A 121,896-nucleotide genomic window follows, 5' to 3' on the forward strand; every position below is an offset into this window, starting at 1 on the left:
ACCAATTTTGTAAAAATCTTGAACTTCATCCAAATTATGTATTATTTTCTAGGCAGCTAAATTCAAGTGCAACATATACATTGAGCTGCAAAAGTTTCTTATCATCTACATCCGATTTCACCTGGATAGATGCACGCTTGATAAAGCTAGTTAGTCTAGCGAAATATTGCGTTTATTTTCATCATTTTGTAAATATTTTAAACATTCTTATATTTACATACTAAATAGTGTGTTAAAATTACATTGTTAGGCAATCTATAATTTTATCTGTGTAATTGAATTAATCTCTGTACTGATTAATCCACACTCCCATAGATTTGTATGTCATGTGCTGCTATTTATAGGCACTTATATATATATATATATATATATATATATATATATATATATAAATGCACTGTCCGCTTGGGGTTGAATCACAAAGTTAACAAAGTTCAAAATTATTTATTTTATCACATAAAGCACATAACATATCACATTTCTGACAAATTCATGAGATATTTTCCTAAGTTAAATGTGCAATTGTGCCTATATCACCCTAAACCTTTGCGAAAGACGAAGAGATAGCACTAGGTATGCTAATGAATATCCTTTATTCGAAACGCGCGTCTGGCGTAGAAAATATTATAAGCCTGGTACCTTTGATTTTTTTTACTTTATGCCTAATACAGAGCCATATTCTGTGAGATGTCGATAATTTGCAAGTATATTTCATTTGTCTACATGATTTATTTTCCTATGCTTGATTTGTTCAGTACGGTATACATTTTACATATCTACATTATATCCTGTTTTATTTTAAAAATAAACAATGTCGCTCTCATGAGAGAAATTTAAGCGTGCGTGACTTTGCAACATATAGACTCTTATAAATATGTGTCACATAACTCTTTCAAATCCTGCAAACAAAATACTGGGACCCTTCCTCATGCAGTGTATAACTAAGTTCGGGTACCTGTATGCTTTGTTTATTAAATGTGAAGCAAACCGGAAAATTCTGTTTCAAAAATCAATCGACACGACCGTTTATATATACGACCGTTTATATACATGTATATAATTCTTAAGAAATTAGAGAAACATAATATTTTTGTAACACGCAACTCGACCTTTGTAACTCGCAACTCGACCGTCGTAACCCGCAACTCGACCTTCGTAAGTCGCAACTCGACCGTCGTAACTCGCAACTCGACCGTCTTAACTCGCAACTTGGCCGTCGGAACTCGCATCTCGACCTTCGTAACTCGCAACTCGACCTTCGTAACTCGCAACTCGACTTTCTTAACTCACAACTTGCAACTCGACGATAAGAAACCCTCTCTTGGGTTATAGATTAAAGGTACTGACTCAGTGCAGAAGTTTTTTTTTACAGTTTTACCTTTATTTGTCTTTGTATTATTATGTTCCATTTGATTGTATGACTTTTGGCGTGGTTCGGTATATGTGATCCAGCTTTCCGGTTTTTGGTTTTTGTCGTTCCTTATGCGGGTGGTTCCGGGGATGCAATTCGGACACAATGTTGTTTTCATTTTGTAAACCCTTGTATTTATGTTTTACTTATTTTGTATTTTATCTGGAAAGTGTATATGTCATTATGCTTTACTATACTATAAATTTTAGAAGATGTGGTATGATTGCCAATGAGACAACTCTCTACCAGATACCAAATGACATGGAAGTTAACAACTATAGGTCACCGTACGGCCTTCAACAATAGAAAAACCCATACCGCTATAAAAAGGCCCGAAATGACAAATGTAAGACAATTCAAACGAGAAAACTAACGGCCAGAATTATGTACAAAACAATGAACGAAAAAAATTATATACAGCAACAAACGACAACCACTGAATTACAGACTCCTGACTTGGGACAGGCACATACAAAATGTGTCGGGGTTAAACATGTTTGAAGGCGCCAACCCTCCCCAAATTGAAACAGTGGTATAACGGCACAACACATGAACACACTATGCAAAACAATAAACAAAAAAACAAATATGAGAAACAGCAAATAACGACAACCACTTAATTACATGCTTCTGACTTGGGACAGGCACATAAAGAATGTCGTGGGGTAAAACATGTTTGCTGGCGCGCCAAAACCCTCCCCCTAACCTTGGACAGTGGTGTAACAATACAGCATATGAACAAACTATAAAAATCAGTTGAAAAATACTGAACTCATCAGATCGATACAAAGCAAAAAAACAACTAACCAATACACATACCGGACGTGGCAGGGTATTTATATACTGACTGACTTTAAAAACGCAACACTCATTTTGTTGATTTTTTTTCCCACATCATGTTTGATTCTCATACAACTACTATTAATGCTTACCATACTTCTTTCTCTTAAGAAAAAAACAACATCTGACTTACCTGTGGTTATTGAACATACCGGATTTTTGAAGTCGCACGAATTTCTTAAAGCGAAATTTGGAACCCATAAAAGATTTTTTCAGTTTGTTTTGCTACGTGAAACAGTTCTTTCAATCCTTGGCCACACTTAAATCAGTTAAAAAATGTTGCATCTCCATATTGCCAAGACTGAGGAATAAAAAAAACTGAATCAACCCATAAGAATACCGCAAACAGGAAAACGTGAACGTGCTGCAACCATACAGTTTGACTTCAGAAACTCGTCTTACTGTCCTCCCGACAACGATACAGGTAAACGGGATTTGTTACTGACCATCAATGACCAGATCAACATGTAGTGACAATGCAACGTCAATAGAATTTGATTACGCAACGTCATTTGAGAGACATGTTTACGGCCGCAACGTCAACTGCTTATCAAATTGCCGAATGCCATTGCGCACAGATTTATGCCTTAAACGTTTCCCATAAACTGAACTGCCGAAGAATCGACTGAAGAAAAACATTTAAAGCCCTGAAGTTTCCACCGCATAATTGCCAAATACCATTGTAATGGGTGGAACAAACGCATATTCAGAATGTGTAAAACAGAACCCAAAACATGTGGAACAGAAAAAGGTTGATCTTTCTGACAATCATCTTGGCGTTTGTTACAGGCAGTCATTGCTTTTGACGGTGCCACATTCATTAAAAAAATTAAAAAGAATAATCTAGTGTTGCGTTTCTAAAGTCGGTCAGTATACTTCCCAACAATAAAAAAGACACTAATTACAGATCTGAGAGTACTCACAGTTACTGACAGCTAGTTCAAAGCCAATACCAACTAATAAAAACATGACCTTGTGGAATGCCTAACAACTGATAACAAAATCAATATTTATACCAATAAAAACACTATTCAAAATATTTAAGATTTGATTACTGTGTCGAAGTGGTAACATTTTAGAATAAAAGAAAAAACAAATGATAAGTTTATTTATAGGATCGATAAGTTTACACGGATCGTTAATAAATTTCCGGGCTAGGTAAACAACATCTCCGTAATAATTAGGATGTGCTATCCCGTTTGAAATAAGTTTTTTTCAAGTATAGCCAAACTTCCAAACAAAATCTTTGTATATATGGAAGCATTAAGCAAAGGTTTTAAGTAATTTTTGGTAACAAAATCTCTGACTTGATAATTTATCAGGAAAACATAGATTAGGCTCGTTGAAATCCAAACCATCACTACAGACACGGGCATAGCGAACGAGCTAAGATATATAAACACCGTAAGATGGTGTCAAAGGAATATCATATATTATAAATTAAAGGCAAATTAGAAGGGTCTTTACTGAGTTTGGCCATACACTGTGATTCATAAAAAGTCAAGAAGAAAATTAACATTTTCAATCAACTCATCACACCTTCAGTAAGTATATCTAGCATATTTACCTTTCTCATTAGAGAATAAGGCTTTAAATGAATTGCAGTAAATATATTTGCAATCAGATTTATCAAACGAACATTTAATTAAGTAGAAAAACTTTTGTTTGATAAGATTGTGTGGAAGTGTAATGTAAAGAGTTGAAAAGTCAAAACTGTCAACAGAATCAAAAGGACCATCAAAAGCACGTAATTTATCTAAAACATTTAAAGAATTTTTTACATTCTAAAAATAATGAATTCCACTTTTTGCATATGTTTTATTACAAAAGTTAATGATAAGTTCTTTGATAGTAGTTAAGGAAATAGTTAAAAGCACCGAAAGATTAGTTGTAAAACACTTACTAGAGGCCGAGATGAAACAATATTTTACGGGTTTTTTTGTGTAGTTTAGGTAACTTATACAGAGTAAGAACCTTTAGAGGCCTTTTAAAAGCTGTAATGTGGCTGTGATATGATTGTTTACTGTATGACTCTCTGTGGGGCTAGACTGTGGAGCTAGCTTTTTACTATACTGACTGTATTATCAACTACAAAAAAAAATGTGTTGGCGTCTATGTTTGATTTAATACTAAAAATGTTTGAACGTTTAATTCAGTTGTGTTGTACTTCTGTGATGTATGTTTCCACAGTTTTTGGTGCTGGATTCCAGTTATAGCCACGTTAACCAGTGATGTCTGTTTGGGTTGCTAACCCAATTTGGCAATATTACGGAACATTAAACAACTGCCATACAAGTAGGCGTTTTAGCTAGCTAGAAAACTATGTTTAAATCACAATTTTCTTTGGAAAATTTCTGTGCCAATTCAGGAATATGACAGTTGTTTTCCTGCTGTTTTTTATAAATAATGTTTTATTTTCCAATTTTTTCAAAAACCAGCAAGGATTTTCGTTTTATAGATATGACTGTGCATAAAAATTAATGGACATCAGATGAGACAATCTTAACTTTTTATACGACATTAAACTTATGTATGACGGACAGACGGACTTGTGTTGTTATAAGGCAACAAGTGGGTGTGGTATTATCAAATAATCAATTCCAATGTCATTGACCATGAATGTAGCACAGGGACCCTAAGTATGCTCTCCTGGGCTACTAAGGTAATTGTAACAGGATATTGGAAATAAATTGTATTTGAATTTAAAAAACAAAAATAAATCTTATATGTTTCACGATTTTAGCATAAAATTATCCATAACAAATTTCACATCGCTTCGCTCGTCTGTATCTATTACATTTTCCGGAATTACACCCACCTTTCTAAAAATCCTGGATCCGCTCCTGCAAAAAGGCAATCATCATAACAATACCAAAATTGACTGTCTCATTTCTGTCTTAGTACTAGACTAGTACTATTCGTATAAAGTGCTTAGTTAAAGTAGGGTTTTACGACGCATCAATTCTCCGATTTGCATGAAACTCTACCCAATTAATATACATTTGTAATCAGACCAGACGTATCATTACAGTTCCCTAATTCATAGTAAGTTTATACTTTCCTTAACCTGTTGGGTTTTTTTTAAAGTCCGTTGTGGTAAATAATATTGAATTATAGTCAGAAATATTGTGTGAACTTTTAAACCATAATCGTGACGTCAGTCATTTCCTTAACCGTTGTTTCTGTTTTTAATTTAATTTTCTTAAATCGGTCGCTGAAAAAATACACCAAGTTGTAGGAAATTGTTTACTATTCGCTTAATTAAAGTTTGAATTAACTTATTATAAAACGTTAAGCTTGCAATTAGCCACCTATTGTACACATAACAGCATAATTTACAATACTGTTTACGTACCAGTTCATTCTGGGGTCTTCTCCCCGAACCGAGTTTAACAATGTCGATTTCTATAAAAACCAAAGACAATAATTTGGAATAAAAAAATCTAAAACTGCCAGGATCAAATTCCAGAATATAAACAATATGAATATATCTGTCCAGAGAAGGAATTAGTTTAATTACTGCAATGAGGATCGAACTCCTTCATAATGTATAACTGTTTTACATAGACGAAACCTCTCAGCTGCCAATTAACGAATATCAAAATATCGATTTTACAAAATATATCAATATGATCATTGTTCATTGTGACTGTAAAAATTCTTTTTTTTTATATATATAGAGGAAAATAGTGATGGAAAAATTTTGACAAATCTAAAAGCAAAGGAACAGCTCCTTTATTGCTGTTCGTCATCTCTATTTACAGTGAGGCAGACCTCACTGCGAGTTCAAGATAGTCTCTAACAGTAGTTTGAGGGAATTATTATGACGAGTTTATATTTCATACACTGAATTTCAGTTTGTTTCGTAAGCTAACATTTCTGTTAATAGGAACTACTTTGAAAAAAAAATAAACATTGGCACTATGTACACATACAGTTTGTGCCTTCATAATTACGCATGTATAAACGACGTTCGTATACTGTAATTGTGTAGCCTCAGTGTATATACGAAATGCAGAGTTAACAATTAGAGAAGGGGTTATAAGAATTTTATGTGGTTTAAATAAAAATGGTAGAGTAAAAGTAACCGTACATTATCTTAAATATGTCCTTACAATACTAAGGTTAAAGGTGTTTGAAAAATAAAAAAATAAAAAGCATTTGACAAGTTACAATGACAACAAACCATTATGAAATTTTGTATATTTTGTAAACTTTCGTAAGATTCCTCGTTTTACATCATCTTTTATGTAAAATGTATCTTTTGGATTTGAAAAGTATGTGCATACCCAATAATGTTATATAATAACTATAATTATATAAAGTTACTCTACAAATATTTTGCTATCTTGACTGCGCATGATGTTTCAATAAAGGAAATATCATGTTCTGAAAACTCAATTAATTTGTTTAAGTTCCCATTTCTATTATGAAATTGAAACTATGAAACTTTCTTAATTAAAGTATGTTTTCTGAAGTTTTTATTCAGTGAGAGTCAGTGAGTCGAACTGACAACATCCGATAATTACATATATTCTATCCTGAAATCATTAAAATCATTAAAATACTACTGCATTGAACTTGTGTCAAATTCTATCATTGTCTATCTATGTTAGCATATAGTCCGTTTATGTATGTTGGCGTTTGTTTTAGTAGCAGTTCAGTGTTTCTGTTGTTCCGTTTTGTTTCCTCTTATAGTTGATGTGTTTCCCTCAGTTTTGGTTTGTGACCCGGATTTGTTTCAGTTAATGACTATTAAACAGCGGTATACTACTGTTGCCTTTATTTAGCATTACAACCGGCCTTGTTGTATCTCGGTATCATAGTCATTCCAGTAACCGGTTCTTCCGGTTTCATTTCCTTAAATATTTATGGAGCACCACAATAATTTCAGGACATCCAGAATTCGATTTATCATAAATCTTTAGGAATCAGTAGCTGGAAGATGCCATCGAATATCTATTCTTGTTGCCCAAATCAGAAAATATGTGGCAATGAAATTGAATGAATATTTAAGTTTTTAAAATGAATTATAATGGATGTCCAGAAACAATTGTTGGGCTCCATAGATATTTAAAGGTATCCTGAAATTGAATTATGGATGTCCCAAAATAATTGTAAAGCTCCATTGATATTTTAAGGTATCCTAAAATCGAATAATGGATGTCCCAAAACAATTGTTGAGCTCCATGCATAAATATTTAAACGTTTCCTAAAATCGATTGTGGCTGTCCCTAAACAATTGTGGAGCTCAATAGATGTTTAAGGGTAACATGAAATCGATTTATGGATCTCCTGAAACAATTGTGAAGCTCTATCAATAATTAAAGATAGGTCCTGAAATATATAATTATAGATCTCCATAAATATTAAGGATATTCTGAAATATTTAAGGACCTCCTAGAATAAAGCGATTTTGATCGATAATTTAAGAAGATACTGAAATATTTTAAGTGTTCCTCAATAATTTATGGATAATTCGATATGGAGGTTTTGACTAAATCAGCGCCTCATAGTACGGAAACCACGATATAAACAAGACATTTTAAAAGTTCAAAGTAATCATGTGAAAATATTTGTGCGACTGGATCAGTGGGTGTACAACTGACCTCTTACAAAAAGTGTTGTTGTGGTTACATTGACAAATGTAATAATTAGACAATCGTTCTAGTAACCACAGAACTGTTTCCGTTGAACAATCTTTACCTGAATTTTATGTTTTATGTTTTAATTTCTTCCTTCCCTTTAAATTTAAATTTATTTTCGAAAAGCCCTTTTTAACTAAACAAATTGATTTATGTCTTTAACCTGCTGACTTTACTTTTCAATTATAACATTTTATAATTATGATAGTAAATTCTTGAATTGTAATGACAGCGGTTTTCCTAATATTTCCTAATGTCATTAAAATATATTACTTACAATAAAGTATGATTGACATGTGTGACATAATTTACCAAGAATGTACAAATCGTTTTCGAAAAGACAATAAGTTATATATCATAACGTTTTTTCGGTCTAGTCGTCGAAAGATACATCTTCACTTGCAAAAAAATACAACCACATTAATGCAAACCAGTCACATATTAACTGAAAATGTACTTTCATTCAGGGTATTTTTATAGCTGACTATGCGGTATGGGTTTTGCTAATTGTTGAAGGCCATACGGTAACGTATATTTGTTAATTTCTATGTCATTTAGTCTCTTGTGGAGAGTTGTCTCAATGACAATCAACCCACATCTTCTAATTTTTATATTGAATACTTTTCCTAAACAATTAGTATTTTAAAAAAATTTAGGCGGTTCATATAAAAAAATTCAAGTAGGTTGTCTCCGTACATGTAATTGTTAATATGTCTCATTTTTCTTCAGAATCGGTCATTTTCAAAGAAATGTTACAATACATGTACATTTAAAACAAGTATTAATCTAACAAAAGGTCAGGATAACGAAGCTGTGTTAGTAGATATAATAAAATGTTAATTTTGTTAAAATTGACTAGAAGTTTTAGGTCAGATTTTATTTGATTTACTCTTAATAATACTAGGTGTTCAACTTTGACAAAAGTAGTCTTGATCTTTCAACAGAACTTTAAAAAGGGAGAAATGTTCAGCACCCTAAACATTTGAGTGACAATTCTTCAAGGGCGAAAGGCTTTAGGGCTCTGAGAACACATATAAAATCAAAATAAAGCATTGCCCTGTTCTATATCGATAAAATATCATCCAGATAAATAGTTTCCGTTTTAGTGTTGTATTTTATTTTAATCTTCTGTAATTCGGAAGAGTCCAGTAGAGCATGAATAATGGTAAATCACATATTTTATTCTTGAATAGCCTTCTTATTTAACGGAATATGTTTAAGTTTTCAGAGATTTCATGTGCGTGACCAAATAGTGCGCATATACATTGGACTCAAAGTGAGATTGTGTGTGTATTCTAAGACGAAAACCGCCGAACGATTGTAGTATAGAAGTATTTGTAGTCTATTATAGCAACATGCAGTATACTTGACAAGAAACGAAAAATAGCATCGTAATAGATAATCAAGCCATCCCCTGCTCTTGAGTAAAAACTTTAAAATAAAAACAACAGTTCTGTATGATTTTTTTTTGTCATGGTAGCTGTGGTACTATATAAATTTAGTGGCCGTTATTTATCATCAAAACACACAAAAAGAGGTAATAACCCACTTAAAAGTCGGACGATGCAAAGAAAGTGTTCATAGTCCACAAAAAAGAACATACAACCAAATGGCCAAATAAAAGAAAGAAAAAACAACAAAAGAGAAAATTAAGCCACATAAACCTAATCAAAACTAGGGATGAACTTTCACTTCAGAATGGATAAACTACCAGACTGTTACCTGATAAAAACAACATGGACAGCAAAGTACAACACAGAGAATTATAAAATTAAAACATTTGTAGAAAAGAAAAGAAAAATATGGTGTACCAATGATGACACAAAATTAATACAGGCACATAAACAAATAGAGAAAAAAAAACAGCTCTTTTTATTGCTGTTATTCATCTCAAAGTTAATGCAAGGCCTTCAACACGGAGCAAATGCTGTCACTAAAGTTCGAAACGACCCCTAGCACCGGTTAGAGCGAAATTCTTTGTTTATATAGATCGAAAGTTTGTTAAACATCCTAAAAATAAACGCGTTTACATCGGGTTATACTATAACCAAATACCCGGTGCGATTTCCAACGAAGTGTTATTTACATCAGAATTATTCTAAAATAATATACATATCATCTTTGATACCTACATGTCTGTGTAGTAGCTTTTACACAGGAACTGTATGATTAATAGTGAATAAAAAAACAATTGTGTCTGCTGCCATTACATTTAATTGGCACCGTTTAATTTTAGTGTTCCCCAAGCTCGTGCATGACAGTGGAAAACTATAGTGCATATCATTATTTTCATTCATTCATCACTGTCAACGACTGTCCTATTTCATCAATTTATCAGCATTAATTAACTTTGTGTGCACACTGTCCTATTTCATCAATTCATCATAATTAATTAACTCTGTGTGCTTTTAATGAAATATTATTATTTTTTGTTAAAATAGATATTTTCCAACAATTTATGTTTTATTTCTTTGTGAAATTCATGTTCGGATTATTATTATTTCAAATTCAACAATGATTTGTTGTGGCAGGTTGAAAATATAAAAAAATGACAATGTTTAAAATTTCTTTTGATACTAGAAATAACATGTTACTAAATCACAAAGGACAAGGTTTGTTTTTTCCAAAACGATGGCTTTCAATTTCAACTTAATCAAAAATGTCACAGTTTGGTCCCGAAATGGATCTATTTAAAATGCGTGAATGCTAAGTAAAACAAATTTATCATAAAAGTACACTAGAAACTCCAATGTATAACCACGTGTTATCCGATGGAGAATGTCTGTCATAAAGGTGTCACATGTTTAGCAGGCACAATGTATAATAAAATTAAAATTTGATATGGCGGCATGGTTATTCACATTATCATCCTGTACGAGAGACAAAATAGCTGATCTGAAAGTTACATCATCTACTTGCCACTATACATCATGTACTGTGTTACAACCCTAGATAAAGCCGACAAGGAAAGGCATTTCATCGACTACCGAAAGCTATACTTTTTTATGTAACCTAGGTGGTCGAGTGGTCTAGGGCGCTGGACATGGTGCAGGCGGTGTTGCCACGATGTCTATCAGCTATTAGAGTAATTATGAATATAATATGTGTTTTCAGTCGTGTATCACCTTCGCTGGTGATCCAATGCATGGATCTGTCGCAGAGTTGACGTACTTATCAATATATATATATATACCTATAATTTGATAGAAATCATTATTTCTCTTCCCTCTTAGTCATTTTTAGTGTCACTACTTCATTGCAGTGTACTGCCGTGAAGTAGATTTGAAGTTTCTTGTCATTTTAATGTTCTAATCTCTTTTGATTTAACGTCGATATGTTAAAAGCACTTTTCCAAATTAAGAAACTGTACAGTTAAAAAAAATAATATAAACCAAAAAGTACACGAAAATTGTGTTCACGTACATTGCAAGTACAATTTCTACAATAAAGAAAAAATTGATAATCGGTGTAGCTTCTAAATTGAATTTCCGTAGTCTAGTAGGTTTTTTAAGGTTTATAATAGCTTTTCCTATTTACAAGATAAGCGAAATATGTTAATTATAATCAATACTGATTGGGAAAATAATATTAAGCAATAATTTGGTTAATCCCGAAAAAAAAATGCTACTTCTATAGACAGTAAGAAATTTAAATTTTCATCAGTTTCCATCGTTCAAAATAAGATTTCTGGTTTAAATGAACCGCCCTTTATAGCTTGCTGTTCGGTGTGAGCCAAGGCTCCGTGTTGAAGGCCGTATTTTGACCTATAATGGTTTACTTTTACAAATTGTGACTTGGATGGAGAGTTGTCTCATTGGCACTCATACCACATCTTCTTATATCTTCTTATGATACAATGAATTATTATAAAAGATATAAGAAGATGTGGTATGAGTGCCAATGAGACAACTCTCCATCCAAGTCACAATTTGTAAAAATAAACCATTATAGGGCAAAGTCAACTAAACAAACTGCATTCATCGTAAAATGATCTTAAATATTTAAACGGTGATGTAAATACTTGTAAATAGTTTAATAATTTTAATTCTTAGATAATTAACCCATATCAAACAATTTTACCGAAATTTGTAATTGTTTTTAATCTTCGTTGGATAGTCCAGTTTCTGTTTTAAAGACAATAATAATATACACCTATTGACTGGTTATGAGGATAATAGCAAGTTTGTTGTCCCTGAGATACCAACTATTGCTCGAGGCGAAGCCGAGGGCAATAGTTAGTATCAAAGGGACAACAAACTTGCTATTACCCTCATAACCAGTCAATAGGTGTTTTATTATACCGAACAAAACAACTTTATAAAAAGACTACATACACCACTTGGAAAAAAAAACAAATAGTCACATAGACATGCACAAGATGAACTATCGGTTTCCTTTTTTGCCCGTGTGGTATTTGTCAATATTTTACAGGAATCCTTGTGTAAAAATTTCCGTGCATATGATAAACGCTAGCTAAAATATTTTATCATACAAAAAAGCAACCCCAGATTTATATAGACGACAACAGACCAATACCATACATTTGTTATGTTTTAGTTCTTAAAATATGTCTCGTTGATTTTCTCTTTTTGTTTTTTTTTTTGAAAAATTACTTCTAATAAGTAATATATTAATTTGGAATTACGACGACAGACACATATATATATTATACCATTTACGATATTTCAGAGTTTAACGTTGCCAAGCGCACAAATCCAAGCAGAATAGTTAATGACGTCATTGTTGTCCAATGAAAAATTAAAATTAGTATGAAAAAGTACGGGAAATATGTTTATAAAACTATTGACCGGGGTAATAGTCTTTGAAACTATTGACTAGCAAATAGTCTGTGGAATGAAATAGCACAAATATTTTATTCTTTTTTATATAGAAAAAAAAAATACTGAGGTATAATAAAACAATGTATCAGGCACCAAACTGGATAGTTTTATCTAGTAGCAGACACCTGTAGGTGCTTTAATTGTTGAAATAGTATGACGTGGTTACTGACAAAGCTCACGCACATAGTCTTTAGCCATAACTGAATGGTGTTTTTTTTTTTTTTTTTTGTGCAGAATTATATATTAAAGCAAAACTCAGAACCACATATTTTGAAGGTGATAATTCTTAATTCCCTTGTGTTATTTTGTTACTGAACATTTTCATTACTGCTCTGAACTGCTGAGCTGCTGGATTAAACACACATATGTTCCATATTAAAATTGCATTTGTAGTTTATTGACATTGCTAGATTTTTCTGGTTCATACCTTTAACTGTTCCTAAAACATAACAAAATGCATATTTTGTATTAGTCAAAGAGATGACACATTGTTTTGTGATATATGAGGACCCTTTTCGTCCTAAACAAGTTAGGAGTAATTAGTCAACAAGTACTTGTTACCACGGTAAATTGGATCGTTTTTTGTTTGACAAATTATACTTAATGTCTTGAATGCTAATAGTTTCAAACATAAACAGTGCATTTTTTAAGTTTGTATTAATCAAGCTAAGGTGATTATCACGTACTACAGAGCTTATAACATACATTTCTCAATGGTTTATATGAAAGTCGAATTACTCCATCTTTTTGCTTTTTATCAGTCGTGCATATGTTTGACCTTAAAACGGACTGCATTACTTTCCTTTAATGTAAGTCAACGAAAGTATCATCCACCCAATATCAAAGGTTTGATTCTCTATGTACATCTCTTAAAATCTAAGGCCGTGTTCACACCAAACGTTTCGTACTGTAAACATGTTTATAATTAGTATCATGTAATGACACTGGTTTCAGATCAAATATGTTCTCATCTGTACATCGGTGTTAATTACTTGTACATGAGAATTGTTCACACTACTAAACTACATGTACACGTAATTTACATGTACATTACATAGAATTGAATTGATAATTTCTCTGCAAACTTTTGTATCAGTTAGGCGCAGACCAATTCATAATTTTTAAAAAATGTGTGTGAGGGGGGGGGGGGGGTTAAATTGTTAAAATTCCAATTCTTTTTTAGAAAAAAATATATTTGTTTCAGGAGAGAAGTGAGAAAAATCGTTTAATGTCATTGAAAAGTAAGGGCGCCCATTCAACATGGGGTTTTAAAAATGTTCCTGTATGTAAATGAAAAAAAATGTTTGTTTTTATTATTTAAGTGATACAAAAATGTTTGTCCCACAAAGATGATTGGTTAAGAAAATCGTTCTATTGGTTTGGAGAACTTTGAGATGTCTAAATATGTCACGATTACACAGGCGAAAGTAGCGTAACAATAAGCTAAAAAAAAAAGGATTTTTGAAATGATTGATTGATTGATTGTTGGTTTTAATATCCAGTGGCAAATATTTCATACATGTTCAGGACGAGAACAAAATCGCAATAAATACAATAGGTAGGTCCTGTAAAAGAAGCCTAAAGGGATAAAAACCTTGGAAATTTGGACAGCCATTGGAAAACAAGAGTATATTGGATAGCGACAACAAGTTTGCCTAGCAAGAGCACAGGCACTTGTCTCTGAAAAAAAATTTCTGTATACCTTATTATAAGACAAGGTACTTAATTAAACTCACATTTTTGTAATATGTCACCCGGTCGCGAACTTCCGTTATATTTCGATTCCTCAGTTGTCAACCCCACTAAAACTCGTTATGCCGTAAATCTAAATTGTTTATCAACACAATGGTGTATAACACGCCTACCTTTGTTGTCGGGATCATTCGTAGCAGGCCTCCCCAAGTATGTCAACCGTAATTATTTTGTCTACCCACAGCCGATTGAAATTTAAGACTCGTATAAATGATTAATTATAAAAATTACAAAAAAAACTGTTAGTTTTTGTCTGAATAGAACTTATCATCCAGATAGTAAATTTGTAAAAGATTCCGTGATAAAATCTAACAAGTGTTATTTGAGGTATGTCTAATGAGTTGCGAGTTTCTATTTTTAGACTCAAATTTTCCCATTTCATAAATGTCAATCAGTCTCTCTCTGGACTTTACATGTAAAATGATATAATTCCAAGAAACATTAATTTTTAGCAATAGACCTTCCCATAAAATTTGACCAATCGGAAACCGAGATATATATAAGAGAGGGGAAAGAGATCAAAGGGACAGTTATAATTAACCATTTACTGCGAATCTTAAACCGTTCTATCAACAGGTGTAAAATGAATATTCCGTCAACAACAAAAAAAAATCCTCCCACTGAAAATCAAATGGTCCACTAAGACTTTTTAAATTTAATCATGTTTTTAATTTAGCAAGTTTCGATTTATTTCATTTAAATAGGTAAATAACTTAATTCACAATATTATTATAATCATTTTTATTCAATATTTGCATGCAACTTCAACAAATATTTATAATAAAATCCACGTTCTTAATGTCTAGTTTAATGATCACTTAACCCACGCAAGGTGAACATTGACTATCGCGGTCGATTGTATGTAGTCAAAACCTTATTTAAACTACTTGTAAACATCGATGTTTATCAATGGGTTTACTTGTCGAGTACACTTTGGTGGATAGTTGTCACATTGGCAATCATACCACATCTCCTTATTTTTATATAAATAATAGAAAAGAAAGGAATTGGTTCATCCATACAAAATCACTAAATGTTTCACATAAATTCTGACGAATTAAACTTTTTTAAGTAATACTGAATCGATATGAATTGTGTACAAAGGGGAATATACAAAGGCGACAATAAAAAAAAAACATAAGTCAAAGAAAAACATACAACACCATGACCAAAAGAAACAAAAGGAAAGACAAACAACACTCCCCATTACACTATACAGTAAACGAAATAGTAAGCAACACCAACCCAACGATGAGTCAGATTAAGTAATGTTACAATTGAGGAAAAAAGGACGGATTTTGTAACAATGAGTGGAACATATCCGTGGTCATCTATGAATAAGAAGCAACAGTAGTAGAGGTTTCAAACTAGCAAAGCCATTTTAGCCCATTTCCCAATGGCTACTGTGAGTTATTGCCATCATTGGGAGGCCGTCGCATTGCCTATAAACTTTGATTAAAATCTCCTCATCTGTAACTACCTGGCCAGTTGCAACCACACTTGGCCACAATCATCCTTTGAGTATCCTTCTTAAAATTTGTGTCCGATGAACCAAGCGGCCGACAAACATGGCCGTCATGGCTGAAAAAATAGTAGTAAAATACAAGTATTGTATATTATCTTGAAAACTGTTATGGAAAAAGAAATTCCGACAGCGGCAAAAATGGTTATACCTACCTAATATCTAATTTGACAAATATATAAGGCTACTCCTTATAAGACTTATTGTCCTTAAATGACAACCTTTTTACCACTTTTGTGTTTTTAGCTATACTTTTAAAAACTTTTATAGAAAGAGTGAAGTTTTCAACAGCAAAAATGATCAGCAAGATAAATCTTCAAATACGTCCAATTCGCATTAATGACGATCGTTACCAATATTTTGAGTTTTTGGTGAAAACTATAGAAGATAGAGAGAAACTTTAGAATTAAAAATAATCATCAAAATAAGATTTACTATAATCAAGTCTAATGACCAAAATTGTCAGACGACTCCTTATAGGAGTTAATGACGATATTGCAAAATTATGGCCTGTTTCACCATTATCTTTAAAATTATAATAAGTAAAGAGAACCTTTGAATAGCACAAAATATCAACAAGAAGACATCTACAAATAAAACAATATGCGGAAAGGTGTCAGTAAACTTTTAATAGAAGTTATAGCCTTTAAAAGACGTTTTCGTATATAGTATTGCCCGGAAATCACTATTTTAACCATTTTTGTTTTTCGTTATTGCTAAATATCTTGCAAATGATAATGGATACACAAGAGTTCTGTCCAGCAAAAATTAGTTTGCATTGTATTACTTTTAAGGGAAAAAACCAGGTGAGCAATTCATGCTCCTTATAGCCTCTAGTTCATATACAAATCGAGATACGATGATTGGTAGACACGTATAAAGTTCAAAGAGAGCGAGACTAAGTGCGTCGATAGGGTAAACGACTATTGCTATGCATTCATTACCTGTCATCAGAATCCAAACTGTCACGATAGGGAAAAGGATAATTGGGTAAATTTGCAGTAATCTGGTATTTTAAAACCTTAAACCAGGAAACATGTCTGCCGTGCAAAAAAAATCGTGATGGTGACCGTCAAACGTTGCACTGTGTATATGATACATAAATTACATATGGCGTCCTTAACATTTTTTTGGAAAAGATGAGTTCATCTATACCATTAAGATTCCTATTTTCGATAGCTTGCTTGTCAACATTAACTCTTTTTAATGATAGGAATACAAGCCATTGAATATCGGTTCAAGTGTGAGATGTCGGTGCTACTGGAATGTTTTGTTTTTGATTGTGTTATATTTTTTTTCAAGTTTTCGAACCTTAAGTCCCCGTCTTCACAGGGTAAAGATTATTATAAACACGTGTTAAACGTTAATTCCTATTTAAATAAGCTAATATAAGACCATATGTACCCATCATTTTCTATTCTAGAGGTCTTTTGGTTTTTTTGTCGTTAGATTTTTGTCTCATAGAGTACCATATCTCCTTTATTTAAACGCGATGTGCTTACATTTCAAATGGTGACCTTTCCTTTGCGAGGAGTCGTAATATAGGTACACCACCTTATTAAAAAGCAGCACTTATGTCACAGTGACGTTTTGGTCAGATGTGTCGGTGTCTCGACTCACTAGCGACATGTTTTCGTGGTATTGGATCAGATACAAGTACATTTGTCTGATCTGTAATTTTACCGAATGTAACATTTTGATTGAGTGTGGATTCGCATGGTGGGTGATGCGTGCAAGAAGGCGACACATCCGCAACGTGGATGATGCATACCTTTAGGAGACGCTTACTGTGTCGAAAAATTCGATGTCGCTACTTTTGTGTTTTTGCAATTCCCTCGGGTTTTGTTTGTTACCTTAATCTGTATTTCTAAGTGGATTTATGAGATTTGAACAGCGGTAAACTACCGTTACCTAAATATATTTAATAGATATAGGAAGATGTGGTATGAGTGCCAATGAGACAACTCTCCATCCAAGTAACAATTTATAAAAGTAAACCATTATAAGTCAAGGTACGGCCTTTCAGCATGTTAATATAAAGTTTTATAAAACCATACAAATGTAAAACGCAACTATAATGCCCATGTTATCGAGAAACACAACCATAATGATCATGTTAATGTGAAACACAACTTATGATTCCCATGTTAATGTAAATCTTAACCCTCTGATAATGCTAATGTGAAAACCATTACAATTCTTGTCATGCAAATATCAAAACAAACCAACTTGACAATGTTAGTATTAAACCGGACTTTATCCTGACCACATTAATGTTAAATCTTATAAAGTTGACAATGTTAACACTTTAACCATGTTTACATCAAAACCACCAACCAAACTGACAATACTATCATTAAATTATACAAACCTTACCATGCTAATACAAAACCGCAACATTCTGATCATTCAATATAAAGCCAAAAAATCTATTCATGTCAATGAACAACCCTATCAATCTAACGATGATTATGGAAAATCCTATCGACCCGATTCGTTCCTAAATGGTTAGTTACCTCTGGATTCAAGTCCCCCACCTGAATAGTAGTTAAGATCAAATTGTCAACCGTTCTAATTTGACCTTGAGAATGTGGAAAACAAATATAAAGCATTTCTGCTGCATAAATCTGCTTATTCATATTATGATTTTTTTTTATATCAAAATGTATTGTAAAATGAATCATGGAAGAACCCTCTTCTTCGCGTTACCCAATTTACAAGTTATTATAATTCAAAATCAGTTTCCACAAATATGAAGATCTATAGAAGACCGTTTATCATTTCTGCAGCATAACCGCTATTAGATTGAAATGTCAGATTAGTAATGACGTTCTTTAAAAATGTGTCAATGTAATCACACATACTTGATAATGCACTGTTTTACATGTAATACTCATTTGGTATCTAATAAAAAAAATCATTGAGTAATTCATTTTATGTTTTAAGGATTCACAGAATCAAGAAAATAAATATATAATCTATAAATAATAAATAATAAATAAATGTAGGATTAAACACTGGCTTTCATACCAGTTATATGTTCGTTTTCTGAATCAACGATTCTATATGCGACTATTTTGTTGGCTTTCGTATCACCATATGTAATAAAAAGCATGTAATTGTTTTGAAAAAATCGGATTGTCACTGCCTGTGGTCGTTTCATGCCCATGTGTGCCGTAACGATGTGTTGCACAAACTTCCCATCACTAGAGAACATTGATACTCTATTATTGTAATAGTCTGCTACAATAATATTGTCTTCATGGTCTGTACATATACCATGCGGAAATTTAAGCTCTCCATCATTGCTTCCATATTTTCCAAATGATTTAATGTGATCTCCATGTCTGTCAAAAAGTCGTATGCAGTGATTTCCTGAATCTGACACAACAATGTTACCAGAATGTGACAATGTAACATGACGAGGGGATTTCAAAGAAAAACTGCTTTCATCGTCTTCTGGTATTGTCCTGATAAGTTCACCTTTATCGGAAAAAATATGGATTTTATTTTGTCTGATATCGGAAACTATATATCTGTTTCTCCTATCTACGATTACACCACTTGGATATTCTAGTACATCTTCCCCAAATCTTAATTTTTCTATCCCAGCGCAAGACATAACGGAAATACATCTTTCTCTACTTAACGCAACTGCAAAAGCCCCACTTGGTGTAGCTGCAGCAGTCCACGGTTCTGACCGTTTGCTTACTTGGATACTTTTGACCAACCGACCGCTACCGGTATAGATCAGCAAACTGCTATTGAGAACGTCAGTTACAATAACGGTGCCATTGTATATATGATATATTCCTGTTCCATTACGTAGTTGACCTTGTTCTGAACCCGTATTTCCAAATCTATTATATAGGTAAGCTTTAAACCTATTGCCAGCTTGTTCATATTCGTCGAGTAGAGAGAAAGTTCTGACTTTTCGAAGACCCTGTTCTTCCCTTGATATAATCGAAATAGTGTCCTCCTTTTTCAGTAAACTTAAAAAATCTTCGCGCTCGAATGATGCACATGATACTATACTATCCTTGTGTTTCATATGTCCCAAATTAGGGAACAATTCTCCGTACCCACTGTCTCCTTCACTGTCTATATCTTCTGTCATGATACTAAGTCCTGGATTATCAAACCCACCTATGTCAAAGGAGACCCTTCGTTGGCGGCGAATTAGTACTGGGGATGATGGTTTATTTGATTTACTTGCACCTGGAATGAACATTGAATAAAGATGATATGATTAACTGCTATATGAAATACATATTAAATATAGATCATTTTCTCTAGAATTTATAATACTATACGCTATTTAGCACATACTTACAACTTGTCCAATCGAATTGCTTGTATTTGCATTCTAATTTGCATAGTACATACTTTTTCCTATGCATGAATGACCACAAGGGTAAGATTTCATTGTATTGTAATCAAGATATTAAATCAAAATTGCCACTGGCTATTTTGAAATAAAATGATGTGTCCCAAATTAAAAAAAAAGAAGTTTGTAATTAGATTTCACATTTTAATATCGATGACCATGCCTGCGTTTTAATAAAAAAAAATAAGAACTAAGAAGTCAATGATTTGTTATTTGTTATGATTTTTCACATACATTGTTGTAACTTATAGCAATTTGCTATGCTTCTACCTGTCCAAGTCTTTGAAGCAAATTTTGATCTAAAACGTTTTTTGTTTTTGTTTTTGTTTTTGTTTTTGTTTTTGTTTTTTATGATAAACGACCCTTAATTTGTTTTGGCATTTAAAACGACCAAAAGAGACCTTAAAGTAAAAGCCAAATCCAGCTGGAGTCAGCTTTGTCTGATAATTTCTAAATTTCACAACGATGAATTTAAGAAAGATATGTTATAGATTATGTCAGTACCGAAGCACTAACAACTGAGCTGATGATACATCGAGAGCTAATAGTTCACTAACAGCGATATAGAATCAGTGCTAATTGAAAATAACTCTTTATAAATTAAAAGCAGATGAAGATGTTGGAATGAAATTAATTGAATTTTATAACTTATGAATAAATAATTAGATTTATAATAAATGATTGCTTTAAATTTAGCCTGAAATTTCACGAATACATTTCGCAAACAATTTACCACTTTTTTAACTTTGTGCTTATTCTATATAAATGTTTGGATAAAATTTTCACTAAATTTAGAAAATAAACAACACATACAATAACTATAATTACTAGTAATGTTCTTACCTGTACAACGTATATCTATTGATGAAAGAATGAAATTCCTAAATTTCATTGTAGTAATCAATTATAATTTGATTTTTAAATAATATATCAATGAAATAAATATGTCAATAATTAAATATCCATTGCCCATTTTATATAAAATTTATACTTAAATACTTAGAAGTGAGAATAACGCACTGACGTCACAAACCAAAATTATAAATTCAAAAATATTAATATTCAACACTATCAATAACAATTAATAATTGAAATTTATGGATTCATGTTAAATGCATGAAATTAACAGATTTCATTGGCAGATGCATACTTTTAGTTTAAAATGTGCATAACAAGCTTGTCATCCAAAATGTCATTTAAACATCAAAGATTGCACGCGGGCTAGTCATGCAGATTGTTTCAACTTGTCATACCCTTTAAAATATCTTCACGGCTTTTCCAAATATGCGTGCTTCAACTGACTTAATTCAATTCACTTAAACTAGTGACATCGAGGAAATGGTTATTTATAATACTTTTAACATTAAAAGTTCAGGGGAAGGAAAGATGTTACACAATAAACCACACAAGGAAAAGCCAGATTTATGATAAAAAATCTTGGAATAACTAATTATGCCATGTTGTGATCACTTGTTCCTCTGCATGAAGACTTCATGGTATCATTTTTTTTTCTGCTCTTGGTTGATTTATCTTTTAAAATACACGAAGTCTATTTACTTATGCTTCAAATAAAAATATATTTTTAGAAAACGTTTAAAAAATTATAACAACATTACTGAATGTAAGGTATAATTAAAAAGGGAAAGTCCATAAACACTGACAAAATCAAACGCTATCAAACAACGGAACAAGTGAAAGACAACTGCCAAATTCTTGACTTTGTACAGGCATTTACCGAAGTGCTTGCTTCCTTTATATTAATGAGCTAAAACTTAATCTCTTTCAAAAACGTTATATTAATTCTTTTATTTCAATTATGTATTTAATTATTCCTTACAGTGACTTTTTTCACTAAATTTTGTTAATTTTTTTATGTATGTTTGTGAATGGATTTTGTTTCTTACTTTCAACTTCCAGTTACATTAGTATAAATGTTTTTTCACAATGTGAGTATATTTGTTAGACTCAGACTGACGTCCGGTCTGTAATCGACGTGTGTTCAACAAACCAACGTATCTTTATCCTTTTCAAATTACAGCAACGTAATTGATGAACATGAGAAGGAACAACAAAGTAGGCAATATCCCAAATAAACTTTTATGAAAATAAAAGGACAAGCAGTAAATAAGCTAAGACGAGGGCCGGCATCATATTACATGTACTTGTTTACAAATATTTTGGTGAAAAAAGTTAATCTACACATTTCATATAAATAAATCACATGTGGATATACGACAACAAAGACAACAACACAACGACAAAGATAACATAACCGTAAGATATAAAGGCAGCATTATACAGTCTCAAACAATTGACAGAATGAAGAAATATAGTCAATTGTTGAAAAGTATTATTATTTTGAATTTAAAATCTTATATTTTTTTAGTTTTAGGTTCTTGAAGAGAGACGAAAGATACCAAAGGGACATTCAAACTCATAAGTCAAAAACAAACTGACAACGCCATGTCTAAAAAAGAAAAAGACCAACAGACAAATAACAGAACACAAAACATAACATAGAAAACCAAAGACTCAGCAACACGAACCTCACCAAAACATGGGGGTGATCTCAGGTGCTCCGGAAGGGTAACCAGATCATTTGAACCAATCATCTGCATTCGGAAAGTGTCTGCATCGAATCAGTAAAATGAATGTTGTTTTCATTCAATAAAATTATGACGTCATCGTCAAGTCCGTAAAAAAAAAGTCGATTAGAGTAGCCAAATAGTGGGCGTCGATTTGAAAACAACAAAAATGACAAGGATTAGAGGAGCTTAGAATTTGCTGTCAATTTAAAATCTTATTTCATCATGACGTCACATTTGGATGTCGATTTGTGGAACGGACGTCGATTGGAGACCAGACGTCGATTTCAATCTTATATATTTAAATCTTCCTAAAATATTCTCATACATGAACAATGTAACGCACTTTTAGGAAACTAAAATTGTCAAGATTGTTGTTTACTGTCAAAGGTGTTCGCACACTTGCACTGTGTTAAGTGAGGAATTGGCAGTTACATACACTTACAGTCCTGTTGAATTTTAATGGTCTTTCTGTAACTTTGTGCGTAAAACAAAAAATGATAATGCCAATTTACACTGAATTTAATTCACACCAGGGACATTTTAAAGGTTTCTAAGCTTTTGTTGCCTAAACTTAATCTTAAGTAAGGTTAATTCATTTCAGCATCATATATATATTTTGAAGAATTTTTTTAACTTAGGACAAAGTTATAATAACCTTTCAGATTACAGCAATTGGCAAGTCGGAAAATCGAAAATTTCAAAGTATTGATACAACAAATGAATATGGATATATTAGCAAAAACAATATTCTATTGGAAGGAAAGCAATGTATTGTCTTCCAGCTAAAATGTAATTACGGATGTAATATTTGCGATATCAAATCATAATTGTTACAACAGAGTGAAGTTTGATTGAACAGGTATTTAAAACAAACTGTTGGTTGAAAATATTTTAAGTATGTTATCTAAACTTTTAAAATATTCTAATTCCAGAAAGTTTCAAACCTTTAGGTTTTATTTTTACCATGGGCTTGATTCAATATATGATAAACTGGTTAAACCTATAACTTAATATCAGTGGAAAGTCACAAGTGATGCTGGTGAGTGGTATCATGTGATGAGCATGTTCATTGAAGTACACACGTTGCACGTCACTTAGTTGTTCTTATGTATATATTCATTGCTGAAAAACCTTACACTGTTTACAGCTATGTATTTATAATCTATTTTTTTATGTTTTTCTTCAGTTAAATATCATCTATATTTGGATACAAAATTTGTAAGTTTTATTTGACATAAATGAGTGACAAAAGTAATACATTATTTGTTGAATTTCCAAACACTCAAATTTTTTCTTCCCCCAGGAATAGAAATAGAATGTCATCGCCGTATTTGACACAGCTTTTCAAAATGTCGGTCTACTTTATTTGATCTTTGTAACTTTTTATTATTCGAGCGTCACTGGTGAGTATTTACAGACGAAACACGCGTCTGGCGTACACAATTTTAATCTTGGTATCTATGATGTGTTTATTTATGCTCTTCAACTTCGTATTTGATTTGGACTTCCGACTGTTTTAATTCAAGAGCCGCTGATAAGACTTCTGTAGATGAATCTAGTGTTGACGAAACACTCGTCTGGCATACAAAATTATAAGCCTGATAACTTTGATGTGCTTTTGCATCATCTTACTTGTACACAATTATCATATTCCTTTGGACTTTGTCTGCTGGAACAGCAATATCTTTGTCAATACGGAAAGACAGTTGTAAAGCAACATTTGGATCTTTGAAGATAAATGTAACGCGAATGATGAGTATGTCAGTTCTAATTTGTATCAACAAACAGACAACTTTAACCAATTTGGAAACAGTACAAAACTTGAACCAATTTTGAAAGTGTATAAAACTTTGACCAATTTGGAAAGAGTATTTGTAAAGGTTTAGTCAGCTATAAAATCATTCCACAATTTTCTACACAAGGAAATGCCTGTAAAGTCAGGAATATGACAGTTGTTTTTCATTCGTTTGATGTGTTTGAGCTTTTGATTTTTCCATTTGATAAAGGACTTTCCGTTTTGGTTTTTCCTTGGAGTTTGTTATTTTTGTTATTTTACTTTTAAAGAATGATTGAAACAGACAGATTTGTATAAGGAGGAATTGTATATTTGGCTGTGTATATTGCTTTGATTTATGACCATTGATGGCAAATGAAACATTGTTCTCAATCCGAACAAGTCTGAACAGTAAAATTGCCAATATCAAAGTTTACAACTAAGATGAAATTGATTATAATCTTGATTTATCAACATTGATTTCCAAACATTATAAGTACCTACAACCCAGCATAAAAATGGACACTGAATAAAGTTCGTCAAATGAAATGTATGCACAACGGTTTCTTTATAAAATCATTAAGTGAAGGTGATATATAATAAATGAGCATGGCTTTGTCTATGTTGAGGAGAAAGTTCACAATATCTTTCATATTCACCGAACTGCAATAATGACCAGAAAGATACCTATACCATAAATTTTGCTAACTGCAAGTAACACTTTTATTAATTTCGTGCGTCCGAAGGGATTGTCTGGCTTTACATGTTGCGATTCCCTTAATTTTTGTTTGTTATTTTGATTTTTATCTTCTGAATGAATTTATGAGATCTGAACATCGGTAAACTGCTGTTAGCTTTAATTGAGTAATGAATAACATTATTATTCTGGATGTAAATTAAAGCGGCAGTAGTTTACTGATATTCACTTCTCGTGAATCGATAAAAAAAGAGATAAATCAAAGGAACAAACAAAACATGAGGGAACCGCATGAACTCTAAATGTAGTGAGACCGTTTTCGTCGATAGAGTGATCACCTCTTGCTATGCATGAATCACCCACCATGCGAATACATACTAGGTTAAAATATCACAATCGGGAATAGGACACAACCAGTAAAATTACAGATTAGACGATGATTCTTGTATCTGAAGATCTAAGACCGAAAAACATGCAGTTGGTGAGTTGAGACACGGACACATCTGACCTTAAAGTTAATGTGACAATACTATTGCTTCTTTAACGTAAATGAAACAAACTTTTTTATCTAACCAAATCTTATATGTGCATTCACCTTTTCATAGGGTGATGTAACTATATTGCTACTATTCGCAAAGAAAAACATCACCATTTGAAATTTCGGCACATCACGTTTGAATAAAATAAAACCAACAACAAAAATAACCAAACAACATCTACAAATGGTAGAAGCATCATTAAATGAAGGTGATATATGATAAATGAGCAAGTCTTTGTGTATGTTGAGCATGTCAACAATAGACAAGTTCCTATACAATTTGTCAAGCTCTTAATTGTCCCGTGTATATAAAATTCGTGAATATATTTAACAGAACAACAAAAGATCTGCCATTAAGACAAGTATTAATAGTCGAACTACTGTATCACAAGCTTATCAATACTGAAGTTGTTTGTTCGAATCCGGCACGTGGCAGGTGCGTTCGACTCCAATCTTAATTGACTAGGATTGTCAATTATAAAACCAGGTTTAATCCACAATTTTCCATAAAAAGAAATGCCTGTACCAAGTCAGAAATATGACAGTTGTTTTCCGTTCGTTTGATGTGTTTGAGCTTTTGATTTTTCCATTTGATAAAAGACTTTCCGTTTTGAATTTTCCTTAGAGTTCGGTATTTTTGACATTTTACTTTTTATCCTACAGAAGGTCGGTGGTTCTCTCCAGGCACTCAGGCTTCCTCCAACAATGAAAAATGACCGACACGAAAAAGCGCAATAATGTTAAAAGTTGCGTTCGTTTAACACCAATCAATCAATCCTTACTGCAGACAAGTGTTAATACAATAGCAGTGTTGCGTTATTATGCTATAGGTTGCTAGAACTTATATTATTAATTATATATAGTCAGGTTATAGAATGTGGACATTTTTTATGCACTGGCCAACTTAAGAGTTTGTTTGTTTTTTGGGTTTTTTTTTTTTTTTTTTTATAAAATGACTAAATTAGTCTTATCAGATGATGTACGACTTGTAAACAACAGATCATAATGAAAACACAATCTTAATCAATCTTTAATTGTTAAACTGTTACCTTAATTATCTAGTCATTCATCAAAACTTATCAGTAGCTATCAATATGCCTTTTGACAATGAATTAAGGTAAACAAAACACTCGTGACTATCAGAAGATGCATACATAAATTGGGGTATTAGTTCTGTTAACCCCTAGGTTATCCGATAGAGAAAATATGCCGTAGAGTTGTCACATATCTAGACGATTTAAATAAAACATATTGATATGACTGCATGGTTAGTACTGTTATCATCGTTTACGACTGTCAAAAAGAGCTCATCTGCATGACATTTTATGTATTTGCCACCATACACATCATGCACTGCGTAACAATCCTTGATGAAGCCTAGTAGGAAATGCATCACTCGGCTTTCAAAAATTATATTTTATATAGACTAGTTAGCCGAGATGTTTAGGGCGCCTGAGACAGTACACGAGTAGTAACTGCGAGAAGCTAGGGTTCAAATGTCGATGAGGGAACACAAACACTGCCACCTGCATATATGAAAGGTTTCTAAGCACAGTAATGTATAATTGAAAAAGAAAATTCGTAATAACACAAAGAATAACGTGAAAATAAATGTTAGCGATCTCAGCACCCAAAATATCCGATGAGCCAATACGACGGCTGAAAGCGCTAACAACTATTGCTTTCAATTTTGTTTTGGACTTGAACGTTACTGATGAAGGTTAATCCACAAAAATGCTTCAGACGCACGAAATTTAAATAGAGTTATTTGCATTTATTTTAATTTTTGGTAGTTTGAAACTGGTATTTGGTCATAATTCTGAAAAATATTCTTTTTGATTGTCAAAAGAGTATATAGAAAGGTAAGCAAGTCCAGGAAATTAAAGAAATCTGAAGATGACTTAAATTCATTTAAGAAGGTAAACCTGTTTCTTTCAAGAGATTACCCAAGTTTTTTTATCTCTTTATTTGTATTTTTAAAATGGTAATAAATGTTTTAGTTTTTAACATCGGTAGACTACTGTTGCCTCGTATTTAAAACAATTTCTTCTAATTTATGTTTGAAAATAATATAAATACTTTGATATATGATTTTTATTTGACATTAATTTACCTCCGGCCATATTGATTCCCTTCAATGTTGTTTCCGGTTATTAATTGCAGGATTATGATAATTGTTGAAAATAGTTGTCATTAAATAAACTGGTAACTCTTATCATTCCACATAACACTTTTACACAGGTATCTGTAAAACGATAGATATAAATGTCAAACACATCATCATTACTGGTTTAATTAAAACATATTGCCATTAATTTCATCTGATTTAATATAATTGAAATATTAAAACATAATGATCGGTTGTTAGCATATCGTATAATTAGACCTATCTGTTAATGTAAAAACCAAATGTTGATTTGCCTTCTTTTATGTTATTTTGGGTTTTTTTTGGGGGGGTGGGGAGGGAGGAGGGGGTGATGTTACACCACTGCCCAAGGCTAGGGAAGAGTATGTCAAAACCTGCTACATCCAAGTTAGGAACCTGTAATTCAGGGTTTGTCATTGGTTTCTATTTTTGTTTTGTTTATCACTTTGTACGTAGAAGTTAGCACCTATAGGTCACCTTACAACCTTCAGAAATGAAGATAACCATACTGCATAGTAAGCTATTAAAGGTCCAAAAATGACAAAGGTAAAACACTTCAACAGAGGCAACTAACGGCTTGGTTTATTTACAAAACAATAAACGAAAAAATTTTGATAATGATATAAAACAACAAACGACAAACACTGAATAACTGGCTCCAGACTTGAGAAAGGCACAAAATGTGGCAGGGTTAAACATTTTTGCTGGCGCCAAACGCTCCCCTAACCTGGAACAGTATGGTAACAGTACAATATAATAACAAATTATAAAATTCAGTTGAAAAGGGTTATACTCATAAGTTCGATACAAAAAAACTTACAGTACACAAAAGACACAAAGTATAGATCTGAGTGTACTCACAAGTCGAAAACAAACCGACAACGCCATAGCTAAAAAAGAAAAAAGACCAAAAGACACAAACAACAGTACACAAAACTAGAGACTGAGCAACACCAACCCCACCAAAAACTGAGGGTGATCTCAGGTACTCCAGGAGGGTAAGCAGATCCTCCTCCACATGTGGAACCCGTCGTGTTAGTACAAACCTGGTGATAAGTCTTATTCGGTAAATCACAGGGAAAAGGGACATGATTGTAACAACGATAATTGGAACATATCCGTCGTCATATGTGAAACAGATATTCCAAAAAGGTCAACCAACTCTCGATGGCGTCCGTAAAATTTACAAAGGGATGATTTTAACTTGGAACTATTGGTTTAATAGCTTCCTTGTGAGCAGCAACTCTCTATCAAGATAATCATGATAGGAAATACAAGCCCTTGAATATCGTATCAATTGGGAGATGTATACTCCGTATTGTGGCGCTGCTGGAATGTTTCTACATAGAAATGGAAAGTTCACAATTGGGAAAGAGTACAAAATATTAATTTCTGATATAACTTATTTGTTTAATATACCAGCTACAATAACTACATTTATTTTGACAAGATCCTTCCATTTACAATGATTTTTTATCACTATATGTGTTGAAAATTTTGAACCTCAATGCTCAAAGTCATACTGATCTCAACACAAGGCTATACAATAAAGGATCTAAATGCTTTATGGTCTCGGACATCGTAAACACTTTGTTTTCAGTTATGTTAGAAAAAATTGCATGAACATGTATGTGCACATTTAAGTTTATTGACAACTTTGTGTGTGTGTATGCCACTAACAACTCATTATCAGAAATTAACACGAGGGATTTTGATGTTTTATTGAAAAAACTACTTTATAAAAAATAGTTTTCTTATACACATTGTGGGTGAAAACATAAAATATACACATTCAAGTAAAAGAAACAATAACATCAACGGTGATAATTTTACTGCACAAGATGCACATTTTGACAATTAAGTATTTGCTTCAAAAACCTTATGCAAATGTTGAAAAGATGGCGAACCTAAAGAACATTCAAACTAGGACAAGGAATCGGACTGATAAAGTCCTTTATTTAATGTTTTGGAAGTTGTTAACATAACTAATTAACCACAACAAGCTTATTGTTATTGGAACAGCCAATCGGAACAGCTCATACAGTTCCTTAAAATACAACCGTCTGCAAAAACAGAGCTTAAGCTCTTATGTGGTAAAATGTAATATTAGTTGGAAAAACAAATGTCTTTAAAATAAAAAAAAAAAAACGTTTAACGGTTATAATACAAAACAAAATAAAAGACATTTTATTTACAAAGTCTGCAAAAACAAATAAGGAAATAATTAAAATATTAATAAAAAGTGAAATTTCAATAAATTCCCTTATATTAATTGGAAAACATGTTCTATAGGTTTCTTCAACATCATCAAGCATTGTGCATTGTATAAATGCAAACTATATAAAAATCATCGACGATTGAGAAGGAAGTTAAAACAATTGTACCTATCATTGTAATGTTCTTTTTGTCTGTTGGAAGTAATAAACCATATTATGATAAGGACTTTTCTAGAAACGGATATTTGACAGGTTTACTCACTTTTGGTCTATATTTTAAGTCTGCGTGTTAAAAATTCTCACAATTCACCATATTTTGGTGAAATGGTTAAAAATCTTGGTTGTGAAAGACAACAATAATAATCATATTTTCCAAAATTACGTTTACATTGGTATTCTTCATAACACTTTAACATGTATAAGTAAAATCTCCATCTTTACATTTCCTAGTTATATATGCTTTATTCTAAAATATAACTTATGAAGCAAAGGATTCTCATTTTTGCAATGATTATATGATATAGATCAACATGTATACAACATGAAAAAATAAAGAATCTAGAAGTGCGAATTGAAACGAAAACAAGTGTTAATGATAAAATAGAGATAGCTTCGGAGTTCAGTTCAAAGTTGTGATTTAACTTTGCATTCATTCGTACTATTCTTAGTAACCAAGTCTTTAGCACTTTTAACGGTTACTTCTCATCTTTGTTTTTATTGATAACAAACGAGGGACATATCTTCTGAACACAAATTACAATTCCCCTTTAATAAGTATATTTTTTTGCAAAGAAATGATTCAGAAACAAATATATTCATATATCTAATATATATATTATATGCTATTCAGGGGTCAGACAGGGTATATAATGTGACGGCTCAGGGAATATAAACTCTAAGCCGGGAATGTTACATTATATACCCTGTCTGAAACCTGAATTACACATATATTACGGATTACCCCTGCCTTAATGTTTTTTCGAGTACCAGACATTTGTTAAACATTCACCACGCAGTATATATATTTTCTGCATACGTGAGGGATATAGTTATTTGCTGTGAAAATAATTTCATCGTGTGATATAATTAGTAATAACACTTTAAGACATTAATTAAGAAATTGATGTTTAAATCACGTGATTTAAAATTAAAAACGTATTATCGACGGATACACATCCTTATTTTCCCTCTGTGAGCCTCTGACGTTCTGTATAGCTTAAGACTACGTCACATAGTAACGTTCGTTATGATGACGTTGTTGAGGTTCCAATCCGGTAGAAAAACGTCGTATATACCCCGGCAGTTTCCTGAATATATGCTCTCATCCCTATGTTGTTATCCAATCACAAAACTCGACACATTTACAAGTCTAAATTGAAAACAACGTTCAAATCTATGACTGCGTTGGATAAAAACCGCAATTTTTATACGTGTGCATGCAAAACAAATTTCTTGGTAGAGAGGTCTGAATACAGCACAAACAACATTTTCCGAAAGACCAAAAAAGTGAAAAAGTATATTTTAACAAAACGCATTTGACTAACAGGTCGAACAATTGATGTTCTTAAACCCTGCTGACTGCCATTGGCGATTGCCAATTAAACATATCATATGATGTAGAAAAATGGATCTTAAAATTATTAATTTAATACCAAACAAAAAACAATAAACTTGCGGAAAAGATGGTATACCGCAAATATGAGGTGCAAAAATTTGTATATATATATATATACAAGTCTAAATTGAAAACATATATAAATATATATATATATATATATATATATATTAGTACGTCTGAACCAATGACAACTCTACAACAGATTTATCCATAGGATCACCAGCAGTGATGGTGATACATGGCTGTGTACATTCTGTATATACAACTCGTCTAAACATCAACAATGTTAGATCTGTAAATTTGCTTTCGCAAATTTTAAGTTCTTCCCTCGCCGGGATTCGAACTCGTCTAGCGCGTCGGATACAGTGCAGTCGATTTGGTGTCACGATATCTCAGTTGCATGAGTTCGAATCCCGGCGAGGGAAGACCTAAACATTTGCGAAAGCAAACTTACAGATCTAACATTGTTGGGCTGATGTTTAGACGAGTTGTATATACAGAATGTACACAGCCATGTATCACCATCACTGCTGGTGATCCGATGAATAAATCTGTTGTAGAGTTGTCACTGGTTCAGACGTATTTATAAAATATAATTATTTCTGTGACTGTATCTTGCATTAATTTGTAGGATCCTTTACAATGAATATTTCAGCTGATCTGTAACAATTCCATCTTCAAGCCTTATATATCATGTACTATATTACGACGCTAGATTAAAATTGACGAGAGAAGGTAACACCCGGCCACCGAAATCTTTATTATTGTGAAGCCTAGGTGGTCAAGTGGTCTAGCGCGTCGGATACAGTGCAGGCGATTTGGTGTCACGATATCTCAGTAGCATGAGTTCGAATCCCGGCAAGGGAAGAACTAAAGATTTGCGAAAGCAAATTTACAGATCTAACATTGTTGGGCTGATGTTTAGACGAGTTGTATATATATATGATACGTTCATCCTGTTTCGACTCTTTAAAATTCAAGAGTCTATCCTAAATTGAGGTAAATTATATGGCCTTCCAAGTACCGTTTTGATCCCTAACATCACTGAAGAGACATTAATTGTCGAAATCCGGATATGGTGTTCAAATTTTTGCACCTTATGTTTGCGATATACCATCTTTTCCACGAGTTTATTGTTTTCTGTTTGGTATTAAATTTTTAATTTAGATCCATGATACATCTGGTGATCAATTTATTTGGCAATTGCCAATGGCAGTCAGCAGGGTTTAAGAACATCAGTTGATCGACCTGTTAGTCAAATGCGTTTTGTTAAAATATACTTTTCACTTTTTGGTCTTTTGGAAAATGTTGTTTGTGCTGTATTTAGACCCCTCTAACAAGAAATTTCTTTTACGGCACACGTATAAAAATTGCGGTTTTTATCCAACGCAATCATAGGTTTGAACGTTGTTTTCAATTTAGACTTGTTTATATTTTTTCGTTTGGGCTAGTATTATATTTTCCTTCGGGTTTATATGATCCGTTCATCCTATTTCGACTCTTTAAAATTCAAGAGTCTATCCTAAATTGAGGTAAATTATATGGCCTTCCAAATACCGTTTCGATCCCTAACATCACTGAAGAGACATTAATTGTCAAAATCCGGATATGGTGTACAAATTTTTGCACCTTATGTTTGCGATATACCATCTTTTCCGCAAGTTTATTGTTTTCTGTTTGGTATTAAATTTTTGATTAAGATCAAATTACATCTGGTGATCAATTTATTTGGCAATTGCCAATGGCAGTCAGCAGGGTTTAAGAACATCAGTTGTTCGACCTGTTAGTCAAATGCGTTTTGTTAAAATATACTTTTCACTTTTTAGTCTTTTGGAAAATGTTGTTTGTGCTGTATTAAGACCCCTCTACCAAGAAATTTGTTTGACATGCACACGTATAAAAATTGCAGTTTTTATCAAACGCAATCATAGGTTTGAACGTTGTTTTCAATTTAGACTTGTTTATATATATATATAAATAATGTCATAGCGTTAGAAAAGAATTGACCGAATTTTGTGATTCAAAACCTGATAGTGCCAACAGTATTGAAATTTAACATCTTGAATATCTAACACATTTTAAGCAAGTAAGCAGTTTAATCATTTCTGGGTCGTTAATGAAATGCATCGGATTGTCAAGTGCTCGCAAATGCATGTTACTGATTTCTAGTTTACCATTATTTTTTAATCAAAGTCATTTGACATTTTACATATTGCTACAAAATGAAAATATGTTCGACATCCGAGAATTAATGTTCACTGAATATAACTAAAATACGTTGGCCGTTTCAGAATCTAAAGAACTATGGGTTATTTAATTGTACCTACCCCAAAAAGAAAATAACGTCACGTCATTGGTTGCATTTACATTGTTTATGACGTTTTAGTGTACATTTTTGGGAATATCACCCAGATTGCATTAGATTCTGAAACGGCGAATTATGCGAAATGTTCTACATTCGATGTTTTATCTAAAAGTAGGAAAGCAACTGTTACAGTCCAATAGTTGATTGTTTCCGTTAGACTGTAATTTGGTTGCAGTCTATAATTATGTAAAATATCTCCAAAGTGTTTAAACGTGAAATGTATACTTTTTGGGAAAATAAATAAATTATAAAGAATTGATTTTTTTTCTTTTCAGCAAAATCCAAATTTTTGGAATTGTTTTCAGAATTGCATCTATTTGGTAAAAATTGTGTGATTACCTCTGGATCTGCACCACGGTGCCATTCTATTGCAAAAAAATAAGTCTGAAAAGAGTTGCCAGTTTATTGGAAATTTAAGTTAATTCTATGTATATTTTCTAATGATATGCATTTAAAAACATAAATTGAGTAAAATATCAGTCGACAATGTCACCTTTTTTTAATTCATTTCAAATTAAATTAAAACACTTATTAAACTTGTATTAATTGGTACATATGTAGAACGACCCAAATGAATGCCTTGGTATCATAGAACGCCTAGTATAAAAACGATGATTGATCATCGACAATCTAGACAAATTGAATATGATTTCTTTTATCAAACTTTAGTGGTTTTAATCTCCCGTAAATGGCAATGTTTTGCAGTAGAACATGTCTATAATGTCATATACATTAATTTGTTATGTTCAATTACTTATCTTTGTACACAGTTTCGTGTTTACTATCTAGATATTATTTATTTTCTTTTTCCGTCTACTTTTTAATAATATCATTTCCTTGAAAGGTCGATCGGACAGTTTGGACTAAGCACACTTTTTTTTCATACAGACTTTATTATTATTGTTATTTTTATTTTTATTATTATTAGTAGTAGTATTATCATCATCATCATCATCATCATCATCATCATCATCATCATCATCATCATTATTATTATCATTATTATTATTATCATTATCGTTGAAAGGAACACACTGTTACGAATTCAGAAATTACACACATTTATCAAGTTCAAGTGAAATTTTTACAAGCTATCAATCTATCATCCTATGTCTTTCAATAAAAGAAATAGAAGAGGCTGAGTGACTTTACGTCCATTATTCTAACCGTAAAATGTTCGCCTTCAAAACTAAAACACTTCTGCCATTTAAATTCTAGAGTCAATTTAGTTTAAAATTTGTATTGGTATTTATTATTTAAATGTATTTATGAAATGTATTTTAATTATTGATATTTTTAAACTATGATTGTAACAGTATTTACCTGCATACGATTAGATTATGTACTCAAATATGGTTACTTACTTGAAATTCTAGTTTTTGAGCGGTCTAAAAGAGCCATGTAATACCAAAATGCAAATCACCAATTTGTAGGTAAGTGTCTTTTAAGTTGAAATGTGAACGTGCTATGCAAATATATTCTCAAACAAACATACTGATAACTTTGTGTTGTATAGATAACCTATCTTATTAATTATTTGGGTAGGTTGTAATTACTTTTACAAACTGACTGTAACAACATGATACTGCTTGTCATGGTTACATTTGCAAATTGTTACCTCTTATTTCCGATTCAAACATGATTAGGGTGGCATTCAGATTGATTGATTTTGTGTTTGCTGGCGCTGAACACCACTTTTAGCGCATTAAGCAATATCTAAGATCTAAGCGGCCAGTTTTTAATACTGGAGGAAGCCAGCGTATCCGGAGATAACCAACAACCTTCGATAGTAAAACTGGAAATACTGGTAAATTAAGATCAGAGTCGAACACCTCAGAGTTAACAGGCTTGTGATCACTGCCCATAAACTACTTAAATCCCTCGGCAACCATTCATATTGAAAATATAACTCTTTACTCCTATATTTATTTATTATAAGTATGGAAACTGCAAAAAAAAAAAAAAAAAACCTTACAAGAAAAGTAAAAGGTTCGGAACACAATGACGCACCAAATTAAACAACTTGACACATTGAATTTGAAACATAGATGTCAAACCGATAACCAAGAAGTATAAAATTTGTGGAAATGATATTTTGTGTTTTTTGCATTAATGGTTTTCAGGTAAATATTTTCGTCATGGTTAAAATGCTTTAAAACTTGTTCATTCCCATTGTTATAAGCCTGACAAAGACTATATTCTTAATGAATTTAATTATTATTTTCCTGGTACTGCTTAACTTATTTTCAACGCATGAAAAAAAATATGAATTATAAACATAAATATTATGAGTGAAAAGAAATCCGTTTCATTTTTATCAGTTTCATATCTTGAGGGGAGATTTGTTCATTAAATATTACTATATATATATAATATATAAGCGACCTTGTACTTTGAATATCTGAATTGCAAGACACACATGCTTGAAATAAATGGATATGGGTATTGATTTAAACTAACATCTGCCCAAATTAATGATATGAAATAATTTGTCTGTGAATGAGTTTTGATCCGAAATAAGGACAATACAATGTAGGTGAGGACTCACCAATATTGACATTTAACAGAGATAAATAAAAGATATATATAAATAAAATAATCTTAGATACCAGGATTGAAGTTTTGTACGCAAGACGTACGTTTCGTCTACAAAAGACCCATCAGTGACGCTCGGATCAAAAAAGTTAGAAAGGACAAATAAAGTACAAACATAATCCAAAACATAATAGATACACACGAATAAAACTAAATATAGATAACAATTAAACAGAACCCAATGCAATAAAATACCAACATACATGTAGTGGTCAACATACAGAGGTCAACAATAGACATGCATGTTAATAACATTTCACAATACGAATTACATTTCTTTATAGAAATATGGCTAATAATTTATTTAGTAATAATATAGATCTGAATACTAATTTCTGGCTGTTCCCTGAGATTAAGATCAGAGTCGAACACCTCGCGACGAGAGAGGTTCGAACTCGCAACGTCGTAGTTAACAAGCTTGTGATCACTACTCATAAACTACTTAAATCCCTCGTCCAATATTCATATTCATATTGAAAATAAAAATCTTTATTAAAATATTTATTTACTACAAGTATGGCAACTGCAAAAAAAAAGCCTAACATGATAAGTAAAAGGTCTTGACACAATGACCCAACCAATAAAACAACTTGACACATCGAATAAGAAACATAGAAGTCAAGCCGATAACCAAATATAAAACAATTTTTTGAAAGAATATTTTGTGTTTTTTGCATAAAATGTTTTTAGGTAAATATTTTCGTCATGGTAAAAATGCTTTAAAACTAGTTTTTTCCCTTTGTTATAAGCCTGTCAAAGACAGAGACTATAGTCTAAATTAATTAAATTATTATTTTAAACTAGTTTTCGAAGCATGATTACCTGTTCTATGTCTAAGTGGTTTTTTTTTTGTATGTCTATTAATGTTGGGCAAGGTTCCTTCGCATATTGTTCATATCCCCTCCGAGCTATTATGTCTTATTCGTGAACATGATATTCTATCCCAATTTTTGTTTAAAAAATAAAAATAAATGATAAATAACTTCTAATAAACGTAAATATTATGAGTGAAAAGAGATCCATTCAATTTTTATCAGTTGCATATCTGGAGGGAAGATTTTTTCACTAAATGTTACTATATCTGTATATTATATAAGCGACCTTGTACTTTGAATATCTGAATTGCAAGTCACACATGCTTAAAATAAATGGATATGGATATTGATTACTTAAACCGTCATCTACCCCAATTTATGATGAGAAATAATTTGTCTGTGAATGAATTTTGATCCGAAATAAGGACAATAGAATATAGGTGAGGACAAACAAATATTGACATTTCACAGAGATAAATAATAGGGATATATAATCCATATGTAATCCAAAACAAAACGCACACGAATGAAACGAAATATAGAGTACAACTAGACAGCAACCCAATGCATTAAGATAACAACAGACATAAAGAGGTCAGCATTCAGAGGTAACCAATAGACATGCATGTTGATAACATATTAAAATACGAGTTACATTTTGTTACAGACATATTGGTAATAATTTAGTTAGTAATAATATAGAACTAAATACTATTTACTGGTTGTTTTTTTTTATGTTTTCGCATAGAAATTACATGGACTATTAGAAATTAAAAATGATAAACGTAACTGCAATGGGTGTATCAGTATTGCATTAAAACGGGTACCAAATAATTGATTGCATTATGATTTACTAACAGGTATCTCAATTTGATTACATCTCTTTACTTTTCTAAATGGAATCATAATTTTTCCACTTGAAAGCATGGTTTGTGACAATTTTTCTGGGTTATAAAAGTTTCCTAATCCTAAAAGGATTATAACTTGTTATTTGTGATAGTAAATAACTTCTGCGCTAAAGAAATGTTATCACCACCTTAATTTATCTACCCTACATAGTTATTTCTAGGTCAAATTGGGACCTTGGACTTTGTTTTCCTTCTTGTACATGTCTAATGGTAAATCGGTCAGTATTGTTTACTATTTACTTTGTATGTCAGACAATATAACAGTTGGTTGATACCAATATATTCTTTTCCCTCCACGTTTTCATGAATTTGAAAGAATTGCAACCATATTTGAATGATAATGTTCATTTATCGTTTTTCTTTGATTTAGTTTTGTTCGCTTTTAGACCTTTTTCATTGTTTTAAACAATACTGAAGTTGACCTTGGATTGTTTATAAGTTGACATGAGGCGTCGGTCCGATTTCATGTTGAATGATGCATATTTTCATGAATAAAGAAAATCCAAATGTAGACATTGTTCTTATTATTTGTACGTTTATTTAGTTTTTGAAAAGATCGAAAATTAACTTTGTTTATTGTGTAGGTCAAAAGATCGAAAATTAACTTTGCTTATAGCAAAATCTAAATTCAATGTGTAGGATTAGGCATGCATCGTTTCCAGTTTGGCTATGGGGATAAATAATATAAAAATCTCTTTTTACTTTTATTCAAATAGCAGTCAACAATTTTCGGACTTACAACATTTTTCTTTGCTTTTGTAAAATGACCTACAGTTAATCAGTTAGTCTAGCTGTATATATGTGGATACAAATATCTTGTTATAGGGAGGAATAAACCATACATTGTAAAAAACCACTTCTATTTAAACAAAATTCTCTGATACTGCCATTATCAAGTTGCTTGATCTCTAGATTGACAACATATTTGTTACGTTTGGAGGACACATGTTTTTCAACAAAAAATCAGCATTCAAATGGGAACCAACTGTGCTCCTCTTCTTTCCGACTTTTTCCTTTATTATATGAGGCAGATTTCAGACAGGAACTTCTTAGAAAGAATGGAAAGAAGCTATCAATATCTTTTAACTTCACTTTCCGGTAAATGGATAATGTCCTCGAACTAGAAATAAAGGAAACAGATACAGCTAATTTTGCATTATATCTTGAATTACATCTAAATATTGACAATGCGGTCGGTTGGGAAAAAACTTTACGGCAAAAGAAATGATTTCAGCTTCCTAATTGTGAATTTTCCATTTCCATGTATCAACATCCAAGAAGCCCCTACATATCGAATATATATCTTAAAGCTATTAAACCAAGGGTTCAAAATGATGAAGTTGAAGTCATCTCTTCGAAAATTTTACAAACGCCATCACGAGTTGGTTGACCATTAAGAATATTTTTTTCACAGATGACGACGAATATGATCCAATTGTCGATATCACAATCTTGACCTCTTTTCCCTGAATGTGACATCATTGAAATTGTACTTACATAAGAAACACAACGGGTACCACATATGAGGCAGGATCTGCTTACCCTTCCGTTTACCTGAAATTTCCCAACAAGCTTTTGGTGGTGTTGCTTAGTTTTTATTTTTCTATGTTATGTTTTGTTTTTTCGTCGTTTTTTTCAATGACAATAATTATCATTGATATGGCAATATTGATAGATTAACTGTTTACAAAACTTTAACTTAATCGAAAAACAAAGGAATTTATACACCAGGAATATATTACCTAAGAAACATTTGGCAAAACCTTTCGTAGTTTTTGTTCTTAATGCTATTTAAGTTCGTACTTAATTTGACCTTTTGAAATTTTTATTCAAGCGCCACTAATGAGTCTTTTGTAGAGGAAATGCGGTTAGGAGTACAAAATTAGCCTGGTATTATTATCGATCCTTGTTCATCCATATGATAAGTTATCTGAGCTTTCATTATAAGTAATTCCAACCAGACAGAAAAAAACTAAAGGTCAAATCTCGAACGGAATTTTATTTTATCTTATTGTTATCCATATTTTCTGCAATATGGACATCTTTTAGTACCTACGGAGTTAATAAACCTTGTTTACCCTAGTGTGGTATTGACATAAACGTCGTTATTCATTAAAATCTAGTTTTGAAGAATGGATGTTTTTATTTTATGCCAGAAAATATGATGAAGTTTATTGCCAAAGGAGTTGAAATAGTATTTTTTCCTTTTTCTAGTATTTTTCTGTCTTTTTTTTTCATTCCTTGAATGCAAAGTGAAAGATAACACAACATTATAGTTAGAGATGATAGAACAAAAATGTTATCTCAACTCTTATCCACACAAGGGGGTTGGGTGCGAAAAAATAGTTTATCTTCGCTTAACGTTCATGTGCTTGTCCGTATTCAGGAACTTTATCAGTGCTTGTCAGGACCTTTATAGCTTGCTGTTCGGTGTGAGCCAAGTCTCCGTGTTGAAGGCCGTACTTTGATCTATAATTGTTTACTTTTTACACATTGTGACTTGGATGGATAGTCGTCTCATTGGCACTCATACCACATTTTCTTGTCCCTAGTTATATCTGGACGTTGTGCTTTTTACAAAAATTTGGTGTTGACAATTGTTTGTGTAAAATTTATTACTTTCTTTTCAATACTCGATGGGGTGTCTTCCTCCATCTCGGATTTTGAAATAGCTGATAGTAATTGGTCTAGATCTTTAATGAAATGTGCAAATTTCGAGAGTAGTATGTTGTTCATGTGTAAGACTTGTCATGTTAATGAAGAAAATTATGTGTTGTATCATATTTACGACTGTTTTTACAAAAAACAGAAAATTTTTGTTTGATTCACTTTTTTCCAACTTTGCCACATAAGGGTAGATAACTCAGATATAAGGGGACATAACTCAGATAAAGTTACTTTTATAATAGAATGTGTTGTGAATTTACCTATTTTATTATGTAGCAAGAAAACGAGTCCGGTGACCCTATTTTTTTCCTTTTTTTTATCTGTAAGCATATCATTCGAGCTATCTTCTCATATTTTATCTTAAAATTCTATGGTATAGTTTTCTTTTCATCACACAAAATAGGGTTTTCCATGCATAATCTATACAAAATCTGACAATTTTGCACAACCATTAGCGTGATAAATAGCCCGGTGACCCATACTTATATATTTTGACCTGACATCTCCTTTATTCATATCATCAAATACATGTATACTCCTCTTCCGACCGATATATATTCTGCCATCTAGAAAGTTGCAGTTCGTATGCAGATAAATCTACGTCCTAAAATTTTACATAAAGAAATAATTTTAATTGATCTCTGTAAAATTTATCACTAGATTGTTTTAAATTTGTAAATAACAGTTTGAGAGTTTCCAGTCTGTCTAACTCCTGAATAATTACCCATGATACCTAGAGTTTAACATTACTTGTAACCTCAGTATCCAACTTATGACAAACGAGATTCGTTTAAGTATAATGTAAGCAACAATATACTTTTATTTCTGAATGAAGCATACATCACCTACGGTTTGTTAGATTTAGTAGTACTGTTGCTTCGTAAGATCATGTCAAATGTCATCGTTTTTTGTGTGAAAAAAAAACTAAACATTGTATGTTTTATGAGGGAACGTGTAGTTCTTAGCTTTAATTATATTATATATAAATATACTAAATAAATAAATACGTTAAAGGCATAAAAAGACATGACATTTCCGAATACCATGGTTACTGGTGTTCTGATGCAACATTTTCTGATGCAACATTTCTGATGCAATATTTTATAAAACTTCAGCATTGTCGGGAAATTCTGATGCAACATTTTAAAGAATTTCAGAATCGCCGGAAAATTCTGAAGCAACATTTTAGAGAATTTCAGCATCGACGAAAAATAAAGTGATGTTTTTAACATGTTGTTTATTCCCCCAAAGACCTCAACTATGCATATATTTATACTGCTATATATTTTATTGAACATTTATTTTCAACTTCGACGGAATTTTACTTGAATGCCGTTGTAAAAGTGCGTTGAATAGAAGAACAGATGGCAGATTGCTCGAAATACATGTGCAGTATATGTAACAAATCGTTATGTTCAAAACAAGTATTAAAAGGCATTTAAAAGAGCAACACTACACTGGCTCAATCAAATGTAATGTCTGCAAAGCTTCTTTCAAGCGAAGAAGTTTGTATAGAGCAAGCCAGTTAATATGTTCTACAAGAGAAAGTGACTGCGATGCTAAGAACAATAATTAGGAAATTTCAGGAAATTGAATTGGAATTACCAGCAAGCAGATTCTAGGAAATTTAGAAAATGATGAACAGGTAAGTAAGCTTAAATTTTTGGCTTCATAATAAGCTATAAAATGTTATATGTAAGATAAATTTCTACAGTTTTGACACTCCTTGCGAATGGGGATAGGAGCATAACTTATGGCTTTGTTCGCCAATACTTCAGAAATCTAAATTAAAATTGAATATAACCTTAATTTACAGAAAACTTATATATTTATCTAGTAGAACTGTTTGTCGTCTTGTGTATTTGCCATTTCCAGGAGCCTCGGTGAGCGTGTGGTCTGAGTAGTTATTACTGTAATCACTAGCCAGTCAACACTGAGGTTGTGAGTTAGAACCCTGTTCGTGCGGGTTCATTCCATTGTTAATTGATTAAGATTGTCAGTTTTCCTAACGAAAGTCGATGGTTTTCTCCGGGCACTCCTGTCTCCTCTACCATTACAAGCCGATTGACACGAAATAGCTAAAGTGCGTTTTAAAGTGGCATTAACACACCAATTATCAATCGCTATTTACCATTTTTTACCGCCATTACTAGCTTTGAATTGTATATTTTAAATACAACTTCCTTTATAATCTACATCTAACAGAAGTAATTTGCATTATCTTTTCAGGATCTCCATGCAGTTTGGTAACAAACAGTGACAATTCAAGTTACATAAAATCACGATTTTGGCCAGCATTACAAAGGGTATCACTGGATTGAGCTCTTTGCCTAAGTGTAGATTTAAGTTATTTGCATTAAGCTCAGTTTATTGTTAAGCATATACATTCTTTATGAAAATAGGATTTGAAAACAGACCAACTATATACATGATATGAACTGTAAGGTATGCTGTTTGATACATTTTGCATAATTTATATATAAATCTCTTTAACCGCTGTCAGCACATGGTACCACTGAAGCTGTTCAGGGAGATTAAAGCATTCTATTTCCATTTGAACACAACATTCTTTGTCTGTCAGACAGCCAAATAAAGGAAAGCATAATCAAATATACAAAAAAAATGCTTATTGAAATCCATGTACGATGCCAGGTGTTTTGGCACACATTTTTAATCATCTGTATTGCCTACTGGAGAGTACCTAGTACAAATGGTCATTCATATATATCGTATTCATATAAAGGGACGAAACTCACAAGGCCTTACTGACTTCTAAAATTACATTACTTTGTTTAACGTATTTGTTTAATCTATATTTGTGGTAATAACAGCACTACTCTAATCTTATTTCATAATGTAAATACTGCATGCTCCTATTCTCATTTACACTTTTCATCAAGGTTCATTATTCATATCTTTAAACGAAATTAATTATGCAATACATTCTTTTGCATTTTAGATTCAGTCAAATACTATAATCATGTATTTTTTCGTTTAATAATCCAGAGTTCTCAAAATATACTACCGAAATTTACCCAAAAGAACTTACTTTAACTAAATCTAACATATATAGCAGTAGTTGTCCTTTTCTAGATTTGGACATTTCAATCTCTAAAGGAAACCTCCATACTAAAATTTACTCCAAAAGAGACGACTTTATATTCCCTATTGTTAATTTTCCTTTTATAGACGGCGATGTTCCTTTGGCTCCATCATACGGTGTTTATATATCCCAACTCGTTCGTTATGCCCGTGTGTGTAGTGATGTCATAGATTTTAACGAACATAATCAATGCATCACTGGTAAATTATTAAGTCAGGGATTTCGTTACCATAAATTACGTAAAACTTTTACTAAATTCTTTCATAGATACAAAGATTTGATTAGTAAATTTGGCTGTACCTGTAGAAAACTGATTAAAAACGGTATTTCACATCCTAAATTTTACGGTAATATTGTACTTAAAGCGCGGAAATCACTATGTGATCCGTGTAAACTCATCAAACTTTTAAACAAACTTATTAGTAAAGGTTATTTTACCAATGTTGTAATTAGATCTTTGAATAGATTTTACATTGGCACTAATATCGATTTTGTCATCAGCAAATTAAAACATAACTTAATTAGTATTCTTTTTAAACGGGATGTATAAAGACACACCAACGTTCATTTTGATCTATAAAGAGATTAACTCCTAACTATCCTACTGCCTGTCGGTACATTTATTTTTGGCATTGCACAAGTCATGTCTTGTCCATGACGTTAAAATACTAAATCCCTGGGATGTGTTTTAGTTGATTTTAGTCTCTGATGCATGATTTTTTATTATTAATTGTTTTTGGCTATCAACTAGATGCCAGTAACTGCGAGTACTCTCAAATCGTACTTTCTTGTTTATTTGACCTGTTGATACTAATTGTAATGCTTTTTTGTTATTTAATGTTTACTTATTCAGGGTTATATCTGGTCTATATACCAGATTTGATAAGTGTTTGGTATTACTATAAATTTTCACTTCTTCGTACTATAAACATCAAAATTATTTATTTTGTAAAAATATTTCCTCTCTCCATTTGAACTGTACACGTATACCTAACAACAAAATTATTTTCATTTACATGTGTTTAAAGTAATTGCAAATGGCTGATATTTTTGTTCAAGCATATTGTTTTTCTTAAATTGTTTAACATTTCACAGCGGTATAACATGTTACTTTAATTATTCTTCCCTTAGTTTATTTATTTTGTATTTACATTGTATCATAGATCAAATTTATTTGTTCAGTGTATGTTCACTGGTGTTAATATGTCTTTTGATTGAGTTAAGCCATTTCAATTGATATTTTATAGTGTGTCTTTCTATGTTGCGATGCTACACTATTGTTTCAGATAAGGGTGAAGGTACCATTAAAACGTTTAAACCCGCTGCAATTGTTTGCACCTGTCCTAAGTCAGGAATCTGATGTTCAGTAGTTGTCGTCTGTTGATGTGATTCATAAGTGTTTCTCGTTTCTCGTTTTTTATATAGATTCGACCGTTAGCTTTCCCGTTTGAATGGATTTACACTAGTCATTTTTGGGGCCCTTTATAGCTTGCTGTTCGGTGTGAGCCAAGGATCCGTGTTGAAGCCCGTACGTTGACCTATAATGGTTTACTTTTATAAATTTTGACTTGGATGGAGAGTTGTCTCATTGGCACTCATACCACATATCCTTATATCTATTAAATTTTTATGTTTCATATTTCCTTTTTTCTCCTAGAAATCTATAATCATGAAAAAATAAATTTGATTTATCATTTTATTAAAATGAATATTTAATTTGAAAAAAAAATCGTTTATATAATTTGTAGGCCTTTGGAGTCTGGGCAGAAATAAAACCTGATACCAAAAAAAAATATAGTTTCTGCATGTACAGTGTATTTGCTCATCTAGCCCTTAAGGGTCATATGAAGTATTGCCATTACTTTCGATAAATCGTCTGAAGAGATTTCATGTTTCAATATTCTGCCAACTCGAACCAAAATTGGCAGGAATTTTCATATTTGAAGGTACTTCATCTAATTATATTTTTAAGTGTCAAAAATGTATTCTGATTACCTGAGAAATGATCCAAAGATAGCCTTAAACCAATTTTGAGTTTATGTTGCGAATCCAATTTCAAGATGGCTAATACCACTGAACAAAGTTTAATATAGAACTATGAGAAATACATATACAAAGCTTCTTATCAGATGTTGTCTCACATATTTAAACACAATGTAACTGGGGTGATCCAATATGAGTATTATCGATTTTGATTTCCACCCTGAAATAAGCTATGACCTCCACAAACAGTAGAACATGATAAAGCCATACAATAAATATCTACATACAGCTTCTCAAAAACGATATCGCACATTAAAATCCAAATTGTTCAGCTAGAGTGTTCCTCTACTTATTTTGAGTTCTGATTCTGTTCCGAAAAGAAAGAATTTCCCTAGAGTGGAATAGTAGTTTACCTTAGATGTATTTGGCGAAACCGTTCCAAATTTTGGGTCCTCAATGCTCTCCAGATTTGTACTTTATTTGGCCTTTTTACTTTTTTTATTTAAGTGGTATTACTGATGAGTAATTTGTAGAGGAAAAGCGCGTCCAGTGAAAAATGATAAGTCTGGTGTTAAATGAGTTTTTTTACAATGCAGTTATTTTGGAAATCTGTACAAATACCAAAAATATTGTAGCTTCTCCAAATCTTGAACATTATGATTGAATATTGAATAAATGACCTTATCATTAACAGCTGCTCAAATTACACAGGACAAGTTAAAAGTTTAAAAAATACCGAATCTGTTATTCATTAACTCTCTTTTTAATAAATTAATCATTATATTAATAATCCCTGACAATATAAAAAAACTTGCACAATTTAGTATTTTCTTTTCTAAATATGAACGTTAAAATCAATTGTTGACGCATTCTTTGATAAACCATACAGATTGGACCTGATTATTGAAGGAATGAAAACTATCTGTTACACAATAATATAAATTGGAGATCACCTAATATTGTTGATTTTCATAAACCTTGAACAAAAAAGAAATCAATGAAAATTGAAAAAAATATATATATATTTGTAGATAAATTTTGACCTGATAATTATGACCTTTCTCAAAGTTCAGCACTACTTTATTTAAAGAAACAAAATGCAGAACAATCAAGCATATGTGTGTATGAGAAAAAAAAACATTTTACCATTTTTTTACTGAGGAACAAAATATGCTTATCTATAGCTCAATAGGACCATAAATTTTCCATCATTAGGCACACCAAAAGGCACCTTTCATGGAATTATTTAGCGTGTTGTTTTCATTTTGTTTTTTTTTTTTCTTCTTCAACCTCCAATGGATCAAATAATATCCCTTAATGGCATCAAAGCTTAAAACCAACTTAGTTAGTTTTCTCGTTTGAATTGTTTTACATTTGTCGTTTCGGGGCCTTTTATAGCTAACTATGCGGTATGGGTTTTGCTCATTGTTGAAGGCCGTACGCTGACCTATGTCATTTGATCTCTGGTGAAGAGTTGTCTCATTGGCAAGTATACCACAGTTTCTTGTTTTTATAATTAGTCAATATACTCGTCAATACATCGATAAAAGGACACACCAACTTTATACTTTATTAGGTTAAGCTATTAAAAAAATTATATAAGTTCCATAGAGTAATGGAAATCAACATTGTATGTTTATATAAACTATATTACTTGTATAATTATATATGAATATACTAAATAAATAAATGATTTGGGAAATACGTTAAATTCCGAATACAGGTATGGAGAAGTTATGAAATTTCTGGATGCAATTTGTTTCTGATGCAACATTTTTTTTAATTTCAGCATCAAATTCTGATGCAACATTTCTTAAAATTTCAGCGTTGCCGTAAAAATTCTGAAGGAATATTCCTTAAAATTTCAGCATCGCCGGAAAGTGAAGTTGTAAGTTAAATTCATCCTCATTTTACTTTAGTGCTGTTAAATGTGGAACAGATGGCAGATTGCTCGAAATGCAAATGCAGTATATGTAACAAATCGTTTTGTTAAAAAAGGAACAAAATGACAAACAAGTAAGTAAGCTCAAAGGAGGGACGAAAGATACCAGAGGGACAGTCAAACTCATAGATCGAAAACAAACTGACAACGCCATGGCCAAAAATAAAAAGACAAACAGACAAATAAAAGTACAGATGACACAACATAGAAAACCAAAGACTAAGCAACACGAATCCCACCAAAAACTGGGGGTGATCTCAGGTGCTCCGGAAGGGTAAGCAGATCCTGCTCCACATGTGGCACTCGTCGTGTTGCTTATGCTATTACAAATCCGGTAAATAGTCTAATAAATTATGTGACCTCGTAATAAATCATTTAATGTATATGTAGAATAAATTTGTAAAATTTTGACACTCCTTCCAAAGGGAATAAGAGCATAACATCATGGGTTTGTCTGTTCGCCAAAACTAAAGAAATTTAAATCAGAATGGAATATAAGCTTGATTTACAGAAAAGTTAAATATTTTGATAGTAGAATTGTTTGCCATCTTGTGTATTTACCCTTTTAAAGGGTCTCGGTGGTCGTGTGGTCTAACTAGTGATTACTGTAATCATTAGTCAGTCAACATTGATGTTGTGAGTTCGAACCATACTCGTGCTGGTAAACTGCAATCTTAATTGACTAGAAATGTCCGTTTCTATCGAAGGTCGTTGGTTTTTTCCGGGCACAGCAATCTCCTCCGCCATTTAAAAATAGTGCGCTTTAAAGTGGCGTTAAAACACTAATAATCAACTAATATTAATTTTTTTGTACCGCCGTTAATAGCTTTGTACTGACTATATTATTGCAATACATTTATGGTGCCAAGTGATCTTGACACAGATTTGTAACGATCTGTACTGCCTACTGAAGAGTCCCAATTACAAACAGTCATTCATTTATACATCATATATATGTAAAGGGACGAAACTCACAAGGCCTAACTGACTTCTAAAATTACATTGTTTAACTTATTTGTTAAATCTAAATTTGTGGTAATAACAGAACTGCTCTATTTTTATTTCATAATGTAAACACTGCATGCTCCTGTTTTCATCTATACTTTCCTTCAAGGCTCATTATTTATATCCTTCTTCACAAAACAATTTGTTTTAAAACAAAATTGATTCTGCAATATTTTTTTTTGCATTTCAAGTTCAGTCAAATACTATAGTCATGATATTAAATCTTCGTGTTTCATAATTCCTTTTTTCTACTAGAAATCTATTATCATGAACAAATAAACTGAATTTACCATGTTATTGATACTATATTTGAAGAAAAAATCGTTTATACAATTTCAACCAGGCCTTGTGAGTCTGGACAGAAAACATTTCCAGACACACACTAAAAGTACAGTTTCTGTAAATACAGTGTATTAGCTCGTTTAGCCTTAAAGGGTCATTTGAGGTTTTGCCATTACTTTTGATAAGTCGTCTGAATACTTTTCATATTTAAATTTTCTGCCAACTAGAATCAAACTTAGCAGGAATTTTTATATTTGAAGGTACTACATCAATTTATTTTTGGTATTGATCTGAAATTTATTTTGGTTGCAAAGGTCAAAATTGTTTTTGATTACCTGAAATTGCAAAGATTTTTTTATTAATTTCGTTGGATATTTATTTAGAATATTGTAGAAATGATCCATAGATAGGCTGAAAGCAATATGAGTTTATGTTGCCAATCCAAATTCAAGATGGCCACCTCCACTGAATAGTTTAACATATCACTATTAGAAATACATATACGAAGCATCTTGTCAGAAGTTATCTGACATATTTAAACACTATGTAGAAGGGTTGATCCTACATGAGTATTTGCGATTTTGAATGCCATCCAGAAATAAGATATTACCCCCACAGTGAAACATGATAAAGTCGTACAATAAATATCCACATACAGCTTCTCCAAAACCATATCGCACAGTGAAATCCAAGTTGTGCACCTAATGTATTCTACTAATTTTGCGTTATGATGCCTATCCGAAAAAAACATTGTCACTAGAGTGGATTAGTAGTTTACCTTCGCTGTATTTTGTGAAACCTTTCCGCATTTCGGGTAATCAATGCTATTTAGCTTTGTACGTTATTTGGCTTTTTTACTTTTAATATTAGAGTTTCACTGATAAGTAATTTGTGGAGGAAAACGCGTCTGGTAAAAAAATAATAAGCCTGGTGTTTGATTAATTTTTTTTACAATGCAGTCATTTTAGAAATCCATACAAATACACAAAAAATGTAGCTTTTCCAAATCTTAAACATTATTATTGAATATTGAATAAATGACACTATTGTGTCTAGCCATTAACAAATTTCAAATTTCCCTGGACCTGAAAAATATTTAAATTTGAGAAAAACGGAATTTATTCTTGATTATCTCTCTTTAAAAAAATAGGAAATCACGTTGTATTAAGGGCATACGATACAGATTTGATCTCACGGTGATTTTTTGACGAAAGTTTGCATACAAGCTATTTTTCACCTAGTCAATTCGAAAATGTAATAAAAAATATACCTTCATGTGCTACTTTTAGAGATAAATTGGGAAGAAATTTTAGACATTTACTGGACATTTCGGTTTCTTTGACATTTCTATCGTTTGGAAAGACATACCTAATTTTTGTGTTTTTTAATTCATTTTATCACATTTTCATGATTTTAGTGAAAAAAACGGCTTTTTTTTTGCTGTATATTTATCAAACTTAAAAAAAAAAATCATCGGTGATTTGTTCATAAAAATTGTCACAAATAATCTTCATACATGTAATTAATCAAGCCAAATGGCATTTTTTTTTTAAAAAAGGGTCCATGAGCTCTTCTTCAAGTTAAATCAGTCTAAATGATAAAAATCAGTCGAAAATGAAAAACGTCGCGGAAAATTACATTCTACGTTCTCCTCTTTAACTGTATCGTATGCCCTTTTATTTTTTTATCGAAATATAAACAATAAAATGATGGCGCATTAGATTATAAATTAGTTGCTAATGCATTCTTTGATGAACCATTCAGATTGGACCTGATTATTGAATGAAAACTATCTGATACACTGATAATATTGTCGACTTTCATAAACCTTGAACAAAACAAAAATCAATGAAATAAAAAAAATATGTATGTTTATAAATAAATTTATTTTAATATGATAATTATGAGCTTTCTCAAAGTTCAGCACTTCTTTATTTAAGGAAACAAGATGAAGCACAATCAAATATAGTTGCGTATAAGAATGAACCCATTTTTACCACCTTTTTACCGAGGAAAAATATGCTTATCTATAGTTCAATCAGATCATAAATTTCCAGCAAAAGGCATCTTTCAACCTCCAAGGGATCAAATAATATAACTTAAGCCGGGGTCACGCATTCACGATTTTTACTGCCGTCCTTGATAGGACCATTCCCGATTAAAATTTGTCAAAAGTCTGACCAATATCTGGTGAATCGCGGCTGGAAATTAAAACTTTAATTCAAATTTGTTAAAACATTTATTCAATCACGACAAAAATCAGATATTGTTCAGGAAAAGTCCAAATTCAGCCGTTTCCAGCCGAATTTGTCCCGATTATCCCGTTCTCAATCCGATTCTCATTCGATTTGTATCTTTCGCATGGTAAAAAAACGACCGAATGTGTCGATCCCGACAGCGTCCCGATTCTGCCAAATGCGATCCGACAGAGATCAGATAGTGACCAGACAGTAAACCGACGCTGACGGAAGATATCCGTTAGAACACCGTTTCATGTGATAGTCCCGTCCTATAAAAAAAATCGCCATATTCAGAATGATCAGGTAATACCGGAACGCAATCCTAGCACAGTCTGCTGTGCCGCATTGCAAACGGCTTTGTCGGGACTCCGTCGTATCGTGTTCTGTTATTGTCGAGACTCCGACGTGGGTATTATTACCGAATTTCGTATTAATAGCTGGACTGTTCTAGAACAAAGACGGTTCGCATTCGGCAAGATCTGGATGCTATCTGGACTCAATCGGCAAATAAACAGCAATGACACATTTCTCAAGATCATGCCCGTTCCCCAGGACACCGTCCAGAAAACACAGATCATTGTTACGATTATGATCCTATAAAACAGAATCTGTCACGACATAGTCACGATTGTAATTCGACTAGACAAAATCTACTGAGTTTCCCCGAATGTTACGGGACGCACCTAACTGTCGGGGGTGCTTGGCCGACCTCCCGATTCATAGGAATCTGTTACGAACGTATACGACTGCGTTCAGACAATGATAGGACATTCCAGATCATTAAGAATAGTACTCCGACTTTTTTCACTTTTCGTGTCTTAGCGCTGTCTGATCTCAAACGGGAGCTATAATCGGCACTGTGTGAACGTCGCATTAAAGGCAACAAAGCCTAAAACTAACTTAGATGCTAAAACTCATCAATACATCGTCAAAAGGAAATTAGACTATAGAAGAAGAATTATATAAGTTCCCATAAAGCAATTGAAATCAACGTTGTATATTTATAAAAACGATAACACTAGTCTTGTAAAGAGATATATAAATCTCTCTTAATTAACAAGAGGAAATTTTACCTTTACCTTTAATAAAGGATTGTAATAAAAACGATTTTTCTCCAGAAAAAAATACAAAAGCGTTATAGTCATTTTATAATTTTCAGGAAGAAACAAGAAATTGTCGTACCCCGTTAAACAATTTTCTGTTGTTTTTTTTTTGGTGGGTGGGGGAATCTGTTTCGTTATGAGGCGGGGTGTTAAATTTAAATCATGAATAAAACGAGATGTGGAGTTGACACATCATACATTAGAAATAGTGGCCTTTTCAACTCCCCAGTAAAATTTAGAATACAGTAATGAAAATGAGTGAATCTTTTCTATTATGTCACAAACGGCAAACACACACAACCTTTTCCTGATGGTGATGTTCCCATGGTGACGCCATATAGAGCGTATTTTTTTCAGTTGATTATGTTGCGCACGGTATTGATACCACTAAGCGTGTACACGACATTCCCAATAAAACGAGAATGTTCACTTTGTTCTTAAGAAAGTTCCAAGTGCACAAGCTTTTTTACTTATGTTAAAATCCCGCTTAAAATAACCGTAGAATTTACATTCTTCTAATAAGTATTCATTTTGCAAATATTTTCGAAGTTGCTTCATTACTTATTTTCATTTTTCCAAGCCGTGGTTGGCATAACTAATAAATGCAAACATTGATACCCAAATTTCCATAGAATTAAAAAAATATTTAAAACACATGAACATTTTTAATTTTGTGTCAAAAATTGCCCGCACCAGCAACGTCTAGCACTAAATGACAATACGATGTCTTGAATGTGTGTAACATGATTCAAATTATTTTTGAATAATGTTTAGTGTCTTTCATTTTTAAAATCCAAAATGTTTTGAAACTTTAAAATTGATTTTGATACCATGAGTGAAAAATAAATGCAAGGAAAAGCTGACATCACTTCTTTATTCTTAGGGAGCTACCATTTGATTTTTATGGGGGGGGGGGGGGGGGGGCTAGGATGAAATTTGAAAAAAATAGGCAGGACAGGAGTTTTGAGTAAAAAAAAATGCAGGATGAGCAACTTGTTAAAAAAAAAGGCAGGATGACAATTTGTGTAAAAAAATTCAGAATAAAATAGTAAAAAAAAAGGCAGGACCGAATAGAGTAAAAAATAAAAAGGCAGGACAGAGATTACAACTAAAAAAAAAGCAGGACAAAATTTTTCATCCTAGCCCCCCATAAAAATCAAATGGTAGCTCCCTTAGCGTGCTTCCAAAATATCACAATAAATATCTTCGTGTATAACCTTCGATGTCTTATTTTCTTATTTATATAGACCTAAATCTACCTTAACCATTAATCGATTAACAGCAGGACGAAATTCGATATTTATAAATTATACCAATTCTGTTGTGACAAGATAGATGTTTTTTGAAGTAATTGCTTTCGTAAATATACATGGATCAATGTTTTCTGAAAGGAAGTAATATGAACCAGGAATGCATTTAATACAAAATTAAGAATATGTGGTATGTTTACCAAAGAGACAACTCTCCGCCAGAGATTAAATGACGTAGAAGTTAACAACTATAGGTCACCGTAAGACCTTCAACAGTGAGAAAAACCCATACCGTGTAGTAAGCTATAAACGGCACCAACATGACTAGTGTAAAACAATTCAAACGAGAAAACTAACAGCCTGGTTTATGTACAAAACAATAAAAGAAAAAAAATCTGATATATAAAAAAAAACGACTGAATATCATGCTCCTGACGTGGGACATGCACACACAAAATGAGGCGGGGTTAAACATGTTTGCTGGCGGCAAATCCTCCCCTAACCTGGGACAATGGTGTAATAGTACAACATGAGAACAAACTATAAAAATCAGTTGCAAAGAGCTTAATGTACATTTTATACTATAAATTATCGACCGTGCGAGACCCTTATGGGTAGTCAAGGTCGTTAAAACCCCCCCTAGTACTAGAAATTACCGACCGTGCGAGACCCTTATGGGTAGTCAAGGTCGTTAAAACACCCCTAGTACTATAAATTGTTTTTGTTTTAGCGATTACAATTTCAACATATAACTAACTGGGTATCGGTTTAATCTAAATTTTCTTTGACATTTTTAGACCATTTTCAAACGGGTTATTTTTGAGTTTTCGGTTTCAGTGATTTTGATTTTGTTTTAACAAGTATAAAAAGTAATATTCAAACCATTTTTGTAACGTTCTGTGAAGATTAGAAAAAAGAGATCTACTATCACTATGCACAAACATTGAATATTTCCACATAACAGATTGGTTGGTTGATATTTTTAATTTTAACACCACATTCAGCACTATTGGCTATTTCGTGACGGTCATTTGTTATTGGCGGAGGATACCAGACAATCATACCACATCTCCCTTTTTTATATTAAACTTGATTAAAAGGCACTGTGTAAATTAACACACTAGAGCTGCTCTCTCTCTCTCTCTCTCTCTCTCTCTCTCTCTCTCTCTCTCTGTTAGAGATTCGAGACAACAAATTCTCTAATTTATGTGCTATTTTCACATTTCTTGAGAGGTGCGAGAAAAATATTTCTCATCACTAGTGAAATATCTGTTCTCAGCAAATGATTAGTCGAAATTTGATTATGACGTTAAATTTTCTTGATTTCTTCTGAATTTCCTATTGTGACGTCCTGAAAAAAGGCGACCATGTCTGATGATGTCACATATCAAGAACACAACTTTCTGCAAATCTTTGAAAAGGAAGGATAAAAATCATTAGAGAAACAAATTCCATCGCTATAACTCGTGTATTACGATATTTTTCCAATCTCAGTTAAATTTTAATTATTTAAAAAGCTCGGCAAGCCTCGCGCTTTAAATATTAAAATTTAACTTTCTCGAGTGGAAAAATATCGTAACACACTTGTTGCAGTGATGGAATCTATATCTCCATTCTGCCACACATTGACCCTAGCAGTAATAACCTTCTTTTTCATACACATGTTACTAGGTCTTATTTAATAAAAAATCTTACGAGAAAAAAATACTCATAAGTCATGAACACTTCAGTATAACTTACGATCAATTTTTGTCGTAAGATTTATTTTTGAAAAGAGCCCCAGACATTTATGTATTTGTACTGCAAATTGACTGAAAAATTTGATCCATATATATAGTTTCGATTCTTTTAATAACAACGCTAGGAATTAAAGCCAGGATGTATGATTAATTTTGAATCGTTTATAATCTGGCTAAGGGGGGGGGGGACAAATTATTTATATTTGATTACATTTTCATTTTCACTGTATGTTCTCTTTCTAAAAGTGAAACTGTGATCATATTTCCTGTTTGAATGGTTTTACACTAGTCATTTTTGGGGCCCTTTATAGCTTGCTGTTCGGTGTGAGCCAAGGCTCCGTGTTGAAGGCCGTACTTTGACTTATAATGGTTTACTTTAACAAATTGTGACTTGGATGGAGAGTTGTCTCATTGGCACTCAAACCATGTCGTCGGCCGTTTTCAGGCTGGACAATCTCAAACGGACATCTCCCGACAATTCAAAGTTCACCAGAACACAATTCATACTTTTGGCGGAGATAAATCAAACTGGATCCACTCAAGATCGCCATAAAAGTGATAGACCTCAGAATTTGTTAAAACGCCTAAATCAAATTTCCACGAAAATGCAATGTTTCGCCAATCAATGTACATTTTTGCCTCAAACATTCATTTTTTCTCAATATTTCCAGTTCATAAAATCATGTAATTGTGCCAAAGTTAAGACCTCACCTCTCTCAGGTTAAGTTTACATCCGATTGTTTTTGTTGTTCTGTGTTGGATTTTTTTTTTTGGGGGGGGGGGGGAGGGGGTGCTCTATAACGTTTCATACTTTTTGCTTTTACAACTCTATCCAAGGTAATGAAAATAAAACCAAGAAAAATTAAAAAAATGTAAAGACTTATGTTTTATGTCCAAATGATTGTATTGCTCCGAACCTAGGTCGATTAGTATATGTAAATAATATGGAAACTTACATGTACATCTAGTTTTATGTCTGAGGCAGCCATCTACAACATACAGATTAAAACAGCAATTTGTTACAATTATACATGGGTGATGTATTTCAAAATGCAATATAACTGTGTTATGCAAATACGTTTTCAACTGTACTGATAACCGATTTGTTGAAGGTAATTATCTTTATTTAGAGTGTTGCATTTATAATCTGTGCATTAGTGTCTGGACGTACCGAATAAGTGCAACCCAATTTGTTTTTATTGTAGAAAATACTTTTGTGTTAGCAAATGCCCATCAGTCACAGGTAGAAGATACTAAACTTACTATATTAGTGAAGCCGAAACAGCTTAGTACCTTCAGGATCATCTGGATTCACCCTTGGCTTTGGTGGAGTTCGTAATACTAAGTATTTTGCTTTCTATTTTGGTGTCTGTGAACTGTTGCTTGTCTTTTCGTCGTTTATGGTGTTGTCTGTTTGTCTACGATTCGTGATTGCCCCCTTGGTATCTTTTGCAATTTTTTTTAAAACGAAAAATCAAATATTGAAAATCTCAATATGATAGACCACCGAGATGTACCAACAACAGCAGACATGTATGAACAAAGAACACTGAACACTTAAGGTTTAAGTGATACGATCTTCCAACAAAACCAAAATTTATTTCAGGTACTCTGGTAGTATTTCCCGGTTTGTATGCGACATGTACAACTACAAATGAAAAAAACATCAAACGACTGAATATAAAGATAACTAAATATGGTATTATATACTATGAGACAGCTAACAATAAGAGACAAAAAAGTCGAGGTTTTACACAAATACAGATCGTTACTGTACGGATTTCAACAATGACCGAAAAGCATGGCTTTGTGCAATGTTAATATATAAGTTTCGTCAGTAACTATGTATAACTGTTTCTCTAATTCTTTGAAAATTTATACCTTTCTGCACTCATTGTATACAAAAATTTAATCAACGTGTGGTTGCCGGTGATCTCAGAAGATGATTGGATGAATTTAAGGGTCATAACCTTTATCAGCTCAAAATATGCTAACAGGTGTTAATGAAATTGACAACTTTGTAAAATGTGGAAGGCACTCGAAGGGGGTTTTGGTTTAACAAAAAATGAAAATGTATTTTTTAATCATTAGAGAAACAGATTCTTACATTGTTACTCGTGAATCATCGGATTTATCCAATCTCGATAGTTAAGTTATAAATTTTAAAGTCCTCGCCAAGGCTCAGACTTTAAAATTGATACTTTAACTATCTCGATTGGATAAATCCGATAATCCACTGGTATCAATGTAAGAATCTATATATAGCAATGCATACTTAGTTATGTATCAATATAAAAAAAATGTTTGTCCCGGTAAAGACAATATTCAAAGATCTTATTACAAGTAAAATTGATAACCTTCAATACAAAGTATAGTGTGAGGATAACATAAATCATATTTAAATTATTCAACAACAACAAAGATTTTTTTACAAATAAATGATAGTGAAATGACAACGGGGGGCAAATAAAAATGATAAATTGATAAACACTTCTAGAATATAAATAGACAAGTCTTCCTGTAATTTATCTGATGTTAACAGCCAACAACAGTCACAAAGAAGCAGGTTTTTTTTTTTATCTTTGGCCATTTCGTAATATTCTATGAAATAATTATGCTAATCATATCCATTCGTTTCCTATATCCTAAATAATCATGCATGAAAATCATTTTAATGCTTTAATATCTATCAAAATGAATGTAAGCAAAACAATTTCGGTAACATTTTATTATGTAAAATGACATGCAATTCTAAGTCGAAAATCACTGCAAGAATTAAGCCAGAACTATCTTACTGTCTTCACCTTGTCAGATAATTAACCACCATATTCTTCTATTTTATTAAACTCCCACCGTTTACATTTTGTTGTTTTCATTTTCCAGACAACTGTTATGATATAATGTTGTGTCGTCAGAGCTTCATAATAGTACAAGGATTGAAATTGTGTACGCCAGACGAAAGACTCATCAGTGACGCTCTAATCAAAAAAGTTAAAAAGACCAAATAAAGGGACGAACCAAAGATTTCAATTCAACTTTTGGACCAACAGAATTACCTGTAGTTGCGTAAACCCACTTCAGTTGAACTATCATGTTGGATAGCAAGCAAACCACATCCTCTTTATTTCAAAAAGAAATCAAAGCGATAACTCCAATTTTCCCATTGTCATCTTTTCATGTTTATACAGCAATATTCAAGACGTACCTGCATATAGAGATTGTGTCTAAAAGATGAAATGATAGTCAAGATTTTCAGTTTTTATAAGGATTCCTTTTGCTGGAAAGTTGGAGTACAAGTACAATGCTGAACCAATGGTTCTTATTGTTTCTTCATAATAATGTTGTAATTATCTCGGAATGCGACTTATAACCGTATGTTTACTTGTCATGACGCACACAACGGAGCCACCAGTAAAACAGGAAATGCTTACCTTTTCAGAGTTCGCTAATAGTTTTGTAATGGGCTTCCGTTTACTTCAGCTTATTTTTTGGCATTTGTGATATTTATTATAAAATGTATGGGTTTAACAATGTTTGCATTTTTCATTGATATCATATTTTGTCGTTTATTAGGTTTGATAAATAACATATACTAATATTTATGAAAATGGTAATGCTTTATGGTTAAATACATACGTTAAACATCGGCTATTTTCATAAAAATTCTAAAGATCTACTATAATATCTTCACAATCTTTACAATTTTGCAGTAATATCAAAACCTTTGAACTTTCTTCGTTTACACAACTATTTCCCATGTTCAATTGAAAGATAGACTACGTCATTTCATTTAACAGAGCTTTTACTATAAAAAAAAAAAGAAACGTAGATACAAATTCCTTTTTTAAGTCAAGAAAAATCATACTTCGTGGAGAACCACACTGATCACAACAACATAAATACCGACATTGATAACATTAAAATGCATATTTTTTTAGTTTGATGGATTTATTTTTCAACAAACAGTCGGCATTCCAATGGGTACTAATTGTGCACCACTACTGTCCGACTTGATTTTGTACTCATATATAGCCGAATTCATACAGAACCTTCTCAAAGACAAATAGAAAATGTATCTTGCAACGTTCTTTATTTTCACTTTCATGTATGTTACTCAATAGCCCACATGTTAATGATTGCTGAGATCCCTATATCGTAGCGAACTTGGGATTAAGGATACTACCGAAAGTAGAAAATCTGCTTCCTACCTTGATCTTTTCCACGATATTTACACAGATGGACGACTTCAAACTAGAATCTATGACCAACGTGATGATTTCATTTTTCCATTTGTGAACTTCCCATTACTCAGCAGTATCACGCCCTCTGCTTGATCGTGTGGCATTTACATATCTTAGTTAATACGCTTGTACATGTTCACGTTATACGAACTTCATTTACAGGGGTATGGTCCTTACACAAAAGCTGCTCAAAAGAGTTATGAGGAAGAATGACTGAATCGACAATACATACGTTTTACGTTCACCAACACAATTGGTTTACAGATGTGTTGGTGTTTTAACTCATTAGTGACATATTTTCGCGGTCTTAAATCTTTAAATACCAGCAAAGTTGACTGGTCTGTTATTAAACGAATGTGTTTTATATCTTATTACGACATTTCGACTAAGTGTGAACTCGTATGACTGGTGATGCATGCATAGCAAGAGTTGCTTACCATGTCGAAACACCCGGTCTCGATCCTTTTTGAGAGTTCAGACGATTCCCTCAGTTTTTATTTCTGACCTTGATTTGTCACTTCCTAATCTTTTCACGAGATTTGAACCCCCGGTGAACTATTGACGCCTTAATCTATGTTTTTGGTTTAGGTCATTCCTTCAATTTACACTCCATTGTGTTTATGTTGACCTTAAGTGACTATATTATATCATACGAGCTTTTAATGGTTCGTGCTATTTTCACATTTACATATAATAGAGTCAACATTATTACAAACGAGGAGACCAAATCAAAATTTGGTCGAAAACGGTAAAATCATTTGTGTAGTTTCTATTCATTTGCAAATACGACGAATTATGAATTCCAGGCTACTGATTGCAATTTTAAGTTCCATAAAAATTTCTTATCTGGATGTATGTGAAATTATCGGCCGGGTCGTTATTTGTTATTCGATATACAATATCCAAAACGCCGACAGCAGCTGGTTCGATATGAAATATTTCTCAGTAAAAAATAACAAAAACTAGACATTTTAAAGAATTCTTAAAAGGATAATCATGTTAAAAAAAAGTAGATCTAAAGAAAAAAACGATAGAAATCTTTGTGTTTCTCCTACAGTAAATTCTCGTTGTCCCTAACATAGAACACGATTTTAACTTTATAGTTTATTAATCTTAAACGATAAAAGATGAATCAAAAATATCTTTTTTATTACATTACCACGTCTAACTTCGTGGATGAAAACAGTTTATAAACGTGTAAAAAAATATCTAACTATGGAAAGCCATAAAGGACATTTTCAATGCGCTTTTATATTCAACATTTATTGCAAAAGACTACCATGGACCGCATAAATGACAGTAAGACCCTTCTGTTCTTTCAATGTCTAGACATTGATATAATTACTACCAAAAGGATATTTCTGAAAACTTTCGTTTTCATTATGTATGGGGGGACTTAAAAGTCTCTTTACTATCAAAAATGAAATAAAAAATCAATGAAAATCAACGGAAATGGTATCTGTGCGTTGGATTGACCTCCCTGAACTGTCAAACGTTATGCAATTTAACACCCACTAATTTGATATGTAAATCCAGATACTGTTTAGAGGAATTATTGGAATGTTTTTGTCTTCAATATATATGGATAGTTCAAAGTGCCACTTTGATAATCAAAATATTGTACAAAAGACTACCAGTTACCTCTTAAATAACATTGAGACCTTTCTGATCTTTCAATGTCTATAAAATTTTCGGCGATTTTCAATTGCAAAGTGACAGATTATCTTAAACATCGAAGATGAATTGCTTCTGGGAAACCTTTTTTTATAGTATCTGTATCTATGTATAGTCTAATTGTTCATGACATTGAAAGACCAGGAAGGTCTCCCGGCCATCTACACTTTTAGTCCTCCCGACATATCAAAGGCAACAAATTTCCATAAATTCCTCTTGATGTCATTAGTATCTTTATCTAAGCTAACTCTATGCACAATTTTATAAAGATTGGATGATCAGGAATGTCTTGGTAATGCCCTAGGTCTTTTTACCTGAATTTTCGACATTTTTTTTCAATTTCAAAGTGACACTTTTAGATTAAATGTTTCTGAGAAATCTTGTTTATAGTATTTGTATCTATACCTAGTCTATTTTTTAGCTAAAATTTATTCACATTGAAAGACCAGGAAGGTATCACTGTCATTTAGGCGGTCTCCGGTAGACTTTGTACAATATTTTGAATATCAATCTGGCACCTTGATTCCTCCGTACATATCGACGTGAAAAATTTATATTTTCATGTACCTTTGTTACTAGAGTGTCCATTCGTTAAAGTTTATTGAAAATATCATGACGTAAAGGTTTATATAGCTTGTAAGGGTCAGAAAAAAGTTTTTCTACATTACTCTTTACTTTTTTTAAATATAACTATCAGTTGTTATGGTATCGAATATGTTGATACTTGTAAGTATAAATTTTTTAACATCGAACCGACTGATAGCAACCGGTTGGATATCGAATAACGAATAACGAACCGGCCGCTTACTCCATATACATTAAATCTGGTATTATAATGAAACATCGGTTGAATAGTGTTGCCTTATACTTTTTATCATTCAAAAACAGAACACGAAGTTTTAACTTCTAAAAAAACATAATAGTATTACAGTAGATTTAAATAAATATTTATCTTATTTTCCAAGGTTAGTCTGAAACATTGCCTTATGAATTGTGAATTGCAATTCACATGACTTCCAGTATCTCGGTTACGGTTATATAAATAGCCCGTCACATGATTAAATAGCTTTACCGTATATTTGTTTGTTTGTACTATTACACGACAAAACGGTTTATAGATGTCTCGTGACTGAATATAAATACTGTCGACAGCTGCTGCTTAATATTTCTGCAAATGACTTAGAACAGAAGAATATTGTTGTCGACTGTATGTTAACCTTTAAATGTACTTTGTTTACTCGCGTCATTAGATTGCTCCCTCAATGACGTATACTCTACATCTAAGTTAAAAAATTTATAAGAGTTTGGAATTTTTTTATGAAATTATTTCTATTTTTATCTTTGTTACAGTTTTTTTCCGAAATTGAAAACAACAATCGCATTATTTTTTACGTCCCTTAATTTTTCAGAAATTAAATTTCTCGAGTTATATTTGACCTTGGTCGACAGCCGATTTATGGTAGATAATCACACCAAAGAACCTCTTTATCATAATAATTAACTGTAACCTTGTACATATAGGTACATCAAATGTAGAATGTTAGTGTATATCGCTTTAAGTTTATGAGTGTGATGATTCCTGATGATCATTTTGGATCCTTCAGTCTAATCAATTTTGAGTTTTGTCAACAGTTTACTGTACCATCAAGCCAGCAGAGAATGATTCAGGTTTATATCGGTGGATTGGATTATTAATCCAGTAGTGAGAGCGTCAGGTTAATCCGAATGGGCTATATCAACAACCAATCAGTCAATAATTCAGGTTGATCCAAATGAACAATAAAAACATATATGTAGTGACTGATTCAGGTTAATCGCAATGGACTATATCAACAATCAAGCACTGAATGATTCAGGTTAATTCCAATGGACTATATCAACAACCAAGCAGTGTATGGTTCATGTTAATCCGAATGGACTATAACAACATCCCAGCAGTGAATGATTCAGGTTAAATCCACTGAACTATATCAACAATCAAGCAGTGAATGATTCATGTTAATCCCAATGAACTATATCTACAACCAAGCAAGGAATGGTCCAGGTTTATCCCAATCAACAATTTTTTCTATGACGTCATATTTTGAGGGACCATGCATAAGTGAACCTAAGTGGTGGTATTGCTAATAAAGATGATTGTATAAAACTATTTTTATCATATACTTAGTAGTAAATACAAATAAATTGTATGTTTAATACGATCAATAGAAATCATGCTGTATCAGCCATCCCTGTTGATATCGATATCAGTCACGGTTGCAAAAGCTTTATCACACCCAGAATCTGTATGACGTCCCGTCCTCAATATCAGTCACTGTTGCAAAGGCTTTATCAAACACCTTATTTGTATTACGTCATGTCACGTGAAAAAACATCTACTTTAAGTTTAAGTATATATAATAAAGTGTATATGATATGGTTTTTTCAATATCACACACCGTATCAACCCTCAACCAATATAATCCCTCGTGCAGATCTCTGGATTATATTGGTATCTCGGGTTGAAACGGATGTGATATTGAAAAAAGCCATACGATATTTTCTATGAATCACTGGAATAAGAATTTTGTCTAGTTTATTTAAGGAATGACTGTAATATTTGTTCTGTCTATGAAGAAATAACATAAAAAATGTGGTGCACACTGAATAACCCGCGTAGCGGGTTATTTTAAAGTGTGCACCACATTTTTTATGTTATTTCGAATAGACAGAAAAAATATTACAGTCATTTCTTATAATTTAATTCTAAATTCCATTTTAAACCGAAGTAAACCATGAAAAAACGTTGATGACGTCACGGTCACATGACAAAATTATGTCTATGAGCTGATAAACAAAACAACGTCAGCCAATCAGAAGACGCGTTACATCCCAAATTAAGTTATAATGAAATAAAACTAAAGTGTAATTTTAACATAATAAAAAAGTTCTACCCAGGGGGGAAAAATGCCTAATCTCAACATGAAAAAACCTGAAATCAGGTTTTGTGCATACCCATGTAGGCATGATACAGGCACAGTTCAGATAATCAAAACTGTATTACTTCATAGATTTTTACCAAGTGTCTTTTAAAAAATTCTAGCTTCAGGGTACATTCGTCTGTTCCGGAATAAGTTACAATAGCTACAAATACGTTTTCAATTGTCACTACAAAAAAACAGCAAGTTTACAATGTTGTCTCCCCTTAGTACAAGTAAATATAATCTAATTTGAAAAAATCATTTTGATCATTCAACCTGTTTTAAGTTAAAGCTAACTAAGCCTGTCCCAAGTCAGGAGCCTGCAGTTCAGTTAACGTTGTTGTCGTTTGTTCAAGTCTGTCATATTTGTTTTTCGTAAAATGTTTTGTTATGAATTAGGCCGTTTAGCTTTTCAATTGAATTGTTTCATATTTTTCATGTCAGGGCCTTTTATAGCCGACTATACGGTATGGGTTTTTTCACTGTTGAAGGCCGTACGGTTGCCTATAATTGCTTACATCCACTTCATTTGAACTTTGGCGAATAGTTGTCTCGTTGGCAATCAAACCACATCTTCTTATTTTTATAACTAAGTTTAACGATCAAATACAACAAAATGATACTTTTTCACCCAATAATGTAAATAAAAAGGGATTTCCTTTCATGGTTATTTTTAGTCGGGGAATAACCCCTTGTCTTTTATACGGAACTGTTTATAGCACACTATATCAACAACCAAGAAGTATTTATGTGTTGTAGTAGGCGATGATCATACTGTTGCAGCTCCTTCTATGACTGATGACTAAGATATTTAATGGATATCTTTGATGAGTTTTAGATGTTATCTCAAAATGTGATAAATCATGGGCTGTCCAATTTAACTCTTTGTAAACAAAAATTATTGTATGTATTAGAAAGGAATGAGAGTTTCCGCTAGTATTTTTGGAATCAATGGTGAAGAGAATGATGAAATAGATAATCTTTTTTATCTTGAGATAACGTTTTAGTCATTAGCTTCATGGAACAAACAAATTGATGATATAAATATTTAAAAAAAAACACTTATTAAACAGGTATTCGCTTAAACGTTTCTTTATATTTGCGTGCCAAGTGGAAAGTTAGGGAACATGGCTATCAATTTATATTATAATACATTTCTACAGATTCATCGTTGATTCACTTTTGCAAATTTTACGAAAACTATGGTTGCAAATTGCTGAGTAAAGCTGACCTTAGATCATTATAGGTTTGTGTTTTATGCCCCTTTTGCTAATAAATCACCCTATAATGTAGTAAAATCTCTCTTACATCAGTGTATTTTTAGCAAATATAAAAAAGAAATGTCTTTTATCCTCAACAAGGAGGTCATAGTTAAAACAAATAGTATCCTCTGATAAAAATTGGTTAAACAAGTGAAGGCAAAAAGTAATATCTTCATTTCTCAAAGTTAAAGGAGTTTGTCTGGGTAAATATGGCTAATATAAGTATGTAAATGTCATCCAATTTAATATATTATGCAACAGGATAAGCTTATGTCTATATGTCTATCTCGTTCTTCTCAAGACGTATGCCCATAATTCAATGTAAAGTTTATGTCTTCAGAAATGACGTCGTAGTCCAGACATAGATCTAACAATCTTCTATTTAATTATTTTCAAGAAGCACGGACTCATTTTGAGTTCACTTGTCATACTCTATTATTGATATACTAAAAGCATAGTAAAAGATTTTTATAATATCTTGAACTTTTTTGAGATGCTTACAGACCATTTTGTGAGAACAATATTCCAGAAACTACAAATTTAGAGTCAAGAACAGTAATTTCGCTAATCTGATAAACCCATGCATTTTATCGTCTAAGTGTGAAATTCTAGTATTCAAGTCGTATTTCTCAAATTAATGTCTGATTTGACGTCACAGATATTCGACATCAATGTCTAAATATGCCTTTTCTACACTTAAAAAAAATCACATATTGACAAATAAATGATATCGAATTATATATTTAAAGTAGATTATATCAATCCACATATTCATAAAAAATATAATTATTTCACATTTGATAAATCCTCAGTGATAATTATCACATAATTGATTTATTTTTCTTTTGAATATTGATGTCATGTTCGCCCCAGAAAGTGTAGATTTTCACATCATATAGCATTCGAAAATTAGAATTTGAGATTACATTATAATAGAGTGTGTTAATTTACCGGTAGGGCACACCATAGACGCACAAATTTTGACTTAATCATTATTATATATATCGTTGAAAACAATTATAATTTTGAAAATTACTTTATTTTACATTTGATAAATACTACATTCTCAGTAGTATTTCTCAAATTGATGTCTTCTTTGACAACACCATAATTCTACAACAATGTCTAAATGTGCATTTTTTTCACTCAAGAAAAGTTAATTTTAACAAAATAAATGATATCGAATTATGTCTTGTGAGGTATTAAAAGTAGATGATATCAATTCAAATATTTCATCATACAATGGACGTACTTTATTTCTGTTGAAAATAAAATTTGTATACTTCTCATCAGTACAAAATGTTGTTTATTTTTATGTATGTATCATATTTACTAATTATTGTAGAAATATAAAACAAAAAATGTGGAAGATACCAAGGAGACAATAAAACTCCGAACTTAAATAAGTACAAACAAAACCATAAGGTAAGAAAAAAAGACGGAGAGACAAAGATACAGTCCACATAACACTACACATAAAACTAAAGCAGCACGAACCTCGCTAAAAACTGTGAATGAATTAGCTTCTTTGGAATTACATTAACGGTACCAATTTTTTTGCACCAGATGTGCATTTGGACAATAGATGTCTCTTCAGTGATGCTCGAGGTCAAAATATTTGAAAATCCAAAGCTTATTACAAATATGAAGAGCTTAAAAACGGAAAAGGACTAAAAAGTATAGCCAAAATCAGGCAATAAATCAGAGCTTTGCATGAGGGAGATATATTCCTTAATTTAAGATAATTTCAAAATTTTGTAACAGCAAATTTTAGTAATACAAAATCCGTATTTTAGGTACTGGCTACTGGGCTGGTGATACCCTCGGAGACTAACAGTCCACCAGCAGAGGTATCGACCCAGTGATAGTTATTACATAAATGGTACCCATTTTTCTGCACTAGATTCGCATTTCGACAATAAATATCATGTTATTTGGTGAAAAGTCTTTATACCACAGCAGATTGGTATTATTTTTTTTTTCTTGTCTAGCTTCAATCAGAAACCACAAGTAGATGTAAATTTCAAAATAGCTTCTCAGATCAAAGACTGACATATGGGGGAAAACTGACAAAGAGAATATGATTTATTTCAGCACTGAAAACAAAAGCAAAAGCAACAACTTCCCGAGTTCATAAACATTGCGTGAAAATATACTTGTTTTCATTAGTACATGTATTTTGTCTACATTGATGCTCGAAGTATTCAATCATATTTAACAGTTGAATTCAAGTAATCATGTAATGTATTCTTCTTCTTTTTTTCAGAACCTACTAACTTTATAATTACCTTTGAGAAACATATAATTATTTTACATTTGATGAATCCTCAGAAATATTTATCAGCAAATTGATTTATATTTCATTCGGTATATTAATGTCATATTCGCCAAGTGCAGATTGCCATAGATCACATCACTGAAGCGCACATTTGACTTATTGATTGTTATATCATCGTTGAAAACAAATATAATTTTGGACATGATTTTAATTTACATTTGATAAATTCTCAGTTAGTAATAATTTTGTAATTTACAACACCTAGTGTTCTGTTTTTTCTAAACAATTTTGACACTATTGTAATGTGACATATACTTCCTACATATATTTACAGACATTTGACCTTCTAAATTATAAACTGTTTGCATTCCTGGTAGCGACAAATCAAGAACAGCAACTAAAAAAAACCGGTACGTTTATATAAATAAGAAGATGTGGTATGAGTGCCAATGAGACAACTCTCCATCCAAGTCACAATGTATAAAAAGTTAACAATTATAGGTCAAAGTACGGCTTTCAACACGGAGCCTTCAAAAGTTGGTTCACACCGAACAGCAAGCTATAAAGGGCCCCAAAATGACTAGTATAAAACAATTCAAACAGGAAAACCAACGGTCTAATCTATATAAGAAATGAGAAACAAGGAACATCTATAAACCACACCCTTGGTTTACCCTTGATTTACCCTTGATTTACCCTTGGTTTACCCTTGATTTATCCTTGGTTTACCCTTGGTTTACCCTTGGTTTACCCTTGATTTACCCTTGGTTTATCCTTGGTTTACCCTTGATTCAGAGAGTAGATACCAAGGGGGATCGAAAATCATTATTCAAATGTAAATCCCACTATGTCCAAAAATAAAATGACGTAAAGACAGAAAACAATAACAAACATTTCAAAGAAAAATGATTATTGAGCAAAACGAAACACCGAGGGTAAATTCGGATACTTCGCAAGGGTAGGCAACTTATGTTCCAACTGTGGCACCCGTCGTGTTTCTAATCCAAATTCATAACCGGTGATAGCTTTAACTTGTTTATGCTATTGGTATATCCCTTTACATACACATATACATTCACTTTTCTTCGAAATATTTACTGAAATTATGTTTCAAACTTGATGAAATGCCATGTTCATTTCTCGTTGTTTAAAAATAAATTTTAACTTATTCAGTATTAAATGTAGACTAATCTAGGTGCACTTCCAAACACGATAATATTAATCCAAATGTTTGCTTAAATTTTCGTGTTTTTTTTTTTTAATAGTGTCTCAAATTCTCTCATTTGATCTGTTGTCATAGACTTCACAAATCGAACAAACAGCTAACCTATCATGCAACTCATGCAACACATGTGTTGCATAATATTTGATTCCATTTCATTTAATGTTTTATTTTCTAGAAACAGCTGCTAACATTATTCTCTTTTTTATTTTATTTTGATGAATAAACAAAGGAAGATAACTCTACTTAATCAATAAGAATTTCTTTGAAAGTTTATGTGAAAGTTGAACATATTTTGGAAGATGTAACTATGAAACCGACATCTAACTAAACATACAAGGTTTAAAAGTATGTATGTTATAGGTTATTGTTCCAGTACATGTAAAATTTTACCGTGTAAGTGACCATTTATCTGCATTACTGAACAAGATTAAAGAGCATGTTAACAGTACTTATATATGTATATCACGGTATAAGACGAAGGGTCACTTTATTTCAGTGCAAATATCATTTTATCATGTTAGTGGTCTTTTTTTTTCAGTACCTGCATTATTGTACCTGCTTAATTAAATACGTTATAAATTCGTTCGACCGAAGCGCTTTTCTGGATTTACCTTCATCAGGAACGCTCAAACCTAAACATTGTAAAGCCAGTGATGTGTAAACACACTCAAACCTAAACATTGTAAAGCCAGTGATGTGTAAACACACTCAAACCTTAACATTGTAAAGCCAGTGATGTGTAAATACGCTCAAACCTAAACATTGTAAAGCCAGTGATGTGTAAACACACTCAAACCTAAACATTGTAAAGCCAGTGATGTGTAAACACACTCAAACCCAAACATTGTAAAGCCAGTGATGTGTAAACACACTCAAACCTAAACATTGTAAAGCCAGTGATGTGTAAACACACTCAAACCTAAACATTGTAAAGCCAGTGATGTGTAAACACACTTAAACCTAAACATTGTAAAGCCAATGACGTGTAAATACACTCAAACCTAAACATTGTAAAGCCAGTGATGTGTAAATACACTCAAACTTAACATTGTAAAGCCAGTGATGTGTAAACACACTCAAACCTAAACATTGTAAAGCCAGTGATGTGTAAATACACTCAAACCCAAACATTGTAAAGCCAGTGATGTGTTAACACACTCAAACCTAAACATTGTAAAGCCAGTGATGTGTAAACACACTCAAACCTAAACATTGTAAAGCCAGTGATGTGTAAACACACTCAAACCTAAACATTGTAAAGCCAGTGATGTGTAAATACGCTGCAATGTTAGGAGCTGTATGACCAAAAAGGACCTTAACAGAATAGCCAATGTACTTCATGTCAAATTTGCCTGAGGGAGTTTGAACTTTAATTTCTTTATAATTTCTTGATTTACGAACTGGAAATTTTGAATAAGAAAAAGTACCGAAGCACTGACTACTGAGCTGGTGATACCTTCGGGGTCTAACAATCCACAAGAAAAAGTAACGACCCAGTGCTATTAAATGTAATAAACACTTCACATAAATTTTGTTCGTCCAAAGTGCTTTTCTTGAATTACCTTCATCAGGAACGCTTAAACCAAAACATTTGAAAGCCAGGTTTTCGTAAAATGCTGCAACCTAAGGTGCTGTATGACAATTAACAGACTAGAAAAATTCATCTTTGTGCGTCTGAGGGAGTTAGAACCTTACTCTTTTAATATTTTTTTATAATTTATAAAGGAATTTCAAATAAGCTCTGTACATTTTTACTGATCTAAACTTCTTTTTGTATCTCGGTCGTTTTTCTAACATCGTTTATTTTATTTCAAATATTGAACGAGAATAGAGTCTTATAATTTTGAACTATATTTTCCTGTTTGAATGGTTTTACACTAGTCATTTATGAGGCCCTTTATAGCTTGCTGTTCGGTGTGAGCCAAGACTCCGTGTTGAAGGCCGTACTTTGACCTATAATGGTTTACTTTTACAAACTATGACTTGGATGGAGAGTTGTCTCATTGGCACTCATACCACATCTTTTTATATCTATATAGGAACGATAATGTTACTCTTTAACAAATCAATGCAACGAAAACCGTGATTCTAGATTTCTTTCGAGTCCTTGTTGAGATTATGCATGATGCCTTATTGATAAGGTTCCTTGACCAAGTTAACTCTTCAACCATATAACCTTGTTCAATCATATCTTTGGAGTAATTATTACTAACTTACGCAATACTTTTATCTGGTTTTAAAACCCCTTTTAAATTATGCGTGATGTATTGAAAAATTTGATTTGAGTCGTTTTCAAGTATCAAAACGGGCATTGTATATACACGTAAAAAAAGTGGGCGAAATGTTTAACGTCACAAGTACATATACAATACGCTGTTCGATGTGTACTTATTTAAACTGGAACACGTTCCTAGGTACTCTGATCTGTATCTGATAAGATATGTCACCTTAATAGAAGCCATGAAGTTCTCAGTTTGTCTCCAGGTCAGTAATAACACTTTCCCTTTTATGTGAATATCGGAGAAAAAGATATGCGAAATATCCTAAATTTTAACCTTTTCTCTATCATTGTTTTATTTTAATCAATATGTGAATACTGTCAGATAATTATGTCATCTCTGCCGATGTTACTTTTATGATTTGTCTTAACTCTGGGTAATTTGATGTTTGTTATACAATACGGGAACTTTTCCATTGTTGAAGATCGCGTAAAGTATATTTTGGTTAACGTGTGTTGTTGGGATGCTGTTTACCTCACATCTGTTTTAATCTTCGTAAATATCAATAATCTCACAGACCACTAAGTTCAATAATGACATCATGAAAAGATCAGTATAAGCATTTAAATGACAAACAATAAACCCACGTACACTTTTATGGAAGATCTCAGTTGCTTTTAACACTTTTTGCGAGAATAATCTGGAGGAGTCAACACGTCAATAGTATATCAATTAATATTAACTTCAAACATACAAATAACTACAATATTTACGAATATTTTAAAGCACATTTATAGATAAGTATAAGTTTCAATGTACGCACAGAACAAACTGTTCAGAGTAATATAGTTCTGGTTAGAGTTTCCAATAATATTCTCCAACTGATTGGTATAGAGTTCTATCCTGATAAGGGACTTAGCTCCGCAATATAAACAGGAGTTTCTTTATTCAATAGTTTCTAGAACGCAATTATCAAATGTTTCTTATGTAATATATTTATGCTAAGATTGTAGTTTTTAAATGGTTAGAAATCCTCTCTAGGGTACACTTACTTTGGAAAAGGAAACGAAATATCGCTACAATCTGATAAAGTATTAAACTGATTTGGAATTTTCTGCGTCCCAAAAAAATGGGGGCAGCAGATATCAAATGGAGAATCAAAACACGTGAGTCGAATTGATACCGCTAACATCATGACAAAAAAGATGAAAAGACAAACAACAGTCTACAAAACACCATACAAAAAAACTTAAGACAGAGCAACACGAATTGATATATGTATTATATTGAAATTTCTTTCGTTTTGTATTTTTATTTAGGTTTTGGCTGTTTGTTTCCTTCTTGAAACTGAATATTCCTTTGCCCGTGAATGTCTTTGTGTTCATAAGGGAACAGTCCTTCCTGTAGACCAGCATATTAATGTAACAGAACTACCTGGAGGGACATGTGTAGAAATCTTGAGGGAACATGTCCATTTCAAGAATGCAAACTGGACACATATAATGTATCAAGGTCATGTAAGTTATTGCTATAAAATGTTTGTTTTATAAAGAAATCTAAAGACAACCGTTACTGCAATTTCAAATGTGTTAATCTTTTATGGTTTTCCGAACGTATCTTAAAAGAAAATGAATATGCTATACTCTTACATTTTTCTTTAATTTTCCGGAAAGATAATTATTTATTATATATACAAATCCCAATTTAGTTTAAAAAGGGTTTAAAAGTACTTTTTTCTAGAAATATAAATTCCAATTTTTAACATGTAAACATATAATTTGAAGACAACTACCATTCTCTGGTGAATAAGGCAATTATTTTAACTCACATCTTAAATGATCTTAAATGTATTGTTAACAAAAAATATCCGAAAAAATTAAAAATAGACATCAAATATCAGCCTAACTTGTCTCTTGTCATATAAGACACCATCAAATCACCGCACATCTAAAACAAATCTTCATTGAACAGCAGTATCTTTCATTTTAAGATTATAAGCATCTATAAATATCCGTTTGATTATTTGCTTACCATTCAGATAAGAGTTTAATAAAAACATCTTAATTAACTGGGAGTGGGAGAGACATCAACTTTGGGAGATAAATAGATTTCGTACATTAATTTTCATTTCCGTTTCACTGCTCTAGCTTATGAAATGCTAAACTCAAACATGTTGTCAGGAAGGCCAACATTTATATATGATTTATTATTACAGCATGCATTTGTAGAAAAAGTTACAACAGCGTTCGATAAAGTTAAATGTGATGGTGAGTTGTACCTGTAAACTTTGTAAGGTGACTTTAGCTCTTGCTAGAATATTCGGATATAACGAAGCAGATCTGAGGTCAGAGATTACCCTCCTAACAAAAATAGTGTTGTAGGTAAATATACTGCCGCCTTTCTTTTGCCTTCTGTTATTTTTTCTAATTATAATTATAACAGAATTTCAAGATCCAACTTTTATTAATGTATCATTCTTCTAGCAGTGTAAACTTACAACTGCTGGTGAGTTATTAAACCCCAAGGTACCAAGGTATCATCAACAATGTAGTCAGTGCTTCGGTACGTACATGATTTAAAACATTTTTTTCTAAAATTTCACGTTCATAAATTAAAATATTACTTAGAACCAAGATTCTGACTCCCTCAGTCAAGTTGACTCTAAATGAATTTGACTATTCTTCAAGTCTATTTTGGTCATATATATCATCTACTTATTTATACAGATCTTGCTTTCAAATGTTAGGGTTTGAGCATTACTGATGAAGGAAAATCCAGAATATTACGAAGTTTCTCATGTTTCTCAAGGGCTATTGTTATTCATTTCCACACGTTTGGCTTAATGTAAAATAATTACAATTTTCACTCCAGGTTGACAGCTATTTTTATGTGTACCTACAGTTGGTTTGTAACATAATTGTCCATTTTGTGACAGTGATATTGGAATTTCAGTTTTCCAGTTGAGTTCTGCAATTCGTATTTTTCTAGACAAAATATACCTTATTTCGTGCTCCTATAGATTTCTATAACATTAATCATCTTGATCTTTCTCATTTATGAAAAGTCATGGTGACAAATTTGACTAACAACTCCGTTCCAAGCAAAGTTTTGTTCACGCCTTTTATCAAATGACATAAAGGTCCTTTTTCGTATACTAGGTTCCTGTAGCAAAGATGTTAAAGGTTAAACAATCATAGATACAGGTTTTATTGTAGCAAAATAATAGCCTGTTGAAGTAAAACTACTCTGCCAATAGTTCTATTGATTACAAAATAAAATTAAATTGTGGTTGTTTTAGATAAAAATGTTCCAATCACAACAACGATTGCATCAACAACAAGACAAACAACACTGTCACAATCAACAACTCAACCCTCAACGCCAGTGCACCATACAACGGCAATACCTGTAACGGCAACACTTCAGCACGGCACAACAGGACCACCAGCTCCCTATTGCCCTCCTACTACTGGAAAACCGTCGCATAATAATGTAAATTGTACTGGTGTTAGATTTTTAACAAGGAGTAATTGGGGAGCCTCTTCGCAGTATGAAAGAATAAACGACTTAACCAGACAGTTCTCATGTAGTGTAGATTTTGTTGTAGTTCATCACACTTTAGGGGATCGATGTGTAACCCTAGCTGATTGTGAACAAAGGATTAGAACAGATATTCAAAACTGGAAACATAGTAAGTATTGCTGTTATATGTAGTTACTAACATCTTGCATAATTTTAATATTTCATGTGGTTATGCACTACGTTTGGGATATTATACATTAATCTTTTATCACAACGCCGAAATTTCATGGCGAACATACTATTGGTAACATGTATAAAGTGACTTACAGGGCTCTGCGAGGATACTTTGTTTTATGAAAAAACTTAGTGGTGGAGATACTCTGAAATGTTGTTTTTAACGCATGTTTTGTTTTATTCTTGCTGACAAATAATTGTCGAATTTAACTCCATGCAGCGATCAATTCTTTGAAGCATTTTGTATTTGAACTTTTCATTACATTTTTTGTTTTATTTGCAAATACTGAACCCAAATGTTTTCAATTCATATTTCTCATATTCAAAAAGAGAAAATACAATTTGGGGCGAAATTGGTCCTAAAATGAAATGTATTTCAAACTGTCTATACTTTATATAATCAAATGTTTAATCTACTTAATTTTATATAAACATTTTGGTTTTATATATCATTTTCGCGGGTTATATTTTCATAAAAATCAATGAAATTCATTAAAACTACAAAACATCTAAAACCAAGACTCGCACATTATTAGAAATGAAATAGAGCACAATCGTCACCCAAATAAAATTCACACAGGAATCGTCATTCGTTGTCATGTATTAATTGGTAAAAACTATTTGGATCGACACCTGTATTTTATGCTATATAACAGTCAGGATTCTACTTCGTCAAAATTATCTCCCCATTACGCCAGTTCATTTTTATAATTGTAAAAAGGGAAGCCATTGTAGGGATGACGCGCTGCCAATTTAGCTCTTGAAAACCGATAAATTTATCCACATAGCACCATTACGATCCTTATATGCCAGTTGCATTTTAAAAGACAAATGTATACACTAGCTAATGAGCATCAGTTAATGTACTTGTCGGCATGCAGTCAACTTAAAACTATTATCTGATCGGTTGTCAGGTGGAATTTTCGAAAATTTATAAACATTTAAAAAAAATTCTAATTAAATATTTCGTGGAAGGGCAGACTAAAAATTTTCAGTGGTTGAAGACTATAAACCCTTATTATCACACACAAAAAATTAAGTTTCTTCGAAGATATGCATTTTTAAGATCCAACTTAAAAGTCTGTCGTCAAATACTTTAAGTAAAAATTTGCTATTCGAACACACCTACTCTGTTTTTATGATTCATCAGAAAGGTATTTGCTTGACCCATATATTGCATTTTTTAGTACTGTGAATTTTTGATGTTATAAAGTCAACCTGTAGCCTTGATATATAAAAATGATAGAATCTGAAGCGATATGATGTATCAAATACTCTTGCTTTATACGTTTTCAAGACAAAATATACAACTCAAACACGCCCTAACATTATAAGGTGCACTCAATTTTCTCTTTTCGATGCAAGTGTTACCCATTTTTTGGAATTTTTTCTTGAGTCACATAATGGAAGGGCAGAAACGAAAATTAAGGAACAAATAGATTGATATGTTCTACGTCCGTGATAAATTTTTTTAAGAATCGGAGGTTATGCATTTTTTAGATCCAACTGAATAGACACCCATGTCGTCGACTTGATATCTAATTGTTCTGCTTAATTATGTAATAGATAAATTGAAAACTTTTGCAGATGGTGTTTTATGATAAAATACTTCGTAATTTAGTCGAAAACTGTCATTTTAGTTGTTTCTATTAACTTTTAAATTTTTTGTTACTATAGCAAACATTACAGTAAGCATTTATCGCCTTCTCTAACAAAGAGCTTCGATTCTTTTGTTCTATTTCAACTGGGTTTCCGCCTGATAAGCTACAAATCTTCCTGACATTTGTCTAGTTTTGATAAATCTAAATAGTTTCGTTTGTGGTGTCACTTTAAAGATATCACAGTAAAATTGTGTCATCAAAACTTAGCTAGTATTCACATGTTCGATGAATCACTTTGTTGTGATGTTTTAAAAAATGTAATTGTATGATTTCAATTGGTTTTGCTTTCTTTGAAATTACTAGGCCATATCAGCCCAGAACGTACCTTTTCATTTCAGAACTGTTTTTACGACTAACTGATATTTTTAATAACTTTAAGCATAGAAATATAAACTAATATGAAAAAAATACTTCTTTAGTATCTTTCAGTTGTTTGTATATCATGAATGTGATTGTACACAATGTATGTGATTGTACACAATGTATGTGATTGTACACAATGTTTTTGATTGTACACAATGTATGTGTTTGTACACAATGTATGTGATTGTACACAATGTACTTACAGGACAATTTAACTTTGCCATCGGTGGTGATGGAACAATCTACGAATTAAATGGTTTTAATAGTGTTGCAAAACATGCCAATTCCTTTGACAACATATCATTAGGTATGTATATCGTTTGACATTATATCATTAGGTATGTATATCGTTTGACAACATATCATTGGGTATGTATATCGTTTGACAACATATCATTAGGTATGTATATCGTTTGACAACATATTAATAGGTATGTTTATCGTTTGACAACATATTAATAGGTATGTATATCGTTTAACAACATATCATTAGGTATGTATATCGTTTAACAACATATCATTAGGTATGTATATCGTTTGACAACATATTGATAGGTATGTATATCGTTTAACAACATATTAATAGGTATGTATATCGTTTGACAACATATTAATAGGTATGTATATCGTTTAACAACATATCATTAGGTATGTATATCGTTTAACAACATATCATTAGGTATGTATATCGTTTGACAACATATTAATAGGTATGTATATCGTTTAACAACATATCAGTAGGTATGTATATCGTTTAACAACATATCATTAGGTATGTATATCGTTAAACAACATATTAATAGGTATGTATATCGTTTGACAACATATTAATAGGTATGTATATCGTTTGACAACATATTAATAGGTATTTATATCGTTTAACAACATATTAATAGGTATGTATATCGTTTGACAACATATCATTAGGTATGTATATCGTTTGACAACATATTAATAGGTATGTATATCGTTTAACAACATATCATTAGGTATGTATATCGTTTGACAACATATGAATAGGTATGTATATCGTTTAACAACATATCATTAGGTATGTATATCGTTTAACAACATATCATTAGGTATGTATATCGTTTGACAACATATTAATAGGTATGTATATCGTTTGACAACATATCATTAGGTATGTATATCGTTTGACAACATATTAATAGGTATGTATATCGTTTAACAACATATCATTAGGTATGTATATCGTTTGACAACATATTAATAGGTATGTATATCGTTTAACAACATATCATTAGGTATGTATATCGTTTGACAACATATTAATAGGTATGTATATCGTTTAACAACATATCATTAGGTATGTCTATCGTTTGACAACATATTAATAGGTATGTATATCGTTTAACAACATATCGTTAGGTATGTATATCGTTTAACAACATATCATTAGTTATGTATATCGTTTAACAACATATCATTAGGTATGTATATCGTTTGACAACATATTAGTAGGTATGTATATCGTTTAACAACATATCATTAGGTATGTATATCGTTTAACAACATATCATTAGGTATGTATATCGTTTGACAACATATCATTAGGTATGTATATCGTTTAATAACATATCATTAGGTATGTATATCGTTTGACAACATATTAATAGGTATGTATATCGTTTGACAACATATCATTAGGTATGTATATCGTTTAACAACATATTAATAGGTATGTATATCGTTTAACAACATATCATTAGGTATGTACATCGTTTAACAACATATCATTAGGTATGTATATCGTTTGACAACATATTAATAGGTATGTATATCGTTTGACAACATATTAATAGGTATGTATATCGTTTAACAACATATCATTAGGTATGTATATCGTTTAACAACATATCATTAGGTATGTATATCGTTTGACAACATATTGATAGGTATGTATATCGTTTAACAACATATTAATAGGTATGTATATCGTTTGACAACATATTAATAGGTATGTATATCGTTTGACAACATATTAATAGGTATGTATATCGTTTAACAACATATCATTAGGTATGTATATCGTTTGACAACATATTAGTAGGTATGTATATCGTTTAATAACATATCATTAGGTATGTATATCGTTTAACAACATATCATTAGGTATGTATATCGTTTGACAACATATCATTAGGTATGTATATCGTTTAATAACATATCATTAGGTATGTATATCGTTTGACAACATATTAATAGGTATGTATATCGTTTGACAACATATCATTAGGTATGTATATCGTTTAACAACATATTAATAGGTATGTATATCGTTTAACAACATATCATTAGGTATGTATATCGTTTAACAACATATCATTAGGTATGTATATCGTTTGACAACATATTAATAGGTATGTATATCGTTTGACAACATATTAATAGGTATGTATATCGTTTAACAACATATCATTAGGTATGTATATCGTTTAACAACATATCATTAGGTATGTATATCGTTTGACAACATATTGATAGGTATGTATATCGTTTAACAACATATTAATAGGTATGTATATCGTTTGACAACATATTAATAGGTATGTATATCGTTTGACAACATATTAATAGGTATGTATATCGTTTAACAACATATCATTAGGTATGTATATCGTTTAACAACATATCATTAGGTATGTATATCGTTTGACAACATATTAATAGGTATGTATATCGTTTAACAACATATCATTAGGTATGTATATCGTTTAACAACATATCATTAGGTATGTATATCGTTTAACAACATATTAATAGGTATGTATATCGTTTGACAACATATTAATAGGTATGTATATCGTTTGACAACATATTAATAGGTATTTATATCGTTTAACAACATATCATTAGGTATGTATATCGTTTAACAACATATCATTAGGTATGTATATCGTTTGACAACATATTAATAGGTATGTATATCGTTTAACAACATATCATTAGGTATGTATATCGTTTAACAACATATCATTGGGTATGTATATCGTTTGACAACATATTAAAAGGTATGTATATCGTTTGACAACATATCATTAGGTATGTATATCGTTTGACAACATATTAATAGGTATGTATATCGTTTGACAACATATCATTAGGTATGTATATCGTTTGACAACATATTAATTGGTATGTATATCGTTTAACAACATATCATTAGGTATGTATATCGTTTGACATTATATCATTAGGTATGTATATCGTTTGACAACATATCATTGGGTATGTATATCGTTTGACAACATATCATTAGGTATGTATATCGTTTGACAATATATCATTAGGTATGTATATCGTTTGACAACATATCATTAGGTATGTATATCGTTTAACAACATATCATTAGGTATGTATATCGTTTAACAACATATCATTAGGTATGTATATCGTTTGACAACATATCATTAGGTATGTATATCGTTTAACAACATATCATTAGGTATGTATATCGTTTGACAACATATTAATAAGTATGTATATCATTTGACAACATATCATTAGGTATGTATATCGTTTAACAACATATCATTAGGTATGTATATCGTTTGACAACATATTAATAGGTATGTATATCGTTTGACAACATATCATTAGGTATGTATATCGTTTAACAACATATCATTAGGTATGTATATCGTTTGACAACATATTAATAGGTATGTATATCGTTTGACAACATATCATTAGGTATGTATATCGTTTGACAACATATTAATAGGTATGTATATCGTTTGACAACATATTAATAGGTATGTATATCGTTTGACAACATATTAATAGGTATGTATATCGTTTGACAACATATCATTAGGTATGTATATCATTTGACAACATATTAATAGGTATGTATATCGTTTGACAACATATCATTAGGTATGTATATCGTTTAACAACATATCATTAGGTATGTATATCGTTTAACAACATATCATTAGGTATGTATATCGTTTGACAACATATTAATAGGTATGTATATCGTTTGACAACATATCATTAGGTATGTACATCGTTTGACAACATATTAATAGGTATGTATATCGTTTGACAACATATCATTAGGTATGTATATCGTTTGACAGCATATTAATAGGTATGTATATCGTTTGACAACATATCATTAGGTATGTATATCGTTTGACAACATATCATTAGGTATGTATATCGTTTAACAACACATCATTAGGTATGTATATCGTTTGACAACATATTAATAGGTATGTATATCGTTTGACAACATATCATTAGGTATGTATATCGTTTGACAACATATTAATAGGTATGTATATCGTTTGACAACATATCATTAGGTATGTATATCGTTTGACAACATATTAATAGGTATGTATATCGTTTGACAACATATCATTAGGTATGTATATCATTTGACAACATATTAATAGGTATGTATATCGTTTGACAACATATCATTAGGTATGTATATCGTTTAACAACATATCATTAGGTATGTATATCGTTTGACAACATATTAATAGGTATGTATATCGTTTGACAACATATCATTAGGTATGTATATCGTTTGACAACATATTAATAGGTATGTATATCGTTTGACAACATATCATTAGGTATGTATATCATTTGACAACATATTAATAGGTATGTATATCGTTTGACAACATATCATTAGGTATGTATATCGTTTAACAACATATCATTAGGTATGTATATCGTTTGACAACATATTAATAGGTATGTATATCGTTTGACAACATATCATTAGGTATGTATATCGTTTGACAACATATTAATAGGTATGTATATCGTTTGACAACATATCATTAGGTATGTATATCGTTTGACAACATATTAATAGGTATGTATATCGTTTGACAACATATCATTAGGTATGTATATCGTTTGACAACATATCATTAGGTATGTATATCGTTTAATAACATATCATTAGGTATGTATATCGTTTGACAACATATTAATAGGTATGTATATCGTTTGACAACATATCATTAGGTATGTATATCGTTTAACAACATATTAATAGGTATGTATATCGTTTAACAACATATCATTAGGTATGTATATCGTTTAACAACATATCATTAGGTATGTATATCGTTTGACAACATATTAATAGGTATGTATATCGTTTAACAACATATCAGTAGGTATGTATATCGTTTAACAACATATCATTAGGTATGTATATCGTTTAACAACATATTAATAGGTATGTATATCGTTTGACAACATATTAATAGGTATGTATATCGTTTGACAACATATTAATAGGTATTTATATCGTTTAACAACATATTAATAGGTATGTATATCGTTTGACAACATATCATTAGGTATGTATATCGTTTGACAACATATTAATAGTAATGTATATCGTTTAACAACATATCATTAGGTATGTATATCGTTTGACAACATATGAATAGGTATGTATATCGTTTAACAACATATCATTAGGTATGTATATCGTTTAACAACATATCATTAGGTATGTATATCGTTTGACAACATATTAATAGGTATGTATATCGTTTGACAACATATCATTAGGTATGTATATCGTTTGACAACATATTAATAGGTATGTATATCGTTTAACAACATATCATTAGGTATGTATATCGTTTGACAACATATTAATAGGTATGTATATCGTTTAACAACATATCATTAGGTATGTATATCGTTTGACAACATATTAATAGGTATGTATATCGTTTGACAACATATCATTAGGTATGTCTATCGTTTGACAACATATTAATAGGTATGTATATCGTTTAACAACATATCGTTAGGTATGTATATCGTTTAACAACATATCATTAGGTATGTATATCGTTTAACAACATATCTTTAGGTATGTATATCGTTTGACAACATATTAGTAGGTATGTATATCGTTTAACAACATATCATTAGGTATGTATATCGTTTAACAACATATCATTAGGTATGTATATCGTTTGACAACATATCATTAGGTATGTATATCGTTTAATAACATATCATTAGGTATGTATATCGTTTGACAACATATTAATAGGTATGTATATCGTTTGACAACATATCATTAGGTATGTATATCGTTTAACAACATATTAATAGGTATGTATATCGTTTAACAACATATCATTAGGTATGTACATCGTTTAACAACATATCATTAGGTATGTATATCGTTTGACAACATATTAATAGGTATGTATATCGTTTGACAACATATTAATAGGTATGTATATCGTTTAACAACATATCATTAGGTATGTATATCGTTTAACAACATATCATTAGGTATGTATATCGTTTGACAACATATTGATAGGTATGTATATCGTTTAACAACATATTAATAGGTATGTATATCGTTTGACAACATATTAATAGGTATGTATATCGTTTGACAACATATTAATAGGTATGTATATCGTTTAACAACATATCATTAGGTATGTATATCGTTTGACAACATATTAGTAGGTATGTATATCGTTTAATAACATATCATTAGGTATGTATATCGTTTAACAACATATCATTAGGTATGTATATCGTTTGACAACATATCATTAGGTATGTATATCGTTTAATAACATATCATTAGGTATGTATATCGTTTGACAACATATTAATAGGTATGTATATCGTTTGACAACATATCATTAGGTATGTATATCGTTTAACAACATATTAATAGGTATGTATATCGTTTAACAACATATCATTAGGTATGTATATCGTTTAACAACATATCATTAGGTATGTATATCGTTTGACAACATATTAATAGGTATGTATATCGTTTGACAACATATTAATAGGTATGTATATCGTTTAACAACATATCATTAGGTATGTATATCGTTTAACAACATATCATTAGGTATGTATATCGTTTGACAACATATTGATAGGTATGTATATCGTTTAACAGCATACTAATAGGTATGTATATCGTTTGACAACATATTAATAGGTATGTATATCGTTTGACAACATATTAATAGGTATGTATATCGTTTAACAACATATTATTAGGTATGTATATCGTTTAACAACATATCATTAGGTATGTATATCGTTTGACAACATATTAATAGGTATGTATATCGTTTAACAACATATCATTAGGTATGTATATCGTTTAACAACATATCATTAGGTATGTATATCGTTTAACAACATATTGATAGGTATGTATATCGTTTGACAACATATTAATAGGTATGTATATCGTTTGACAACATATTAATAGGTATTTATATCGTTTAACAACATATCATTAGGTATGTATATCGTTTAACAACATATCATTAGGTATGTATATCGTTTGACAACATATTAATAGGTATGTATATCGTTTAACAACATATCATTAGGTATGTATATCGTTTAACAACATATCATTGGGTATGTATATCGTTTGACAACATATTAAAAGGTATGTATATCGTTTGACAACATATCATTAGGTATGTATATCGTTTGACAACATATTAATAGGTATGTATATCGTTTGACAACATATCATTAGGTATGTATATCGTTTGACAACATATTAATAGGTATGTATATCGTTTAACAACATATCATTAGGTATGTATATCGTTTGACATTATATCATTAGGTATGTATATCGTTTGACAACATATCATTGGGTATGTATATCGTTTGACAACATATCATTAGGTATGTATATCGTTTGACAATATATCATTAGGTATGTATATCGTTTGACAACATATCATTAGGTATGTATATCGTTTAACATCATATCATTAGGTATGTATATCGTTTAACAACATATCATTAGGTATGTATATCGTTTGACAACATATCATTAGGTATGTATATCGTTTAACAACATATCATTAGGTATGTATATCGTTTGACAACATATTAATAGGTATGTATATCATTTGACAACATATCATTAGGTATGTATATCGTTTAACAACATATCATTAGGTATGTATATCGTTTGACAACATATTAATAGGTATGTATATCGTTTGACAACATATCATTAGGTATGTATATCGTTTAACAACATATCATTAGGTATGTATATCGTTTGACAACATATTAATAGGTATGTATATCGTTTGACAACATATCATTAGGTATGTATATCGTTTGACAACATATTAATAGGTATGTATATCGTTTGACAACATATTAATAGGTATGTATATCGTTTGACAACATATTAATAGGTATGTATATCGTTTGACAACATATCATTAGGTATGTATATCATTTGACAACATATTAATAGGTATGTATATCGTTTGACAACATATCATTAGGTATGTATATCGTTTAACAACATATCATTAGGTATGTATATCGTTTAACAACATATCATTAGGTATGTATATCGTTTGACAACATATTAATAGGTATGTATATCGTTTGACAACATATCATTAGGTATGTATATCGTTTGACAACATATTAATAGGTATGTATATCGTTTGACAACATATCATTAGGTATGTTTATCGTTTGACAACATATTAATAGGTATGTATATCGTTTGACAACATATCATTAGGTATGTATATCGTTTGACAACATATCATTAGGTATGTATATCGTTTAACAACATATCATTAGGTATGTATATCGTTTGACAACATATTAATAGGTATGTATATCGTTTGACAACATATCATTAGGTATGTATATCGTTTGACAACATATTAATAGGTATGTATATCGTTTGACAACATATCATTAGGTATGTATATCGTTTGACAACATATTAATAGGTATGTATATCGTTTGACAACATATCATTAGGTATGTATATCGTTTGACAACATATTAATAGGTATGTATATCGTTTAACAACATATCATTAGGTATGTATATCGTTTAACAACATATCATTAGGTATGTATATCGTTTGACAACATATTGATAGGTATGTATATCGTTTAACAACATATTAATAGGTATGTATATCGTTTGACAACATATTAATAGGTATGTATATCGTTTGACAACATATTAATAGGTATGTATATCGTTTAACAACATATCATTAGGTATGTATATCGTTTAACAACATATCATTAGGTATGTATATCGTTTGACAACATATTAATAGGTATGTATATCGTTTAACAACATATCATTAGGTATGTATATCGTTTAACAACATATCATTAGGTATGTATATCGTTTAACAACATATTAATAGGTATGTATATCGTTTGACAACATATTAATAGGTATGTATATCGTTTGACAACATATTAATAGGTATTTATATCGTTTAACAACATATCATTAGGTATGTATATCGTTTAACAACATATCATTAGGTATGTATATCGTTTGACAACATATTAATAGGTATGTATATCGTTTAACAACATATCATTAGGTATGTATATCGTTTAACAACATATCATTGGGTATGTATATCGTTTGACAACATATTAAAAGGTATGTATATCGTTTGACAACATATCATTAGGTATGTATATCGTTTGACAACATATTAATAGGTATGTATATCGTTTGACAACATATCATTAGGTATGTATATCGTTTGACAACATATTAATTGGTATGTATATCGTTTAACAACATATCATTAGGTATGTATATCGTTTGACATTATATCATTAGGTATGTATATCGTTTGACAACATATCATTGGGTATGTATATCGTTTGACAACATATCATTAGGTATGTATATCGTTTGACAATATATCATTAGGTATGTATATCGTTTGACAACATATCATTAGGTATGTATATCGTTTAACAACATATCATTAGGTATGTATATCGTTTAACAACATATCATTAGGTATGTATATCGTTTGACAACATATCATTAGGTATGTATATCGTTTAACAACATATCATTAGGTATGTATATCGTTTGACAACATATTAATAAGTATGTATATCATTTGACAACATATCATTAGGTATGTATATCGTTTAACAACATATCATTAGGTATGTATATCGTTTGACAACATATTAATAGGTATGTATATCGTTTGACAACATATCATTAGGTATGTATATCGTTTAACAACATATCATTAGGTATGTATATCGTTTGACAACATATTAATAGGTATGTATATCGTTTGACAACATATCATTAGGTATGTATATCGTTTGACAACATATTAATAGGTATGTATATCGTTTGACAACATATTAATAGGTATGTATATCGTTTGACAACATATTAATAGGTATGTATATCGTTTGACAACATATCATTAGGTATGTATATCATTTGACAACATATTAATAGGTATGTATATCGTTTGACAACATATCATTAGGTATGTATATCGTTTAACAACATATCATTAGGTATGTATATCGTTTAACAACATATCATTAGGTATGTATATCGTTTGACAACATATTAATAGGTATGTATATCGTTTGACAACATATCATTAGGTATGTATATCGTTTGACAACATATTAATAGGTATGTATATCGTTTGACAACATATCATTAGGTATGTATATCGTTTGACAACATATTAATAGGTATGTATATCGTTTGACAACATATCATTAGGTATGTATATCGTTTGACAACATATCATTAGGTATGTATATCGTTTAACAACACATCATTAGGTATGTATATCGTTTGACAACATATTAATAGGTATGTATATCGTTTGACAACATATCATTAGGTATGTATATCGTTTGACAACATATTAATAGGTATGTATATCGTTTGACAACATATCATTAGGTATGTATATCGTTTGACAACATATTAATAGGTATGTATATCGTTTGACAACATATCATTAGGTATGTATATCATTTGACAACATATTAATAGGTATGTATATCGTTTGACAACATATCATTAGGTATGTATATCGTTTAACAACATATCATTAGGTATGTATATCGTTTGACAACATATTAATAGGTATGTATATCGTTTGACAACATATCATTAGGTATGTATATCGTTTGACAACATATTAATAGGTATGTATATCGTTTGACAACATATCATTAGGTATGTATATCATTTGACAACATATTAATAGGTATGTATATCGTTTGACAACATATCATTAGGTATGTATATCGTTTAACAACATATCATTAGGTATGTATATCGTTTGACAACATATTAATAGGTATGTATATCGTTTGACAACATATCATTAGGTATGTATATCGTTTGACAACATATTAATAGGTATGTATATCGTTTGACAACATATCATTAGGTATGTATATCGTTTGACAACATATTAATAGGTATGTATATCGTTTGACAACATATCATTAGGTATGTATATCGTTTGACAACATATCATTAGGTATGTATATCGTTTAATAACATATCATTAGGTATGTATATCGTTTGACAACATATTAATAGGTATGTATATCGTTTGACAACATATCATTAGGTATGTATATCGTTTAACAACATATTAATAGGTATGTATATCGTTTAACAACATATCATTAGGTATGTATATCGTTTAACAACATATCATTAGGTATGTATATCGTTTGACAACATATTAATAGGTATGTTTATCGTTTGACAACATATTAATAGGTATGTATATCGTTTAACAACATATCATTAGGTATGTATATCGTTTAACAACATATCATTAGGTATGTATATCGTTTGACAACATATTGATAGGTATGTATATCGTTTAACAACATATTAATAGGTATGTATATCGTTTGACAACATATTAATAGGTATGTATATCGTTTAACAACATATCATTAGGTATGTATATCGTTTAACAACATATCATTAGGTATGTATATCGTTTGACAACATATTAATAGGTATGTATATCGTTTAACAACATATCAGTAGGTATGTATATCGTTTAACAACATATCATTAGGTATGTATATCGTTTAACAACATATTAATAGGTATGTATATCGTTTGACAACATATTAATAGGTATGTATATCGTTTGACAACATATTAATAGGTATTTATATCGTTTAACAACATATTAATAGGTATGTATATCGTTTGACAACATATCATTAGGTATGTATATCGTTTGACAACATATTAATAGTAATGTATATCGTTTAACAACATATCATTAGGTATGTATATCGTTTGACAACATATGAATAGGTATGTATATCGTTTAACAACATATCATTAGGTATGTATATCGTTTAACAACATATCATTAGGTATGTATATCGTTTGACAACATATTAATAGGTATGTATATCGTTTGACAACATATCATTAGGTATGTATATCGTTTGACAACATATTAATAGGTATGTATATCGTTTAACAACATATCATTAGGTATGTATATCGTTTGACAACATATTAATAGGTATGTATATCGTTTAACAACATATCATTAGGTATGTATATCGTTTGACAACATATTAATAGGTATGTATATCGTTTGACAACATATCATTAGGTATGTCTATCGTTTGACAACATATTAATAGGTATGTATATCGTTTAACAACATATCGTTAGGTATGTATATCGTTTAACAACATATCATTAGGTATGTATATCGTTTAACAACATATCTTTAGGTATGTATATCGTTTGACAACATATTAGTAGGTATGTATATCGTTTAACAACATATCATTAGGTATGTATATCGTTTAACAACATATCATTAGGTATGTATATCGTTTGACAACATATCATTAGGTATGTATATCGTTTAATAACATATCATTAGGTATGTATATCGTTTGACAACATATTAATAGGTATGTATATCGTTTGACAACATATCATTAGGTATGTATATCGTTTAACAACATATTAATAGGTATGTATATCGTTTAACAACATATCATTAGGTATGTACATCGTTTAACAACATATCATTAGGTATGTATATCGTTTGACAACATATTAATAGGTATGTATATCGTTTGACAACATATTAATAGGTATGTATATCGTTTAACAACATATCATTAGGTATGTATATCGTTTAACAACATATCATTAGGTATGTATATCGTTTGACAACATATTGATAGGTATGTATATCGTTTAACAACATATTAATAGGTATGTATATCGTTTGACAACATATTAATAGGTATGTATATCGTTTGACAACATATTAATAGGTATGTATATCGTTTAACAACATATCATTAGGTATGTATATCGTTTGACAACATATTAGTAGGTATGTATATCGTTTAATAACATATCATTAGGTATGTATATCGTTTAACAACATATCATTAGGTATGTATATCGTTTGACAACATATCATTAGGTATGTATATCGTTTAATAACATATCATTAGGTATGTATATCGTTTGACAACATATTAATAGGTATGTATATCGTTTGACAACATATCATTAGGTATGTATATCGTTTAACAACATATTAATAGGTATGTATATCGTTTAACAACATATCATTAGGTATGTATATCGTTTAACAACATATCATTAGGTATGTATATCGTTTGACAACATATTAATAGGTATGTATATCGTTTGACAACATATTAATAGGTATGTATATCGTTTAACAACATATCATTAGGTATGTATATCGTTTAACAACATATCATTAGGTATGTATATCGTTTGACAACATATTGATAGGTATGTATATCGTTTAACAGCATACTAATAGGTATGTATATCGTTTGACAACATATTAATAGGTATGTATATCGTTTGACAACATATTAATAGGTATGTATATCGTTTAACAACATATCATTAGGTATGTATATCGTTTAACAACATATCATTAGGTATGTATATCGTTTGACAACATATTAATAGGTATGTATATCGTTTAACAACATATCATTAGGTATGTATATCGTTTAACAACATATCATTAGGTATGTATATCGTTTAACAACATATTGATAGGTATGTATATCGTTTGACAACATATTAATAGGTATGTATATCGTTTGACAACATATTAATAGGTATTTATATCGTTTAACAACATATCATTAGGTATGTATATCGTTTAACAACATATCATTAGGTATGTATATCGTTTGACAACATATTAATAGGTATGTATATCGTTTAACAACATATCATTAGGTATGTATATCGTTTAACAACATATCATTGGGTATGTATATCGTTTGACAACATATTAAAAGGTATGTATATCGTTTGACAACATATCATTAGGTATGTATATCGTTTGACAACATATTAATAGGTATGTATATCGTTTGACAACATATCATTAGGTATGTATATCGTTTGACAACATATTAATAGGTATGTATATCGTTTAACAACATATCATTAGGTATGTATATCGTTTGACATTATATCATTAGGTATGTATATCGTTTGACAACATATCATTGGGTATGTATATCGTTTGACAACATATCATTAGGTATGTATATCGTTTGACAATATATCATTAGGTATGTATATCGTTTGACAACATATCATTAGGTATGTATATCGTTTAACAACATATCATTAGGTATGTATATCGTTTAACAACATATCATTAGGTATGTATATCGTTTGACAACATATCATTAGGTATGTATATCGTTTAACAACATATCATTAGGTATGTATATCGTTTGACAACATATTAATAGGTATGTATATCATTTGACAACATATCATTAGGTATGTATATCGTTTAACAACATATCATTAGGTATGTATATCGTTTGACAACATATTAATAGGTATGTATATCGTTTGACAACATATCATTAGGTATGTATATCGTTTAACAACATATCATTAGGTATGTATATCGTTTGACAACATATTAATAGGTATGTATATCGTTTGACAACATATCATTAGGTATGTATATCGTTTGACAACATATTAATAGGTATGTATATCGTTTGACAACATATTAATAGGTATGTATATCGTTTGACAACATATTAATAGGTATGTATATCGTTTGACAACATATCATTAGGTATGTATATCATTTGACAACATATTAATAGGTATGTATATCGTTTGACAACATATCATTAGGTATGTATATCGTTTAACAACATATCATTAGGTATGTATATCGTTTAACAACATATCATTAGGTATGTATATCGTTTGACAACATATTAATAGGTATGTATATCGTTTGACAACATATCATTAGGTATGTATATCGTTTGACAACATATTAATAGGTATGTATATCGTTTGACAACATATCATTAGGTATGTTTATCGTTTGACAACATATTAATAGGTATGTATATCGTTTGACAACATATCATTAGGTATGTATATCGTTTGACAACATATCATTAGGTATGTATATCGTTTAACAACATATCATTAGGTATGTATATCGTTTGACAACATATTAATAGGTATGTATATCGTTTGACAACATATCATTAGGTATGTATATCGTTTGACAACATATTAATAGGTATGTATATCGTTTGACAACATATCATTAGGTATGTATATCGTTTGACAACATATTAATAGGTATGTATATCGTTTGACAACATATCATTAGGTATGTATATCGTTTGACAACATATTAATAGGTATGTATATCGTTTAACAACATATCATTAGGTATGTATATCGTTTAACAACATATCATTAGGTATGTATATCGTTTGACAACATATTAATAGGTATGTATATCGTTTGACAACATATTAATAGGTATGTATATCGTTTAACAACATATCATTAGGTATGTATATCGTTTAACAACATATCATTAGGTATGTATATCGTTTGACAACATATTGATAGGTATGTATATCGTTTAACAACATATTAATAGGTATGTATATCGTTTGACAACATATTCATAGGTATGTATATCGTTTGACAACATATTAATAGGTATGTATATCGTTTAACAACATATCATTAGGTATGTATATCGTTTAACAACATATCATTAGGTATGTATATCGTTCGACAACATATTAATAGGTATGTATATCGTTTAACAACATATCAGTAGGTATGTATATCGTTTAACAACATATCATTAGGTATGTATATCGTTTAACAACATATTAATAGGTATGTATATCGTTTGACAACATATTAATAGGTATGTATATCGTTTGACAACATATTAATAGGTATTTATATCGTTTAACAACATATCATTAGGTATGTATATCGTTTAACAACATATCATTAGGTATGTATATCGTTTGACAACATATTAATAGGTATGTATATCGTTTAACAACATATCATTAGGTATGTATATCGTTTAACAACATATCATTGGGTATATATATCGTTTGACAACATATTAAAAGGTATGTATATCGTTTGACAACATATCATTAGGTATGTATATCGTTTGACAACATATTAATAGGTATGTATATCGTTTGACAACATATCATTAGGTATGTATATCGTTTGACAACATATTAATAGGTATGTATATCGTTTAACAACATATCATTAGGTATGTATATCGTTTGACAACATATGAATAGGTATGTATATCGTTTAACAACATATCATTAGGTATGTATATCGTTTAACAACATATCATTAGGTATGTATATCGTTTGACAACATATTAATAGGTATGTATATCGTTTGACAACATATCATTAGGGATGTATATCGTTTGACAACATATTAATAGGTATGTATATCGTTTAACAACATATCATTAGGTATGTATATCGTTTGACAACATATTAATAGGTATGTATATCGTTTAACAACATATCATTAGGTATGTATATCGTTTGACAACATATTAATAGGAATGTATATCGTTTGACAACATATCATTAGGTATGTATATCGTTTGACAACATATTAATAGGTATGTATATCGTTTAACAACATATCGTTAGGTATGTATATCGTTTAACAACATATTAATAGGTATGTATATCGTTTGACAACATATCATTAGGTATGTATATCGTTTGACAACATATTAGTAGGTATGTATATCGTTTAACAACATATCATTAGGTATGTATATCGTTTAACAACATATCATTAGGTATGTATATCGTTTGACAACATATCATTAGGTATGTATATCGTTTAATAACATATCATTAGGTATGTATATCGTTTGACAACATATTAATAGGTATGTATATCGTTTGACAACATATCATTAGGTATGTATATCGTTTAACAACATATTAATAGGTATGTATATCGTTTAACAACATATCATTAGGTATGTATATCGTTTGACAACATATTAATAGGTATGTATATCGTTTGACAACATATTAATAGGTATGTATATCGTTTAACAACATATCATTAGGTATGTATATCGTTTAACAACATATCATTAGGTATGTATATCGTTTGACAACATATTGATAGGTATGTATATCGTTTAACAACATATTAATAGGTATGTATATCGTTTGACAACATATTAATAGGTATGTATATCGTTTGACAACATATTAATAGGTATGTATATCGTTTAACAACATATCATTAGGTATGTATATCGTTTGACAACATATTAGTAGGTATGTATATCGTTTAATAACATATCATTAGGTATGTATATCGTTTAACAACATATCATTAGGTATGTATATCGTTTGACAACATATCATTAGGTATGTATATCGTTTAATAACATATCATTAGGTATGTATATCGTTTGACAACATATTAATAGATATGTATATCGTTTGACAACATATCATTAGGTATGTATATCGTTTAACAACATATTAATAGGTATGTATATCGTTTAACAACATATCATTAGGTATGTATATCGTTTAACAACATATCATTAGGTATGTATATCGTTTGACAACATATTAATAGGTATGTATATCGTTTGACAACATATTAATAGGTATGTATATCGTTTAACAACATATCATTAGGTATGTATATCGTTTAACAACATATCATTAGGTATGTATATCGTTTGACAACATATTGATAGGTATGTATATCGTTTAACAACATATTAATAGGTATGTATATCGTTTGACAACATATTAATAGGTATGTATATCGTTTGACAACATATTAATAGGTATGTATATCGTTTGACAACATATTAATAGATATGTATATTGTTTGACAACATATCATTAGGTATGTATATCGTTTAACAACATATTAATAGGTATGTATATCGTTTAACAACATATCATTAGGTATGTATATCGTTTAACAACATATCATTAGGTATGTATATCGTTTGACAACATATTAATAGGTATGTATATCGTTTGACAACATATCATTAGGTATGTATATCGTTTGACAACATATTAATTGGTATGTATATCGTTTAACAACATATCATTAGGTATGTATATCGTTTGACATTATATCATTAGGTATGTATATCGTTTGACAACATATCATTGGGTATGTATATCGTTTGACAACATATCATTAGGTATGTATATCGTTTGACAATATATCATTAGGTATGTATATCGTTTGACAACATATCATTAGGTATGTATATCGTTTAACAACATATCATTAGGTATGTATATCGTTTAACAACATATCATTAGGTATGTATATCGTTTGACAACATATCATTAGGTATGTATATCGTTTAACAACATATCATTAGGTATGTATATCGTTTGACAACATATTAATAAGTATGTATATCATTTGACAACATATCATTAGGTATGTATATCGTTTAACAACATATCATTAGGTATGTATATCGTTTGACAACATATTAATAGGTATGTATATCGTTTGACAACATATCATTAGGTATGTATATCGTTTAACAACATATCATTAGGTATGTATATCGTTTGACAACATATTAATAGGTATGTATATCGTTTGACAACATATCATTAGGTATGTATATCGTTTGACAACATATTAATAGGTATGTATATCGTTTGACAACATATTAATAGGTATGTATATCGTTTGACAACATATTAATAGGTATGTATATCGTTTGACAACATATCATTAGGTATGTATATCATTTGACAACATATTAATAGGTATGTATATCGTTTGACAACATATCATTAGGTATGTATATCGTTTGACAACATATTGATAGGTATGTATATCGTTTAACAACATATTAATAGGTATGTATATCGTTTGACAACATATTAATAGGTATGTATATCGTTTGACAACATATTAATAGGTATGTATATCGTTTGACAACATATTAATAGATATGTATATTGTTTGACAACATATCATTAGGTATGTATATCGTTTAACAACATATTAATAGGTATGTATATCGTTTAACAACATATCATTAGGTATGTATATCGTTTAACAACATATCATTAGGTATGTATATCGTTTGACAACATATTAATAGGTATGTATATCGTTTGACAACATATCATTAGGTATGTATATCGTTTGACAACATATTAATTGGTATGTATATCGTTTAACAACATATCATTAGGTATGTATATCGTTTGACATTATATCATTAGGTATGTATATCGTTTGACAACATATCATTGGGTATGTATATCGTTTGACAACATATCATTAGGTATGTATATCGTTTGACAATATATCATTAGGTATGTATATCGTTTGACAACATATCATTAGGTATGTATATCGTTTAACAACATATCATTAGGTATGTATATCGTTTAACAACATATCATTAGGTATGTATATCGTTTGACAACATATCATTAGGTATGTATATCGTTTAACAACATATCATTAGGTATGTATATCGTTTGACAACATATTAATAAGTATGTATATCATTTGACAACATATCATTAGGTATGTATATCGTTTAACAACATATCATTAGGTATGTATATCGTTTGACAACATATTAATAGGTATGTATATCGTTTGACAACATATCATTAGGTATGTATATCGTTTAACAACATATCATTAGGTATGTATATCGTTTGACAACATATTAATAGGTATGTATATCGTTTGACAACATATCATTAGGTATGTATATCGTTTGACAACATATTAATAGGTATGTATATCGTTTGACAACATATTAATAGGTATGTATATCGTTTGACAACATATTAATAGGTATGTATATCGTTTGACAACATATCATTAGGTATGTATATCATTTGACAACATATTAATAGGTATGTATATCGTTTGACAACATATCATTAGGTATGTATATCGTTTAACAACATATCATTAGGTATGTATATCGTTTAACAACATATCATTAGGTATGTATATCGTTTGACAACATATTAATAGGTATGTATATCGTTTGACAACATATCATTAGGTATGTACATCGTTTGACAACATATTAATAGGTATGTATATCGTTTGACAACATATCATTAGGTATGTATATCGTTTGACAGCATATTAATAGGTATGTATATCGTTTGACAACATATCATTAGGTATGTATATCGTTTGACAACATATCATTAGGTATGTATATCGTTTAACAACACATCATTAGGTATGTATATCGTTTGACAACATATTAATAGGTATGTATATCGTTTGACAACATATCATTAGGTATGTATATCGTTTGACAACATATTAATAGGTATGTATATCGTTTGACAACATATCATTAGGTATGTATATCGTTTGACAACATATTAATAGGTATGTATATCGTTTGACAACATATCATTAGGTATGTATATCATTTGACAACATATTAATAGGTATGTATATCGTTTGACAACATATCATTAGGTATGTATATCGTTTAACAACATATCATTAGGTATGTATATCGTTTGACAACATATTAATAGGTATGTATATCGTTTGACAACATATCATTAGGTATGTATATCGTTTGACAACATATTAATAGGTATGTATATCGTTTGACAACATATCATTAGGTATGTATATCATTTGACAACATATTAATAGGTATGTATATCGTTTGACAACATATCATTAGGTATGTATATCGTTTAACAACATATCATTAGGTATGTATATCGTTTGACAACATATTAATAGGTATGTATATCGTTTGACAACATATCATTAGGTATGTATATCGTTTGACAACATATTAATAGGTATGTATATCGTTTGACAACATATCATTAGGTATGTATATCGTTTGACAACATATTAATAGGTATGTATATCGTTTGACAACATATCATTAGGTATGTATATCGTTTGACAACATATCATTAGGTATGTATATCGTTTAATAACATATCATTAGGTATGTATATCGTTTGACAACATATTAATAGGTATGTATATCGTTTGACAACATATCATTAGGTATGTATATCGTTTAACAACATATTAATAGGTATGTATATCGTTTAACAACATATCATTAGGTATGTATATCGTTTAACAACATATCATTAGGTATGTATATCGTTTGACAACATATTAATAGGTATGTATATCGTTTAACAACATATCAGTAGGTATGTATATCGTTTAACAACATATCATTAGGTATGTATATCGTTTAACAACATATTAATAGGTATGTATATCGTTTGACAACATATTAATAGGTATGTATATCGTTTGACAACATATTAATAGGTATTTATATCGTTTAACAACATATTAATAGGTATGTATATCGTTTGACAACATATCATTAGGTATGTATATCGTTTGACAACATATTAATAGTAATGTATATCGTTTAACAACATATCATTAGGTATGTATATCGTTTGACAACATATGAATAGGTATGTATATCGTTTAACAACATATCATTAGGTATGTATATCGTTTAACAACATATCATTAGGTATGTATATCGTTTGACAACATATTAATAGGTATGTATATCGTTTGACAACATATCATTAGGTATGTATATCGTTTGACAACATATTAATAGGTATGTATATCGTTTAACAACATATCATTAGGTATGTATATCGTTTGACAACATATTAATAGGTATGTATATCGTTTAACAACATATCATTAGGTATGTATATCGTTTGACAACATATTAATAGGTATGTATATCGTTTGACAACATATCATTAGGTATGTCTATCGTTTGACAACATATTAATAGGTATGTATATCGTTTAACAACATATCGTTAGGTATGTATATCGTTTAACAACATATCATTAGGTATGTATATCGTTTAACAACATATCTTTAGGTATGTATATCGTTTGACAACATATTAGTAGGTATGTATATCGTTTAACAACATATCATTAGGTATGTATATCGTTTAACAACATATCATTAGGTATGTATATCGTTTGACAACATATCATTAGGTATGTATATCGTTTAATAACATATCATTAGGTATGTATATCGTTTGACAACATATTAATAGGTATGTATATCGTTTGACAACATATCATTAGGTATGTATATCGTTTAACAACATATTAATAGGTATGTATATCGTTTAACAACATATCATTAGGTATGTACATCGTTTAACAACATATCATTAGGTATGTATATCGTTTGACAACATATTAATAGGTATGTATATCGTTTGACAACATATTAATAGGTATGTATATCGTTTAACAACATATCATTAGGTATGTATATCGTTTAACAACATATCATTAGGTATGTATATCGTTTGACAACATATTGATAGGTATGTATATCGTTTAACAACATATTAATAGGTATGTATATCGTTTGACAACATATTAATAGGTATGTATATCGTTTGACAACATATTAATAGGTATGTATATCGTTTAACAACATATCATTAGGTATGTATATCGTTTGACAACATATTAGTAGGTATGTATATCGTTTAATAACATATCATTAGGTATGTATATCGTTTAACAACATATCATTAGGTATGTATATCGTTTGACAACATATCATTAGGTATGTATATCGTTTAATAACATATCATTAGGTATGTATATCGTTTGACAACATATTAATAGGTATGTATATCGTTTGACAACATATCATTAGGTATGTATATCGTTTAACAACATATTAATAGGTATGTATATCGTTTAACAACATATCATTAGGTATGTATATCGTTTAACAACATATCATTAGGTATGTATATCGTTTGACAACATATTAATAGGTATGTATATCGTTTGACAACATATTAATAGGTATGTATATCGTTTAACAACATATCATTAGGTATGTATATCGTTTAACAACATATCATTAGGTATGTATATCGTTTGACAACATATTGATAGGTATGTATATCGTTTAACAGCATACTAATAGGTATGTATATCGTTTGACAACATATTAATAGGTATGTATATCGTTTGACAACATATTAATAGGTATGTATATCGTTTAACAACATATTATTAGGTATGTATATCGTTTAACAACATATCATTAGGTATGTATATCGTTTGACAACATATTAATAGGTATGTATATCGTTTAACAACATATCATTAGGTATGTATATCGTTTAACAACATATCATTAGGTATGTATATCGTTTAACAACATATTGATAGGTATGTATATCGTTTGACAACATATTAATAGGTATGTATATCGTTTGACAACATATTAATAGGTATTTATATCGTTTAACAACATATCATTAGGTATGTATATCGTTTAACAACATATCATTAGGTATGTATATCGTTTGACAACATATTAATAGGTATGTATATCGTTTAACAACATATCATTAGGTATGTATATCGTTTAACAACATATCATTGGGTATGTATATCGTTTGACAACATATTAAAAGGTATGTATATCGTTTGACAACATATCATTAGGTATGTATATCGTTTGACAACATATTAATAGGTATGTATATCGTTTGACAACATATCATTAGGTATGTATATCGTTTGACAACATATTAATAGGTATGTATATCGTTTAACAACATATCATTAGGTATGTATATCGTTTGACATTATATCATTAGGTATGTATATCGTTTGACAACATATCATTGGGTATGTATATCGTTTGACAACATATCATTAGGTATGTATATCGTTTGACAATATATCATTAGGTATGTATATCGTTTGACAACATATCATTAGGTATGTATATCGTTTAACATCATATCATTAGGTATGTATATCGTTTAACAACATATCATTAGGTATGTATATCGTTTGACAACATATCATTAGGTATGTATATCGTTTAACAACATATCATTAGGTATGTATATCGTTTGACAACATATTAATAGGTATGTATATCATTTGACAACATATCATTAGGTATGTATATCGTTTAACAACATATCATTAGGTATGTATATCGTTTGACAACATATTAATAGGTATGTATATCGTTTGACAACATATCATTAGGTATGTATATCGTTTAACAACATATCATTAGGTATGTATATCGTTTGACAACATATTAATAGGTATGTATATCGTTTGACAACATATCATTAGGTATGTATATCGTTTGACAACATATTAATAGGTATGTATATCGTTTGACAACATATTAATAGGTATGTATATCGTTTGACAACATATTAATAGGTATGTATATCGTTTGACAACATATCATTAGGTATGTATATCATTTGACAACATATTAATAGGTATGTATATCGTTTGACAACATATCATTAGGTATGTATATCGTTTAACAACATATCATTAGGTATGTATATCGTTTAACAACATATCATTAGGTATGTATATCGTTTGACAACATATTAATAGGTATGTATATCGTTTGACAACATATCATTAGGTATGTATATCGTTTGACAACATATTAATAGGTATGTATATCGTTTGACAACATATCATTAGGTATGTTTATCGTTTGACAACATATTAATAGGTATGTATATCGTTTGACAACATATCATTAGGTATGTATATCGTTTGACAACATATCATTAGGTATGTATATCGTTTAACAACATATCATTAGGTATGTATATCGTTTGACAACATATTAATAGGTATGTATATCGTTTGACAACATATCATTAGGTATGTATATCGTTTGACAACATATTAATAGGTATGTATATCGTTTGACAACATATCATTAGGTATGTATATCGTTTGACAACATATTAATAGGTATGTATATCGTTTGACAACATATCATTAGGTATGTATATCGTTTGACAACATATTAATAGGTATGTATATCGTTTAACAACATATCATTAGGTATGTATATCGTTTAACAACATATCATTAGGTATGTATATCGTTTGACAACATATTGATAGGTATGTATATCGTTTAACAACATATTAATAGGTATGTATATCGTTTGACAACATATTAATAGGTATGTATATCGTTTGACAACATATTAATAGGTATGTATATCGTTTAACAACATATCATTAGGTATGTATATCGTTTAACAACATATCATTAGGTATGTATATCGTTTGACAACATATTAATAGGTATGTATATCGTTTAACAACATATCATTAGGTATGTATATCGTTTAACAACATATCATTAGGTATGTATATCGTTTAACAACATATTAATAGGTATGTATATCGTTTGACAACATATTAATAGGTATGTATATCGTTTGACAACATATTAATAGGTATTTATATCGTTTAACAACATATCATTAGGTATGTATATCGTTTAACAACATATCATTAGGTATGTATATCGTTTGACAACATATTAATAGGTATGTATATCGTTTAACAACATATCATTAGGTATGTATATCGTTTAACAACATATCATTGGGTATGTATATCGTTTGACAACATATTAAAAGGTATGTATATCGTTTGACAACATATCATTAGGTATGTATATCGTTTGACAACATATTAATAGGTATGTATATCGTTTGACAACATATCATTAGGTATGTATATCGTTTGACAACATATTAATTGGTATGTATATCGTTTAACAACATATCATTAGGTATGTATATCGTTTGACATTATATCATTAGGTATGTATATCGTTTGACAACATATCATTGGGTATGTATATCGTTTGACAACATATCATTAGGTATGTATATCGTTTGACAATATATCATTAGGTATGTATATCGTTTGACAACATATCATTAGGTATGTATATCGTTTAACAACATATCATTAGGTATGTATATCGTTTAACAACATATCATTAGGTATGTATATCGTTTGACAACATATCATTAGGTATGTATATCGTTTAACAACATATCATTAGGTATGTATATCGTTTGACAACATATTAATAAGTATGTATATCATTTGACAACATATCATTAGGTATGTATATCGTTTAACAACATATCATTAGGTATGTATATCGTTTGACAACATATTAATAGGTATGTATATCGTTTGACAACATATCATTAGGTATGTATATCGTTTAACAACATATCATTAGGTATGTATATCGTTTGACAACATATTAATAGGTATGTATATCGTTTGACAACATATCATTAGGTATGTATATCGTTTGACAACATATTAATAGGTATGTATATCGTTTGACAACATATTAATAGGTATGTATATCGTTTGACAACATATTAATAGGTATGTATATCGTTTGACAACATATCATTAGGTATGTATATCATTTGACAACATATTAATAGGTATGTATATCGTTTGACAACATATCATTAGGTATGTATATCGTTTAACAACATATCATTAGGTATGTATATCGTTTAACAACATATCATTAGGTATGTATATCGTTTGACAACATATTAATAGGTATGTATATCGTTTGACAACATATCATTAGGTATGTATATCGTTTGACAACATATTAATAGGTATGTATATCGTTTGACAACATATCATTAGGTATGTATATCGTTTGACAACATATTAATAGGTATGTATATCGTTTGACAACATATCATTAGGTATGTATATCGTTTGACAACATATCATTAGGTATGTATATCGTTTAACAACACATCATTAGGTATGTATATCGTTTGACAACATATTAATAGGTATGTATATCGTTTGACAACATATCATTAGGTATGTATATCGTTTGACAACATATTAATAGGTATGTATATCGTTTGACAACATATCATTAGGTATGTATATCGTTTGACAACATATTAATAGGTATGTATATCGTTTGACAACATATCATTAGGTATGTATATCATTTGACAACATATTAATAGGTATGTATATCGTTTGACAACATATCATTAGGTATGTATATCGTTTAACAACATATCATTAGGTATGTATATCGTTTGACAACATATTAATAGGTATGTATATCGTTTGACAACATATCATTAGGTATGTATATCGTTTGACAACATATTAATAGGTATGTATATCGTTTGACAACATATCATTAGGTATGTATATCATTTGACAACATATTAATAGGTATGTATATCGTTTGACAACATATCATTAGGTATGTATATCGTTTAACAACATATCATTAGGTATGTATATCGTTTGACAACATATTAATAGGTATGTATATCGTTTGACAACATATCATTAGGTATGTATATCGTTTGACAACATATTAATAGGTATGTATATCGTTTGACAACATATCATTAGGTATGTATATCGTTTGACAACATATTAATAGGTATGTATATCGTTTGACAACATATCATTAGGTATGTATATCGTTTGACAACATATCATTAGGTATGTATATCGTTTAATAACATATCATTAGGTATGTATATCGTTTGACAACATATTAATAGGTATGTATATCGTTTGACAACATATCATTAGGTATGTATATCGTTTAACAACATATTAATAGGTATGTATATCGTTTAACAACATATCATTAGGTATGTATATCGTTTAACAACATATCATTAGGTATGTATATCGTTTGACAACATATTAATAGGTATGTTTATCGTTTGACAACATATTAATAGGTATGTATATCGTTTAACAACATATCATTAGGTATGTATATCGTTTAACAACATATCATTAGGTATGTATATCGTTTGACAACATATTGATAGGTATGTATATCGTTTAACAACATATTAATAGGTATGTATATCGTTTGACAACATATTAATAGGTATGTATATCGTTTAACAACATATCATTAGGTATGTATATCGTTTAACAACATATCATTAGGTATGTATATCGTTTGACAACATATTAATAGGTATGTATATCGTTTAACAACATATCAGTAGGTATGTATATCGTTTAACAACATATCATTAGGTATGTATATCGTTTAACAACATATTAATAGGTATGTATATCGTTTGACAACATATTAATAGGTATGTATATCGTTTGACAACATATTAATAGGTATTTATATCGTTTAACAACATATTAATAGGTATGTATATCGTTTGACAACATATCATTAGGTATGTATATCGTTTGACAACATATTAATAGTAATGTATATCGTTTAACAACATATCATTAGGTATGTATATCGTTTGACAACATATGAATAGGTATGTATATCGTTTAACAACATATCATTAGGTATGTATATCGTTTAACAACATATCATTAGGTATGTATATCGTTTGACAACATATTAATAGGTATGTATATCGTTTGACAACATATCATTAGGTATGTATATCGTTTGACAACATATTAATAGGTATGTATATCGTTTAACAACATATCATTAGGTATGTATATCGTTTGACAACATATTAATAGGTATGTATATCGTTTAACAACATATCATTAGGTATGTATATCGTTTGACAACATATTAATAGGTATGTATATCGTTTGACAACATATCATTAGGTATGTCTATCGTTTGACAACATATTAATAGGTATGTATATCGTTTAACAACATATCGTTAGGTATGTATATCGTTTAACAACATATCATTAGGTATGTATATCGTTTAACAACATATCTTTAGGTATGTATATCGTTTGACAACATATTAGTAGGTATGTATATCGTTTAACAACATATCATTAGGTATGTATATCGTTTAACAACATATCATTAGGTATGTATATCGTTTGACAACATATCATTAGGTATGTATATCGTTTAATAACATATCATTAGGTATGTATATCGTTTGACAACATATTAATAGGTATGTATATCGTTTGACAACATATCATTAGGTATGTATATCGTTTAACAACATATTAATAGGTATGTATATCGTTTAACAACATATCATTAGGTATGTACATCGTTTAACAACATATCATTAGGTATGTATATCGTTTGACAACATATTAATAGGTATGTATATCGTTTGACAACATATTAATAGGTATGTATATCGTTTAACAACATATCATTAGGTATGTATATCGTTTAACAACATATCATTAGGTATGTATATCGTTTGACAACATATTGATAGGTATGTATATCGTTTAACAACATATTAATAGGTATGTATATCGTTTGACAACATATTAATAGGTATGTATATCGTTTGACAACATATTAATAGGTATGTATATCGTTTAACAACATATCATTAGGTATGTATATCGTTTGACAACATATTAGTAGGTATGTATATCGTTTAATAACATATCATTAGGTATGTATATCGTTTAACAACATATCATTAGGTATGTATATCGTTTGACAACATATCATTAGGTATGTATATCGTTTAATAACATATCATTAGGTATGTATATCGTTTGACAACATATTAATAGGTATGTATATCGTTTGACAACATATCATTAGGTATGTATATCGTTTAACAACATATTAATAGGTATGTATATCGTTTAACAACATATCATTAGGTATGTATATCGTTTAACAACATATCATTAGGTATGTATATCGTTTGACAACATATTAATAGGTATGTATATCGTTTGACAACATATTAATAGGTATGTATATCGTTTAACAACATATCATTAGGTATGTATATCGTTTAACAACATATCATTAGGTATGTATATCGTTTGACAACATATTGATAGGTATGTATATCGTTTAACAGCATACTAATAGGTATGTATATCGTTTGACAACATATTAATAGGTATGTATATCGTTTGACAACATATTAATAGGTATGTATATCGTTTAACAACATATCATTAGGTATGTATATCGTTTAACAACATATCATTAGGTATGTATATCGTTTGACAACATATTAATAGGTATGTATATCGTTTAACAACATATCATTAGGTATGTATATCGTTTAACAACATATCATTAGGTATGTATATCGTTTAACAACATATTGATAGGTATGTATATCGTTTGACAACATATTAATAGGTATGTATATCGTTTGACAACATATTAATAGGTATTTATATCGTTTAACAACATATCATTAGGTATGTATATCGTTTAACAACATATCATTAGGTATGTATATCGTTTGACAACATATTAATAGGTATGTATATCGTTTAACAACATATCATTAGGTATGTATATCGTTTAACAACATATCATTGGGTATGTATATCGTTTGACAACATATTAAAAGGTATGTATATCGTTTGACAACATATCATTAGGTATGTATATCGTTTGACAACATATTAATAGGTATGTATATCGTTTGACAACATATCATTAGGTATGTATATCGTTTGACAACATATTAATAGGTATGTATATCGTTTAACAACATATCATTAGGTATGTATATCGTTTGACATTATATCATTAGGTATGTATATCGTTTGACAACATATCATTGGGTATGTATATCGTTTGACAACATATCATTAGGTATGTATATCGTTTGACAATATATCATTAGGTATGTATATCGTTTGACAACATATCATTAGGTATGTATATCGTTTAACAACATATCATTAGGTATGTATATCGTTTAACAACATATCATTAGGTATGTATATCGTTTGACAACATATCATTAGGTATGTATATCGTTTAACAACATATCATTAGGTATGTATATCGTTTGACAACATATTAATAGGTATGTATATCATTTGACAACATATCATTAGGTATGTATATCGTTTAACAACATATCATTAGGTATGTATATCGTTTGACAACATATTAATAGGTATGTATATCGTTTGACAACATATCATTAGGTATGTATATCGTTTAACAACATATCATTAGGTATGTATATCGTTTGACAACATATTAATAGGTATGTATATCGTTTGACAACATATCATTAGGTATGTATATCGTTTGACAACATATTAATAGGTATGTATATCGTTTGACAACATATTAATAGGTATGTATATCGTTTGACAACATATTAATAGGTATGTATATCGTTTGACAACATATCATTAGGTATGTATATCATTTGACAACATATTAATAGGTATGTATATCGTTTGACAACATATCATTAGGTATGTATATCGTTTAACAACATATCATTAGGTATGTATATCGTTTAACAACATATCATTAGGTATGTATATCGTTTGACAACATATTAATAGGTATGTATATCGTTTGACAACATATCATTAGGTATGTATATCGTTTGACAACATATTAATAGGTATGTATATCGTTTGACAACATATCATTAGGTATGTTTATCGTTTGACAACATATTAATAGGTATGTATATCGTTTGACAACATATCATTAGGTATGTATATCGTTTGACAACATATCATTAGGTATGTATATCGTTTAACAACATATCATTAGGTATGTATATCGTTTGACAACATATTAATAGGTATGTATATCGTTTGACAACATATCATTAGGTATGTATATCGTTTGACAACATATTAATAGGTATGTATATCGTTTGACAACATATCATTAGGTATGTATATCGTTTGACAACATATTAATAGGTATGTATATCGTTTGACAACATATCATTAGGTATGTATATCGTTTGACAACATATTAATAGGTATGTATATCGTTTAACAACATATCATTAGGTATGTATATCGTTTAACAACATATCATTAGGTATGTATATCGTTTGACAACATATTAATAGGTATGTATATCGTTTGACAACATATTAATAGGTATGTATATCGTTTAACAACATATCATTAGGTATGTATATCGTTTAACAACATATCATTAGGTATGTATATCGTTTGACAACATATTGATAGGTATGTATATCGTTTAACAACATATTAATAGGTATGTATATCGTTTGACAACATATTCATAGGTATGTATATCGTTTGACAACATATTAATAGGTATGTATATCGTTTAACAACATATCATTAGGTATGTATATCGTTTAACAACATATCATTAGGTATGTATATCGTTCGACAACATATTAATAGGTATGTATATCGTTTAACAACATATCAGTAGGTATGTATATCGTTTAACAACATATCATTAGGTATGTATATCGTTTAACAACATATTAATAGGTATGTATATCGTTTGACAACATATTAATAGGTATGTATATCGTTTGACAACATATTAATAGGTATTTATATCGTTTAACAACATATCATTAGGTATGTATATCGTTTAACAACATATCATTAGGTATGTATATCGTTTGACAACATATTAATAGGTATGTATATCGTTTAACAACATATCATTAGGTATGTATATCGTTTAACAACATATCATTGGGTATATATATCGTTTGACAACATATTAAAAGGTATGTATATCGTTTGACAACATATCATTAGGTATGTATATCGTTTGACAACATATTAATAGGTATGTATATCGTTTGACAACATATCATTAGGTATGTATATCGTTTGACAACATATTAATAGGTATGTATATCGTTTAACAACATATCATTAGGTATGTATATCGTTTGACAACATATGAATAGGTATGTATATCGTTTAACAACATATCATTAGGTATGTATATCGTTTAACAACATATCATTAGGTATGTATATCGTTTGACAACATATTAATAGGTATGTATATCGTTTGACAACATATCATTAGGGATGTATATCGTTTGACAACATATTAATAGGTATGTATATCGTTTAACAACATATCATTAGGTATGTATATCGTTTGACAACATATTAATAGGTATGTATATCGTTTAACAACATATCATTAGGTATGTATATCGTTTGACAACATATTAATAGGAATGTATATCGTTTGACAACATATCATTAGGTATGTATATCGTTTGACAACATATTAATAGGTATGTATATCGTTTAACAACATATCGTTAGGTATGTATATCGTTTAACAACATATTAATAGGTATGTATATCGTTTGACAACATATCATTAGGTATGTATATCGTTTGACAACATATTAGTAGGTATGTATATCGTTTAACAACATATCATTAGGTATGTATATCGTTTAACAACATATCATTAGGTATGTATATCGTTTGACAACATATCATTAGGTATGTATATCGTTTAATAACATATCATTAGGTATGTATATCGTTTGACAACATATTAATAGGTATGTATATCGTTTGACAACATATCATTAGGTATGTATATCGTTTAACAACATATTAATAGGTATGTATATCGTTTAACAACATATCATTAGGTATGTATATCGTTTGACAACATATTAATAGGTATGTATATCGTTTGACAACATATTAATAGGTATGTATATCGTTTAACAACATATCATTAGGTATGTATATCGTTTAACAACATATCATTAGGTATGTATATCGTTTGACAACATATTGATAGGTATGTATATCGTTTAACAACATATTAATAGGTATGTATATCGTTTGACAACATATTAATAGGTATGTATATCGTTTGACAACATATTAATAGGTATGTATATCGTTTAACAACATATCATTAGGTATGTATATCGTTTGACAACATATTAGTAGGTATGTATATCGTTTAATAACATATCATTAGGTATGTATATCGTTTAACAACATATCATTAGGTATGTATATCGTTTGACAACATATCATTAGGTATGTATATCGTTTAATAACATATCATTAGGTATGTATATCGTTTGACAACATATTAATAGATATGTATATCGTTTGACAACATATCATTAGGTATGTATATCGTTTAACAACATATTAATAGGTATGTATATCGTTTAACAACATATCATTAGGTATGTATATCGTTTAACAACATATCATTAGGTATGTATATCGTTTGACAACATATTAATAGGTATGTATATCGTTTGACAACATATTAATAGGTATGTATATCGTTTAACAACATATCATTAGGTATGTATATCGTTTAACAACATATCATTAGGTATGTATATCGTTTGACAACATATTGATAGGTATGTATATCGTTTAACAACATATTAATAGGTATGTATATCGTTTGACAACATATTAATAGGTATGTATATCGTTTGACAACATATTAATAGGTATGTATATCGTTTGACAACATATTAATAGATATGTATATTGTTTGACAACATATCATTAGGTATGTATATCGTTTAACAACATATTAATAGGTATGTATATCGTTTAACAACATATCATTAGGTATGTATATCGTTTAACAACATATCATTAGGTATGTATATCGTTTGACAACATATTAATAGGTATGTATATCGTTTGACAACATATTAATAGGTATGTATATCGTTTAACAACATATCATTAGGTATGTATATCGTTTAACAACATATCATTAGGTATGTATATCGTTTGACAACATATTGATAGGTATGTATATCGTTTAACAACATATTAATAGGTATGTATATCGTTTGACAACATATTAATAGGTATGTATATCGTTTGACAACATATTAATAGGTATGTATATCGTTTAACAACATATCATTAGGTATGTATATCGTTTAACAACATATCATTAGGTATGTATATCGTTTGACAACATATTAATAGGTATGTATATCGTTTAACAACATATCATTAGGTATGTATATCGTTTAACAACATATCATTAGGTATGTATATCGTTTAACAACATATTAATAGGTATGTATATCGTTTGACAACATATTAATTGGTATGTATATCGTTTGACAACATATTAATAGGTATTTATATCGTTTAACAACATATCATTAGGTATGTATATCGTTTAACAACATATCATTAGGTATGTATATCGTTTGACAACATATTAATAGGTATGTATATCGTTTAACAACATATCATTAGGTATGTATATCGTTTAACAACATATCATTGGGTATGTATATCGTTTGACAACATATTAAAAGGTATGTATATCGTTTGACAACATATCATTAGGTATGTATATCGTTTGACAACATATTAATAGGTATGTATATCGTTTGACAACATATCATTAGGTATGTATATCGTTTGACAACATATTAATAGGTATGTATATCGTTTAACAACATATCATTAGGTATGTATATCGTTTGACAACATATGAATAGGTATGTATATCGTTTAACAACATATCATTAGGTATGTATATCGTTTAACAACATATCATTAGGTATGTATATCGTTTGACAAAATATTAATAGGTATGTATATCGTTTGACAACATATCATTAGGTATGTATATCGTTTGACAACATATTAATAGGTATGTATATCGTTTAACAACATATCATTAAGTATGTATATCGTTTGACAACATATTAATAGGTATGTATATCGTTTAACAACATATCATTAGGTATGTATATCGTTTGACAACATATTAATAGGTATGTATATCGTTTGACAACATATCATTAGGTATGTATATCGTTTGACAACATATTAATAGGTATGTATATCGTTTAACAACATATCATTAGGTATGTATATCGTTTAACAACATATCATTAGGTATGTATATCGTTTAACAACATATCATTAGGTATGTATATCGTTTGACAACATATTAGTAGGTATGTATATCGTTTAACAACATATCATTAGGTATGTATATCGTTTAACAACATATCATTAGGTATGTATATCGTTTGACAACATATTAATAGGTATGTATATCGTTTAACAACATATCATTAGGTATGTATATCGTTTAACAACATATCATTAGGTATTTATATCGTTTAACAACATATTAATAGGTATGTATATCGTTTGACAACATATTAATAGGTATGTATATCGTTTGACAACATATTAATAGGTATGTATATCGTTTAACAACATATCATTAGGTATGTATATCGTTTATCAACATATCATTAGGTATGTATATCGTTTGACAACATATTAATAGGTATGTATATCGTTTGACAACATATCATTAGGTATGTATATCGTTTGACAACATGTCATTAGGTATGTATATCGTTTGACAACATATTAATAGGTATGTATATCGTTTGACAACATATCATTAGGTATGTATATCGTTTGACAACATATTAATAGGTATGTATATCGTTTAACAACATATCATTATGTATGTATATCGTTTGACAACATATTAATAAGTATGTATATCGTTTAACAACATATCATTAGGTATGTATATCGTTTAACAACATATCATTAGGTATGTATATCGTTTGACAACATATTAATAGGTATGTATATCGTTTGACAACATATCATTAGGTATGTATATCGTTTGACAACATATTAATAGGTATGTATATCGTTTAACAACATATCATTAGGTATGTATATCGTTTGACAACATATTAATAGGTATGTATATCGTTTAACAACATATCATTAGGTATGTATATCGTTTAACAACATATTAATAGGTATGTATATCGTTTAACAACATATCATTAGGTATGTATATCGTTTGACAACATATCATTAGGTATGTATATCGTTTAACAACATATCATTAGGTATGTATATCGTTTGACAACATATTAATAGGTATGTATATCGTTTGACAACATATCATTAGGTATGTATATCGTTGACAACATATTAATAGGTATGTATATCGTTTGACAACATATCATTAGGTATGTATATCGTTTGACAACATATTAATAGGTATGTATATCGTTTAACAAATATCATTAGGTATGTATATCGTTTGACAACATATTAATAGGTATGTATATCGTTTAACAACATATTAATAGGTATGTATATCGTTTAACAACATATCATTAGGTATGTATATCGTTTGACAACATATTAATAGGTATGTATATCGTTTAACAACATATCATTAGGTATGTATATCGTTTGACAACATATTAATAGGTATGTATATCGTTTGACAACATATCATTAGGTATGTATATCGTTTGACAACATATTAATAGGTATGTATATCGTTTAACAACATATCATTAGGTGTGTATATCGTTTGACAACATATTAATAGGTATGTATATCGTTTAACAATATATCATTAGGTATGTATATCGTTTGACAACATATCATTTGGTATGTATATCGTTTAACAACATATCATTAGGTATGTATATCGTTTAACAACATATCATTTGGTATGTATATCGTTTAACAACATATCATTAGGTATGTATATCGTTTGACAACATATCATTAGGTATGTATATCGTTTGACAACATATCATTAGGTATGTATATCATACACATAATTGACATAGACATCATGTGAAGATACAGATGTTTATGTTGAAATCCTCGGGGGAAAATAGACAACTCAACTAAATATACGGCCATCAGCCTCGAACTTATTTCCCTTAGATAATAAGTTCCATGTTATACAGGTTCACAATTAGGCCTTACAACTTTGTTTTTTTTTTTGTTTATTTTGTACTGACTTCAGATTATTTTCATTTGTCATTCAACTGATTCAGATTGTGATACTTTAAATGTTTATCCGACGATGCCAGTTTGCGAAACAATGTAGCTTCCATGCAGTGTAAAAGAGCAGTCAACTTTTCTGATTTTATCTTCATTAGGATCACTTTAAGCCAAATATTTGAAAACCAGTGATGTTTAAACACTTGAGGCGCAAAAGGAGCTTAACAAGAAAAGCCGAAACTATCGAAGGTCAGGCTAGGACTTAGTTTCTTAATAATATCTAATTATACCATCGGATAATTTTAAGAAATGCATGTTATAAAATCATGTCAGTCGTTACACTTCGGAGACTAACAGTCCACTAGAAGCTGTAGCGACCCAGTGATAATCAGTACGTCCGAAGCACTATACCAGACATACCTTCATTTGGAACGTTCAAACCAACAATTTGAAAACCAGAGCTGTTTGTATACTTCAAGTTCTACATGGCTTTTCTTTTGTTAGATATTAATGGATCAAGTTAAAAATATACATATATATATCAGGTGCGACAGCATGATGTTTTTTTGTTATTTCTCTCACCAAATAGTTATACAAGTTGTCAAACAACATGGTTAGAATACAGATAATGTGTACATGTTTTGGTTACAAGGATCTGACAATGGTCCGTTCTACATTCTGTTCTGGTAACTATTACATCAGTAAATGAAGTTTTTGAAGGTGTCTTTTATTACGACAAACTAGATCGAGAATCGGAAAAGGTCTTTACAACAGAAAATAAAATGGAGCATTGTAATATCCTAATAAGTATAGTATGGACACGTGATCTGTATTTCAATCTGATTGGTTGTCATGTCCTCATGTTGTAACAATGATGAAGAGTATAAATTCAAAATACTCATAATATATGCGCCATTTATTTTTAGGAATTGCTTTTATCGGTGATTTTTCATCAGTTCCACCTTCTCAGGCCGCCATTGATTCACTCAAGAAGTTTTTGGCATGTGCAGTACATGAGCAATTGTTAGCAGCTTATTACGTTTTACGGACTGAGCGTGATGTTATCGGAACAGGGTTTGGCGATTCATTGTATAGTCAAATCGAACAACTTCCACATTACTAAATAAAATTATCTGCGATACCACTGATTTCAACCAGAGACATATGATGCATCAATTCGTTTATATAACTTCACAGCTGTTTTTTCATTAATTTTGTATTGTCATTGACCTTATGATCATCTATTAACAAAAGGCCATTTGGGTACATTTTTATAAGGAAGCAACCCACTAAAGCCAATACATAATTGAGGTTATATTATGATTATAAGAGACAGTTTAGCATCCATACCATATAACAAGTCTTTAACACACTGAAACATATCTATAAAATAATTTGTTAAGTTGTTCAGTGTTCAAAGCCGATAGAAGGTATATTTGTTAAGAGTCAAAATATAAAAAGGATATGAACTTCAAAAGGAAATATGCAATTTCGGCAACAGACTATGGAAGAGCTGTCATAAATAAATAACTTCTTATATATCGATATAAAGAAACAGACAACCCTTAAAGACATACCTGACTAAGGACGGGGACTTTAACATTTGACGATTCGTAAAATCTAAAAATGGACACTCTATGGTTGGTGTCCATCATATTTTTTGGTTAACCTTTATTGTTTTCCGTTTAGTGTTATTAGATTTAATCAGGCTGTTGGTTTTCTCTTTTGAATTGTTTCACACTTTGTTATTGCAGGGTCTTGAAATTGTAGCTTGTTGTACGTATGGGTTTTGTTCATTGCTGTAGGTCTTACGCTGACTTGAAGTTGTTTGTATGCTTGTCCTTTGGTCTTTTGGAAATTGCTGTCTCATTTGCAATCGCGTCATATCACATTATTCTTTTTATTATGGTATTTTATTAAATCGGGATATTATCGTCATACTAAAACAACATTTATTTAAACATTTAATAAACATTCTGAAAGACGTGTGGAGCGAAGTTTCTTTGGTGTTTCAAATCGCTGGTACAAAACCTGTAAGAATATATACTTCATTGTGAATAATTATTATAAACATTAAATTGAAACTTAAGCACCGTATTTTCTTAACCTTAATTCTTAGATACATTTTCTATCCCTTTTTTGGCGAAAATCAAAGAATATGCCTTCAAAGGAAATGTTATGACTTTATAATGTAAGTGTGAAGTATAAGTATAAGAGAGGAAACGCCACATTCCTATATCTTGCAGAACAACACTAGTGCATGTGTGTCAGTTTAAAGACGTTTACGCTTTACAGTGTATTAGTCCCTCAAAAGTTTGTTTGGAATACACTGATTTTACTGACAACGAATTTACTACCACCGAACCTACTCAATCAAGTTGCATTAATACTAAGTTTCCACTTTTTAGAAAGTGTTATGGGTGCCATCACGAGTTGACTACCACGTTTTATCCTCAATATAATTAATATAATTATAACATGCAATTACACAACACTGTGAATCGTTGGAAAACAAATTGAGACATATCAACCCAATGTGTCCCCTCCACATCAGATATGACTTGTTACCCGGTATAACGTATAGATTGAAGGCTTTTATAACTTATAACCCGACGTTTGCTGGATGAAACATAAATTATACTTTATTCTGAGGGACACGACATCACTCCTTGGTATAACGACAGTGTGTATATGTTTCAAAGTTTTCTGTTATTTATATGTGTGAACGCCTGTTTGTGTGCTGCTCTGTCTCTTTTTTTTTCCAGTTCTCTCGAGTTCGTATTGTTTGATGCTTTTCCTAGATTAGATTTCTACTGGTGATACATTTGCTTTGATACCCATCTAGGCAGTACCAACGTGAACATTGTTTTAAATAATGTAAAGCCATTCTGAATCCTATATGGAACCAAATTATTTCTAATGATGATATATTTACTGAGTAGTAACTCATATTTATGTAAACTATGCTTACTTCAAGAAATCCCTGTTAAAACGGCATATTATGACTCAAAGGTTTTGTAATATTTGAAAAAAAGTTTGTTATTGAATAATATTTATAATTAAATGTGTAAAAATATGATAAATGTATATATTACCTGCCAGGTGTACTATTTTGTAGTTTTACTTCCAAAATTCTTCAGAACTGCTGACAGCAAAACGTATATCACTGTAAAAGATCAATATAAGATCATTCAATGTTGGCCTCATGTGTATGGTTTCAAACATGTCAACGAACTACAATCAAATACGGTGAATGTTGCACGTTGTGCAGAATAGTGTGGAAGATTCATGCTGGTCGCAATAATCATCGTCACGTTATAACGTTGATGTATTTAAAGGAAAAATGAAATTGTACAAGTCGGATATATAGAAAAATCCCTCAATAACAGAAATTAAATCATTTTTACATTTAAATCAATTTTAAAATGATGCATAAAACTTTCCTGATATATTGTGTTTTTAAAGTCATTTTAATATATTCAACTTTCCAATGCTAATGAAAGGTTTTATGAAAACACTAGAAGGCGATGATCTTAACGTAAGGATATTTTAAAATTGCGAATCATTTCATAATTTGAAAAGTGCATATAACAGTGGAACAATATATTAATGCAGAATTAAAATATGTTCTTAGATAGACCTTTACAATAGTTTCATTTGGGCGTTTATGCAAGTGTCACTGGACAATCAACAACAATAAATTGTCAATTAGTCTTACAGATTTCTTTTACATAATAGATGTATTAAGGCCAGAATGATTTCCTTTCAGCTGTTTCGAAAGTCAATGAAATTAATTGCTTGAAATGATTTAAACTCAGACAGTAGCTCCCTCCAACAAAATTGACCAAATACATTTTTGACTCGTCTTCTCTAAATCTATCGGTTTTAATACTTTCAAAAGTTTTTTTTTTCTTTTTAATTTAGGGCTTCACAAAATTTTGATTTTGAGCGTATCTGTTGCTTTTACAGATTTCGCATGTTTCTTTTCTATATATGTATACGCTTTTACACGAATACTATGCGATAAAGGATATTTATCTAATTTTCACTCTTTTTCACATTCTCGATCGGTGTGAGAAAAATATTTCTCATCTCCAGAGAAAACATTGTTCTCGGCAAATGATTGGCCGAAATTTAATTATGACGTCAAATTTTCTTGGTTTCTTTTGAATTTCTTGTGACGTCATGAAAAAGGGCGACCATGCATGATGACGTCACATATAAAGAACACAACTTTCTGCCAATCGGCAATCCTCGGGTGAATCCGCTACTCTCTTTCTCTCCTTAGATGAAGGTACTGAATCGGCCGAGTTGTGACGAATGAACTTTCTGCAAATCTTTTAAAAGGAAGGATAAACGTTGTTAAGATATCGTCTAAAAATCTTTAGAGAAACAGATATCACTGCTATCACTCGTGTATTACGATATTTCTCCACTCTCAACAGTTAAACTTTAATAATTTAAAAAGCTCGTCAAGCCTCGCACTTCAAATATTAAAACTTAACTGTCTCGAGTGGAGAAATATCGTAACACACTTGATGCAGTGGTGGAATCTATATTTTACTTACGGAATACTCCAGCTAGTTGTCCAAAGACATCAAATACTCCTGTTGAAGAAGAATCGTGTTGTACGGGATAATATGACGAATATGGTAAGTTGTACCCATGTACATGGCTTGTACAAAGGGCAACAATAGTGAAAAATAAGGTATTACTGTTCAAAAAGTTTGTCATCTGAAATACAAAAATAAATAACTGATTAAGCTTTATTTTCTTAGTAAAAAATGCGACATGTCACAGAAAAGCTTGAATATCTTGTGCAATTGGGGTATTTGTTATAGGAGTATGGTGTCATTAGATCAAGCTATTGGATATGCATTATAGCGTAATGTTGTTGCATTCTGAAATGATATGCTGGCTTATGGTTTAAAACAGGTGATTGAAAATACTATATTATCCAAGTGTATGTGTGTTTGGTGGAGGTTGTCTCCATTTTTAATGTTTTTGTTACCCTTTTCACTCGATTTTTGTTTTCGCCATTTTCACAAAAAAATGTTTATTACGAAATCAATATAATCAGTTTCGCATTTCTTGTCTCTTTATCTCAGAAAAAGAACATTGTTGGTGTATAGTTTCCTACCTAGCAATAATGAGAGGTAAACTGGGAAAAAATCATTCTTAAATCGATTGCTGTCTAGATAATTGTTCCCGTTTCATTTCAATTGAAATATACGAATATCTTATTCTGATATTAATTTAGTTTTTAACTTACATTTGTGGATGTTTTCCTTGTAGTACACTAGTGTAGTTGTAATGATCGTACACGGTTATTCACGTTTATATAAGAATTACGACGGATATATTTGTGGTTATTCTGGGTACAATCGTGTACATGATTTATTTCCTAATTTGACTCATCAATTTCCGATATAAGTTCTTTTAATATTTTGGATTTTTTTTATATATGGCGTCATCAGTTTGATGGTTTGAACTTTTCACAGCGTTCAATTCATAGGATCTATTTCATAGGAGTCCATAGCAGTAACACGTTAATTTCATTTCGAATGTTTTCTTTCATTGATTCCATATTGCAAGTTTTAATAGAAATTATTATTGTAGTAAGTGTTAGATTATTTAACCGTATTAATAAGCAGGTAAGACTTGGTAAAATATTCAAGTGTAAAGTAATAAATCACAAGGACGACTAGTTAATTCACGTTCAGTGGCAAATACGGCTTGCAGATATAGGGCAATAACATGTTTTATCTCTGTGTCTGGTTATTCCTGCACAGCTCTGCTTATCAGGGCTTTAATTTTCGACGTCAAATATGCTTGACGCAGACTTAATCACTTGGACCATGTGGAAAATGAAGTGTTTCCAATCACCCAAAAAAAAAAATACAATCAGATAAATCGATTATCACATTTCATTATTTTCGAAATCTAAATCAACAAAAAAGCTTTTTTTTTTGTGACTCGCAGCTGATATTTTACAGTATGCATAAAACCTTATACATGTGATAATCGTATGAATTGATATATCTTTCTGTTTACTTTCGATCTGGTAAAATATTTTGTGTTGAACGACTTCAAACAAACATGCTTGGGAATATATTATAAAAACGCTTCACAACAATTGTTATGACTAAATAGACAAATAATCATATGAAAATTCTGCCAAGTTGTACCCAAATAGTAAAAATCCGACAATAAGTGACCGCATGATATTTTTTTTTATAGGAGATTTTTAAACGAAAAACATATAGAAACATCGTATGTGACAAATGTATGTTTTTTTATTGTTACATGAAGTAAAAAAATACCAAAAATAAGTATTAGTTTCGTGATTATCAGACAAACACGCGTTGTTGGTTTATATGTGACACAAAAAAAACACTGAGGTTCCTAACTATGGACAGGCACATGGACATGAAGCGGAGCCAATTACACCAGTATTTCCATATATAATCCCTCCCCGTATGTGTGTATGCCGCTTACAGTATCCCTATTGACATAGAAAATGAGATGTCACAGTGGTATAATTTGTGATTGACAATGCGTATATATCTTTTCTGTTTGCTTTTTTTTTGGCATGGCATGTGGATTTTTTATTGCCACCTT

At 30.4% G+C, this 121,896-nt stretch overlaps 2 protein-coding genes and 1 long non-coding RNA gene across 3 annotated transcripts; 1 reads left to right on the top strand and 2 right to left on the bottom strand.

Moving 5' to 3' along the window:
• Nucleotides 1-19,021: 19,021 nt before the first annotated feature.
• On the bottom strand, nt 19,022-21,313 carry LOC127728765 (tripartite motif-containing protein 2-like). The gene is made up of 2 exons (XM_052236388.1): nt 21,242-21,313; nt 19,022-20,229 (listed from the first exon to the last, which is right to left on the bottom strand). Exons 1-2 carry the CDS (start codon nt 21,288-21,290, stop codon nt 19,022-19,024), a joined length of 1,257 nt encoding a protein of 418 aa, XP_052092348.1. The 5' UTR covers nt 21,291-21,313.
• Nucleotides 21,314-69,889: 48,576 nt separating this feature from the next.
• Nucleotides 69,890-117,089, top strand: LOC127729274 (peptidoglycan-recognition protein SC2-like). Its single transcript, XM_052237009.1, has 6 exons — nt 69,890-69,957; nt 73,151-73,348; nt 74,047-74,098; nt 75,130-75,522; nt 77,817-77,918; nt 116,202-117,089. Exons 2-6 carry the CDS (start codon nt 73,334-73,336, stop codon nt 116,396-116,398), a joined length of 759 nt encoding a protein of 252 aa, XP_052092969.1. The 5' UTR covers nt 69,890-69,957; nt 73,151-73,333; the 3' UTR covers nt 116,399-117,089.
• A 137-nt stretch (nt 117,090-117,226) lies between these two features.
• Nucleotides 117,227-120,597, bottom strand: LOC127729275 (uncharacterized). The gene is made up of 4 exons (XR_007994569.1): nt 120,548-120,597; nt 119,844-120,009; nt 118,371-118,441; nt 117,227-117,306 (listed from the first exon to the last, which is right to left on the bottom strand). It is a non-coding gene; the product is annotated as an uncharacterized LOC127729275 (long non-coding RNA).
• Nucleotides 120,598-121,896: the final 1,299 nt, after the last annotated feature.

Source organism: Mytilus californianus, unplaced genomic scaffold (genome assembly GCF_021869535.1).
Source record: "Mytilus californianus isolate M0D057914Y unplaced genomic scaffold, xbMytCali1.0.p SCAF_2, whole genome shotgun sequence".
Taxonomy (NCBI): Eukaryota; Metazoa; Mollusca; class Bivalvia; order Mytilida; family Mytilidae; genus Mytilus; species Mytilus californianus.

Coding starts and splice junctions, on each gene's coding strand:
- LOC127728765 (XM_052236388.1), bottom strand. CDS start 21,290: ATGAAATTTAGGAATTTCATTCTTTCATCAATAGATATACGTTGTACA. Junction 20,230..21,241: donor AATAGATATACGTTGTACAG/GTAAGAACATTA, acceptor TGTTCATTCCAG/GTGCAAGTAAATCAAATAAA.
- LOC127729274 (XM_052237009.1), top strand. Junction 75,523..77,816: donor TATTCAAAACTGGAAACATA/GTAAGTATTGCT, acceptor ATGTACTTACAG/GACAATTTAACTTTGCCATC. Junction 77,919..116,201: donor CTTTGACAACATATCATTAG/GTATGTATATCG, acceptor ATTTATTTTTAG/GAATTGCTTTTATCGGTGAT.